General features: G+C 28.6%; 6 protein-coding genes and 1 pseudogene across 8 annotated transcripts; 4 read left to right on the top strand and 3 right to left on the bottom strand.

Annotated features, from left to right (window-relative positions):
• Positions 1 to 8,728: 8,728 nt before the first annotated feature.
• Positions 8,729 to 15,574, top strand: LOC113860144 (pectin acetylesterase 8-like). Of its 2 annotated transcripts, XM_027492809.1 has the most exons (13): positions 8,729 to 8,856; positions 9,928 to 10,049; positions 10,174 to 10,256; positions 12,787 to 12,916; positions 12,996 to 13,075; positions 13,197 to 13,283; positions 13,370 to 13,494; positions 13,589 to 13,649; positions 13,806 to 13,859; positions 13,941 to 14,018; positions 14,637 to 14,742; positions 14,984 to 15,129; positions 15,267 to 15,574. In XM_027492809.1, exons 2-13 carry the CDS (start codon positions 9,929 to 9,931, stop codon positions 15,372 to 15,374), a joined length of 1,179 nt encoding a protein of 392 aa, XP_027348610.1. In that variant the 5' UTR covers positions 8,729 to 8,856; position 9,928; the 3' UTR covers positions 15,375 to 15,574. The 2 variants fall into 2 exon arrangements, with proteins under 2 accessions (XP_027348610.1, XP_027348611.1); XM_027492810.1 differs by lacking the exons at positions 8,729 to 8,856; positions 9,928 to 10,049; positions 10,174 to 10,256 and adding exons at positions 11,657 to 11,900; positions 11,976 to 12,094.
• Positions 15,575 to 30,478: 14,904 nt separating this feature from the next.
• LOC113860143 (pectin acetylesterase 8-like) lies at positions 30,479 to 34,875 on the top strand. 2 transcript variants are annotated; one of them, XM_027492808.1, is made up of 13 exons: positions 30,491 to 30,707; positions 31,511 to 31,668; positions 31,794 to 31,876; positions 32,174 to 32,303; positions 32,391 to 32,470; positions 32,593 to 32,679; positions 32,768 to 32,892; positions 32,987 to 33,047; positions 33,222 to 33,275; positions 33,355 to 33,432; positions 34,047 to 34,152; positions 34,460 to 34,605; positions 34,738 to 34,875. In XM_027492808.1, exons 2-13 carry the CDS (start codon positions 31,545 to 31,547, stop codon positions 34,864 to 34,866), a joined length of 1,203 nt encoding a protein of 400 aa, XP_027348609.1. In that variant the 5' UTR covers positions 30,491 to 30,707; positions 31,511 to 31,544; the 3' UTR covers positions 34,867 to 34,875. The 2 variants fall into 2 exon arrangements, with proteins under 2 accessions (XP_027348608.1, XP_027348609.1); XM_027492807.1 differs by having other exon boundaries at positions 30,479 to 30,707; positions 34,460 to 34,875.
• A 15,953-nt stretch (positions 34,876 to 50,828) lies between these two features.
• Positions 50,829 to 55,412, top strand: LOC113858571. Its single transcript, XM_027491267.1, has 6 exons — positions 50,829 to 51,261; positions 51,795 to 52,829; positions 53,139 to 53,333; positions 53,429 to 53,580; positions 54,410 to 54,520; positions 55,195 to 55,412. The coding sequence occupies exons 1-6, from the start codon at positions 51,100 to 51,102 to the stop codon at positions 55,262 to 55,264; spliced, it is 1,725 nt and encodes a 574-aa protein (XP_027347068.1). The 5' UTR covers positions 50,829 to 51,099; the 3' UTR covers positions 55,265 to 55,412.
• A 2,170-nt stretch (positions 55,413 to 57,582) lies between these two features.
• Positions 57,583 to 60,939, top strand: LOC113859423 (annotated as a pseudogene).
• Positions 60,940 to 73,056: 12,117 nt separating this feature from the next.
• On the bottom strand, positions 73,057 to 78,725 carry LOC113860057 (rop guanine nucleotide exchange factor 14-like). Its single transcript, XM_027492685.1, has 7 exons — positions 78,556 to 78,725; positions 75,464 to 75,853; positions 75,098 to 75,252; positions 74,932 to 75,006; positions 74,569 to 74,838; positions 73,893 to 74,240; positions 73,057 to 73,636 (listed from the first exon to the last, which is right to left on the bottom strand). The coding sequence occupies exons 1-7, from the start codon at positions 78,632 to 78,634 to the stop codon at positions 73,259 to 73,261; spliced, it is 1,695 nt and encodes a 564-aa protein (XP_027348486.1). The 5' UTR covers positions 78,635 to 78,725; the 3' UTR covers positions 73,057 to 73,258.
• A 13,917-nt stretch (positions 78,726 to 92,642) lies between these two features.
• LOC113859422 (NDR1/HIN1-like protein 12) lies at positions 92,643 to 96,952 on the bottom strand. The gene has a single exon (XM_027492202.1). It carries the CDS (start codon positions 93,264 to 93,266, stop codon positions 92,643 to 92,645), a length of 624 nt encoding a protein of 207 aa, XP_027348003.1. The 5' UTR covers positions 93,267 to 96,952.
• A 3,108-nt stretch (positions 96,953 to 100,060) lies between these two features.
• Positions 100,061 to 102,131, bottom strand: LOC113858775 (pentatricopeptide repeat-containing protein At1g77360, mitochondrial-like). Its single transcript, XM_027491528.1, has one exon. The coding sequence runs from the start codon at positions 101,932 to 101,934 to the stop codon at positions 100,453 to 100,455; it is 1,482 nt and encodes a 493-aa protein (XP_027347329.1). The 5' UTR covers positions 101,935 to 102,131; the 3' UTR covers positions 100,061 to 100,452.
• Positions 102,132 to 144,179: the final 42,048 nt, after the last annotated feature.

Raw genomic sequence — 144,179 nt, 5'->3', positions numbered from 1 at the left:
ATTAAGTTGTTGATATGTGACTAGAATTGTGTGAGACTTTCTCTCTCTCAATTAGAGGCTTCTAAAAGCATTATAGTAGATATATGTTATGTTTCTATGATTATTTTGAATTCTTTTCAAGTGAAAATTTAACTTTTGATTTTATTTTTCTATTTGTTCATTGATTAAACTATTCTAATTTGATATTCTTAAGAATTTGGAGTTAGGTTAGCAACTTATTGTATAGTGCGAACAACAGGAGTTGGAGGCAGACATTTACCTAGAGCTGGTCCATCATCTCAGTCACAACATTAGAAGTTGGTTTAAATTTATATTTATGCTCATTGATTTTTCAATATGTCTTACTAAATTATTAATTGATTTTTCAACTTTGTTACAATGTTACTACTTTTTGCTTTTTGGGAGTGATTTATCATCAACTCAATCACTCATAATTTATTTAACTAATAGCCTTAAAACAACTTTTTATGGTCAGACATTTTAATTTTTCAATTTCTACTTTTTGTTTATTGAATTAGTTTCATACATTCATTAATATTTATTTTATATTTTGTTCGCAAATTGCATGTTTGTAAGTGTCTAGCTGCTTATCGAATTTTGTTATTATAAGTTATTTTCACTTTCTTATAAGTTTATATTTTTTCTTTAATACTACAATTTAACATGGATAACTTGATCAATTCTAATTTTGCATATATTTAGAAAGGAGACTTATTTTTTAAATAAGCACTACATTTGTATGTATATAAAGGAATTGTCTAATTGATTGAAGGTAAATCCTAACTCTAATTTGCATTAAATTTGCCTTATTGAATTTCTGATATGCCTAATTACCTCTTATTAGTTGATAAGGAGTGAATTTTGATTCCCTAATAAGAGTATTGCATGCATGAAGTAGCCTAGCAAGCATTGCCGTTTTTTTTTTTTGGAAAGTAACTTAATTTGATTATTTTAATCTCCAACTTTATCATAGATTTGAATGTTTAAACAATTAAATTTATATATTTTTTGTTTGCTATTGTATCGGATAAGACACTACTCAGTCACTGCTAAAGATAAAAGAAATCGAATATCCCTTCGGCCACATCTAAGGACGAAAGGTATGTACACCCCCATGCCAAATCTAAGGATGAAGGGTTCCAACACCCCTTCGGTCACATCTCAGAACGAAGGATACTCACACCTTTTTGGCCAAATCTAAGGACAAAGGGTTCCCACACCCCTTCAGCCACATCTCAGGATGAAGGATACCCACACCTCTTTGGCCACATCTAAGGACGAAACGTATTCATACTTCTTTAGTCACACCAAGAGTAAGTTAGCGAGCTAATTAAAGATTAATAATCAATAAGAAAAAGGCTAATTACCTAAGTAATCAGAAGGCTAAGACAGGGCTGAGTCATGAAGCTTGTTAGCCCAATATCTTGTCTATAAAAGGAAAGTAAGAAGTAAGGTAAAAGGTTGACTTGAGAATATTAAATAGCATTTATTATCCTATACTGAATATTGACTTCACCATTGGAGTATCTTTGCAGGTATCCTCCCCCTGTGGAGCTCGATTTGCATCAATTTCAAGAAGATATGGTGCTAACTAGGAATCAACAAGAAGGCCCCAACTAGCCATGGGGAATGCCATGTCAACACGAAAAACAAGTGTAGAATCCGCCCATGCCAGAAGTTCTCCTTGAGAGGGGAGAGGATGAGGACCTCTCCTCAGTAGTAAGGTAGCTGAAGGCGAAAATGATTGAGATGCAACGTCTCCGAGAAAGGGATGCTCTCGAGCTGTCAGCTTTGTGAAAAGAGAATGCTAACATGAGAAGTGAAATTATGACCTACATTTCCTCCCAAGTCACCCCTCTTGTTCATGAACATGAGGAGTCATTAGTCCTGTAAGAAAAGCCAAAAACAGTTCAACAAACAAGGACTAGCCCCTCGGTTGAACGAGATAGAATCTTAGGTCGTAGATCGTTTTCCCACTCTATTTTGGAAGCAAAATTACCAGATACTTGGAAGGGAATAACGCTGAAAAAATATGATGGAAGTTCTGATCTGGAGGAACATGTTGATATCTTCACTACTCAAGTTGGCCTATACACAAATAATGATGCTTTACTATGCCGAATATTTTTTGATATTGCTTTGGAGACCAACCTTAAATTAGTTCACCAAGCTGTCACCCGCGTCTATTGACTCATTTGCAACGCTGGTTGCACGCTTTAATCTACAGTTTGCTACCAGTCGTCCTCATCAATTGGCCTCAGTGGCTCTGATCAACATTCGTCAGGAAAAGAAGAAAACACTCGGAGCTTTAATGGAATGATTTGAAAAGGTGACCCCTTTTATCCAAAACCTAGATCCGACAGTTGTTGTGCACCACCTCACAACAATGCTTAAACTGGGACCATTCGTTAATAGTGTTTGTAAAAATTCTCCTGCTGACTTAGATGAATTGAAGCTCCGAAGAATGCATAGCCCTTAAGGACCGCATCAAAGACTTGATAAAAGCATGACATCTTTAAGGCTTTGTAACTAGGTGAACAATGGCAACAAAAGTGCTAAGGGCAAGGTATTATTGGCTGACCCTGGTTAAAGAGTGTGACCTTTTTGTCAAAAAATGTATTCCATGTCAGCAGCGCGACCCACTCATACATCAGTCTGCCGAGACTTTACACTCATCGTCTCACCTTGGCTTTTTGCTATATGGGGAATGGACTTGCTAGCCCCATTTCCTTTGGCCAAAGGATAGTGCAAGTTCCTTCTCGTCGTTGTTGAATATTTTACTAAGTGGATTAACGCCTAACCCTTCGTGACTATCACCACCAACAATGTTCAAAAGTTCACTTGCAAGAATATCATTACACGTTTCAACATACCAAATGCCTTAGTCACCAATAATGGCCTCCAATTTACAGATCGGTACTTCAATGAATTTCAAGAAGGACTTATAATAAAACATCGGGTCACTTCAGTCGAGCACCCTTAGAGTAATGGCCAAGCTGAAGCTGTAAATAAGGTTATTCTTCACAAACTTAAAAGACACTTAGGCTCAGCAAAAGGAGAATGGGCCGAGAAGCTACCTAAAATCCTCTGGACATACTGGTGCACTCCCCAAACCACTACAAAAGAACCACTTTTATGGTTAACTTATGGAACTGAAACCATGGTCTATATTGAGATTGGTAAACCTTCATTTTGGTGACAACACTTTGAAGAAGAAGCGAATTCTCTCTCTATCTCTCTAATCGCCAACTTGGATGTTATAAACGAAGTCTGAGACCAGGCTGTTATCATGACCGAAGCAAGCAGAAGGACGGTGTCGAGAAGTATAATTTTAAACTCAGACTGAGGCAATTTCAGACTAGAGATCTAGTATAGAGGGCAATTGGTGAAGCTCTTTGTGACCGATAAGAAGGAAAGCTTGATGCTAATTGAGATGGACCCTTTTGGGTAACAGCTAGCTTAAATAACGAATCTGATAAGCTTGAGACACTCGAGGGTAAAGCTATACTGAGGACTTGGAATGTATCACATCCTAAGCATTATTTCAACTAGCAAATGTAATTTGTAAACTTAATGCACTCTTTTTCTTACTCGGGTTTTGTCCTCTTAAAAGAACATGAAAATAGATTTTTCCTAGAAGGTTTTTAACGAGGCACTCAATCAATAAAGACTACTTTACTCAAAATGTGTTCTTATCTACTATTATAAAATATTCCTTCCCGAGTATTTTACTTGGCTAAGGTTGAATCAATAATATCGTTGTTTACAGCTACCTATTTGGCTCACCACACACATTGCTTAGCTATTACTTCTAAATTATACTCAGATCATATGTCTAGACTCTTGCCAATTTTCTAACTAACAATTTATCTCAGTAGAATCTAGCTACATATCGCTTGGATTAAAGAAGCATGATTATCTATGCACAACCATATATCTACTAACCAATTTAGTTAAAATATTCACTTGGCTAAGGTATACAAAGAATATTGGTCATCATCTATCATCTTCTATCTTATTCGGTTCAAAGCATTAGTTATCAGTGCATTTTACGGTTACTACTAATCGGTTTTAACATGTTTAATTTGAGCATATTTTTTGAAACTATCAAACATGAGTAAGAATAGAAATAAAAAACTAGTCTATTGCATTAAAAACAGTACCAAAAAGCCGACGTCCAACAAAAGTTGGTGCTAATGGCTTAAGAAACCAAAATTCATAAAAAGAAAAATTAAACCCCCTGGCATCATTCATGACTTATTTGGATATCTCTGACCCTTTCAATATCCTCTTCATCCTAGGTCATGGCCCCTTCGGTATGCTGGGGCTGAGTGTGGTTAGGAGCTTCGGCATCTGGTTCCATGTCGTTGGCCACTTCATTATAACTTAGGAATTTTCCTTGAAAGAAATTATTTGTCATATCAAAGTGGAAGTCTACTGGAACCTGACAGAATTATGCTGCTTCTCTCACAGCATGTAGGAACCCAGCCTCATGTTCAACAATAATCCTGCTCTCGCAATCGACTCTGAATTCCTTCATATTGGTATCGACTTCCTCCTTGTTCCTACACTCTCTTGCCAACATATCAGCCAGCTCCAAACCCTTGACCTTTTCAGCACCCTTAGCATCGCATACAAGATCCTCGACTGCCTGGGCTCGACTTTCCATGATTTTGAGGTGCTCTTTCAACTGAGCTACCTCAATTTCTAGCGATTGGTCAATCTCGAACAAGTTTGGCCAAACCTCCTCGCTTTTTTCCAGAGTCGTTCGAGTACTGGTAACTTGATCCTGGGCTCTTTCAAGATCAATCGTTGGCTTCAAAGCCAAGTTACGAGCCAGCACCATAGCTCGAGTTTAGAGCTCACAAAACCAGTTCCACTTGGCCTTTTTGTCTTGACCATCCAAAAAGGCCCTCCCAGCATCAGACACCATGTTTGGGAATACCAGTTTGATAGCCAAACACAATTTGCAAAGAATGCATTGGTCATCATCGCGTGAGGAATGACGGTGTTGGCTGAAAGACGTCTTGGCCCAGAAAAGGTATGCCTTGAGGATTCGGCATGGCCATGTTTTCTTTTCTTTTCCCTTTCCCTCTCAACCTCATTCCCTTTCCCTTTGTCTTTTCTCTTTTTGGGGAGGCCTTCGGTTAGGTGAAAATTGGCGGGAGGAGGGCGTACCTCTAACAATTCTAGCATTTGATCCAACTGAGGGTGTGGATGTTGATCTGCCATAGTCCCCTCTAATGCCAAGTTTCTCAGTGCTTGACGGTAAGAGACCCTAGCTCCTTTTTGCGCCATTATACCTGCAACAGAAGCAAAAAGTTAAATCAATATAACATAGCCCTTAAAACTGAAATGAAAAGAATAAAGCATACCATCCAAGTTAAATAGTCCAACACCGACAACTCCTTCAGGGTCAACATTTCCTCTAGGTATATATCATAGCGACGAGGGACTCAAGTCCAATGAAATGGAATGAGGGGTTGGTCTTCATTATCGTAAAAGTATTTTTGCCGATTATAGGATCAACTACTACCTTAAAGACCTGATTTTAAAACCTTTAAACGAAGACGCATAGGATTTGAATAATGGCAACTCTGCTTGCCTTATTAGAGAAACCCATCTTGTTTTATTCGAAGGACGGGTACAAAAGAAATAAAGAAACAGACCTACACTCGATTTGACATAGTGATATTTACAAAGAATCCGAACTTGCATGGCGGCCCTCCCATTCGGGTGTAACTGGGTCAATGCAACATTTAAGACCTGTAGCACTTCCATTTGAAATTCATCAAACAAAAATACTATTCCTAATTCCCTAAACAGACACTCATAAACAAAGAAGGTGCCGGCCATTCCGGCATTGTCACCTAAAAATACAAAATCAGGATTTGCCGACTCATCTCCTCGGCAAACCTTAACGTTTATTGGAAAAGGATCTAAGTCCTATATAAATCTACAAAATTTTGTGGTCGTCCCCTATGTTTAAAGTGTGAAAAATAAGTGGATACCTCTCCGTCTGCCCACTCGTAACTAGGAATGGTACATGGAGGGAACTTGGGTCTTTCCCTTACGAGACTTACGTTGGAGAGTGACTCATCTGAAGTAGAACCCACCCCTTCGGTAATGGGAGTTTTTGCCTGATCCCTCACATCTCTTACGATACTATCCGACTGAGCAACTGCCATATCTCTCAGTCTAAAAGGTACATCTTCCACCCCTTCGGTTGCTACCCCAATAACAGCCCAATCATCCACATTCACTTCTTCAACTGATTCGGCATGAGACCCCAAATTATCCGACAAGGACAAGGAATCCTCCCACTCAATACTATCCATAATTGACAAACAAGATGAGGAAGGTAGCGGCAAAACAAACGTACCTCAGGTTTCAAGAACGCCAAAACACTCGAGCCTAAGTAAAATTATACCCTTTGGTGTAAAGCGAAAATGTAAATAATAGCTAGGCCAATAGCTCTTTTTATAATACACGGGGCTTCAAGCAAATGAAAGGTCGCACCTTTCTCCAATCGTTAGATCTCATTTAAGATCGACGGTTACAAAGGAACAACCTTTTGTTTCGGATAAGACACTACTCGATCATTGGTAAAGATAAAGGAAACCAAATACCCCTTGGCCACATCTAAGGACAAAGGGTACGCACACTCCTTCAGCCAAATCTAAGGACGAAGGATTCTCACACTCCTTTGGCCACATCTTAGGACGAAAGGTATCCACACCCCTTCGACCACATCTAAGGACAAAAGGTATTTATACTTCTTTAGTCATACCAAGAGTAAGTTAGCAAGCTAATTAAAGATTAATAATCGATAATCAATAAGACGAAGGCTAATTACCTAAGTAATCGAAAGGATAAGGCAGGACTGAGTCATGAAGCCCATTAGCCCAATATTTAGTCTATAAAAAGAAAGTAAGAAGTACAAGTAAAAGGTTGACTTGAGAATATTAAATAACATTTATTATTCTATACTAAATACCGACTTCACTATCGGAGTGTCTTTGTAGGTACCCTCTCCACGTCACAATAAAGAGGAATCTGAAATATTTCACAAGAACGTCATACCAGAAGACGAAAAGAAAGACTACAGAAAATAAATGTATTCTTAACAGGAACACTATTTCTATTAAGTGAATGAATGTTCCTAAAATTATGAATCTTTGATATTAACCTAATTCATTTAAATAAGATTTTTTTCATTATGTCTAAGTTTTAATATGACAATTTTTATATATTTATGACATGATGGAGATGTATTAATAGGATTGAATTATATGGATAATGTATTAACAATTTGAAAAGATTGGTCAATGCACATTTCATTTTTCTGATTGTAAATGTACAAATTTAAGTGTTCTTTCTGCTCATTTAATTTACAAAGTAACCAAATATTGAGAATATAAGTTTATTTTATCGATTAGGTCTAATGGTCTTACTCGAAAAGGCTCGTTACTGTTTATATTCATCCATATATAATTTTTAGCTGTCAATCTAAAAACTATTTTACTTAAAATATTAGTTGGATAAATTGATGACATAACGATTTGTATGAGTTTAATCGGATCGAAGAAAATAAGCTTGAAATCAACAGTCAAGCATCCTCATCTTGCCTACGAATAAACTAATATTCATGAAGAATATTAACAATAAAATTTAAAAATATTTCTCAAATAATAAGTTGATACTTTTAGTAATTAAAAATTTCAGTATTACAAAATATATTGAATCAAATATTGTTTGCTAGTATTTTAAAATTAATTGGCTAATTAAAATATTGTTTATTAATTAGGTCAGAAAATAATATAATAATTTTTATTTTTATGAACTCTTCCTAAATTTTAAGATAAATTAGTTATGACTTTGTAAAAAAAAATGGTAATAAAATTGATGTTTAACCAGAGATTTAGACTAAAATTTGCTTTAAAAAAATCGTTTTAGAAAATGGAGCAAATACCTTCGTTAGCCACGTGGAATGCTTCCCGAACACACACGTCATATGAGAAACACATATAGTCAAAGAAACGACAGAAACCTAATCCTATTTTGGACAAAAATAAAAAGAAAATAGAAGAAAAATAGAACAAATTTAGAGAGAGAAAAGATTTTAAATATATATTTTTTCTTATCAATTAAATAAGGAATTTTTAGAATTCAATGTTTTTTTACTTGGGTATTTTCTTTCTCTTCAAAAAGGAGCGATCATTATCCTCAATCAATTGGATGACAGCGTTGAACCGAATCGGTGAGTGAGTGTGTGCATGCATGCATGTGTAATGTGCATGTGCATGTGCATGTGCAGTGTGTAAGAGAAATTATTGTAAAAGAACACTTCACTGCGGAATCAGCACCTCAATTCCTAAAAGTGTCAACCACTTATTTATTTGATTTTGGGTCCATTCAAAATAGTCACCGACATCTGCGTGCCAGTTGTTTCTGCGTGTAGGCTTCTTTCAACTTTTCAAATATGAACTCACAATAAATTATGATAGTAATTTAATAATATCTTATCATTTTTATTTTATTATCAAACTGAAGAAAAAAATATTTTTGCATTGAATATATCATATAAAAATATAAATTATTGTATTCTTTTCTTTTTGTTATAATTTTTTAGCACATTCTTTTCTTTCGCTCTCGGTAATAAAATGCACAGGTGTTACGCGTCAACTTAACCACTATAAATGGCGAGTGTTGTGCTTACTAGTCCAATAAACAAAAATAAAACATTTATCCAAGATTGTGTTCTTGCAAGTTCCTAAGTACATCATCAACCCGTATTTCTCTGCCAAGAACTGTCGGCAGCTGAAGCATTTTATAAGCCACCATCTTCCTGAACTGGTTTGTTCACTCACATTCTTTCAAGTACACTTCCACATCTTCCATTTAAGGTTCTAATGAGCTCGCTAATTTATACAAAAAAAAATAAAAATCATCGCTTTTCATCATTAGTTTGTGGAGTTGGAAGTATCTATTTTGGGCATTTAGAATGCAGGAAAAGTTATCAACTTTGGTTCCATTGTGAACAGTTGTTGATCTAGAAAGTGTTGGAAATGATGAGATCAGTGATATGTTTTTGGGTTTATGCTGGTTGATGTATTTTCTTATTATGTTGATCTGACCCGATATTCAAATATGGAAATGCTAGTTTGTGGATTTTCCAGTGTAGGTACCATTGGGGGTATTGGGGTACCCCAATTAACCTCCTGCAGTAATATCGCATATTTTAGGCTGGTCTAGTGAACTAATTAAGCTTTCTGACCTAGTAGTTTACTGATTCTAAGCTTATTATGTGGATTTAAAAAATTTCATCTTCCTTTGCAACAACAATGCTACTATAATAATAATAATAACAACAACAACAATGTGTTAGATTTAAAATATTTCATCTTCCTTAGCAAAAAAAATGTAAGTTTCCTTAAATTTTTTTCCATATTCTCATATCTTTTCCTAATCTACATATATGTCTTTCAAATTTAAGTACAAGATTTCAAAATGGATAGTTTTTGTTTCCTCTCTATTAGAAATTTTCAATGAGAGTTAAGGAAGCAATTTCTAAAAGCCAGAAATCTCTCTCTATTAAAACAAGACTACATCGAAGGTGCCGTAATTCACGGATTTCCTCTATCCTTTTTTCTTCTGCATAAATGAATTCAAACTTTTGGTTCATTGATTTTTTAAATTAAAAGAAAGAAGAGTTGATCTTTGTTGGTAACTTGAATGCTCAAGTGATGGCGGTAGCAAATGATTAGACAAGAAGATGTAATAATATTTTCCTTGTTTTATATGTCAGAAGGTTCATTATAATGTAGCTTTTGTTTTATCTTAGTCTAAGGCCAAGCTAATGTTGCTTTGTGTTAAGTTAATTAACAAAACGCCCTATTGATACTTCTAATTGTTGGATTCATCCAGAATGGAGGCAACAAGAATGGGCCAATGGTTAAGTCTTCTAATATGTGTACTAATGTTACTAAAGGCAGAAGGGGTTTCTGTTGGAATCACTTATGTTGAAAGTGCGGTAGCAAAAGGAGCTGGTGAGAAATCTATGCTGTATCTGATGATAGGAGTACAATTCTATCTGTGCTCTTAATCTCATCCATTTCTATTTTTTGGATTGTTTATAACAGTTTGGAAATTGATGTTTAACATCTTGTGCAGTTTGTTTAGATGGGAGCCCACCAGCTTACCACTTCGATAAGGGATCTGGAGCAGGGATTAATAACTGGATAGTTCACTTTGAGGTATGTCTCTTTCTGTAAACTGACTCAATAATGAGTCTTTACCAACTCAAGAAAACATTTAATTCATTTTTTATTTTTACTTGTGTGTTCCGTTTTATGTCTTGTGAGTACATGTACAAATATTGCTTTGCTAAACTGACAAGTGGATTTTTTTTTTTTTCCAAATTTAGGATGTTTTTGTTTCAAGGTTTATAAAGTTATTCCCCTGAAAGTAACCTTGAGAATGTGACATTTCCATATATGGTGCATGTTTATTTTTAAAAAAAATCCTTGGTCATTGTTGATTCCCAAGAAAGTGACAATTCCCATGGATGACTCAACAATTAACTTCCCCTTCCCACTCTCCTCTTATCATTTGAATTTCAAGAAATATTAAACGTTAACCCAACATGTTTAAGAAATTATCTAATCGCACTCTTGATAATAATATTCCTAGGAATAATACATCTTGAATTAAAAGTCCTATTAAAGTCATCTATAGAATAATTCTTAGTTCTCACATTTGATTGTGGAATTTATAAGGATTTAAGTAAAGGAGAGTGAAAGTTAAAACAACTTCAAATAATAAAACATAGGATTTTGATCTTTTATAAATTTGCAATTTCATTTAGTCCTTCCTGTTTTTGTTTTTTTTCCTATTTTAGTACACAAAAATCATATTTTCATTTACATCTAGTCTGTCTACTAGTGTTCTGTTAACTTCTTCCACTATTGCTTTCCATAGTATCTGAGTTGGCTCGTATAATTTAAGTGAAGTGGGACATGACGTGGATGGGATGTACCATTAACAACATTATATCGTTCATATTTTTTAATGAATTTTTAGGGTATAAGATTAGTGTTTTTGAAATCAAGACTTGGAAATATGAAAGGAATGAATGTGTAAATTCTAAATCATTATTCACATCAACTCCATATTATATCATACTACAAGTTGGATGTCACATGGACAAATAATGGAGAAAATGAATGAACTACTAACAAAGGGACTAAATGAAAATGGAAAATAATTTTTCAAAACATTTGAAAAAAAAATAAAAATGAGAGACCAAATAAAATGGTTGCAAGATTTTAGAGGACCAAAACTTTATTAAGCCTAGAATATAATATTGAAACATGGTACAAAAGTCAAAACACTAACTTTTATTTATACTAGAAGAATGCTGGCTGTGCACTTCATTATTGTTTCAATTTCTAGGAAGTCAACGTGACCTTGTAAACAATTCACTTTGTAGAGAATGAACCAATAATTAAGAGTGTATTTAAAATGTGTGTTGATAGCATATCTCTTTATGTTGATAGAGGACTCGTAATCCTAATTAAATAAAGAATCTGATAATTAAACATAATGAAATATGATCGTCATTCTTAAGAGATACATAAGATGCTCTTAAAATATTCTATAATACAATAATCATATTGAGATATTTTCCTGATATGCTAACACCCTTCCCTAAGCTAATGTTCACAAGCTTTAGTCTTGGTACAACAGAAAATAAAAAATAAAATAAAAAAGTATTACACAGTACAAACTTAAGGCTAGATGGCATGTGGGAGAAAGACAGGGCTAATATGAGTCGCAGCCAATACAAGTAACCATTGGAATGATCATCAACAATAAGAAATTTCACCAGTGGCATGATTGTAAGCAAACTGCTGAACGGATTGTCAGCAGGAAAAGATGTAACTTTATTAATCACATTCTTCCACTGGTCTAAGACTAAGGTTTTTGTTACCAAAATGTTTGTGCAACCGTAAGGAAAGGAATCATTGGTATCGTTTCATCCTTCTAGGGAGCTCAACAAAATAACAGTGAAGAGGACATTTCATGGATGATGGTACAGTTCTGGTATCATGTTGAAATATAGTAATTTAGGCTGAGGAACAGAAAAATAGACAACAAACTGTTATGTGCCTGTTAGTAGTAGATTTAGGTGTTGCTATCTGATATCTGTTAGTATTTGTTAGTAATAGTTTATATAATATTTGTTAGCAATTGTTAGTTGGGTCGGTAGGTAGGTAGTTGGGAAGATAATTAGAAGAAATAAGGGATGTTGCCAATAAATAACAGGAGAGGTTTTGAGAGAGAGAGCTGTCTTGTAATTTGTGAAAGGAAATTAGGGCCTTTGACATTGGGAGGTGCAAACCCTTAAGGTTTTGCAGTGGGTGTGTCCTATTATGTAAATTGGGAGTTCGTCCCCACTCTTTCTAATTTCTGAACCAGCTTCTATCACAAACTCTTGAGTAATAGCATATAATATTAATATAAGTCATAAATAAGGAACAAATCATGAAATTAACCAAACATACTACCCACCCCTAAGGATCATATAAGTTACTTAAAAATTTTATTAAATATTATATGGAACAGTGATGATGCTATGAGATGTTTGTACATCATACATATATTAATATCAGTCAATTCATTTGTCACTCTTTTGTTGTAAATTCTAAATTTTTTTATACAATATTATAAAATATTGGAAAAATCCCTAATTTAGTTAATGATCTTCAACACAATTTCTTTTAGGGAGGAGGATGGTGCAACAATGTCACTACTTGCCTTGCCCGTAGGGACACTCGTTTGGGTTCATCTAAGAAAATGGATAAGCAACTTTCCTTTTCTGGATTCTTTAGTAACGGCAAAAAGTTCAATCCAGGTATTGTTTCCTAGTCAATATATATTGTTTGATTGTCTTTTCTCATGAACCCAGTCCCTAAAAATGTTATCTGTTCCAGATTTCTATGATTGGAACAGAATCAAGGTTAGATATTGTGATGGCTCATCATATACTGGTGATGTTGAAGCTGTTGATCCGGTGAGTTTTGCAAATTCAATGGAAGTTGTCTTGTAAATTTATAGGAAAATATTAATATTTCATAAATTTTATTGTTAATTTTCTTTCTGCTGATGTTTTATATTATGATTTATTTATTCAGGCAACCAACTTGCACTTCAGAGGAGCAAGGATTTTTGTTGCTGTCATTGAGGATTTACTAGCAAAAGGAATGAAAAATGCTCAAAATGTATGCGAACCAACAACTGGCCAACTTTTGTCTTCCACTTGACTTGAGTAAGCATGTTATTCACTCACTGAAACTTTTAACTGCAGGCAATTCTCTCTGGATGCTCAGCTGGAGGATTGACTTCTATTTTAAATTGTGATCGCTTCAAAGGTCTTCTACCTCCAACAACTAAAGTGAAATGCCTTTCAGATGCTGGTTATTTTATCAATGTGTAAGAAGCTATATTTGCTTTCTAGTCATCCTTTTTCCTGAATTTTTTGAGTTTATTAAGTCATTTAATGATCCAATAAGAACTTGTACAACAGAAAGGATGTCTCAGGAGCACAGCACATTGAAGAGATCTACGGTCAAGTTGTTCAATTGCATGTACTTATCCTCTCTCATTATTCCCCCCTTTGACATAGCACTAGTATATTCTGTGTTTTGCCCCAAAAAATTGTTGTTATAGTTCACACTTCTCATTTAGAAGAAACTTTCTGAAGCTTTCACTCAATAAAGATTTTATTTTCTTCTATATTTTAGGGTTCAGCAAAAAATTTGCCTCGATCCTGCACTTCAAGACTTAGACCAGGGCTGGTAAGTTTGTGAATTGTGAATCATTTACTTTTGTTTTGTGGCTTCTTTTGGTTTTGCTAATACTTCTGAACAATTGTGTAGTGCTTTTTCCCTCAAAATATGGCATCACAAATCAGTACTCCAATATTTTTTGTAAATGCAGCCTATGACTCATGGCAGGTCAGATTATTCTCTTTCACAAGAAACATTAGTTTATTTTTGGAACGGTGCTTTTTTAAATATATTGGTCCTACTAAAACTTTACCTTATGTCTGTATGCTTTGATCAATTGGTGGGCTTATTACATTGATTCGGATATATAATAGTAAGACAGTAAAGTAATGATCGTTTAAGAGAATTCTAGTGTTGCTGCACTCAATTTTTTAAAATATTCATTTATGAGAGTTTATAGGGAACTTCAAGATAACAGACATAAGATTTTTAACATGGAATTCCTAAAGAAAAAAAATTATGGTTTTTGAATTAACTCAATGATGAAATTCTACATGCCAATCCAACTGAGATATGATCAGAATTGAACCAGGATTGTTATGCATAATCTTTTAATCTTAACATACTATTTTCAACTTCATAAACTTTTTGTTTTCCAAAGAGAACACCAGGAACGCTTAAATGGTATATGACTAAGTGTTGAATCACTTTTGCTCGCCCATAAGATGACAATAATTCATCACATCATGAAGTTGACAATAAGTTCACTACATGTTGCTCTTACTTATTCAGTAATGATATCGCTTGTGATCTTTTTCTGATCTCCAAACTTTTGCTTTGATTCAGATTAAGAACATTTTGGCACCCGGTGTTGCTGATCCCCATGGCACTTGGCGTGATTGCAAACTTGATATAAAAAACTGCTCACCAAATCAACTAAGTGTAATGCAAGGTGCACATTTTTTATTCTTAGTAACTTCTGTTGCGCTGAAATTTTCTGAAAATTTCAAAACTAAAGATATCAAATGATAGATTAGCATAAACATAATTTATTAATCACTTATTTATTATCATAAAAATCCTCTCCTAAACAACCTTCTACCGGCCTGGTGTCACATGGTGATACTCTGCAGCCATTTGGGTGGGGGCATATTGGAAAGCAGTTTTGTGACTCATTAGATGCATGATTTCAGGTTTCAGGACAGAATTCTTAAGGGCATTGAGTGCAGTTGGGAACACTCCATCTAAAGGGATGTTTATAGATGGTTGCTATGCACACTGCCAAACTGGAATACAGGAGACATGGATGAGAAATGACTCTCCAGTGTTGGCCAATACAGTAAGAAATTTCATTATTTTCTCCTTCCTACAGAATATGTGCATCTATGAATGTTTCTCTTTAGTTTTATTTATTACTTTTGTCTTTTCCTTTTATGTTCAGTTGAAGAGCTAACTTATCTGCATAACTTTGTGCAGACAATTGCAAAGGCAGTGGGAGATTGGTTTTACGAGCGAAGGCCTTTCCATCAGATAGATTGCGCTTACCCTTGCAATCCCACTTGTCATAATCGTGTTTTTGATTAAAATATCCATCCAAGTGTAGATTCATTTAAACAATATATATACCATTACTCTACAAACATATCATGTGGTTCATAATTTAAATAATATTCGTGGCTGTGATTTATTACCCTTAACCTTATCAGTTGGTTACAAGGCATAAGTGTACTTATATATAATAACAATATAAAATTAAATAAAAATGTAATTAAATTTCTGTTCTTTTAAAACTGTGATCCACTACAGTAACAGATTGTCATTCTCATCCTAATCAACTTCGGCTTTAATAAGAGAAAAAACTAAAATGAAAAGAACAGATTTTGTATGTAGTTATAGAAATAGTTACTTAGATATTGATTTTTAGTTTACTTAATTTTGTTGTATTAAAAAAATGGAACAGATTTTTAGTAAATACTTTTATTTCAAATTAAATTTATAACCAAATTTAGGTGTTACAATAGGCATACAGATTTAGTGTTGAATTTATCACCTAAGAGTAATAGGATTTAGGAATTTAAAGAATTTTTCATTTTTAATAAAAAAAAATTATTACATTTTTGTTCATACTGTTATAATACCATTAATGATAGAAACAAAAATGCTGCAAAATATTCATATAAAAACTAAAATATAATTTTTTAAATATAAAAATTAATTTGTAAACAAATATCAACTATTTTAACCTAACATAAAATAAATTAAGTCAGGTATGATTTTTCACAATGAATTAATACTGGTAGTATTTGCTCCACATGAAAATTTGGTTGGACTGGGCAAATTTGGTTAAGTTGTTTAGTTTATGCAGTGTTATTGCAGGAGAGATTGATATTTACACCTCATTTTTTACTTTTCACATTTCTCTTTATTTTTATTTTTTTAAAAATATCGCCAATTACAATTTAAATTCTGGAAGTCTATATTATTTTAAAAAATAAATTTTAGAGTTATAATTTACAAGCTTCCAGAATTAAATTTTTTTCATTAAAAATTACACTTCAAAAATTTAATTTTCAGAAATATAAAATAATTTTAGAAATATAATTCTGAAATTATATTTTACAATCTCCCCATATTTTACAAAATGTGAAAAGTAAAATAGAGGGAAAACGCAATTGCTGTTGCTGGATCATTTTTTAAATTTGGTTGGTGCTGCAGTCTATTAGACGCACTAACAGAATAGATAGTTGAGAACATTGGTTCTGGGCCGTCCAAACCAATTCAGATCCATCCCATTTTGATTATTAATTGGGCTTTTCTTTTTTCACTGACGAATTTCTTAGAGCCGTAAAAAAAGGCTTTAGCCCAACAGCCTCCCCTACTCAGTTTAAAAATAATTTATCTAACTGTGCTCTTATACTAATTGAAAAAATTAATTAAGTTATAAATTAAGATATTCACGGACTACTCCTAACCCTGAAAACACTCCAAAATCATATATCATTTTAAAATCTTAATTGAAAATTTGCATTTAGTAGTAATGTGCATTTGTTTATTTTATTATTCTTTGGTTTATTTGTAGCGTCGATACAATCAATAAATAAATTAAATATATTAATAAAAATAATGTTATTATTAATTAATGAAACTATTAATATGATTTTAATTTTAAACCTATAAAAATATTTTTTTAAATTATTATTAATTATTTAAAATTAATCTTAAAATTTAATAACAATGAATATTTTATAACCTAATTGAATTACATGTAAATTTATGTATCTTTAAATATTAATAAAAAAATTTCAAATCATAAGTATTAAATTTTTAACGTATTTTTAAACCTTTGTTTATCTTTGTGTTCAAAAAATATACGTACGTAAAATTATTTTTCTCCAAAATATGTTTCTTTTACTTTTATTAGTTTTCTTGTTAATTAATTTTAAAAAATCAACAATAAAATATATAAATTATAACATAAACTTTGAGTGAATAATAAATATTGTTATAAAGTATATGTTTATAAATCTACATGTACATTTACAATATAGAAATTTCAAAAACTATGAAAAGTACATGTTATCATTATTAAGTTTTTTTTCTACTTTTTTTTTATTATTCATCGTATTTCTTTAGATTAACTGTAATAAATATTCTTTATCATAATTAAATTAACTAAGACTTGAAATATTATAATTGTATGATAAAATAAAAAATAATATTAAATTTAAATAATTCAAAGCTAAATGATAAAAAGTAGATATGATAAATATAGTTCTTTTTTTCATATAAAATATTACTTAATATTTATATTTATTTCAAATTATTTATTATTTTAAAATACAAAAAAAATATTTTTTACTAATGTATTTTCAATATGATATAGACATTAACACTTAAATACAAATTTTTTCTTTGTCTAATACTCTTGAGTCACTTGAACATAAATAGGAGATTGTTGGTAATGACATTCAATAATATAATAATAATAATAGTAAAAAAATTATTTTCTTCCTATATTTTATTTTCTTTAACACATGTTGAATGATGTGAGTGAAATAGTCAATTCATTAATATCAATCATCAAATCTTAATATTCTTACAACTATATAAAATAGAGGATGCAACCTTCCTCTAATATAGTGAAACTTAACTCATTTCCAGTGTCCTTATTGTCATTTCTTTCGCTATTATTTTGAGCATTGTTTACGAAGTTCCAATGCTCTAGGCCTCAAATTATGAGTCCAATTATAAAGGTGTTAAACCTTGAAGAACAAAACTAGATAGTTACCCAAAAATCACCTGACATTTACTTTTATAACAGTGTCAATTATATATATTATGAATTAAAAGTGCATTGACAACTGAGACCCTCACTAGTTTTTTTTTAAGGCTAAATGGTTTGTTTTTAATATCCATAAGATATATGGTTATATAAATATAACTATTTAAGCAAGAGTTTGCAAAATAATTTTAGGGTGAATTGAATCTAAAGTTTCAACGATGAATTCATGATGATATGACATGCAATTTTGAAATGCTAAGTGGCCACTTCTTTTTCAGTGCCAATTTCTTCAGATCAGGCTTTTAGACCCTTTTTAGGTCAATGCTTTGGACCCTTCCTTTTTTTTTGTTCTTATTTCTGTCAACTCTTTAGACCAATAAGTCATTAACACACTATTATCTCATCATTAATCCCGATAAGGCCTAAGGACACAGTCAATTGATTCTCAGTCAACAAACACTCAAGCATGTCTTTCATAGCAAAACAAGTCTTAATTTACAAAAAAAAAATAAAAAAATATTCTTTTGATGAAGCCAAAGTGGACTTATTTATGGCAGATAATTTCAGAAGGTAAACGTCTTTTTTATAAATTTTATTTTATTATTTAATATGTTTGGTCTAATATTTAATTTAATCTAGTTTAAAATACAATAATTTGTATTATACCAATTTTTTAGTTTCTATAAATCTGGTAAAGTAATAAATAAATCATGAAATACATGCTAATTATAATAAAAACAAATCTAAAATATATTTTTTTCCTCGAAAGTCATAATATAATTGGTATTGATAGTTACATTCGTCATAATTCATAAAGCTAATTTAAATATAAATTGTTGATAAAAAAATATAAAATGTAATTATCATATAACATAGATTAACTTGTTTTCAAGAAAAATATAACTTTACTTTTCTATAGTACACTCTGATGTCATTTATTAACCTATTTCTGAATGTAGAATATATTAGTTTTTACTACATGAATAAAAGCAAAAGAAATGCAGTTTTGAGTTGTTTTTTTTTTTCAGTTTGATATTTTTATTATTTTACATTAAATTTGAAGGATTTCATTTGGTGATTATCACTTTCTATCATTTTGGGGTGCAACATATTTAGTGCATTATCATCTCAAGCAGAGTCAAAAGGCCATTAAACATATATAGATTATTGACTCTTATTGCGATTACATTTGTTAATGTTTCCAATCATTTTGTTACGCATTAATATTAGCTAGCCACTGGAGATGTTAAACATGATTAACTTGTTATAGTGTGATTAATCCAACTCATCTAGGGACAACTCATAAACCGAAATCGAAGACTTGTTCAATTTTTTTCTTATTTTAAAATTTTAAATTCAATTGATTAAAATTTTACATCAATAATATAAAAAAAAAACACAAAAATATCATCAATGTATCTAAAACTAAAATATAATAAATTTATCATACTTAACTTAACTCTAAAGTACATATTCAATCGCAAAGAAATTAATTTAGTCTTTTATATGGTAACTATTGTGTTTTTATTTTATTTTAAAATTTGACTTAAATATACTTGTATCTTTCACATGTCACCAAATTTTTTTATTTTTGTCTTTCCAGACAAATTTTTAGTTTTATCTCTATATTTTAAAAAAAATATTATTTTTAATTTTTTTAAGCATTATGATTCAATAAAAAGTAAACATTTAATAATATTTTAATAGAATAAATCAATAAATGAAAGTAAAAAAAAATTATAAAAAAATTAAAATATATAGATAAAAATATATTTAACCTTAAATTTCTTATCTTATCTTGTCCCTACTCTTAATAACTAATATGTCAAGATAGAACATTTTATTTATCCTATTGAGAATTTGAATTTTGACTTATCAATTTAGGCTTTACCAGATAATAGAGCTTTTTGAGCTGTTTGATAAATATAAAATAAAATAAACTAGCTTTTCAAAAGCTATCTAAAGAAGCTTTTAGTTTTTAAAATATTTCTATTACATTCTTACTCTTCATCTTTTTTTTTAAAAAAAATAACATATCATTCATATATTTCATTTTCTTTAAAAAAAAATAACTTATCATTCATACAATTAAAATATAGTATGTTGATATCATTATTATTTTATTTTCTCTATCTTTATGGTAGTTTTTATTATTATTATTATTAATAAATTAATAATATATTTTATTATACCAAAAAATTAATTAGATAAACAATACTTTAAAAATTAAAAAATAAATTATTTAAATTAATTCATGTAATCTTTATTGATATAATATATTAAAATTAATAATTTTAAAAATAAATTCAAGTTATTTTTTAAATCAATAATATTATTTTTATTAATAAGATATATTAAAATAAATTATATTTAATTTTAATATTGTATAAATATAACATTATATATCTTTTTAAGTCATTAAATATAAATAAATCAACTGTATGACTAATATTTAATTTTACAAGATACTTATATAATTATAAATTTTTAATTAACTTCACAATTATAAACTATACACTCACAGCTTTTAATTCGTTTTACTAAATATAATTTTAATAATTATATTTTAAAAGAAAAAACAAAAAAAAGGTTGACAAACAGGCCTGCAAATTAAACTATTTAACTTGTTTAATATATAATTTAAACAAGTTGAGTTTTAAAAATAATTTAAATAATTTTTTGAATATATATTTAAAAACATGTAATAAAATCTTATATAATAGTTTTTTATTAAAAAATGCAAGGTATATATATATATATATATAATAAATTTTTCATAAAAAAATATTATTTATTACTTTTTATATTTATTTTTGTACAAATGTTAACAAAATCATTTAAATAAATAATTTTTAATAAAAAATATTAACTAATATTCTTAAGTTTCTCTTTAAAAATAAAATAGAACTTTTTATTAAAAAATAAAATATATTCATTTTCATAATTTTAAATGTATTTTAACATTTTTAATACATTTTTTTTCTGAATTTCTTAGCCAATGTTCTAAGAGAATTGGTTACTATAAACTTTTTGAAACTAACTTAATGTTTAGTTTATAAAAGGTCCAACGAGTTGGAATTGGTGTATTGTAGTTAGAGTTAATAAAATGAGTTGTTTTATTTGAGTCAACTCGTTATAGATGCTTTAATACATCGGTCTAAAAAAGTCTAAATTTAATTTAGCTTAAAATGAATAAAGTTAAGCTTTTTACAAGTTTTATGAATTTAGCTTACATTGACTTTGATATAATAAAAAAAAAACTCAAATTTAATTTGTTTAAAATTTAACATTCAAATTCTACAATTTGTTGAGTGAGTTACGGCTGGCTTAGTTGCCTAGTTGGGGAAACCCAATTTATTGACTCTATTTGTAATGTCCCAAAAATCACATTGAAGAGCATCAACAATACATCATTTTAACATATTATGGCATTTTTTCTTGATTGGTTAGTAAAGTATCAAAGTATTTTTTTTTTTTTAGAAAAAAGATAAGTGTTTATACTTTTTAAAAAGTAAATTAATCACAAAAATACTAATATATATATATATATATATATATATATAATTAATTAATTCTTTTAATCACATTTTTAAAGTCAGTGAAGGATATCAATAAAAATGATATATTTGTTGGTTCTTAATATAAGAATTTTTACAAAATTTTAGAAGCATTTTTTTTTCCACATATTTACCTTTATTTATTAAATTTTTTAACTTACCAATTAATATTATCTTCATTCTCAGAGCAAAAAAACAAATTATCTTCATTTTTATTTATAAAAAAATTACTACCAATATTTTTTAAAAAATATAAGAAATAAATACACTTTTAAATGTATTAATTGTTAAATTGTTTTAATACAATTATGTATTATAAAATTTATATTACAAAGCACTTATCTATTACTTATATAAGTGCATATTTATCATTCATCTAATATATAAAACATTAATTTGATCATTTAACATTTTACAAGTATTTTTAGATAAATTTTTATAATCAATAAATAGTAAGTTTTATTAAAAATTATAATAACTAATGTTATCAATATATTCAATTTAATAATATCATGTTATTTTTAATATACGTTTACTATTTATACTTTCTTTATGTATATTCTTAAACGAACTTTAAAAAGGTTATTTCTATGTATGATATGTAATTATTTTTTATCTTAATAAATTAAGTATTTATTTTTATAAATACATCTAAAAGTAACTAATATAACATATTTTAGGTTTATATTTATAGTTTTTATTATTTTCTATTTATTTGAATAAATTGGACTTGTTACAAATAATTGCTTTAATTTCATATTTTCGGTTATTATGACCTCTGACTACTATTTTGACCATACCTTTTTCTACAAATATTGTTTTTGACTAATTCTAGTTGTATTGGATTCTACACATTCAGGACTTCAAAATGCATATATGAATCGCTAGATTTAGAGTTATTTTTAAATTTTATAATTTTTTAAAGTTAAGACATATTTGCTGAATATTGTTGTGGGATTGTATTTGGACTCTTATTATTTAATAATTGTATTTGGACTTTTAGATATTATTAAAACCTGAATTTTGGCCACTTAATTTACTCTAATAGACTAATAAAGTTCTGAATTAGTGTGTGCGATTAGACGCTTTGAGTTTTTGAGATTTAGCTAAAATAAGAATATTTATTTTTACTTTCTCTTAAATTTTCTTGTTCTCTTTTCATTCTTGCATGGGTAAGTGCTTTGTTAGAAGGCTAAACCTCCTGTTTAATCTGCATAATCCAAATGTTATAAATCTTATTTGAGTTCTGAGCCAAATTACTCTGAATTATTTTTTTCTAATCTCATATTTGTGTATTGCGATTGTAATTAACTTTTCTGTGGTTAGAATTCAAATTAAGATTCGATTAATATTCTAATTTAATAATTAATTTAGATTAGGTTAAATGATAATTTGATTTAATCTGTGATCTAATTCAATTAGGTTATTCGATTGAATTAATAATTGTATTGGATAAACGTTCAAATTCGGATTAAAATCTTTAGATAGCGTGATAATCAGAATTACACATATTTGATATTCTGTGGATTGATATTTTTTAATTTATTTTTACTCAATTTAATTTGTTCATAATTTAATTTAATTAATTCACAGTTTTCAAATTCCCAAAACCTTACTTTCATTCTTTTAAAAAAAATCTAAAATTGAATTTAACTGAAGATGTGTATATATGAATCAACCTAGGTTGAGCTCTTAATGCAAAATCCTTATTGAAACTTAGTTGTTTTTTATAGCAACTTGGCATTGTCTATAAGTAACATAATAATAAAGTTTGACTTTGACTTAGAAATAAATATGAAACAGGGTAATTATTTTTTTAAAATTAATACATTTATTACTTTCAACGACTTTAATTAATGTGTAATTTAGTTGAAAGGTTGTTACAAAATGAATTGAAAAGAATATTAAAAATTGATTATGTTAGAATCAAGTTTGAATTGAGTCCCACATAAAATGAAATATGAGCAAGTTAGAGATCTATTGAGAGATAGATTCATGCACTCATTGCCTTAAGGTTTTTTGTTGCATTGTAATGTCCTACTCATTATGAGACTCTCTATCTAAAAATTTTCCTATCCAATAGTGGTATCATCCAAGTGACTAGCTCACACGAGTAGATAAGTTGCGGCAGAGAGAGCAGATAGTGTGACACCTATGGTCAATATGAAAGTGCGAGGAAACAATGATATTAGATGAGTCTCAGTAGAGAGCTAGAAGCACTCATGTGTGAAGAGTGTGTCACATGGAAGAGAGTAAGAGTTGAGCCCCCATAGAATAGAGCAAATATTTTTGCTTTAAGGTTTTGGATTGCATTGCAGTGTGCTACTTGTTATGAGGCTCTCTATCTCAAAACTCTTCTACTCCAATAGATTATTATTTTTAGAGTATTAGTTTAAAAATTAAAAATATTATTAATATTTTTATTATAATTTTAATGATTAACTAATAGTTTAAACATACTGTTTAGGAAGATTAAAGAAAAAACATATACATATATAATGATGGGTATTCCGCTGCCAACATTAATTGAAAGTTGTAATCTCAAATATTGATGATTTGCTAATAGCAACAACTTTAACCTCTCTCCCTAAATATAGTTAAAAGAGCTGTATTCGTTTAACACGGTACGTTCTTTTGGTGACTCCTAATGATGTGGTAACTAAAATAACACTACTTCTCAACTAAAATCAAACAATAAGAATTAAAAGACAAAAGAAAAGTCCATCACAACCGTTCATACGTTAAAACTAGCTTCCGTGAACATTCCTCTTCTACAAGGACGATTCCATCTTTTTTTATTAGCATAAAAGGATAGATAGAATACTTTATTATATTTTATTATTTAATGAGTTAATTGGATTAATTGCATTATTAACATAAATTGTAATAAATATTTTAAATAAAACGCTTCTAGAGACTGACGATGGAAATTCACCGAAACTGCAATATGAGAAAAACAAAATCGCAACGTTATGAATTAGCTTCAAAACAATCAAATATGATAATAAATAAAAATAAAATAACACATAGTAATAATGATGCATAAAACACAAGTTATGTAAATGTTTTGAGCGTATCGGAATGAACCGCATATAGATAGATATAGACTGTTTCTGTTCATGTTTGGTGCCACACATTACTCCATAATTTGCAGCTTTTTCATAATTGGTCAACGGAAGAGAAAGCGGTCCTATACCAACTTCCTCGCTATAAAAAGATAATAATGCTTTGGATACGTTCCTCAATCATCGTTGGACTCAACATTGGGAGCTCTTGCGACTTAATTTATTAATTATTTTGCTTTTCGTGAAGTTGATATCTTAATCCTTAAATTTATTTCATTTAAATGTTTTGAGCATTTTTATAAAAAATAAAAAATTATATTCGTTAGAATATTCTTTGAATGTTGTGCTAGTAATTTGTCAGAGAACCAAACTACCTTGGCCTCATTTGTTTCTATTCATTTTAAGAGAAAAAAAGTACATATTTAATAAATATTATTTCTCATGAAAATGAAAATGAAACGGTAACTTCAAACGCAAATCAAATGTTATTTATACTGTTTTAAAATTAAAATCAAAATTTTACAAATATACAAAACATATTTAAACTTTTTTCATATTTCTATATCAAAAAATTTAATAATATAATTTTAATAAAAAAATTTATATTTGTTTAACTTAAAATCTGATTAACAAGACTTTGTATTTTACTTACATTATAGTTTTTTAATTTATAAGAAAATGAGAGAAATGTCATTTAGGAGGCATGACGTTGCTCAAAATGAAATAACACTTGTCATTGATTGCGCACATATCCACTCGTTGTTGCCTCGCTGCATTCCCGCATTCCTAGGTTCAACGCAGTTTACGCAAACAAATGCATTTTCTTTAATATTAATATTATTTTATTAAAATATAAAATAAAAATAAATTATTTTATGTATAAGTCAAAATATTATATATAAAATAAATTTTGTATTGTTATTCTATAAAATTATGGTATATCTATGTAGATAAAATTATTCAAGGAACGTGTAAAACATTATGAAGTCATAATATTTTAAAAGAAATAGTTTTAAAATATAATTTTAAATCAAATATAAAAATTTAAACCGAATTATAAAGATAAAATTAAAACTTTAAATATTTGAACATCGATTTCCTCAAAAACTATACTTTCATTCATTTTTCAATTTTTTAATATTTTAAAAATAAAAATAATTAAAAATATTTATAAATATTAAATTTAATTAATCTATATGTTAAATTAAAAATTATTATAAAATATTGAATTTATAAAAAAATTATAAATTAAATTTTAATTATCAGATAATTTTACTCTAATATCTAATATAAAAGTACCAACCGTAAATTTCTATATTTATAAAAGTATAATTCATCTAAATTTTATCAAGCACAATTAAAGTTTTAATGTTATATTATTTAATACTTAAATTAATATAATTTAACATTAATAAATAATTGTTAAGTTAAAGTAGTTCTGATAATTATTTTTACGGTAATTTTATTTTATTTTATTTTTAAAAATCATAAATATCTTTATGGATACTTTTTTTATTTAACTATTATTAATTTAAAATTTACATTCAGAATTTTCATTGATGAAATAAAAAGGAGTTAAAAAATGGAAAGCGAAGAACATTCTCCCACCCACCACGTATGGCTTTTAAAATTGGCAGCTTGAGAAAGCTATGATATGTGCTAAGCCAATTGCAAGTCTATTTAATATAATATTCAATTGATAAAATAAATTTTTATCTCTTTTCTTCTAATTTTAATTAATACCTGCAATTTCATATGATTAATCATATACTTTTCTTTTTCATTATTTATAATTAATGCTTTTTTTAATCTTCTGCACATATCTTTTATTTTTTAATCTTCTGTACATATCTATTTTCTCCTAACAAATTAATCAGGTTTATTTTTTTTTATGATTTAACTTTCTTTTTTTTTTAAAAAAAATGCGTCCACCTTTTTCAAATCAACTAATCAAATTACTTTTTCCTTTTTATTTTAGTTTTTGTATCATTATATTTATTTAATTCATATTTACCTAATAAAAAACGTATTGAATACTGGATATGATATTTTACTTGTAATATTATCAAGTTTTATTTAATAGGTTCCATTATTTTACTGCATGAAAATATTTAAAAGAAATAAAAATATTAAACTTTAGTTAAACTAATTTAGGCATCCACTATAACTACTTTTATAATATGTCAGGAGACTTTATTCTTTATTTTAGTTTTAGTTATTTTAAATGATTTTAAAATTACGTCTAATTTATAAAATGTTATATTTTCATTTTATTGATCTTCACAAAAATTAAAATAATATTAAAAAAATAAAATGAATACATTTTGGAAAAATCATAAATAATGTCAAAAAAAAATTAGACATATTAAGTAATAGTCAAATATTACAATATAAGAAAGAAATTAGAAATCAAAATATTATAAAAGTCATAAAAATGCAATAATATGATTTTATTATTATAATAAAAATAATAATAATAATAATAATAATAATAATAACTGTTATTATACTATATCAAGAAAATTATTTTTTTCTAGTATTATTGAAAAAATACTATGATTTAACATTTTTCTTTTCTAGTTATAATTATATTAATAACGTTGGACTTTTAAATACTATTAAAAAATTCTAACAATAGTTTATCATGATTTATCAGTTTTATAATCTGATTTTAATGTGATCATAATTTTTTTTTAATTGTTCTAGTAGTATCATGTTACTACTGTTTTTATAATTTTATTGTTCATTTTTTAGCTGTGTATTATTATTATTTTATAATATAAAAATATTAATTTTTATTTTTTATTTTATAAATACATAATATAATATTATTTAAATAATATGAAAATTAGTGTCCTAAAGTGTTAAACATATTAAAATAATAGATTTAAATGATTCTTTGATTCTTATACTTGAAAGGGTCTTTACATGTAAAGATTATTTAATCTTTATTATTTGTTGTTCAATTTAAAGTAAACAATGTTAAATAAATAAGAAACTACACTGAAACAAATGTACATATAAGACTTGATTTACAAATTTTTTACTCATAACTACTCACTTATAAATTTGAGTATAAGGACCAATAAGTAAAATAATGACGTTGTTATTCTTGTTAATGGAGGCCAAAGTTTCTTCTTCTAGCCTCTTATTCCAAAATTTAACTAACTCTTAATAACCTTAACCAAATTTCTTTCTTTCTCAAGCACTTCACCACTTTCACCTTCCTTTTGTCTCCACCTCCAATTTCACTCTCTTCATTCTTCTTCTTCCCTTGCATAAACTTCAATGAAAGCTCTCTTCTTCTTATAGGTTCTCGTTCCCAAAACTCAACCAACTCTCAACAATCTTCATTGACACTTTACCACCTTCATATATCCTAAACTTCAATTCCTTGTCAAAATCCTCTTTGTATAGCATAATCTGTAGCATTTATTTATGTTCTCCACTCCCTCATACCATCAAAATCAAGATAAAAACCAAAAATGACTAGTAAATTTACAAAAATACCTTTGACTTAAATTTGTAAGTTAGTTTCTTTATATAAAAAATTTATAAATAAGTCTTTATATATACATTTATTTCAATCTAGTCTCTTATTTATTAAACATTGTTTACTTTAAACTTAACATTAAGAACAAAATTGAAAATAAATATATGTATAAAAATTAATTCATAATTTTTTATACGAAAATATTAACTTACAAATACGAGTTAAATATGGGGACTAAAATACCATTAAACCAAAAAAATATAAGCATCCAAAATACAAAGAATCAAATTGTACAATGAATTTGGTAGATCTCATAAATGGAAATTTTTTTAATAGGATAAAGTTAGTCTTTTTCGTATTGACCATAGAAGTAAGATATTTATTAGTCAAATATAAAAAAAAAATCAGTTTAAAGAAAATTATGCAGAATACTATTTATTATATTATTAAATTTATTTTTTTATATTAATTATATACATATTATTTATTTTTATAAATGTTATTAGACTTTAGATAAGCAAGGTATTTTTTTCAAGGTTCAACCTATATTAGAACCAAATACTTTTGTGGAAAGTATGAAAAAATTGTCATTGCAGCTCTTAGGTAGTAAATTATATTTTAGTGTTTCACTGATAGTGTCAATCATTAATTATTTCATATTAATAGCTTAATATAATTATTTTCATTAGTTTGTCTTACAAATGAAAATAATCGATGATATTATATTATTTTTGTGGTGTTTAATCATGTTGTCAAAAAATACTTAAAGAAAACTGCATCATATATATTTGATTGATTTGTTAGATGAGGTCATATAGCCTTATATATATTTTTATAATATAGAAATCAGTCAAGATATTATTTTCTTCATATAAACTATGTCATGAATAAATTTTTTTCTTATTTAAAATAGAAATCAATGCAAAAAAAGTAAAATAAAATTGATAGAAACTAGAAAAATTATAACGTGAAAAAATATAGACAATAAAAGCTATATATACATACATATTTTATTATTATTATTATTGAGAGGGTGTTTAGCTAAACTAGCAATAAATAAATAAATAAATAAAAAGATGAAAAATTAGTTAACTAATTAAATAAAAAAATTGATAAAATTAGTTTTTAGGCTAATTGATAAATATAAAATAATAAATAAAGACATCATAACTACTTGATCACAACTTAAAATTTAGTAATTATATATTTTTAAAACTTAGAATTTTCTATTTAAAATCATTTATTTAATTCAAATTAAGATGATAAATTTTTAATTTTATTCTTATTTATAAATATTTTATTATAAAATGTTAACTTTGTTAAATCTTTCTCAAAACATTAATAATTTATTGTTTTCCAAAATAATGAAGATTATAATATTTTTTATTTTTATTATTTGTGATATATTTACTTCTTTTTTAGTATAACAAAAGTAAAGAGAGTAGAATTTAAAAAATTAAATAGATAAAAAAATACTTGAAAATTGAAGATAGAAATGCTAGTACAAGTACAATTAAAAAATCTAATAACTATAATTTTTTCTACTTTACCAAATAATTTAATTTTTTAAACAAATTTCGCTATAGTCATATTCTGCTAATTATTATTTTATTATTTTATAAAGTAAGTATTAAATAAAAAATTTACATTTAATATCTCGAAACATGAAAAATATTTAATAATTTTAAAAGTTGTAAACATATAAAGTAGAAGATTTAAAATTATTCTTATTAGAAATCAATAAATTATCATAAAATCTATTATATTAATAGTATTAAATATTATATTTTTAAATAAAAATATTATTTATTAAATTTTTATTAGATATTTTAAACATATTAAAAATTAACAAATAATAACTTTGAGCTTTAAAATTGTAATTAGATATTTGAAATGAGAATTTTATTACTAGTCTTATCTTACTTGAACATAATTATTTTTAATGTAAACATGTACTATAAAAAAATACCTTAAAATAAAAATATAATAATTAAAGCTATCTTAAACACTTAAACATTTAAACAAAGAAATAAACAAAAACAAATTTCACCTTTTCTCTCCACTGATAAAAAAGGAACAAATATATAATATAGCAACCTTTGAGAAAAGTATTGATTGAGCAAAGATACCTCTCGTTAAATACAGCATCAATGTCATAAAAGAAAAATCATAACATGAAGTTACACTTCTTTTTTATTACAGTTTGTGTGTACGCATGAGTGTTGGCTCTTGGGTTCATCGCCGATCAAGGTAGACAAAGTATTGTTTTTGTGTCGCTTTCACGAGTCACATACAATGTTCAGAAAATGAAACTTCAAGAGCATACTCTCCCTCCATACACTCTTATCCAATTTTGCTCTCAACATTCCCAAAGAGTTTCTTTTCCCATTGTCCTTAACCATTGCTTATCTCAGCAACTCACGCTACTTCTGTTTCCTTGTGAAGCATTTTATAGGCCTCCACCCTCAACTTGGTTTCACGCACATTATTCAAAGCACACCACCCCATCTTCCATTTCAGGTCCATCTTGTGACCTTCATTTGTCTTCATGTGCCTTTTGGTTTTCTTTTTGTTTTTTTCTCTCTTTTGATCATTTCTTTTTAATGGGTTGGAAGGAGGTTTTGCATTTTTGGGCTGTGAAAACAAAAGTTATTGAATTTAGCTTTGAAGTGAATAGTTGTTGATCAAGGTAGTGTTGGAATGGGACCAGTAATTTTCTTTTATGCTAGCTAATGCATGCAGGGTGATATTTGCTTTTGTGAAGAAGTTATGACTTGATATTCATATCTGGTAATGCATGCATGCTAGTTCTGGAATTTCCATTGTAGGCTCATTAATCTGTTTAATATTGGATGTTGCATTTTCTAGGCTATTAGTAGACTACAGTGTTTACTGGACTTCTGTTTTTAAAAATTAGTTTAGCTTTCTGTCACCAAATGATTGTTATGGTTTGAAATATTTCACCTTCTTGCTATCTAAAAAAAGTATCCTTTTATGATAATGCTTGACATTTCTTGAACATAATTTTCTTTCTATGTTCTCCTGTTTAGCCGAGGGATAAGACTTGGTTGTTGAATGTTGTTGTTCTTATGTTTCCTTTCTTTATTGTATTTTTATCTTTTATCTTTTATCTTTTTTCTTTAATTCTGCATAACTGTCAATACAACACTTAATGAAGTATGTTATTGCTGTTTTGTCGCTAGAATATGTGGCTATGTTTTTCTTTTTGGCCGGCCAAGATAATGCAGCTTTATGTGAATTAGTAATATCCTATATTGATACTTTTGCATAAGGAGTTTCTGTTTTCCTTGTTTTCTATGCAGAGGTTTACCGTTTTTATCGGTTGGATTTTGCTGAATGGAGATTACAAGAGTTAGCCAGTGGTTAACTCTTCTAGTTTTTTGTGTATTGCTATTGCTAAAGGCAGAGGGATCTTTTGTTCCAATCACTCTTGTCGAGAATGCAGTATCAAAAGGAGCTGGTGAGGAATTTCCACTGTGTCTGATTATAGGGAACTTAAATAATTGTGCTCTTCATCTCAAGTGTTACCATTTTTAGTAATGTTCATATACTAGTTGAGAAATTGAAGTTTAACGTGTTTTGCAGTTTGTTTGGATGGCAGTCCCCCAGCCTATCACCTTGATATGGGATTTGGAGAAGGGATTAACAACTGGATTGTTCAGATTGAGGTATGTTCATTTCTGCAAATTGGTACCAATAATATGCCTTTCATTAACTCATACAAAAAAATTACTTTATTTTTTAATTTTTCTTATATGTTTTTGAATTATGAGTATGGCAATATAAGTACAACTAGTACTGCCAACTAGATGGGAAGATAGATTGTTGAATTTTAGATTTAGTTTCCATCTGTTGGATGATTCTTTAATGTCAACTTTGGTCAATTTTTTTTATTTCTGTCCTTTTGAACAAACCATGGAAAGTTCTCTTTTCTTGCTAATGATCTTCACTACTATTTATTTTAGGGAGGGGGATGGTGCAATGATGTTACTAGTTGCCTTTACCGTAAGAGCACTCGCTTAGGTTCATCCAAGCAAATGGATGGGCAAATTGGCTTTTATGGAATTTTAAGCAATGAGAAACAGTTTAATCCAGGTATTGCTTACTAATAAATACATGTTGTCTCTCCTTATGAACTCAACATTTTTGCTTTAGCTTTCTAACAAATTTTATAAATTCCAGATTTCTATAATTGGAATAGAGTCAAGGTTAGGTACTGTGACGGGTCATCATTTACCGGTGATGTGGAAGAAGTTGATCCAGTAAGTTTTGCTAAATTAAAAGCAAGTTTAAAGTTAAATTCCAAGGAAAAACAATAAGCATTGGTAATTTTTTTGCCAAATTTCTTTCTGATGAGATTTGTGTAATGTGGTATTTAAATCAGACAACCAATTTGCACTTCAGAGGAGCAAGGGTTTTTGCTGCTGTAATGGAAGATTTACTAACAAAAGGAATGAAAAGCGCTGAAAATGTATAAGACATTATTGATTTCAAGATTGCACTTCTTTTCTTCTTTCTGAATGGTACTTTCTTTCACTAACCAAAACCTGTAACTACAGGCTATTCTCTCTGGATGTTCAGCTGGAGGGTTGACTACTATATTTCACTGTGATCACTTTAAATCTCTATTGCCTAGTGGAGCTAAAGTGAAATGTGTTCCAGATGCTGGTTATTTTATCAATGTGTATGCTTCTTTAGTTTGTTTTTCACTAACCCTTTTCCCTACATTTTAGAGTTTCTTTAATCATTTAACCATTTAATATGTTGTTGTACCACAGAAAGGACATCTCTGGAGCACCACGCATTGAAGATTTCTATCATCAAGTTGTTGCAACACATGTACTTGTTTTCTGTCTTTGTTTATTTTCCCCTTTGGGAAAGCACTTGCATATGCTGTGTTTTTAAACCAAAAGACTGCCACTAAAGTTCTACCAATTCTTGATTGAAAGATACTTTCTAATGGCTAAAACTTTCTTTTAACAGAGACTGATTTGCTTTTCTTTATTATTTTAGGGCTCAGCTAAGCATTTGCCCACATCCTGCACTTCAAAACTAAGCCCAGCACTGGTAAGTTTGTCACTTGTAATTTTTTCTTCTAGCTTTGCAACTTCTTTGGTGTTGCTAATACTTCTGAATCGTCATGTAGTGCTTTTTCCCACAAAATGTGGCATCACAAATCAGTACCTCAATCTTCTTTGTAAATGCAGCCTATGACTCATGGCAGGTCAGATTATTCTCTTGCTCAAAAAGTTTCAGTTTGTTTTCAGAGTGGTGTTCCTTTGTAATATATTGGTCATACATGAAACTTCTTAAGCCATGTTTTATATTCTTTCATCGATTGGTGGATTTATTTAAAGGGTGAAGTAACATTGAATAGGACATAAAAGATGATAAAGTAATGATCATAGGAGGCTATTCTATTACGTTTTCTAGAGCTTTTCACTAATTTCATGTATAAGGACTTATTCAGAGCTTGAAGATAATAGATCTAAGATATTAACCAAGAAATTTAAGTGTAAAATTCTATGGTTGCTTAACTCATGGATGGAATTTGTTAAAGGAAGATCAACTGCTATACAATCAGAAACTGACCCAAGATTACTCTACAAGTCTTCATAGTCTCTATCTTAGTGGATTCACTATGAACCTTTTGTTTTTGAATGAGAACTCTATGAAATGTAACTGGATGTAGGCCAATTATACTTGCCAACTATCAATAAGCTTAGTAGCTCGTATACAAGATGTTGTCATTTGATGTTTCAACCACTTATTGCTCTTAGTAAGTGTTGACATCCTTCTAGTCTTCCCTCTGATCATCAAGATATTGCTTTGATTCAGATTAGGAACATCTTGGCACCGGGTGTTGCTGATCCCCGTGACCTTTGGCATAGCTGCAAGCTTGATATAAGTAACTGCTCACCTGATCAACTTAGTATTATGCAAGGTGAGCATCTTCTGACCTTAAATTAAATAACTCATGCATTATCAAAATTTGTTGTACACGAAGGAATTTCAGTACACTTCTAATCAATCTTATACTGCTATCTAAACTTTTCCCTGCCTCTGTCAATACCTGACATATATAATTTGTTCACAACCTTTTAAAAAGTAAAAACCCTGGCATGAGAAAAAAGATTGCAGCAGGGTGATACCTGGTCACAATTTTCTGCATTTGAGAGGGAACTTTACAGAATTGCAATATTTCTCAACACTTTTTGTGACTTAACTTTTATGCATGAATTGCTTTTCAGGCTTCAGGATGGAATTTATAAAGGCATTGAGCGTGGTAGGCAACTCCCCATCTAAAGGAATGTTCGTAGACTCTTGCTATGTCCACTGCCAAACAGAATCACAGGAGACATGGTTCAGCGGTGACTCTCCACAGCTTTCCAATAAAGTGAGATACTGCTTTCCTTTCTCCCTTCTCCAGAATATGAATGTTTCCATGTGGTTTATTATTGTTATTATTATTATTATCTTTCCCTTTGTATCAACTGAAAGGCTAACTTGTATGCATGACATTCTGCAGACAATTGCCAAGGCAGTAGGAGACTGGTTTTATGATCGAAGCCCTTTCCATACTATTGATTGCAGCTATCCTTGCAACCCCACTTGCCATAACCGTGTTTTTGATCTGAAAGACCACCCAGGAATATAGATTTGTCTAATCAATGTATGAGAAAATATGGTTTAAAAGTTACAAAGCTAGCAATTAACAAAATAAGAAAAGGTCACCATTGCCCTGAGCTTATGGGGTGGGAGGCCTCAATCATTGATTAATGTTACAATTGTAGTCTTAATAAAATACTATATGCTGTACTACAGGTAATTGATGTGTAAGTTACCGATGATGTAACCAACTATCTTAATAATTTAAAATGTTAAGTGAAAGTACATTAGTGATTTTATTATATAAGAACTGAAGAGCCTGTTAAATAATTTTAATAATCTTATTATAGTTAGAAACTTTAGATTTTGAATCTGTAATATGAGTAGGGTCATGCATCAGGGAGCAGGGCCATGTATCAGGAACAAGCATGGCCATGCTTTAACGAAGCACGACCTTGCATAATGGAAGCACGACCTTGCATATTATAAGTAGAGCCCTGCATCAATTATAAGCACGGCCATGCTTCATCAAAGAACGACCATGCATCAAGTAAAAGTACAGTCGTGCATAGTGATTTTATGGCAGAATAAAGAATATAATTCATAAAATTTATAGATCATTTTAGAATTATATCAAGGTGGATTTTACTCACCAAAGTGATTAAATTTTCAAATTAATTAATTCTAAATTGTATGATCATAATGAAAACTTCACAATTTAATACTTAATTTTAAGGGTAGCTTGTTAGTCACCAAAGTGACTTGACTTTAAAAGTTCTTTAAGTATTTAATTGTGTGTTGTAAATTATTCAAAATTATTTGATGCTATATAGTAATATAAAGGGTGAACAATTTAGCTCATTAATTATAACGCTAGGAGATCGCCCAAAGGTGGATCATTGCATATGATTAATGATATTAAGGAGACGTGTAAGCACTTCATAATATGTTTGTATATCTAAAGATGACTTGCATATTGGTTTGAATAACTGGTTGTCGATTAAAATCGTTTATTAGCATCATTATAGATAAATTGTGTATTTAGGTGTTACCCAAAGGTAAACTTAGAGGCATAATTGATGACGGTTGGCTGTCTGAATCTATTAAGTTTATTCAAAGCATAAATGTTTAAGCATGTATTAAATATTTCAGTCCCTATGAATATATATATGGCATAAGCAATGGCGTAGTCAAGTTCAATAGGCTCAATTATGATGATTGGGCTGAACAAGTTCGATTCCAGCTAGGTGTTATGGACTTAGACATAGCAATCATTATGGAACAAGAGTCTGCATCCATCACAGAGACCAGTACTAAAGAGGAAAAGACTTTTCGTGAAGCTTGGGAAAGGTCGAACAGGCTGAGCTTGAGCTTGATGAAGATGACTATGGCTGAAAATGTGAAGCCATCAATGCCAAAGACTGAAAATGCTAGGGAATTTATGGCAAAGGTGAAAAAGTATGCACAATTGGACATTATTGATAAGTCTATTACAGGCACCCTGTTGACTGAGCTGACTACTAAGAAGTTTGATTGGTCACGGTCCATTCATAACCATGTGACTGACATGATCAATCAAGCGGCAAAGTTGAAATCAATGGGCATGGAGGTAAAAGAATTTTTTCTAGTATAGTTCATTTTGAATTCACTCCCTCCTGAGTTTGGTCAGTTCTAGGTGAATTACAACACCATTAAGGATAAATGAAACATACAGGAAATTAAAGTCATACTGGTTCAGGAGGAAGGGAGGCTAAAGAAGGTGAAAGAACACTCCGTCTATCTTACATTTCATGAAGAGGCTAATAGTAGCAAGGCTAAGCCAGTTAAAAAGGACAACAAGGACAAGAAGGATAAGACCTTATTAAAGGGTTGTGAAGGCCGAATCTAGAAGGGCTAAAGGTGCTTATTCTGCAAGAAGACTGGTCACTTCAAGAAAGATTGTCCGAAGAGAAAGGTTTGGTTCGAAAGGAAAGAGATTTCTTTCGATCCAGCCCATAAGCGAAACTGAAAAGTTTTTGTACATGGAGAACAAAATGAAGGCACAAATAGAAGGAATAGGGACTTAAAGATTGATCTTGCATACTGGTTGTTGCATAAATCTAGAAAAGTGTCTTTATGTTCCTGAATGTGCTAGAAATTTGGTTTCTGTTGCAAAGTTGGATAAATTTAGTTTTAATTTTAAGATTGGAAACGATACCTTTCTTTATATAAACACTCGTACTATTTTGGATCTGGTACATTAATTGATGGTTTATATCCTTTCAATCTTAATATTAAATTTGCTGAATCTCTGTTTCATGTTGAGAATGTTGTTAGTAGTAATTTGAATGTGCGTAATGAATGCTCTGCTTTATTGTGACATCAAAGGTTAGGTCACATATCCAAAGAAAGGATGACGAGGTTAATGAAAAGTGAAATTTTACCTCAGTTGAATTTTGTTGACTGGGATATATGTGTGGATTGTATTAAAGGAAAACAAACCAAACGCACATCAAAGAATCTAGCCACAAGAAACAATCAACTCTTAGAGTTGATACACACTGATATTTGTGGTTCGTTTGACATCTCATCTTAGGATGGTGAAAGATATTTTATTACCTTTATTGATGACTACTCACGTTATTATTATCTGTATGTGTTGCATGAAAAATCTCAATCAGTGGATGTCTTACAGGTGTTCATTGATAAGGTGGAAAGACAACTAGATAGAAAGGTAAAGGTTATTAAGTCAGATAGAGGTGGTGAATATTATGGAAAATATGATGAAAGTGGACAATGTCCAAGTCCATTTGCGAAACTTCTAGAAAGTTGAGGCATATGTGCACAGTATACTATGCCTGGTATACCACAACAAAATGGTGTGACTAAAAGGCAGAATCGTACTATTATGGAAATGGTTAGGAGTATGTTAAATTACAGTTCTGTACATATGTCTTTGTGGATGTACGCATTAAAGACCGCTGCGTATCTGCTTAATAGAGTTTCTAGTACGGCAGTTCCAAAGACTCCTTATGAACTGTGAACAGGAAAGAAATCCAGTTTAAGACATCTTCATGTCTGGGGTTGTCCAGCAGAAGTAAGAATGTATAATCCACATGAAAAGAAGCTTGATGCTAGAACCATTATTGGTTATTTCATCGGCTATCCTGAAAAATAAAAAAGGTATAGATTCTACTGTTTTAATCATAGTATAAGAAGTTGAGTCTGAGAATGCAAGGTTCATTGAAAATGGTCAGTTTAGTGGGAGTGGTGAAACACGAAAGATAGAAATTATAGAGACACATGCGAAAACTCTTGTAGTTGGTGTCTCTTCTCAAGTTATTGTTCCTCTTGTTGTATCATGGTCACACAACATTAGGAGACAACAAGTTAATCTTCCAAACCCACAAGAACAACATATAGAGGATGAATCAGCTGACAATGTGCAAGTTACAAACGAGCAAGAGGAAAGTGAACCACAAGAGATAATGTTAAGGAGGTCTGTAAGGTAGAAAAGACCTACTATGTCGAATGACTATGTGGTTTACTCACTTGAGCATGAATGTGACTTGAGCATTGATGAGGATCCAATCTCATTTGAGCAAGCCATAGAATGTTACAATTCTGAAAAATGGTTGAATGCCATGAAAGAGGAGTTAAAATCAATGAGTGACAACAAGGTATGGGATCTAGTCGAGTTGCCTGAAGGTTCAAAACGAGTCGATTGCAAGTGGGTCTTTAAGACCAAATGTGACTCAAAAGACAATGTTGAGAGATACAAGGTTAGACTTGTTGCTAAAGGATACACTCAAAGAAGGACTCTTTAAGAATTGTTATGACTTTGGTGGCTTATTATGACTTAGAGCTTCACCAAATGGATGTAAAGATCGTCTTTCTAAATGGTGACTTGGAAGAGGAAGTTTATATGGATCAGTCAGATGGCTTCTTGACCGCAGGTAAAGAAAGTATGGTGTGTAAGTTAAAAAAAAATCAATATATGGGTTGAAACAGGCTTCCAAACAATGGTATCTTAAGTTCAATGATACCATCACGTCATACAGTTTTGTAGAGAACACTGTTGACCGATATATCTATATGAAGGTCAATGGGAGCAATTTCATCATTTTAGTCCTGTATATTGATGACATTCTTCTTGCTACTAATGATGTTGGTCTGTTGCAAGATGTGAAAGGGTTTCTCTCTAAGAACTTTGAGATGAAAGATATGGGTGAGGCTTCCTATGTGATTAGAATAGAAATATTCCGTAATAGATCACAAGGGTTACTAGGATTGTCTCAGAAAGGTTACATCAACAAAGTATTAGAGAGATTCAAAATAGAAAAATGCTCATCAGGGGTAGTTCCAATTCAAAAGGGAGACAAGTTTAGTGAAATGCAATGTCCGAAGAATGAATTGGAGCGGAAAGCAATGGAATCTATTCCCTATACATCAGTGGTCGGGAGTTTAATGTATGCTCAGACATGCACTCGGCCTGATATCAGTTTTGCTGTTGGAATGTTAGGCCGATATCAAAGTAATCTCAGAATGGACCACTGGAAGGCTGCAAAGAAAGTCCTTAGGTATTTACAAGGCACCAAGGACTGTATGCTTACTTATAGGAGATCTAGTCAACTGGAAGTGGTTGGCTACTCGGATTCAGACTATGCTGGATGTGTAGACTCAAGTAAATCGACCTTTGGCTACATCTTCTTGTTGGCTGGAGGTGCGATTTCATGGAAGAATGGAAATGAGTCCATTATTGCTACGTCTACCATGGAAGCGGAATTTGTGGCGTGCTTTGAGGCTACTATTCATGCTTTGTGGCTGCAGAACTTTGTCTTAGGGCTTGGTATTGTTGATAATATAGAAAAGCTACTGAGAATGTTCTGTGATAATTCCGCAGTTGTCTTCTTCTCTAAGAATGATAAGTATTCAAAAGGAGCAAAGCATATGGACTTAAAATATTTATCAGTGAAAGAAGAAGTGCAGAAACAGAAAGTGTCTATTGAGCATATTGGTACTGATTTAATGATAGCAAATCCGCTAACTAAGGGATTGCCCCCTAAAACGTTTTCTGGCCATGTTGGTAGAATAGACATTATAGACAAGTCCTTGTTAGCATGATTGTGTGATTCACACATATATATGTATAGATTGTTTTGCTCATATTATTGTAGACATTTTGGGAATTCAATAAAAGTATTATTTCTGTTTGTTTACTTGTTATGTGAATTATGTTAATGTACATGTATGGTTTGAGTTTGATAATAGGTTGAGTGTTAAAAACACATCAGAGTTACAGTCTGTAGTATGACTGATTAAAGCTATTTTGATTTGAGTTGATTCTGTGATACTTGGAAGGAATCATGTCGTTAAATGACTTGTGACCGTCATGATCCGATCAACTTAAATCATTAAAAGATGATGACTTTGATATTATCAATGATATGCGCACTTACAGTTCATTGAATCTTCAAGTCATCACATATGCCAAGTGGAAGATTGTTAAATTATTTTAATAATCTTATTATAGTGGCCTATATAACTTTTGTCATGACTTTAATTAATGATTTAATGTGATGGTGGTTAAATATAAAATATAGAGTCATTGAGAGTATAATTATAAATACAATTATAAGGAAACCCTCCCCTCTCCCTTCATATAAATAAAAGAGTGGTTACCAAATAGAGGTTACGGTATTCTCTATTCTTTCACTTTCACGATCTCTGAGTGAGCTTACGGTAAATACAAGAAAGGAACTTTCTCTCAACCATCTAAGAGGAGCTGAAAGAAGAAGGAAGAGGTGGAAAAAATACCAAGGGATCAACGACATTAAAGAGAGAGGTAACATCAAGGAACAATGGATGTAGGTTAGTTCTCTTTAAACCCTTAATTGTATGATAACCATATTTGTGTTGTGAGAATAACGTTATATCAAGATCATAAAGGGAAAAGGTAATTTCATAATAGTCATTGCATAATGGAAATTACATAACAGATTAAAGAAAAATCTAACACAGCCATGACATTAAGACAGAGAGATATTTTGAGAATGTTAAACTAGGACATATTATATATCGCTGGCAAAAGAAAGTTAAATGCATACAAGGAGGTTAGGTTTCCAAATTGTCAAACCGGTATATTGCATGTGTTGATGAAGCAAAGACATCTCTATGCACAGACATTTGGAGCTTGCTTTATGTGACGTTTGGGAATCATCTTAATGTACCCAAATCCTTTTTCCTTTGAGTGAATGATGGGAAGGGACTAGATTCTCTGCACTTTTAAAATAACTGAAGAATGTGGTGCAGTTTAGTGTTCACGATTCTCTACACTAGTGGTTTGATCCTGTCTACAATATGAAATAATTTATAATATTAATTTTTTAAAAATATAAAATTTATAAAAAATATAAAAATAAATTTAAGCTGTTTAATTTTTAAACTAACAAATTATTTTAAGGTATATTAAAATTCCAAAAAATGACATTAATATCACTAATATTAAGTTTAATTAAATATTTCATAAAAAATTTCATTAAATTAATTCTGATGATATTTTATTTTTAGAATAAGTCTTTAAAATAATTGTTTATTATATTGATTTTATATGTGAATTTATTAAAAATATATATACTATTTGCTATAATTTATAATTAGAATTAATATGTTTATCATTTATTTATATTTATTAAATATTTAGGTTTTTATTTAATGAGTATTAGATTAATTCAACAATATAAAAATAAATAAAATTTTGTATTAGAAATATGAAAAAAAAAATTGTAGTTTTTTTTTTTTTGTAACATCAAGAAACTAAATAAACAGAATGAAAAATGAACCAACTACAAGAGTGATCTAAGATCCATCCCGAGAGGTACCAAAACAAAATTTGGAGGACTCCTCCATACTATATTTACACTCAAATACTTAGCCTCCTAAATAGCCAAATTATGTGCAATTGAATTGGATTCCCTAGAAATGCATATGAAGTATACATCCCAATCCCAAGTTTTCATTTCTTTGATTCTTCAAATAACATCCTTATGCTTATGAGTTATGATTATTAATGTAAACATTATTTAGTCACAAAACAAAAAAGAAACTATATTAATAATGTAAATATAACAATTATTTTTTAAATGAGTTATGATTTTTTAATATTATAAATAAAATAAATTTGAAATATGAGACTTTTTTGCCTGAATAGGGTAATGTGCAAAATAATTCTCAATATAGGATTATTAAAAAATAAATTCTCTGCCTGGAGTATGAATAAGTAAGTGTCGTAAAAAATACTATCGACACATTTATTTTTTGTATTGTTAGTGTCGACTTAATAAATAACGATACTAATTTTTTAAATATTAAAATAAGAGTGTCAAATAGGTAAATATTAACACTTCTTTATTTTGCTGACCCATGTCCATTGTGTTGGCAAATAACTTTACAACACTTGTGTGTTGACTAAGATAAGTTCAGACACTTTTGTATCAGTTTAGTAATTTTTGGCACTTGTGTATTGGCCAATGGAAACCTAACACTTGTCTTATACTCTATGCTCTTTTAACTTGTAGTCTAAATTCAATACACTTCTTTACTCTAAGATCTTTAACCCAATATAAAGTGTATAAATATTTGAATTTAACGTGCACTCTTCGCAAACTGGAGAATGAGTGATTTTTTAAACTTTCAGGTTAGAAGTTTTATTTTATTTTTTAAAAATTTTGTAATTAAAATATATTACAAATAATTTTTCTTTCAAAATATTATTAATTTTTAAAATTAAAAATATTTGTTGTGTTATGAATAAAATTTACTAACTATAACTATAATATTTAATATGTAAATATAGATGTGTTTTAATTTTTTTTTCAATATTTTTATCTATGTTTGTTTAAATAATTTATCTTTTTTATTAATTTTATTATAATTAAACTTTTAACATACATATGACTGGAATTGTAGTTATTTTATATTGAAATGGAAAAGTTTATAAAAGAAATGAGAGTATAATATTTCAATGAGGTGTCAACATTTATTTTTACGACACTTATAATAAAAAATAAATAAAAGATGTCAGTAATGCATTTTATGACACTTATTTCATGTGTCATTTTTCACCTTAGACCAAAAAATTATTTTCCTTTAACCTTAACTTGAGAATTAGTTTTTCACACTATCTTATCTAAATAAAAAAAAGTTGGTATATGACATAATAATGAATGAATTATTGTTAATTTTTACGTAAAATATATATGTGTACAGCAGATAATTTGTTAGATACATATATAACAAACTTAATAAAATTAACGATTATTTTGTATACCATATTGTTATTATTATTAATGTAAATGTAGTTATTTTCCTACTTTTCAAAAAAAAAATTTAATAATATAAATAAATCAATAATTTTTTACTATTCAAATAAACTACGTTTCAATTATATTTAAATGAATTATTATTTTATAATAATATAAATAAAATAAATTTAATAGTTATAATGAATAAATTCTTTATTAATTTTTAAGTAAAATATATATTTGTATATTAAATAATTGTTTAAATAAATATACATTTGTATAACATAATTTATTAGATAATACTTCATGTCCAACCATTTTATTGTACGTTTGATAATGCCTTTTTTTTTAACGATAAGTTATTACAATATTTTATAATAATAACACAACTATAAAGGTTATTTAACATAAAATTTTGTTCTTCCAATCAACAATTATTTGGTATAGATTATTAAGGTAAATATTGTTGTTTCCTTAGTTTTTATGTGACAAAATAATTTAAAGCTTAAAGTAAATAATCTCTTAAAATAAATCATCTTTTGAAAATAGTCTTTATTAATTATTTTTTTAAGTTTAGTCTTGTAATTGTTTTTTAGATAGTCCTTGCTATTAGTTGAGAATCATCAATTAATGATTAAGCAAATGATATTTCACATCATATCTGCCATATTGATGCTAGCTTTAGACGTGACAAAATTTAAATAAATAATTAGTTCTTAAAAAATAAGTTTTTTTAAATTACTCCTTACTAAAATTTTGTTTTGGTTTTAGTTATGTAAAATTCTAATTTTTTTTTTAAAATAAACCCTACTATTATTTCTTGAATCAACATTCTTAATTTAATTATCATCTTATACTTTTTTTTTACTCTAAAGAATACTTGACAGAGTTAGTGTTATATGAGGTCAAAATATCATTTTTTGGGGGCTTCATTTTTCTCCTAAGAATACTTGACTAGTTAGTATTATCTAAGGTTAAAATATCATTTTCTAGAGAGAATTTCTAATATAGTTAGAAGAAGTTGTATTGTGTGAGGTAGAAAGACGTACTTTATTGTGTTTCCTTAGACTCGTATTTCTATTTTCATTAACTAAGATAGTGTAAATGTTTTCTATTATGTTTAAGGTACAGATACTTATTCTAATCATACTCGGTTTTAACTTGAACAATAAGAATATAGACTCTTTTCTCATAACAATAAAACAGAAGAATTAGGAAACTTTGAAACATTGCATGTTGATTGATTACAATTGTGTTTAAGTAATTTTCCATCATTACATTCAATACTAAAGTATTTTACTATTTGACCTTAAATAACACTAACTCGTCGGTTATTCCTAAGAAAAAGAAGAAGTGTAAGATACTACCTAAATCAAGAATGTTGATTGAAGACATACTAATACGGTTTATTTTCAAAAAATATAACTTTACTGGACTAAAACTAAAACAAAAATTTAATAGGGACTAATTACAAAAAAGTATATTTTTTAAGGACTAATTACTTATTTAAGTTTGCCATGTCTGAAGCTAGTATTCCATGTGATAGGTATGACGTGGAGCGCCATTTGATTAGTCATCACTTGACAGCTCTCAGTTAATAGCAAGGACTATTTAAAAATAAAGAAATTTGTAAGACCAAACAAAAAAATAATAAGAACTATTTTTAAAAGAGGGTATATTTTCAGAGACTATTTACTTATTTACGTCATAATTTAATAATATAAATTTTTTAGCTTGAACCCATCCGAACCCACTTGATGCCTAGTCCTAATCTTTCCAATCTTTTTTCTCTTATTGATAAAATATGTTGTTTATTTTTTTTTCAACTCCCAACTAATGCAAATTCAAAAGTGGTGTGTTCAAAAGTAACAATGTTAGTCTTATATTAAGTAATATTTATTGTCATATTAATTAAACAGAAAGAAATGATGAAAGTGATTATGAATTTTTTTGTCAAACTACTAGAAATTGTAGACAATTATGACATATAGAGATTGACATCATGTGCTTCCTTTTGCTCTACTTCATTTCACTTCAACTAGGGTAACTATATTCTCCTTGTTGTATGAAATGGAAACTGATACTTATTGTTAAAGAAACTAAGTTAGGAGAGGTAGTAGGCTCAAACTTAATTAAATTAATCTTGTTGAGGGAAAATGATGATATGTTGTGTCATGGTTAATTATGCCAGAAAAGATCAAAGATGTGTTCTCGTGAGTTCAAAGAAAGATAACTGGTATTCAAAAGATTTTATCCAAGCAAAAGGATCTTCCTTATAAATTATCTTCAAATTTTGAAGAACATTGAGTGATAAAATCTTTGATCCTTATGAATAGTGAAAAGTTTGTAATTAGACCTCTTTTATGATTCATATATTTATGTTTGACCTTTATTTTATTTGAATTTTACACTGATTTATATATTAATTATGCAATTTAATATAAAGAAATCACAAGTAGATTTTGGGTGTCTTTTGGGCCCAAACTGATGAAAAATCAGGATTTTGTAGTAGTCAGCACGTTTAGACTCTTTCAGCAAGTACAGGAGTGCTTCGAGCCCAATTAATGAAGAACTTTTAGGATTTTCAAACCCTATTAAAGAGAGATATCAGGCACCAAGTTTGACATCTTGTCTTTCACTCTTCGATATATTTTTCATCTTGTCTTTCTTGCATGAGATCGTTGACATACTTTTGGTGGGACTTAGAGCTACTTGAAGATCAAAAAATCATTTCTTTCTAGTTTGCTTTTCTCCATGGCTTTGTTTGTGATTGTTTTAGTTCGTCTTTTTAGCATGAGTAACTAAGTCCATAGCTAGGGATATAAGAATTATTGTTCATGAATTTATAGGATTTTGAAGTTTGAATCTATATTTGGTTTCCATTCGTTATTAGCTTTTATCCTACTACGCATAATTATAATTCTAATTAATTATATCGTCAGGCGACTGTACCTTAATTAGTTAATAGATCTATAGGATAAAATGAGACAAAAGATTAGGTGAACTAAACTAATCTTTCTCCTTTAATCGTTATTAAATTAACAAGTTCACACAGGTGTTTTATGCTTTCTTTAATTGATGTCTAGCATGGTCATTAGAGATATTAATTTAGAGAAAAGAATATTAGTATTGCATGATCATTGGGTATTAATAGTATTTGTATGAATGATTGGTGATCACAAGGAAATCAAAGTTAGAGTTAAATAGAAAATAACATAAATGATTGAATGAGAAAAATCAAATACCCTAAGTTCCTCTCCTATAAGTTCAACAAAGACGTATGTTGTGTTATTTACTTTTATTCATAATTAATTTTATAATTAAATTCTGATTCTTTCTTAATTTCACATCTTTTAGGCTCAAACAATTGAATTAAGAAATTTTTAGTAATTAAAAATCAATCTTTGTGAGATGATATCTCATAAATTTATTTTAGAACCCTTTATCACTTCTCGATGGGTACATTTGTCCTCCAAACAAACAGTTAGAACAACACAAGAACTCTCAAATCAAGTAAATTTTAATGTTGTAAACAAGTATTATGCTTAAAAGTGCTTCTAAAAAATTCAACAACAAAAAATAAAAAAAAAGAAAATAAAAAAAATAAAGAAAGAAGGAAAAGAGAAAATTTTACTTGTTATGTTGAAAATCTAAAATATCAACCTAGGCAAAAGTTAGAACAACTTAATGGGTTGAAAACTTGAAAGAATAACTTAAGAAAAAATTAAGGTTAAATACTTTTTTTAATAAATTGAAAATAAAAAAGGTGATTTTTATAAAAAGTTTGAATGATAAAAAGCTTGCAAGAGTGTGACCTAAAGGAAATAGTTATAAGATGGCAACATAAGATCATTAATATTTGAAACTAGGGCAATGTGACTTTGTAAAACACTAAAGTGGTGTAATTTTGTAATGTTGAAATCAAATTGAACAATTGGCGCATCCAAAATCTCAAACTTGAGCAATGTGTTGTAGTGAAATAGGACAATTTTGCAATGTTGACATCAAATTAAGCAATTGGCATGTCAAAGATCTTAAACTAGGGCAAGTTTATTTTCTTAGAAGCTTAAGTAATGAACAATTGATTTACCAACATGCAATGTTCATGTAGAGAACGTCACTTTAGCTTCATGATACTTCACCATTTGATGTATTTGTCTTTTCATTACTTATGTCATAAATCTTCTTATAAATTGATGCTACTTTCTTATAACATTCTTATCTTTCAATGTCAATATTTTTACTCTTGAGACATATTTCATTCAGTGCGTACATCACTTTACTTTCCACGTAGTAATCATTCTAGTAAATGTCTTCTCTCTTTAAAATGCAACTCTTTAATATTCTTAATTGATAATTCATTTGGTATTTCAGGGATTCTATCCTAAAACATGTTAATTTTTTAAAAGTAAAAATATTAATAATCTTGATGGGTTTTAAAGTCAGGTAAATTTGATGAATTATCAATAAATGTAGCATAAGTATATAAATTGAGTGATCATGACAATTTAAAAGTTAGTATCAACCTAATTTGATTAGGACTTTGATTCATTGATCAAATACAGTCTAGACAAGGGATTGTTTCAAATTAAAGTCCTACTCATATATGAATCTTAAGGCACCTATTATTATAAGGATAAGAAATTTTGACTCACTCCCCAAAGAATCAAAAGCAGATAAAAAACTTGTTCCAATTCAATAAGGTTTTACTCATTATAGTATTTGACATCATGATACATTGATTATATCTTAGGTGTTAAGTTCATTAAGTTTTCACAATTGCATTGCCTTATTAGGATATAGTCGTTGCTTGTTTCCTACTTTGAATCAATGTTAATTTAACACTTTTACTTTTACCACCAAAGCTTAGTTGAAGCCTAGTATTGGCCTAACAACATTTATTTTTCTATCAAAGTCTAGAACTTCATTGACTCCTTTACTTTTCTCGTTAAAGTCCATAATATGATTAGTCTCTTTGCTTCTCTATTAAAGTTCAAAACCTAATTAGCACCTTTTACATTTTTGTCAAAGTCGAGAACCTGCCTGACACTCTTTACTTTTCTGTCAAAGTTCAGAACTTAACTTACTTTTTTACTTTTCTCATTAATCCAAAACTTAACTAACACTCTTTACATTTTTGTAAAGTTCAAAACCTGATTGATACCTTTTATTTTATTTTTTTTGTCAAATTCCAAAACTAGACTAATTTCTTTACTTTTCTTTCAAAGTCTAGAAGTTAAATGACCTTTTTACATTCTACTAAAATCCAATACTTGTCTACTAGGGGTGTCAAAGCAAGCTAGCTTACCTTAGTCTATACCTTACCCACCAAAAGCCCACAAAAAATGAGCCAACCTACCTCACTCTATTCTAAAAAATAGGCTAGATTTTCTAGTTTGACTCATCTAAAGGTAGATTGGCAGGTTAATGAGCCAATCTGTCAAAAACTAAAAAAATAAAAAAGGGTTGGTGGCCAATAAGTTAATAGGTCAACTTATTTAAAATGTCATAAAAAATATTTTAAAAATATTTATATTAATAAAAATTAATATTTAATTAATAAAAAATTATTTTTTATTAAATAAAAATAACCTGATGGGTCAACTTGTCTTATCCCGCTATTGGCTCACATAGACTACGTAGATCAATACTTAGAGTAAAATATTTAGCTTGGCCTTTAGTGGGCTAAGTGGATAAGTCTATTGTTTGTCTCTTTTATATTTTTGTTAAAAATTCAAAACTTAATTAATTTTCTTTTACTTTTCTTGTGAAAAGTCATACTAATAATATCCTTTATTTTTATGTTAAAGTCTAAAACCTAATTGATCTTTTTATTTTTTTAGCAAAGTCTAAAAGTTGACTAATTTATTTATATTTCTATCAAATCCAATATCTATTTGTACTCCTTTAGTTAAAAATTTAAAACTTTAATATACTTTTCTATACTCTTATATCAAAGTTTAGAATCTAATTGATAATTTTTTATATATTTATATCAAAGTGTATTATATATCTCATAACTTTTATTTAGTTTGAATCTAATATTTGTTTGACAATCAACAACTTTTATTTTTAATTTAAGTACAATATATATCTCATAATTTTTATTTTTAACTTAAACTCAATACTATTTTTATTTTTAAGTCAAAATTTAGTATCTACTTAAAAAATTTTATTCATATTATTTTAAAATTTGTTCTTCAAATATCATCGCCTATTTTACAACCTAATCTCGAGTTTTTAGGAGATTAAATTTTCTAAATACATGTGATGTCACGTGAGGATTCTTCCTTAAAATCATTCGAAGAAGAATTTACTTTTGAACTGTATAAAATTAACTAAATATATCTAAAAAATAGGAAAATAAAAGAAAAGGTAATTGGACAAAGATAAAGAAAGAAAGTTGCTTCTCCAATAAATGTACCGAACTTATTCTCAAAATGTATTATCTTGCCTAAAGCTTTTTAATTTTTTCTTGGTCCATTCTAACACAGCTAGACTCTTAATGTTGCCCATCCCTCATTGGGTTCCAGTCTAGGGAACTCACGTGGACTCAATATTTAGGTTATCCCTTCTTTCATTTTATTCAATTTATATATTTATGAAGTAATATTTATGTTTGGCTTATAAATGTATTTTCATTTAAATAATTTTTTTAAAATATTTAACATTATAAGAAAACATGCACCATCAGTTATTAAATAAATATCTTAAATTTTAGAAGAAAAGAGTATAAATAATTGAGCTTTGAGGAGAAAAATAATATGGAAACAAAACAAATTCTAAGCATTTGAACCTAAATTTTGACGGAAAAAAGAACAGAAAAGAAAAATTGAAACTAAATGATAATTTTAAAAATTTCAAAAACATAAAAAATATTAAATATTGATAAAACTATGTGTCACGATGAAAAATAAAATACAAAAATATTAAATTTTTATTTACATTTGGGATAAGGATTCAACTTATCAATTCTTGTAAATTTCAAATACATAAGTATTTTTTTTATTTTCTTCTCCTGTATAAAGACTTATCTAAAAATTAATTCATTATAACAAATTTTTAATACAGTTAAATTAAAAAATGAATAAAATGATTTTCATTATTTTAGAATCAATAAAAGGAAAAAAAATTATCAGTGTTATACTAGGAAACATATAATTATTTACACAAATAAACCTACAAACTTAAAAAAATACACGTTCATAAAATATTTCCTTCACTTTAACTCTAGATCTAGAGGGAGTATTTTTGTGCAATAAACCAACCACATTTTATCCAAAATAGTGTCTGGAAAAATTATTTAAATATAATTTATTTATTTATTTCTCTCTTTTTTTGCCAAATTTTATTTTATTTTATTTTTGGTCCACGCCAACTTTCATTTATTTCTCTACATAGTCATCATTTCCACACCTTCCAATATAAGCACAACAATTCATAAAGACAGTTAAGTTGCAAACCCATCAGCCAATAATTGGGCCCCATGATGGACCTTGACTTAAGACCAAACCCAGTTGGGGATGAAAATTTGCTAGGACTTGGGTCACATGACCCGTCACAATTTTATTGTATTGTAATTACAATAGACACCCTGCAAGCAAAAGCAATGGCGTACGGACAAAACAAATTTGAATCCAAAATCGTGGCAGAGAAAAATGCCACTGTTCTTTCGCTCTCTTTAATACACTTGCTTAGAAAAAAAGGCTCGTTCTCTCTCTCCCTCTGCTGCAACAAATGAGTTGCTTTGTCTCATTCACTCAGCTACTTCCATCACCACCTAAAAATGCAACCTTTATCCTTTCATTTTCTGCGACCCATTTTCTCTTCAGTCCTAACAACAATGCAATGCAGTGCTACATAGCACTGCGAGGGTAGTTTTGCCTCTGTCTAGATCTGACCCATCTCGGGATCTTAAGAAAAGAAGGCATTTTGAATTGTGGGTTTTGTTTTTCGGTGTATTCGGTCATTGGAAAAGTGTTGGGGCATTGTTGGGGGTGATGGGATCCACTGGTAGCAAAGCCACTTCCTCTTGCGGTTCATCCACAACATCCTCTTCTTCGGGGCGTTTTAGGAAAGGTCGATCCAAGGGCCTTAGAGGTTTTCAGTCTTATTGTCTTGGAACAACTTCTGGATCTCACGACAGTGACAGTGAGGACCAGGTAACTCGCTTTTTAATTTTTTGCAAAGTTACTGTGTGCAAATATATTATCTTGAGTATCAGTTCTTGTTTGCAAATAAATTACAAGAATTTTTTTTTCTTGGTTTTAGTTGAGTTCAGCCTTTGTCTTTTACCCTCTTTCATGGGTATTTCCTTACTTGTATTTTGCTGTAGAAAGGTGCTTCATTAGTTGATTCTTTATGGAGTATATTACAATGTAATAAACTTATCTTTACAACATAGCACCTATTTTCCGCCAGAAGTCAACAACTTTTAAATTGATCCTGTATTCAAAATTCTGATTTATCAAAAGTTTTTTCTTCTATTGCTCTGTACGTCTCATTATCTAGTTTCTAATCACTAATCAGCACTTTTTTTTAAATATTCTGGGCCGGGAGAATGATTGGAATGCTTTTTCTTCAATCTTTTTTTCTCGAAAATGCATTAGAATCTTGTATTGCTAACGTTTTGGTTGATTTGGTCAGAGTTTTTTGTTGCTAACTATCTGACTATAGTTTCTAACTCGTGCTGTAGGTTTGTAATCAGATTAAAATAAATAGCAGTGATATTAAATATGCGGGTGATGGCGGTGAAAGAGAGTCAGATGAGGTGAAAGCTGAGTCTTTTAGAAAGGTTAAAGCCAGGGATATGACTTGTATACCCTCTAACACTGACCTTGATGAGTGGGGTGAAACAAGCATCCGCAACACTTCATCCGGAACTGGTAGCAGCTCTGTTCATGCTTCTTCAACTCATTCCTTGAACCCTACAAGTAATTTCCTTTCTCAATTTAGCCTCATTCCTGGTAATGTAAGCTTCAGACTTAGCAGAGCCAGCAGTTTGGGGTTGTCAACGCCTTGTCTTGTTTCTTCTGCAAATCTCTCAATATTTGACAATGAAGATGGGCAAAATATACATGCAAGGCCTTCAGGAAATTTGATTGACAGAAATGATACACGACAATGCAGTGACTTGCTTCCTGAATCTTTTGCAAATAAAATACCTACACAGTGTCTTGAAGGCGCTGCAAATAATTTAAGGTCAACTTCCCCGGCATCAGGTTTGCCTGGCAACTTGCTGAACAATAGCACAGGTGGAGTAGGTACACGAGAAAGGCAGGATGTGAACTTATTTTCTTCAAGAAATCAAACAGAGACAGCAAATGTTGAGACAAGACATATTGACCGACGGAATGGAGCACAAGAACCAGTTGAACGGAATATTCATTTTAGCCGAACTTTAAGTGTTGGAAGACTTCGTGACAGAGTTCTTCGTCGATCAACATTACCTGACCTCACTTTTTGCCCTCTCCAACAAGAGAGAGAAATAAGAGATGCTAGTCAGGACACTAGAAGGCAAGCAGCAGAGGGAGATTCAAGAGTGTCACCATCTGATCTTAGTGTTGTTAATTCTTCTACATTAGAATATCCTTCATCTAGTATGCCTAACTCCATGTTTAGCAACCAAGAATATGGCATTGAGACTTCACGCTTGAGAGAAGGGAGGTATCAGGATCTACTTGAACAAAGGTCCAATTTCCTTGAGCGGAGAAGAAGAATACGGTCCCAGGTTTGTGGATTTTCTGAGCTTTGAGTAACTACTGATGATTTAATAATATAGTAATATACTAAAAATCAAAATGTTTGGCCCTTTATGTTTTAAGAAAGGAATGATCAAAATGTGATGCTTGTAGGCCAATAATTGTTGCAAAGTAATGATGTTGTCATAGTTAAACTGTGATATTCATACAAGAATCAAGATGAACAAAATACTAAGACTTCCGGTTAGTTCTATAAAAATATTTTTACACAACTTTTCCTCCATATGCTGGACTTTACTCAGTTACTCAGATTTACATTTGCTTGTAAAATTATTTAGGTTCGTGCACTTCAGAGGTTGGGTAGTCGGTTTGAAAATCTTTCTGGACATGACAGATCATGTATCTTGTCTGGTCAACATAGAAATGGTCGTTGTACATGTCGAATCAGTAATCGTGACACTAATTCAAATGATGATACCACTGCTAGAGCTAGCATATCAAGAATTGTTATGCTTGCAGAAGCCTTATTTGAGGTAATTTTAATGTGTTGGTTTGTTAATTATTCTGATGAACATTAATAATATAATATGTTCAAACAACTTGAATCTTTTATGCATATTTTAATTAGGTTCTGGATGAAATTCACCAGCAATCTGTTGTTTTATCTTCCCGCCCTTCTGTATCTTCTATTGGATCTGTTCCTGCCCCTAATGATGTTGTGGAGTCCTTGCCAGTCAAATTATATGAGAAGTTGCATAAGCATCAAGAAGATGCTGCACAGTAAGAATTCAAGTTTACCACCACTTGGTATTCAGTTTATCAAATGCCTTTAATGGACTTCTCCAATAACCAAAAAGTTATAGAGTATGGACATGACTAACAATTTACATACGTGGCATGGGACTATTGAATAAAACATCTGAATGGACCCAATTTTGACTTTAATATATTAAAATGTCATTTTAGTATATTTAAATACTTCAATTTTATATTTAATCTAGTTATATGTATAAGATTTAAAAGGTTTAAGGACACTGCCAGGTCCGTTAAAATTTAAATGCAGTATTCAGTGACGTGTCGTGCCAAATATTTCTTTCCTGGGCTGCCTTACTAACTTTTTTCAGTAATTGAATGATGGCTAACAGAGGGACTTGATAGTGCAATTAGAAAAATAGAGGGATTTGATTGCTGCAAAGAATTATTGGGCGACCAAATCACATATTGGTCACAATATAAGAAAATAAATGCAATAAAAAAGCCTGATTAATAACTAATTTCTCTAATTTAATAAACATAAATATATTTGATTATATATTCGACCATGAATGTTAATATTCTGATTATAATCTAACAATTTATCTGGAAAAATAAACAAGCTGAAGAAGAATGCAAACTCTCGTGTTTGTTGTCAACTGGTTTTGATTACAGTATGCCTTTTTGCGCATTAAAATTTTTTATGTAACAACATGAAAATATTAATTGGTATTTTAAAATTGTACCTGCCCTTTTCATGCCTAGTGGGTATTACTTGTCATCACTTTTACCGTGTTTCACTTATTAAATTTTAATAGTGGTATTTTACTATTTGCTTAATCCCATAATTTCACAGATGCTATATATGCCTTGTGGAGTATGAAAATGGAGACAGTGTACGAGTACTGCCTTGTCATCATGAATTTCATAGAAGTTGTATAGACAAGTGGCTGAAGGAGATTCACAGGTATGAGAAAGTAGTAGGGGTTTGAGTTCTTCTTGCTATTTATTTTGTCAAATTAAAACTGAATTTATACAAACTTTCCTATTTTTCCTTGTAATCATGATTCATGTCATTTTACTGGTGTATTGTGTCTCTGCATATCTGTGATTTTTGCGCCTATCTTTGGGTGGAACAGGAGTATAGATTAGTGATCACTGATCACTTTTTGTCGTGTGTGCAAGAAGCACTCTAATAATGGAATGTAATGCTGGAAGATACTAGATATTTGCATAACTTTAAGCTCGTTAAAATTGAAGATTAGCAAACCATGGTGTGAAATAAATGTTGTTACCATCTGATGGGCATGTTCCCTATTTTCTTTTGACACTTCTACCTGTGCTAGTCTTTATAAAACTTTATATGTGGTGATGGATATAACATATATTTAAATATTCAAAGGGGATTGGAGATTTAAATGATAAATTTGGGGTTAATTTTTACCTATTCATATTACAACTTTTAAAGAGCCCTAATGGTGAATGAAATTAGTCTTTAGTTTGTGCAATATATGCCTAATGTACCATGTTATGTTCTCTGCATGAGTCTTGTGATTTTATGTTATTTACATAACATGTAACTCAACACCACTTGCTCTAGAGAGGCTTCGAATGTATCTAACTTCTTTATATTATGCGCAGGGTTTGCCCACTTTGTCGGGGTGACATATGCATATCTGATTCATTGCCAACAGAAAACTTGAGTAGCTAGTTGTTGATTAATATCTGCTTTGAAGCACCCTGTGTCATTGGTCTTTTCTGTTGTGAATATCAGAAGTGCAGTCCTTTTCTACTGTATTACATTGTTGTCAATGATTATTTACTCTGATATCCGAATAAAACACAAAATCCATGGTAGAAATAAATTGACATGCTTCTCTTTGCCTTCACCGAAGTTAAAGAAGAGATAGAGAAAAAAAGGAGTAAAGCCCAATTTAGTCCTCATAAGTGTTTATCATTTTATGTAGTCCCTAACTTGATAAAATTCTTACAGTTGTCTTTAATTTTACAAAAATGTCATTCGCATCTGGTGATATAATGTATGGTTAGTCTTTTGGGGTGTAAAAGGAGGATGAAAGTGAAATGAAAATGGTTAAGATGAAAGACTTTTAGTGAAGTTAAGGATTGAATTGAGAATTTTATAATTTTAAATCGCTAAAATTGAATTTATTGTGCATGCTTGAGCGTTGGACTTGGGAGGTTTTGGATAGGTGATTATCAGTCTCACTTGGCTAAAATTACCTAATTAATTTGATATACGCTGAGATTGAATAGAGCATTATGTGATAATTAGTAAATTTAGAATCAATCTTTAAAGAAAAGATTCAGAGGAAGATAAACCTTTAGGAGCTACCGAAATAAAGAGAATAAAGGGATTTGATAATTTATTACTCAATTGCAGATATTTACTGCGAGAGAATAAAGAAAAATGGTTTATTACTGTAAATAGATATTTTAAAATATCTTTCAAAATTTTATCTTAATTATTTTAAGTAAAATATATTACAAAATAAAATAAAATAAAAAACTATTTTAACTCAGTTTTTATAGGATGATCCTATAATAATCCATTAAAAATGTTTTATGTAACATTTTTTTAGATAAATAAAATTGCTTAAAAAAAATAGACGAAGAAGAATTAAATTTGTATAATATTAAATATTTAGAATGAATTATTATTATTAAATAAAATATAATAATTTATTATTAAATTAAGTTGCATATTTATCTAATTTTTACTTGTATTATTAATAAGTACTAAATTATAAGTAACAATTTTTATTTATATAATTTTATAAATAATTTTTAGCATATTGTTTTAGATTATTATTTGAGTATTAACTATATTTTTTCATTTATATATTTTTATAAAATTATTAAAAACATTAAATATTTTATTTTTATTTTTGGTGAGAATCATATTTAATTTGTGCAAAGACATTTCATATTCAATAAATATTTTTAAAGTTATAATAAATATTTTTAAAATCACAATAAACATACAAAACTAATAAGGAAAAGTAATACTAGCTAAATTTGTTATCCAAATATTTGATTTATTTAAATTAAAGTTAATGTATTGAAAAAAAATAAATGCAACACCATTATCTTGAAAATTGTATACATATAAAATTTAATATTGTAAAATTTATCAATGCAAGAAAATAACTTGTTAATATAACAATAATAGATATTTATAAATTTAACTTTTAATTCATCTTAATTTGATAGATTTTTAAAAAAAGTGAAGTAACTTGTGTTTGTAAATTTTTTATCTTTACAAAAAATTTGTAATAAAACTTAATTTTATTTGCTTTATTGGTTTATTATTTTGAACCAATAAATATATATAAAATTAACTCTACTGTAATATTAATATAACATCAATAATTATATGAACTAAATGATAAATTAAAATAAATACAAGATATAAATTGATAAATTAAATAATAATTAAATTTTTTAATTTTTATTTGTTGATTTATATAAATTTTCATTAATTATTATATTTTAAATGTAAATTTATAGTCTATAACCCATAATACATGTATTGAATAAGGTTGATATATTAATATTAAAAATATGTTAAACATTACCGTGCATTATATAGGAGAAGTATCTTACTTGGTAGCTCTGAATATTATAAAACAAAATTAATTGAAATAACATTCGAATCTTTCGTTGAATGAAAAAATAAATTATAGTCCGTTAACTTACACCATTATGATAGATGTGATTGTCATTTAAATTCATTTGTATATGTCATATATAATTTTATAGAATACAGACGGAATATTTTAGAGCAAAGTCAACTTCAAGAAGGCTCCATACAAGTTCACAGAAAACTATGACGTAAGCAAACAGAATGTTCACACAAACAGAATGTTCACACACACATTAAGTCACTAACCCCCAACTCATAGCTAGTCATCAATTATATATAGACTCATTTGCATAGCAGGGTTAGAACAACTCACATTTGCACCGTACACATTTCATTTGCTAGTGATTCTCCAAAATTCCAACTAAATGAATTCCTCTTCATCCTTCTCTTGTGCAATCATCACATGCTTTCATGTGGTTCTCCTCTTTTCTGCCACGTTACTATGTTTGCAACCTAGGAACACTGCTAGTGGCTTAGGAAATGACACAGACCAATTGTCATTGCTAAGATTCAAAGAAACAGTAGAAAATGACCATTTGATGTATTGGCTTCATGGAATAGTTCAACTCACTTTTGCAATTGGCATCGAGTCACATGCAGCCTTAAACATCAAAGGGTCACTGCTTTGAACCTACAAGGCTATGCCTTACGTGGGTTGACACCACCTGAGATTGGCAACCTCACTTTTTTGAGGTATTTCAACCTTCAAAACAACAGCTTCTATGGTCAAATCCCACATGAAATTGGTCGTTTGTTGAGCCTGCATATGGTATACCTCACCTATAACACATTAAGTGGTCAAATTCCAACCAACTTGTCTAGTTGCTCTCAACTCAAAAGCTTGAGTTTATCAGGAAACAAACTTGTTGGCAAAATCCCTGCATCTTTAGGGAATCTTTCATCTCTTAGTGCTCTCTCTTTGGGGGGCAATAACTTGGTTGGTATTGTACCAGAAGAGATTGGCCAATTGAAAAACTTGAAACATATCTCAATTGTATCCAACAAACTATCTGGCATGCTTCCTTCTACACTCTTTAATATTACATCTCTCACCTTTTTCTCAGCTGGACTCAACCAATTTAATGGTTCTCTACCTGCCAACATGTTCATCACACTGCCTAAACTTCAACAATTTGGCATTGGTTTGAATGAGATCTCGGGTCCTATCCCAGCTTCTATCTCCAATGCAATGCTGTTATTTAACATCCCCTGGAATAACTTTGTGGGACAAGTTCCAACTGGCATAGGAAATCTCCAAGAGGTTCGCTCTATTGTCATGAAACGCAATCATCTAGGGAGTAACTCATCTAATGATTTGGATTTCTTGACATCTTTGACAAATTGCACCAAATTGCAAGTGTTAGATTTAAATCTAAACAACTTTGGTGGTTCTTTGCCAAACTCTGCGGCCAACTTATCAAGTCAACTAAGCCAGTTTTATATTGGTGGCAATCAGATTATTGGGACTATTCCTGCAGGATTAGGAAATCTCATGAACTTGATTGGCTTTGACTTGAAGTTTAACCTTCTCACAGGGCCCATTCCAGCTTCATTTGGGAAGTTCCAAAAGATGCGATGTCTGACTTTGAATGCAAACAAACTTTCAGGAGAAATTCCAAATTCCATTGGCAACCTTAGTGAGTTGTTTCATCTTGACTTAGCAAATAACATGCTGCAAGGAAGCATTCCTCCTAGTATTGGGAATTGCCAAAATTTACAGTACTTCGACCTTTCACATAACAACATTACTGGAACTATTCCTTTGCAGGTCATTAGTCTTCCCTCCTTGTCATTATTACTGAACTTATCCCATAACTCACTGAATGGAAGCTTACCCCTTGAAGTTGGCAACCTGAAAAACATCAACAAGTTGGACTTTTCAAAAAATGCTCTCTCTGGTGAAATTCCTTCCACAATTGGACAGTGCATAAGCTTGGAATTCCTTAACTTACAAGGGAATTCCTTCCAAGGAGCCATACCTTCAACCGTGGCTTCATTGAGAGGCCTTCAGTATTTAGACTTGTCACAAAATAACTTGTCTGGATCAATTCCAGAAGGTCTAGAGGGTATGTCTGTTCTTCAGTGCATAAATATTTCTTTTAACAGTTTGAATGGTGAAGTACCAAAAGAAGGTGTCTTTAGAAATGCAACCGCAGTATCAGTAAAAGGCAACAGTGGCCTTTGTGGGGACATCACACAGCTACATCTACCATCGTGCCCTTCCAAAACTATGACACAAAAAAAAAGAGGCTTGGAAGGAAATAGTAATAATAACTTCTGTGGTGGTTTTTCTCCTATTGTTATCATCTTTTGTTGCTTTCTTTTGGAAGAAAAACATATACAGGAGAACATCTAGTTTACAAACAACTATAGACCATCTTGCCAAGGTCTCATACCAAACACTCTATCAAGCAACAAATGGATTCTCTCCCAATAAATTGATAGGATATGGTGCTTTTGGCTTTGTATATAAAGGAAATATTGAGTCAGAAGAGAGAGCTATTGCGGTAAAGGTCCTGAACCTTCAAAAGAAAGGAGCTAACAAGAGTTTCATTGCTGAATGTAATGCACTCAGAAATATCCGCCACAGAAATCTGGTTAAGATTCTAACTTGCTGCTCCAGCATGGATTACAATGGAAATGAATTCAAAGCTCTAGTTTTTGAGTACATGGAAAATGGAAGCTTAGAGAAATGGTTGCATTCTGAGATAGAAATTTCCGATCAACCATGTTTGGACCTTCTTCAAAGACTAAACATTCTCATAGATGTTGCTTCTGCATTACACCATCTTCACTATGGATGTAAGCAGCCAACTGTTCACTGTGATTTAAAGCCAAACAATGTCCTTCTTGACATTGACATGGTTGCCCATGCAAGTGATTTTGGACTAGCAAGACTTCTCTCCAGCATCAATGGCGTCTCTAATCTACAAACTAGCACGATTGGAATCAAGGGAACTGTTGGATATGCTCCTCCAGGTACAGTTTGATAGTTGATTCTCTTTTCAGGTTTGTAAATTCTAATTACATTCCTCAGCAATGTTTGTAATACAATTTCTAAAACATTTTTTTGAGCACACTCTTTATTATTATTATTAGATGAAATTTATTGAAAATCATAAAATTATGAGAGATTTATCAAATAAGGGAGTGAGATCCACCTCATTTGATGAGCCTGAATAAATTCCAACTAATAATAATAATAATAAAAGTGTGTTAAAAGAAGTACGTTAAATTAGAAGCGATGATTTTGATAGTTTTCCTTTTGTTAATCCAAACTTGGACAACATTGATTGTAATAAATTTCATAATTTCAGAGTATGGAATGGGAGGTCAAGTTTCAACACAAGGTGATGTATATAGCTTTGGAATCCTTATACTGGAAATGCTAACTAGAAGGAAACCCACAGATGAAATGTTTATAAACGGTATCACTCTCCATAATTTTGTCAAAGTTTCCTTGCAAGATAAACTCCAACAAATAGTGGACTCAGCCCTTCTCCAAAGAGAATTGAAACAAAAAGCTGTGTCAGCAGAAAGAGAAAACAATGGTTAAACAGAAGATGAGGCAGGTGCATCCTGATGATGTAAAGAAATGGTTACTTGAACTGTTTTCCTTAGGACTTGCTTGTTCAGCAGAGTCACCAAAAGAAAGAATTAACATGGAGAATGTCACTAAGAAACTTTATCTAATCAGAAATGCTTTTCTTGTAGGTAGATAGATTGAGATTGACCCAAACTTTGGACGGTTGGGGTGGATTCTGTTAGTCACTTGGTTCTATCTCTATTCTGTTAGCCAACTTGCACTTGGATGAGAAGAAGAAGAATAAACTATAAAGCTGTGTTTGAATATTTTTATTTTTACTTTTTCTGGAGGAGCATTGTACCTATCTTTTTATTTTATTTTATTATCTATAAGAAAGATTTATATGAGGTCTATATATAGACTTTAGAATATATGTATAATTTCTTAAATAAACAAGTGTGTCAGTGTAAAAATATTATATAATAAGAGATACAAGTATAATAATTCAAATAAGAGAAATATTACAAGTGTATTTAGTAATATAAATTTATTATTTAATTGTATTTTTGTCAGCAAGTTAATAAAACGGTTTGAATTCGATTTGAATATATTAATAATGTAAATATTTTTTACATTATTATTCAATCATAAATTATCACATAAAAAGGAATAGTTAATTTTTTGTAATAATTAATATAAAAGTTATATATTTATATGTATGATATATTTTAACTAGCTGACAGTGTAAAAACACTTTACATCAACCATACATTAAAATTAAATTCAATAGTAGTTAATATCATTTAACTTATTAAAATTTAAAATGTTTTTTATTTTTTCTTTTAACTTTGTAAATATCTTATACAAAATAATCTTCAACACTTCATTTTTAGTTATTTAACACATTTTAACTAATTATACAAATAATTTTTATCATACACTCTAGTTCAACTAGTTAGTAAGCTTTTAGTTAATTTGCTGATTGCAAGATATAAATTATAAATTTGTAACTAAATTTACCAACAGAGCTTAAATGAAATAATAAATAAGAGTTAACTTTCAGTTAAGTTGATTTTATTACCTCGAGGAAAAAAAAACTATTTTCATAGGTTTCATATTGTTCTTTTCCTGGAATCTCGACATCAATTATGCTTGTTTCATCATTGTTTAATAATTTATATGTAACACAAACTGAGTAATGCTTTTTAATAACAATTTTTCATAACACCTTTTATAACAAGAAAAGGCATATGAGGAGAAAGAAAAACTAATGTAAAATAAGATAAATGATGTAAAAGAAACATATAAAATATAATTTTTTTCAATGAGGATAGCATTACACTTGATTATTAAATTACTACTTATACATCAGTGCGTCAATGGTCATATAACTAAGAAAAGCTTATTTGGCATGTAACCATTCACTTAAAAAACTTAACATTTTTCTCTATCATTAAGTTCGAAGACTGGATTTTCAACAAGAATGGTGTTATTAATTAGTACAAAAAATAATGCATAAAATTCACATTAATCAGTTAAATTTTTTTTGGGTATCATATAGTAAAAAATTGACCAACACAGTGATTGAAATACCAGTGCCTTAACCATAAATTTAGACACGAAGACAAAGGGCAGATAAATGTTGAAATAAATGATCAACATGAGGCTTATTATGTCAAAATTATGTCCTAAAGTGAGATTGATGGTTGATATAACATTATTCAACTACTCCTTAGAATGAATGGTCGATCAATTGCAATTTTAACTACATTTTTTACTACATTATTGGGCCAGTTGATTCGTTTAATCCTATTGACGCAAGAGCAATAACTAAAAAAAAATTGACAAATATCTAGAAATTTTATTTCTAATAGTTAATGTGAACAATACATATTATTTATAGTATTTATACTAGTTATTTATATTTTATTGGACTCAATAAAAGTGATCTAATTTTGGAGAGCCTTTAGACTACTAATTAAAAATAATATGAATAAAAGAATATGGGCTCAATAAGTGGAGATTGAATTTGACACGTTAGAGGTTGATAAGAGCTCAAATAGATTTAAAACATAAAGTTGGTCATAGTCTCTAATATGTCAAAATAACAATACGTCTCTCTGTGCCCATATCACAAGAGAAACATCAAGTCTTGGGAAGGAATCTAATAATTTTTTGGGTTTATCCGATTTTGGGTTTAAAGTTCAAATGCATAATAATATATATATATATATATATATATATGTCTATTTGCTTATGCATACTTTGTAACATATGTGATAACATGTGCTGCATGATTATTATTATTATTATTATTATTATTATTATTTTAATAATGTTTGGCAGTCTTTGCAATCATATACGCAAAATACATATATGTATATATATATATATATATATATATATAATATTGTTGCATAAAATTATACATGTACAAAATCAAAATGATATAACATGTACATATGTAATTTATACCTATCAAGACATTCTTGTTAAATGAGTAATGTTTCATTTAGCAAATTATAGATCCTCTCCCTTTTCTTTTATTATTTGTTTAGTAATTTTTTAATTAAATTAGTTGATATAATATATTGCCAAAGCAGTCACTATTATAAAAATTGATTTAATTAAAAATTACATGGATGTTAGCATGAGGTTATTCATGTGGGTTGTGCTTTCACCCAAAGGTGAGACACAATTTGACCAAATATTCTTATGCCTGTGACGGTAAATTTGTGACAATTATAAAATTATTTATTCATGTGGGTGATCTTCTATCTAAAGATGAAATTTTACCTTACAAAACTTACTGTCAAAATTTGATCGTTGCGTGAGAGTACTGTTTACGAACCAACTTTCATGCCCAAAGTCATTTGGGGTTGGTGGAGTGTTTGGTATCTTGTTGGATCTATAATAATAATTTTTTTATGCTCAATTCCCATTTATTATTTACTCTTCATGAGCATATAATTAATTGTGACTATATTATATTACAGTTGCTATTGCTAGTGCTGCTAACATGTCTGCTCAAATTAATAGTATCCCTATACTTAATGGGACAAATTTTAAGATCTGGAAGGAAGCAGTCTAGATTATTCTTGGCTGCATGGATCTTGATTTGGCACTTCGGGTTGATAAACCCACTTCAACTCCGGAGAAACCGGAGGAGGATAAGGTTGAAAAGTGGGAACGCTCAAACCGAATGTGCCGGATGATTATAGAGCGATTTGTTCCAGAAGTTTTTTGAGGCTCTATTTTTTAGAGTAAGAGCGCTAAAGGTTTTTTTGATGTTGTTGAGAAGTATTTCACCAGTAATGAGAAGGCTGATGCAAGCAGCCTGCTTGCCAAGTTTATTTCTATGAGATACAAAGGTAAAGGAAATATAAGGGGGTACATTATGAAAATGTCTAATCTTGCATCAAAATTGAAAGCACTAAAGTTAGAGTTGTCTGATGACTTACTCGTGCATTTAGTTTTGATTTTCCTTCTTGCACAATCTGGGCAGTTCAAGGTGAGTTATAATACTCAGAAAGATAAATGGAACTTAAATGAATTAATTTCTCACTGTGTACATAAGGAGAAAAGGCAACCGAGAGAACAGTCTGAAAGTGCTCATTTGGCCTCAAGCTTTCAAAATAAGAAGAAAAAGAATTATAAGGATGCTATAGAAATGACTTCTTAGCTAAAGAAAACTAAAAAGGAAGAGAAAAATCCTACCTGTTTCTTTTGCAAGAAACTTGGACACATGAAGAAAGAGTGTCCCAAGTACGTCATGGCATGTAAAGAAAGATAATTTTCTCTCTTTTGTTTGTTCTAAAGTAAATTTAGCTTTTATACCACATGATACTTGGTGGGTAGATTCTGGAGCTACTATTCACATTAGTGTATCCATGCAGAATTGTCTTTGGAGCCGACAGCCGAGTGATAATGAAAGATTTATCTATGTCAGTGATGGCAACAAAGTTACAATGGAGGCTATCGGAACATTTAGATTGTAGATAAAAATTGGATTTCATTTGGATTTATTTTAGACTTTTGTTGTACCATCTTTTAGGGAGAATTTGGTTTCTATTTGTAGTTTGGACAAATTTAGTTTTTTCTTGTTCATTTGGAAATAATAAATTTAGCCTTTGTCAAAATTCAAATGTTGTTTGTCCTGGTTCTTTAATTGATAATTTATACTTGCTAGATGCAATTAGTTCCATTCCAATAAAGAAATTTTATTTCTAATAGTTAATGTGGGCAATACATATTATTTATAGCATTTATATTATCTATTTATATTTTATTGGGTTCAATAAAAGTGATCTAATTTTAGATAGCCTTTAGACTGCTAATTAAAAATAATATGAATAAAAGAATATGGGCTCAATAAGTGGAGACTGGATTTGACCCGTTAGGGGTTGATGGGAACCCTAATAGGTTTAAAATCATAAAGTTGGTCATCTTCTCCAATATGCCAAAATAACAATGCATCTCTCTATGCCTCCATCACAAGAGAAACATTAAGTCCTGTGAAGGAATCCGGTAACTTTGGCTGAGGAAGATCATTGCACTAATAGGCTATTTTGCTGCAATCTCGAAGATCATTACACCAAAGGGCTATTCCGCTGCAAACCTGGGTTAATGTTGATAGATTCAGGTATTCCTATAATCTCATATCTATATTCGATAATCTGACGTAATGGTTCTTTAGTTTTATTTGAATTCCCATATGGTTCAAGAGGAAAATCTCTAACAAGATCATGTCAAAAAATTAATATTTCTAAATCACTTTTGATAAAACTCTTTTTTATTAGTATTTAAATATAAAATTATGTTCACTGAATTATTTTTTTTGTTCTACTCTACACCAATTGTTTATACTTAGTGACAATTTTTGTGAGAACAATATCTTTCTATATTCTTTAATATGATTAGTGCACTTGCCAAGTTTACTTAGCTAAACAAATAATAACATCAAATGGTTACTTCCAGAACAAACCAATAGCAATTACCACATAACCCACATCCCAAAATGTAGGTCTAATGGGTTTCAAATTGTGGGAATACCCTATATTTAAGTCATGATTTTCATTTTGAGTAGTTACTTTTAGTAGTTATTTTCACCATTTTGCAATCGATATGTAGGAATTTAGATTCTTGTTTAAGGAGATTCTTTTACCTAAAAAAATTATTAGGCAAAGTAAAAAAAAAAAAACTTTAGAAGCATGAAAAAGAGTAAAGAGAAAGGTTGAAGGAAGTATTAAAAAGATACAAGAAGGAAAAGCATTGAGGTGAAGATATGTTAGACAACACTTACAAACACAATTGCTCATACAGTCCCTAGCACACGCCACAACATTACAAGAAATATTGAGTATATGTAGTCCTAAGCTTGTTGAGATATCACTTTATGTTGCTAGTACTTTCACTTTTGAATTCATTTAATATAATTTAAATATTCTCTTGCATCTTCTTTTATGTTTCTACTATTATTATCTCTTTATTTTGACCACTAAACTCCTCTAAAATTCATCATTTAAATTTAACTAAATTAATTAGTTTAAAGGTCCACTTTTAAATTTCATGTAAGGGTATTAAATCTAATCAAAGAGCTATATTGAATAAATAGATAAACTTAAATGAAAAATTTCACCTAAACAAGATTAAGAAAATGTTGATTCAACATTGAAAAATATATGTTTAAAAGTGTTCTACAATATATATATATATAGAGTTTGTGTATTAAAAAAAGAGTAAATATAAATTAATCTCTCAAATAATAGTATTTATTCATATTAGTCTCTTATTTATTTAAATTACTTTGTTAGTCTCTCACATAATAAATGTTATAATGTAAGATCTTTCACATTAATTGATAGATAAAAAATATTAACTTTTACCGTTAAATGACAAATAAACGCTAAAACGATATCATTTCACCCAAAGTTAAGAATTAATCTTATTAATTTTGCATTATCATTGCTACTTCCAACTCTAATTTTCCTTCCCCCCAACTATGACATTCCTAACCACTCCCACCACCTCTTACTCCCCCTCCTCCATCAACTCTACCTCGTATACCACCATCTGTAAGCAGCTCACAAGTATAGCAAATTAGCAAGAACGATAATGAAGCAAAATCACTGTATTATATTATATATTCATGTATGAGTTTCTTACAATAAGGAAAGCTAACACTGATACAGTAATATGAGAATAACAAAAATGGTGAAAATAAGGAATAAAAGCATAACAGAGAAAATTATGGAGAGGGCCAAAAGAAGAAAGAAAGATAATTCATAAATTTCACATATCCTTTCTTACAATAAGGAAAACTAACATTGATACAATGAATAGTTGATACGATAATATGAGAATAACATAATAAAAGTATAACAGATAAAGTTATAGAGAAGGCTAAAGGAAGAAGGAAAGGCAATTCATAAATTTCACATATACTATGTTTTCTAATTCCCTTTTTATATTTCTTTGATACCCTAAACATAATCATTTAGCGCAATGTTCATTACACGTTTCCTCTCATATCCCACTCATGTAACATAATCCCCATACACCTTGCTAATGGTTCCCCCCATACCTCTATTTTCTAATTTTCCTTTTATATTTATTTGTTGTTAATTGTTCCTTACTCATAACATTTCCTCTCCCATAAAAATCAACCTTGTCCCCAAGGTTGAAATTAGGATAATCTTGAGAAACTTGCTTAACTCCCCTCGGAACAACTCTAGAATGCAATATCTTGGACGGAGAGACAATAGGGCCAAGTTCATCACTCAAAAGTGGAAGTGGAATGAATTGCTGCTGATTATCAACCTAGCATGGCTTTAGTAAAGACACATGAAAAATTGGGTGAATTTTGGCAATAGGAGGAATGAGCAATTTATAAGCAACAAGACCAATTTTTTTAATAACTAGAATAGACCAAAATATTTGAGTCCTTATGACTAAAGTTTAACTAGGACTATATCTCTCACTTTTAAACTCCAACTAAATACGTTTTCTATCTACATACTTCCTCATATAATGTTGAGATTTGATCAAATTATTTTTCAACTAGCTGAGAGTTAAGTCATGCTACAGCAGTAAATCTTGCAAGGAAGGAGGGTCTTGATAGTCCAGTGTATATTTAGTGATTTAGGAGGATCACGACAATAAACCTTTTTTGAATTGAGTCATACCAATATTGGTCTAAAATGAGATATTTTATCAAAATTCAATCCATGAGAGAAATTTACTCCTCTTTTAAGTACATCTCTAAACATCAATTAAGTGTTTGAATTGTCCATCAGATTAAGGGTGATAAGTCATATTCAAAACTAAGGTGGTGCCACTCAATTTGAATAATTGATTCATATTTCAAACTTGACCTATTATTTGACATGTCTCATTTTAAAGCCCTAACTTCTCTTACAAACCTATTTAAAAGTCTACTTTATAAATAAAATCTTTTATGTAGATTAAAAATTTTACTTTTATATAAGTTGGTGAATCTAAACTTACATATAAATAGAAAAACTTAAGCCTTCAAATAAAATAAATATATAAGCTTAAATTTATTATTATTTATTTAAATACGTTAGCGTTGTTAGTACAATTTTTTTTCTATCCAAAAAATATTAGTATAATAGACTTGAAAGTTTGTACTAACAAATAAATATCATACTAACATTTAATGTATTTATATACTATATATTAATACTTCTATAAATAATTATTTATTAGCATAATATATTGTATTATTACTATAAACTCAAATGTATACATTAATGATTTATTTTTATAAAAAAAATTATATTAATAAGTTTAAAATACATAATATATTTAATTAATAATACAACCTTGTATCTAATTGAAATAATAATTCAAAAGTATATATCAATGTTATTTTATTACTTTCTAAGTATATATTAATGATTAATCTAACAACTAACTATTGCAATAGTATGAACAATTTTTTATGTATAACAATACTTTTTTTTTTTTTGCAATCATTATTAATTGGTAGTTCTAAGGTAATAGACCAAAATTTAAGCTGTTCATTGAGCTTGATTACATCATCAAGAAATGTTATAATCCATTCATCTTAATTAATGATAATCTATCTTATATTATAAGTCTTGTTAAATAAGAGTATTTTAAGAAATTACCTTAAATTAAAAAACGTCAAAATATACAATATATTAAGGCAATTAAGAAATCAAGTACGAAAAGACAAGAGTAAGCATTGTGAGTTAACAATTAAGAAAATATGTAAACAATGTAAAAGAACAAAAGAAAAAAGCATCATATTAGGAGGGAGCATGATGAAGTCTTCCTTTAATAATTACAACTTTCTCAAAGGTATAAAAAAGACCATCAACCTATGCCTACTCATAGGACAAATCAACAATCACTAAGAAAAAATTATTATTATTATAGCATTAGTATGAGGAGGAAGTGTTGAGATTGTTCTAAAGTGACATTTTAGAGAAATATTAGGAATATTATCTCAAACAACATCATCTAACTCTATTTACAATGACTCAATTGTCATCTTAGTTGTGACATCAAATACTAAAAAAGCTTTATCAGCTTTATTATTGATGTTTTAAAGCCTATTCAACTAATTGGAATTCACTTCAGGTGATCTATTTTAATCTTCATCTATTCCTTTTAGCTTTACATTTCTAAGAGAGTATGGTTTGAACACGATATTAATTACTCTTATTTAAAGGTTTTTAAATGCAAAACTTTTGCTCATGTAAGTAAGAAATAAAGATGATAGAAACATTTCTTATATATTTTTAAGCTGCGAAGATAAGGACTTTGACCATAGATTATGAGATATAGGAAAGAGAAAAAGTGTGAGAAGTAGATTTATATGTTATGTTTCATAAGCAAGAAACAATTTATACTATACAAAAAATCATTGAACTAGGTGGTAAGTTTGATTTTACACCAATCATTTCTAGAAGAAATGTCATACAAAGCGGAGAGTTTGATTAAAAAACTTAGAGTTGACCATGAGCTAACAATGAAAGATGTTGATGATGAACTCGAGCAAGATGTGCAACCTTCTTCACCTTAAGTCAAGAGAGAAATTAGAGAGCGTCACACATCTAGCAAGTATCACACATCTAGCAAGTATCATAGTTATCTAGTTATCCTCATTAATAATAATAGGGATCTTTTTGGAGGGCAAGTGTACCTATCGAGAAATAATAAATGGTTCTTAAATTAAGTTCCTGAAATATTGTCCCATAAGGATTAATTTTCAATTACTAAGAATTTCTTAATTCAATTGTTTAAGCTTCAAAGATACGAGATTAATTAAAAACAAGAATTTATAAAATCAATTATAAAACTAAGAGCAAGGAATACAATGCACGTCTTGGTTAAACTTATTGGAGAGGAACCTAGGGCATATGGGTTTTTTCATTCAATCCTTTATGTTATTTTTCTGTTTAACTCTAAATCTGATTTCCTTGTGATTACCAATCATTCATATGAATACTATTAATACCCAATGGTCATGCAATATCAATATTCTTTTCTCTAAATTAACATCCCCAATTATCATGTATGACATCAATTTAAGAAAGCTTAAGGAACATATGAACTTGTTAATTTAATAACGATTAGAAGAGAAAGATTAGTTTGGTCCACCTAATCCTTTGTCTTGTTTTATCATATAGATCTATTAATTAACCGAGGTACAGTCGTCTGACGCTATAATTAATTAGGATTAAGAAAGAAGTGCAATAGGATAAAATCTAATCACAAAATGGAAATCAAATTTAGATTCAAAAATCAAAATTTCATAAATTCATGAACAATAGTTCCCATAGCCTTAGCTATGGACTTAATTACTCATGCTAAAGAAAAGAATTAAAACAATCATAAACAAAGTCATAATCAAAGGAAATAATAAACTAGAGTATGAGATGTGTTCTCGGTCTCAAGTATGATCGCTTGAAGCTCCAAGTCTCACCAAGCATGTGCCAAGGATCCCGTGCAAAAGAGACGAGATCAGATGTACTTTAGAGCCATAGCCAAGATAAAAACAGTCCTTTACGATGCTTGAGATCTTCCCTTTTATAGGATTTGAAAACTCTAAAAATTCTTCATAATTTGAGCTTCCCGCAGATGAGCACGGTTGTGCAAGGCCTTAAGTATGACCGTGCATGGGCTCGAAGCACCCCTGTGCTTATTGAATGGGTTTGGGCATGCTGACTATTGCGAAGCTCTAATCTTCCATCAATTTGAGCCCAGAATGCATCTAAAATCCACTTGCGACCTCTTTATACCAAACTGCACAATTAATATATAAATTAGTGTAAAACTCAAATAAAATAAAGGTCAAATATGAACATATGGGTTGTAAAAGAGGGCTTAATTACATACTTATCAGGATCCAAAAAGTTTTAAAGAAGTTGAAATTCATAAAGATAAAGTTTGTCAAATGAAAGTAATGCAATAAGAGATAGATTCCTCGTAGAAAAATTGATATTTGTGAAACTTTTTAGAGGTAGGAAAGCTTTAAAAAATAAGTGAGAGTTTGATTAACAACCTATTGAAGTATAAAGCTTGTTAGTTGTAAAAAAATTTAAACAAAAGAAAGGAATATATTTTAATGAAATCTTTTTCTTCGGCTGTAATGAGTTCTATTTGAATTATACTCAAATCAGGGCTTATTTGTAGTGTGAATAACTAAATGTTAAAATTATGTTTCTTCGTAGAGATTTAGATTAAGAGATTTATGTAATACAACTAGAAGGATTTGAGAAGCCTAAAAAAGAGCACATTGTTTATAGATGGAAGAAGAGTTTGTATGGATTGAAAGAAGTTACAATATAATGGTATAAAAAACTTGATTGCTTTATGATGAGTTATGTATATATCAATATTAATGTAGATATTTATGTATCCAATGAAACATTTTCAAGTATTAAATTTGTCATCCTTCTATTATATGTAGATGATATGTTGATAATGGGAGAAGAAAGAAAGATAATTGATGATTTGAGAAGGACTTGTCAACCTCCTTTGATCTTAAAAAGCTAGATACTACGAAACAAATTTTGGGCATAAAATTGTGCTAAGACTGAAAAATTACAAAGATATGTTGTCACAATGTGAATCAAGTTCTAGAAAGATTTAATATGAATGATTATAAGTCAATCATCACATTGTTGGCCAATCACTTTACCAATCAAGAAGAAAAGGAAGTTGTGATTATTATACCTTACTTCTTACCAGTTTAGAGTTTGATGTATGTAACTATTTGTATTTGGATAAATATTACTCATACGGTTAGTTAGAAAGCAATAAAGTGATATTGAGTATATCAAAGGTAACTTTAATTTATACTTAAAGCTTAAGAGGACCAAAAGTAATTTTGAAAAGTTATGCACATGCACATATTAAAATGACTTAAATAGTAAAAAAATTTACTTCAACCTTTCTATTTATTCTTATAAAAAGAGATATAACTTGGCAATCTAAATTGCAAAAATGTGTTGCTTATTAACTATTGGGTAGAACATATTGCCATAACCCCAAACAAAAACAAAAAAAACTTTAGTTGAATAGATTTTTCTATACCTACAAATGAAATAGAAAAGTTACAATGATATCCATTGCAATGATCAAAGCACTTTGAATTTAAGTAAATATTTTTTTATGTATCACTCTCGTTTAAAGCATGCTAATATTAAATATCATTGATTACATCATGCAATGAAAAATTAATAATTTAGGTAAAACAAATTCACATTAATAAAATCTTTCAATGTAACAAAAATTGTAGTTCGTCAAAAGTTTCAATTTTGTGACAAGTTGATTCTATGGATTACAAACAAATGATCAAGTGATATGTTTCCACAGAGCATTAAATGTGATGGTTGAAAATTTCATCTCCTGTAAAAGCATACAAAGGGCTGCAAGTCTTTCGCGCACACACAAGCCAGCAATGGATCACTTTCGGAGAAAAAGATATAGGTGAAAGTTTCTTGGAGAGAAAATAAATAAACAAATGTGAGTGCATATTTGGTGAGAGAAAAATACATTGGGTTGGATATGATCTCCATAACTTCTTAGTATTGCAAAATTTGCAGGGTTTATCATGAGTCTCAACGAGAAACACTATATTTATATCCCTTGTATGAAGAGAGTGGAAAGAATATATTATAATTATTTCTTGATACAATAGAATATTTTTTGAAATTTGTCCTATAATTTTCTTTTAGTATTTGAAGATTTTTCACGTTACATATTGAAATTCTTTTTTATGCTTAATACTATTGTCCTATAATATCTAATTTTATTAAATAAAAATGATCATCGTTTATTTTCTTTAAAATTTTAATTTACACCAGTATTACACTTGTTGAAGCTCAACATAAAATTCCCAGGTAACAAAAACACCCAAAATTTATGAGAAGGTAAACCTGTCAATTTGCTTCTGTTCATACCGCTCACATGGTAATAACAACAATTAACATTTACATTGAGCCAGCTACTCAAAGCCACTATGGGGAATTTTGAGGAGACGCACTTTTACATGCCTCTCTACCAATGCACCACAAGCGACCACGGCTTGGGGTGGCAATTACAGAGCTAGATTTGGCCTCAGTCGATGAGAGTTCCATATCAGAAGTACTTAAACAACTAGAATCACAATGGTTTTCATCTGCCTTGTTCATCTTATCAATTAATGAGTGCCTAATATGTGAACCAGCCACCCAAGCTTCAGAAAGATTTATCCCAGGAGAGCAACTTGTTGAAATAGGTGAGTTGGGATTGCTTAAAGCATCCTCCTGCAATATATCTCCTATTCTAGACAGTATGCTGAAGGCTAAACTTCCAAGAACTCTGGAGTATGCTTCCAAAATGGAGTGCCCAATATCCTACGTAAGTAGATGGAAAGAAATTAATATATTACTACTAAAGGTTTGCCAGAAATTTCACACCTTGAATAAGAAGAAACTGTTGGTCATCGAAAACTTAGATCTGTCCTTTTCTTCTCTTTTTATCTAATGTATTTTTCATGTGACATAATTTAATTTAACATGGGAATTTTCGTTTTGTAGGGGAAAAAAGGAAACATTAACAATGGTGTATATGAATTAGATAAAACAAAAGTAGAAAACTTATCCCACTCACCTTGCCATATTGAACCTTCGCAGCATCTAGAAATGTTTGAGGAAGGTTTGGATATCTGGTTTTAAGTAGCTTTATAAGTGTGTCTGCACGGTCCAAACATAGTTCCATCTTATCCATGCCTGACATAGGGTCCTTCATGAAAGACCATGAGGTTCGAACAGGGGATTTGTTACTATTTTCTTGCACAATTCTCTCTTTCCATGAAAATGTAGCAGCTTCCAATCTATTAATAATCTCTAGGGCACTATGTTCAGATTTCAAATTGAGAGCTTCAAGCATTTCTTCTCCAGAACTCGATTCAGCCATTAAGACCTTGTGTAGTTCCTCTCCAAGGCTTGTCTTTCCAGACTGAAACAGAGAAACAGATTTAGATAATGATCCAATTATCTTTACAATACACAAAAAACTACAAGAATTATGATTGTTATATATCTTGACCATAGCAAAAGAAAAATCATCATGATGTTGGATATCTCAATATGCAGTTTTCATGTGCATAAGGACCAATAATATTCCTTAAACTACATAAGAATTTCTTCACACCTTAAATCCCATTCTACTCGCAACACAAATTAACCCATTTTGTTGCTATCTTCTTGGTACGTAACCATCACTAGGGGAGAGCAGTTTGCTTGAGGCTAAAAGCATATAAATTCAAACCTGCAAAGTTTATTACCTTCAGAAGTGCGTCCTTAATTATTATTGGCACGGGCATTTCAAGCAACATAGTATCATTGATAGATCTGGCAGCCTTGAATACTTGATGTACTACCCTTCCCTGATGAAGCAGCCTCTTCCTTTCAGTGTCAGAAAGCCCGGTTCTTGGTACTTGTGGCGAAGGAAGCCACCATCTTTTGCTTTGTCTTCCACTTATGTTCCTCCTCTCTGACCGGCTTCCTTCCTCTGCATACCAAAACTCAGTATGCACCATTGAGTCTAGTGTTTCCTGTCAGCCAAAACACCAAAAAGATGTAATGTAACAGTCTAACAAGTAACTGAACGTTTCATGATCTTTAATGAGAATGAAGAGATGACCTACAATAAGCATAGTGTCCAACTTCTCAAGTGCTGGAAGATTCATTTGGACGTCTCTACGAGCTTTTGGGGTCATTATCTGTTCAAAGATAATTGCTAACTTATTTTACTGCAATGTGTTATATATAAAATTATTCTTCCCTTTACTTTCCAGTTCAAATAGAAGATACCTCAAATATCCCACCATTTGCACCGTTTTGCTTTGCAGGAACTAACTCAACCATATAGTTGGTAGGAGACAGTAACCAGTCCATTTCTCGTCGCCATTTGCTCTTCCTTTCTTCAGATAGCGGTTCCAATTTCCACAACTCACCAAAAACTGTCACTGCATTTTTAACCAGAGGAAGGGCACAAATAAGCAAGGTCAAATGTTCTCTTGGAAATGGAATTCTGGGGTTGTATATAATATTGGATTTAAATGTTTTTATTTACCATTTTTAACATAAAAGCTTTGATAAGACAGTGCATTTCTTTTTTCAGTGATAAATATTATCAGAGAAACCAAAAGATAGTGTAAGAATGCACTTAGAGCTAACCTGCTAGATTTGTGATGGCATTAGACAGCGCTAAAGCTGTATTGAGGCCTTTAGTTCCTCCTGTAACGTCATCACCTAGCAACAGCTTTGCAAACTTTTCTTTCATGGCTTCTACATCTGAATATTGTATGTCATACGCAGACTTCTCTTTAACATAAAAATGTTGCGGAGTTTCTGAGAGTTCCCACTCTTCCAATCCATGCTCATCTCTTTTCATAGTCAAACATTTTGAAGAAAATGATCCAAAAGCATCTTTACTGGATGAAAAGCTAGAGTCATCATCATTAAATGAATCAGTTATACACCCATCTCCTCTACTAGTTCTGCTATCATCTTCATAAGATTGATTATCATGCATGCAACTCTCGAGGCCATTAAATGTCATAACCCCTGAAACATTCCATTATATATTAGTAAACATTGTGTGATTTTGGCACTTGATATGGTTGAATGTAGTAGCAATATAGCTCAACAACAAAATGAATATTTTGCGGTAAATGTCATGAATATTCTCTTTGATGTAGGACAAATAAAGCAATACAAAAATGCAGCATCAGAAGAAATAAAAGTAAAACTGGAAATATGTCAATGACTAAATACCATTTTTTTTAAGTGAAGCTCTATCATAAGAATGTCTTTATTGGTGGGTGCCATTTAAGAGAAACTACATTTTCTCCCACGTACTCACATTTCACACAACAAATAAACAACAAAGCCTTATCCCACTGAACAAGGTCAACTACATGAATCATATAGGACGTTACTGGACTCGGTCAAACAAGCGAACTAAATGACAACATTTCGCAAAGTTAATGATGGCCAGCTTCGTTAAAACGTACACAAATGTGGCTTATAAATACTCAACATCTTCCGAAGAAATTAGATTTATTCTATCGTTCTCATTGAGCATTGAGTAATTATAAGAGTTGATATTCCACCGTTTCTCCTTCAGGAATATTTTGATAAATTTTACGACGCTTCCCCACTACAAGGTCAAACATCTCTGCTGGTCATCTTAACAAAATTATTGGTCATCCTCGCCAGTGTTAGAAGATTCGTTTTATATCTTAACGATATTTAAAGCATCTATGTTTGTCCGAGAAACTGATTCTTAATCATACGGTGAATTGTTTAGACAAAAGAATCTACGACTTTGTTTGTCCTACTAAGTGCTTCCATAAAGATACATCAACTGAACCTCTTAGGTTCACACCAGAGAAAAGGGCATAACCATCGGTCAAATTTGTCCAAATTGTAGATGTACCACATGTAATCAATCACATGCCCGTATCAGCGAACTTTATTTTTATTTTTTTTCTTTTTTGAATTTTTACCGTGTATTTCACCTTGAGTTTTGTGTAATGATTACATATAATTACTTTATTAAGAAAACGATAAAAGATTTTAAAATGTTAAATTATTTTTGTTCGGGGACTATTATTGGATAGCCTGGATTTCTAGTCTCTGTAAAACAGATTTCTATTTTGAAAATTTTCTGCTATGTCGGAGAATGATAGATCACCTAAACTGCTAACCCATATCATGTGAGACAAAATGTTCCGACCCAAAAAGCAGAAGCTTCCAGAGAAATGACAGAATGGAACACAACCGCTTTGAATTCAAATGGTAAGAAAATAATAATAATAATAACAACAACAACATTGTTTAAACCTTAACTATTCTTATATTATTAAAGCATTAAAAAATAATAAAATTTTATTAAAAATTATTTATTATATTTTGTTATATCTTCTTACTTAATTTTTAATAATCATCGTATTATTTTATAAAATAAATGTTATCCAAAAAAGATATTTATTAGTTTAAAAATATAAAATATATTGAATATTTTTATTTAACAATTTAAAATTTATAAAATAAAAAATTAAAATTGCTTTTAAACTTAACCCTAAAAATTAAATTTAATAAAACCTCAATAGTAATTACAGTAAGGACAAGAGACAAGTGAAGCCCAAAGCTGATATGGGAGTCCCCACAAACGGGTCCCATCCAAAATAAAAAGAAAATAGTTCAAAGTCCTTTTGTTTTTGTTTTTACAATTTTCAGTTACTTTGGTAAAGTAGATAAGGGAAACAATAGCAAAAAAAAAAAAAAGGTAGATAAGAAAAACGATGGCTTTCATTTTTTTAAGCCTTAAATATATTTTAAATTTTAATAGTTTTAATTTTAAAAAAATAATTTTATTAATTTTAATATTTATAATTTTTAAAAATATTTGTTTTATCATTTAATAATAATATGACATTTTGCCAAGCAACCATTAAAGTAAAATGTGACATGAGATTTTGTTATTTAATGCTTTTAACATAATTTAAGGAATTTTTAATTCATGTAATATAATATCATACTTTGATTAAAAAATCTTATTTATTCTTCTCTAATTTCATATAAATAAATAAGAATACAGATAACACATTTTAAAAAATGAGAATAACAAAACTTTTAAAATAAATCAAAATATTAAATAAGAAAATATAAAGAATAAAGGGAAGAGATTGCGTTGAAAACGTATAATAAAGGGTGTGACTAGCACGAATAAGGTCAAATCACTCTGGGAGGGGTCCCTACGCGAAATGATACACACTTTCCTTAGATGGGTCCAACAACATGTTTCTGTCAGACTGAAACTGGGATTAGCCTTTTCTCTTTATACATGTAGTAGCAGTTAGCAAGCTATTCTTATTGCTTTCTAAACCCCTCTTCTATAATTTGACCACACTTCAGCTTTTTTTGTTTTTTTAAATTTGGTTCTTTAAGGTTACATTTTGATCAAACAAGAAATTTTCAATGGAGAAAACAAATAAAAGTTTGTAAACTAGTTACTATCGTTCTTCTTTTTGAATAGGATGTCACTCACAAGTTGAATTGAATCAATTTCCAGTATGTTTTAAATTCATGCTTATATAGACATGATTTTACATTTTATGTTTACAGTACTCAAACATTTAAGAATACACAATCTTCAACTTGGAATTATCAAACGAAATAACTAATGGAGTAAAGTTTTTCAAACCGAAAAAAGAAACAGATGATTACAGATGCAAAAAATAAAATTGGGAGAAAGGCCTTACTATGTTGCTCGTCAAAATCAATGCTAATTTTGGCTTCCTTTACTGTGCAGCAAGTTAGCCTTTTTCTCATCAGCGACATTCTTTTCTCTATGTTGCCCCTCCACTTGGTTTGAACGCAGGCTCGCTAACTATCGCAGCGTCCTTCACCACCAATTTCCCCAAATTTGCATCCACAAACAAAATCAAAACCACGGGCCTTATGCACAAAATACCAAAATACCCAGATATTCAACCTAATTTACTATATAAATTTTTTTATTTTGTTGATTACAAATTTTAGAACTGATTTTAATAATATTTTTTTATTGAAAAACAATATTTGGTAAAAAGAAAAAAGAAAAATTTTGATATAATAAACACATTTCTTTTTAATAAAACTTTCTAATTACTTAATTTCAACATTTGAAGTTAACATTTTCCTTCTAAAAAAGCGAAATGAGGCTACATGTCACGTGTTATGCTGAACGGCGATTAATTAATCATTTAATAATCAGATGGGAAGTTTTTTAAAAATAAAAGCAAAATAAACAAATACATTAATACACTGTTCCATAAAAAGCTACGATTCATCGTAACTTTTTCGAAGCGTGGTCATTCGTCAAAATCTGTGAGAACTGAGAAGCAAAGGAAAGGTCTGATGCAGCATGTGTAGCCGATTCGACCTTTTCGTTCCCTCAGTTTTTGATATAACAACTTTTCATAAAGTTTTTTTTTTCCCCATTTTTGCAAACTTATCAAACGGAAACTACGAAGTTCACATAAAAAAATTAGTTAGATTTTTTCACAAATAAAAAAGCAATTTTTTACCAGCTCAAACTTGCGAAACCGAAACGCAGCGTATAATAAAATCAGTTGCGATGAATTTGGTTGATGAAAGAAAGCATAGCATAGCAGATAGCACGGTCCCAGGGTGAACGAATAGGAAAAGTGAAGTGGAAGAAGAAAATACCTGAGCGACTTGAAATGGTGGATCTTGCAGTCTCGCACATTGTTGTTTGTTTGTTCAAAGCTTCAGTGGCATTGCGAAGACGTTAAACTTTGTCAGCAATTTTGCGGGAAAAAAGACAAAGAGAAGAAGAAGACGAAGAATGAATGAATCGAAGAATGCAGTAATGGTAGTGTGAGTGTGCATTAAATATGAGAGGAGAAGCATAAGCACGAATGAAATATAGTGGAAAAGATAGAAGAGAAGAAAGAGAGCGCGTCGTTGCTGAATCTGGACCGTTCGATCAGCGGGTGCCAGTGCCTTAGGACGCTCTGGATTGCACGAACGGTCACGATGGGGTGGAGGATTTTTGTATGGGCCCAAAGATAGTGGGGCCAGGGGCCCAATGATAAGGACTAGTTATGATCTCGAAGGCCGAAGCACTTTCTCGTGAGAAGCTTTTATGGATTTCAAAATTACACTTGCTCAAACAGGGCCATGTGTCCATGGCATTTGCACCTCATTTACTAGAGGTAATCAATAAGTTATTAAAATATCCTTTTCATAGTTTGAATTTTAAACATTACGCAAATAAATGCTTTTATTTCTGTACTTGTTATTAGTTGATTTTTTATTTAAGACTTATATTAATTTTTTATTTACATTTTAAAAAAAGGTCAGTGTGTGTTTGGATGAAAAATTGTACATAATATATTTTTCAAGAAAATTTAAAATATATTGTTGAGAATGAAGAATCTTATAAATATATTTAATATGAAATTACACTTGTCCAAAATATACTAATATTACATTATCAAATAATTTTTATTAAAATTTTTTTTCTCAAAAATAAAAAAAATTTCTATTGTAGAAGTAATGTTTGCAATATTTTAAATGACTTTAAATTTATTTGATATTTTATTTATGTTAAAATTAATATAATATATAATTTTAAATTATGTAAAAACAAGGATCATTTGACTATATATTCTTATAGAATTAAAATAAAATTTAATATAAATAATCAAAATAGTATATAATTTAAATTTAATAGTTAAATCTATAAAATTATGTTTTTATATAAAGTTATATGTTATTGTCAATATGTTCATGGTTGAAAACAACAAAGTGGTGTGTACCCATAAAAATACTTCAAAGCTTAAGTCAATATTTATACTGATCAAATAATAATTTGGAATGGATAATTTACTTAGTATAGTGATAATGGTCGATTATATTAAACTCAAATACTAATAATGTATAATGAAACTTTGTTCGAGAGTTATGAGTGGAAGGAATTAAAGAGTTTGAAAGAGGAAAGAGTGGGAAGGAATGTTAAATTTTTTCTTGATTTGATCCTTAATATTGAGAGAGAAGAATAATAAAGGGTTTAACATATAAATAGACAACATTACTCCTTTATATATTTTTTAAAAAAATACAAAAATTTAATATTTTTCTCTCTCTAATAATTAACTCTAGACCATGCTAAATATTTAATCTAACAAATAAAAATATAAATAATAAATCTTATTATATAAGTCACTAAAACTTCAAAAAAAAAAGAAAACTAAAAAAAAAAACAAACAAACAAACAAGGTTTAGAGGCTTTTAGAGATCTAGAAAAATTCTCTAACTTTTCCTTCATATTTAATTAACTTTCAAACATGAGTTAGTGATCACTAACCCTTCCTTCTCCTTTTCTCTTCTCCTTAACATGAAATCTAAACAAAGTTTAAGGTGTTATAGTAGTTTCATGAGACACAATATATGACTTACCCATAAAAAGTTTTGGACCCTTTGATGAGAAGAATGATTTATTGAATATGATTCTTTGGTGTAGTGACATTAATTAATTATATTAGACTAAGATGCTAATAATGCACAACTAAAGTATTATAGTAGTTTTATGAGACACAATATAGTATGACTTAACCATCAAAGGTTCTAAATCCTTTAGTGAGAAGGATGATTACTTGACTATGATTTCACACCAAGCATTAGGTGTGTAAGTGTGAAACATAAATAGGCTTTGAATTTAGTATTACTAATTGTTTATTGGACCATTAGCAATCCAAGAAAGACAGCTTTGGGTTTTGGGCTTTATTAGATTGGTTGAAAACTATAAGTTATAGTAGCAAACTTCTATTAAAAAAAAAAAATGCTAAACAACATTTTAGGATACTAGTTAATGAATAAAATTTTTTTTTTTTTGAAAAATGTAAAAAATATTTATTTTTATGTATTTTAATATAATTTTTAATAAAGTGTTAGAATTCATTGATACAAGATATCAAATTTTTACACATACAACACTTAATAACTTGTCATTTAACATAAGGCCAACTAATTCTATTGTTAAATCTTCTTATATTATCTTAGTCATCAAATGTATCAAATTTCCTATAATTTAAACATTTATTAATATCCAAAATTTGATGTTTATTTATATTTTTAAATATATTACATGTTAAAATAAAGTAATATGATGAAGTATTTATTATTATTATTATTATTATTATTATTTTGTATGAAATTTTATAAGGTTAATCTACTTGGTAAAAACATTTAAATCTACAATTGAATTGATTAATCTTAAATTTTATAAAAAATTATTAAATATTGTAAGTATTAAAATTTAATGTTGAGTGTTAACAAATTTTGCTCTTTAATAAAAATTTATTTTTTTAATTTTCTTAACTAATACTCTAAGGTTATCAACATTAAGGCTATCCAATGGGTCGGCTCAGGTAGGTTTAAGTGTAGTTGACTCAAGAACAGTCAAAACTGACCCTTGCATTGTTGGGCCTGTAACCATCTGCTTAGAAATTTTGGTTAAATGGGTTGCGGATTGAGCAGGTCAAAGAATCAAGTTGGGTCAATTTGGGTCTAAAATAGTTTTTCCACCAAAAATGATAAAAAACCTTATTTGTCTGTTTTTTAAGTTCAATTTCAAATTTTTTCTCCAACAAAGTACAGTACAGAATTAGAATTTTTGAAAAAATAATGTATAACAAATAATAATTAGAATAAATTTTTATATTAAAGTCAAGTCATAGTTCAGTTAAAAAAATATAACTAAAATCATAATAAATCCAAATCTAGACTTACACAACAAATTTTAAATAAAATAAAAATAACCAATTCAAATCTACTCATTCACATGCATTTCAGGAAGGGAAATGAGAAATATCAATTGGGTCCTAAAATTAGTTCTCAAATGTACAAGCTAAAATAACAAGTCCACATGACACCTCTTTTCAAACTGTGCAGGAAAATAAATCAACCAAAGTACAAATCAACATAAAGATATGTAAAAGTATTGATTGGCAACAACATTGACTAGCAACAGACAAAATTTTCTCCAACTCCTTAATTAGCTCTCATCTCCTTCATGTTTGTAAATCTATGAAGGAACATTGCAAATAATGATAAAAATCCTTAGTCAGTTAATGAATTTAACTTGTAATAAAGTTGAGCACATGAAGAGAATGAATATTGGAAGGGAATGTCATTTACCTGTCCATGATGGTTGCAAATGCTCAGAATGATGATTTAATATAGTGAAGCAAATCTTGGCTTGAGTTTCAAAATGACCATCAGGTTGAGAGCATAAAAGTGAAATTTATAAAGATAACATGTAGTGATATGCATATTGTAGATTAATATGTGAATGTATTTAGTATAGAGGGAGCAACATCAAATAAAGGGGTTTAAATGGTTACTATCCAAAATAATTCAACAAAAGAAAAAAATATCTTCACAAAAATAAATTAAAGATTAGTTCAGAAAATCACTTTGCTTAAACATTTGACAATGTTAAAATGAAAAAACAAGAACTTGCACTTTGTCCTCAAGGATTCCACATAGTCCTTGATCTAAAATAAATCCAATTGATATTCCATCCCAAAAATGATATCTATTCAAAACAGTCTTTTCATATCTCAGGCTCCAAAAAGTCATTGTTAAAAAAACAATAATACTAAGGCAAAAAGTTACAAAGACAGTTAAATAAAAAAAAGAAAAAAATAAACAAAGGTAATATGTTAAAAAAAAAAATAACTTACCCTGTAGGCAACCTTAGCTAATATTAATTGGTTGTAATAGACTAGTAGAACTTTTAGGTTGTCGCAACTGAAGTTACGACGGAATGGCGACCGCGTAGAGAAAAAAAGTAATTATAAAAAGAGTTGCAATTATTTTTTTTAAAAAAAAATTGATGACAAGGAGTTGCCACCAAAGTTTTTTTAAAAAAATATTGGAAAAACTTGTACTAAAAAAATCTTCGAAACTAGATTTGGGCTCGAGAGTCGTTTACGTGTAAAGAAGGTATTAGTACCATACGACGTCCGTTGATTAAAACAGTTTCTTTCTAATTAAATGCGCAAAAATTATTTTAACTTTAAAAATATTTATTTCACTCTAAAAAAATAATTAATATTTTTTTACTATTTTTAAATTTGTTATTATTATTATTTTTTTAAATTTATTTCTAATTTTTACAATTTTTGAGAGATTTTAATTTTATTTTTTTAAAAAGAAACACAATAAAAAAAATTGATTTGAATTAAAGGAATGAGTTATTTATAAAAATATTATTCTTTTTTTTCATTGTTGTATTTAAGAAATATATTGTAAAAAAAAAAACTTATCTTGACACTTTATTTTTTTATTTTTTATGAAATATAATAAAATTTTTGTTTTTTGTTTTTTATAAAGAAAAAGTGTTTGAAATTACTCTTAGTTTAAAACAATTTTAAAAATATTTTGAACCTAAAAAAAATTAAAAAGAAAAAATTAGACTTGATGAGTTAGGTTCCCGCTCTTATGTGCAACACAGGAATCAAAGTTGTCACGTACTTCTTTTTTTGAAAATTGACTTTTGAATAAGTTTCAAAGATTTTCTTCCTTTTTTTTTTAGAAAAAAACTTGATTTTTCTTTATTATTTTTTTAAGTAAATTCACTCTTACAAAGGGTCTAAGTTAGCACATGGTTACTCAATAAACCCTTACGATTCAAGCAACGTTGAAGGTGGATCTACCACTTTATCAAAATCATTTGGCCATTGCGTGGATTTAAAATATTTTTAATATTAATTATTCTTATGTTAGAAAACCTACTTTTTTGTTTGGTAAATAAAAACATGTATATGTCTTGATGAAGATGGACAAAAAGAAATAATTTTAGAGTTAGAAAAGGATTTGATTTTTTAGATCTAAAATGGTTTAATTTTTAAGTTGAAATTTTTTTTTTATGTTTAGAATTAAAAGGTTAGATTTATAGGATAAAAAAAAATGACTTCCATGGTAAATAGAAAATTAGGGTGTTTAGGTTTGCAAAAAAGAAAGATTTTTAGAATTTATCATTGCAAAAAAAAAAAAAAAAGGTTTTTGGAGTTATTTTTTTTTAATTTTTTAGGGGCTTGCAAAAAGGAATGATTTTTGGTTTAGAAAAAAAAAAATAGAATTTTGGGATTTGAAAAAAAAAGAGGGAAGATTTTTAATGGATTGAGGTTTTTTATAGGTTAAAAAAATGATAACTTTTTTTGGGTTGGAGAAAGATTAAGACTTTTAATTTTTTTTTAAAAAAATATTTTTAAACAATTAAGTTTTTTAGGGTTTAAAAAAATAGTTTTAGGGATAGAAAAAATTAAAACTTCTAGGGTTTAAAAAAAAGGATACTTTTTTAGGGTTTAAAAAAAATAACTCTTTAGGATCAGAGAAAAAATTAGGATTTCCTAGAATTTGCAAAAAAGGGAAAGAGTTTTAGGAATAGAAAGAGATTAGAGTTTGCAAAAGGAAAGTTTTTTTTTGGGTAAAAACATTTGCACTTGTAAAAGCATAGTTTTAGGATTAGAAATTGTTAGGTTTGTAAAAAGAGATAATTTTTGTTGTAAAAAAATTGAGACTTTTAGTATGAACAAACAAGAAACAAAAGCAAAATACACGTAACAAATGAAAAATAAGATAAAAAAAAAAGAATAAAGAGATCTTACTTAATCTAGCCAATAAAAGTTTTGTTGCTTTATCCTTCAACTCTCTTCTTTGGTTGACCTTCGGATGTGCTTAAGTTTGTTTTTTTTTTCTCTCTCTCATAATATTGGCCCTTTCCTCTTCTTTCTCTTTGTTTTTTTGGATTCTCTATTGAACTCTCTTTCTTTTTGTTTCACCATGCTCTCAAAGAGGTTAGTTTTTTTTTAGTTTTTTTTTCATTTCACCCTTTTTAAAAAAGTATCTCTTTTCTTTGAAGACCTAAGCTTCTTATTTATAGGCATTTTCTAAAATCTTAGATCTCAATTATTTATTTATTTTAATAAAGGCTCCCTTATTTTCTAATGACTAGTAATCAGTTTTTTTTTTCTCATTCATTCTCCTAAAAATCTATAAACTATTTTGACCATTTCTAAATCTGATTTTAAATTTAAAAATTGAAATTTTGAATTTGAATTTCAAATTAGTTTTTTTTAACCTACAAAATCAAATTACTATAAATTATAAATTTTAAAATTTATTTTTGAAAAAGACCCGAATAAAATTGGGTATTCACACAGGTCTAATCCCTCTAGCCACAAGTGTAACTCCTCCAACAATTGACAAGTCTTAAATGCATGAGATCAACCAAAATAAATATTAAATTACCAAAAATAACAATAATAAATTACTTGCTATAACAGCCTCTGAAATTTCAAAGTCCTCATTGATGTCATTTTTCTTAAATTAAAAAAGAGGGTTTTTAACCAATTTTGGATACAAATTAGCGCTTCAGTTATTTGTGGAGATAAGGAGCTTTTAAAACTATCTAGCACCCTACCTCCAGTGATGAATGCACTTTCGAATGTAACAGTTGAAATTAGAACAACAAGTACATCTCTTGCCAAAGTGGACATTATTGAAAAACGTGATCTTTTCTGTTTCCGTCATAACAGAAGATCAAATTTATCATTAAAACTTAAGCATGATTTAGCAAGATACCTCTCAAGTTCATTTTTTTCATCAATTGAACTTTTCTCTCTTAAATTTTATTAGTAAACATCAGCCCTTATAGAATAAGCTGCAACTTAAGAAGTAGAGGTTTGAGTTGAATTCTTTTGTGAAGAAACTTGAGAAGATTGTGTGGCCTTATGTTGTCACTCATGGAGGATAACATATGTTTGATATCAACATATAGTTAACTTGTATCTAAAATCAAGAATTACTCCAAAATAAAGTAGCTAGTTAATATGTTCCACTTGACCCCAATACTTCTCATACTTTTTTGTCATCTCCAACCCCATTTTGGCAAGAATTGTGTTCAGATTCATTGCAAATGATTCAACTCAATGAGAATTTTAGAAAGTTGGTGGAAGATAGTATGAATAGTAACATAGGTGGAAGTACAAAGGATCTTTGTTGCATCATAAAAGATTTTTAGAAACTTAACAAAAACCATTACATTCTCCCAATCACTACTACATAGAGGAGCTACACTTGTAAAGAAGGGTCTGAAACAACTATCTTCAAAATCTAACTTCTCAAACACAACTTGAAACTTTTTAGCAGCTTCTAGCATGACGTATGTTGAGTTCCAATGAGTGGAAATATCAAGACATACTAGCTTCCTACAAGGAATTTTTAAAAGATGAACACACTCCTTGAATTTGGTTAGCCTTTGAGGAGATAACTGCATATATCTAATAGTTCTGATAGTAGATATTGAGACATGCATATCCTTTAAATCATCATTCATCACTAAATATAAAATATGTACACAACACTTTATGTGAAAAATTTTCCCACCTAAGACTAGTCCATTGAAGAGCTTTAACCTATTCTTCAAATAGTTGACAGTCACATCATCAGAAGATACATTGTCAACAGCAATAATGAAGACATTTCTAAGTCCCCATTCTCTCAAAATTTCTTTAACATGTATTCCTATGGTCTCACCGCTAAGATTGAGAACACCTGAAAAGCTAATGATTTTTTTTTATAGTAGTTTCACTCCTTATCAATAAAATGAGTCGTCAATGTTAAGTAATTTAAATTTTGAATTGAAGTCCAACAATTACTAGTCAGTGCGACTCTAATGCAATCAAACATAAAAAAAATCCTTAAGTCTAATTTTTTTTATCCAAAAATAGCTGATAACAGTCCCTAGTGAGTGTTTAGCGAGATGGAAGAGTGAATTGAGGCTAAAGTTGATTGACAAGTAACCTAAATTCCTCACCCTCGACTATTCTAAAAAGTTGTTCATCTAAAATCATAAACTTGGCAATAGCTTTTCTTCAAGCTTCTAAATTGAATCTTAGGCTGGCCACACCTAACACATTACTATTAGACTCAAAAGTCAGAACGGTTTGATTTGGATCACTAATAAGGACATGTGTGTATTTACGACAAGTATGAAGGTAACTTTCCAAGCTAGATGTTTCATGAATTTTAGAGTGACAATAGAAGATTTTTTTTTTTACAATAGTTGCATGTAGCTTGGGGAATGTCATCATCATTTGCTAGAGGTAGTTTGGTGAAATGACCCCAAACATCTGAAGTCAATTTGGGAGCAATTGCATTTGCTCTCCTCTTCTCGCTAGAGCATTTGGAAGATAAACACTTACATTTGCTCTCCTCTTGTTCATAGGAGCACTTGCATTTATTGGATTTTCACCATGATTTACCAGGTTGATGTAGAACTAGTGGAAACACCCAATTAGTTTATTAGCTGTTGGTTTCAAGAGGCATGTGCTGACCAGACTCCGCTATTTTGTTTCAATGGAAGAAGCTTAGGAAAACAACTACTAGTTATATTTAGGTGTTGACTAACATTACTTAAAGTTTTATCAATTATTAAAAAATTCTTATGTATTCATAACTCATCACTGATCTTAGGTATGTTGTTAGCTCACAATAACTATCTTAGAAGCCATCAATTAACTAACAACGAGAGGAAGAGGGAAAGAGAAGGTAGGATAGGCAGGTAGAAATTTCATAAAATATCATTGATTACAAATATATTAAGAACTTGCAGCATACATAACACACATAAAAATATTAAGCTGCAGCCATCATTGATTAGGGAGAGAAAAGCAGGTATTAAGACATGACAAGATCTTAGAAAACATCATCAATCAAAGAGAGATTAAGTTCTCAGAAACTATCATTAAACAAACAATAAAGAAAGAAGGGGCAAAATAGGCAGGTGAATGAAAATCTCAGAAAACATCATTGATTAGATTGAGAATAAAGGCATTAAGCATACATACATAGAATCAAAGCAATAGCCATTATACATCAAAGAGACAACAACATGCAATGATCTCAGAGAATACCTGCTTAGGGTTCCATGACTAAGAGTCTCTAAGATGAAAAACCCTAGCAAAGCACTTAGTTAGGAATGAAATCGAAGATAGGAGAAGAGAGAAAAAGAGCTAAGGTTCTATGACTAAGAGTTTGAGAAATGAAAAACCTTAGTCTTGTTGTTTACAAGCCAACTTTTTTTATTTTAATTTTTTTTGTTTGAAGCTTTTAATATTGTTTTTAAAACAATGTTAACAAACAAGTCTTTATGTTTTTTTTTCAAAAAGCTATTTTACAAAATAATTTCAAAACAATTAATAAAATGAGAATAGAATAAAATAGACCCTTAATTTTTCATCTCTAATTCTCGTATCCTTTCATTCACTTTATAATTAATCTTGTTATAAGAAAATAAAAAATTACAAACTAATTTTCTTTCATGACAAAATTAGCCATCAGTTAGTCCTTTGAAATTTATCAATATCAATTATTTTTACAATTGCAAATAATTTTTACTTGTTAGTAATTACAAAGTTTCTGTAGTATCTTTTCAGTTTGAGTCAAAATTTTCTTGTGCAAATCATAAATATTTTAAGATAACATTTAAAGTTTTTATTTCTTTCTTAAAATAAGGATTCTCAAAAATTTGGGACCCATTCAAACTTGAGCAAATAAAAAATTTCAATTTGATCAGCTGTTTTTTTTTTTTTTAAATTTTCATCCATGAGAAGCCAAATTGACCAAGTATTCTCCATATATTTACATGTGAAGTCTTTGTTTTACATTGCCTACCTAGCAATCAAAATAAAGTATTAGCATAGCTACTCAACTAGCATCATTACATATTTTATACATGCATGATACACTAAGTTTTACTTGCTTCAACTCACTCGTCCAACAACTCATTTTAACCGAGTTCTACTTAACCTGACGAAGTTCATAGAAACAACTCATCAGATTATAGCATGAAATTATTTTAGGTTTAGATTTTTGAATATGAAGTTGACTAAAATCAACCTCTTCTTAGCCTTAATTTGAAATATTAGATGACTGGTTTTATATACCATATGACTTTGTATTTGTAAGTTTTCAAAAAAATTTAGAACTTCAAGAAACACAATTCATCTCCATTTTTACATTTTTGTGTGCTCTTCTATAGTAATTAAATGCCACAAATGGTAAGGTGGAAGTTAATTGAAATTGGAGTTTTGTTTGAAAGGGAGAGAAGTTGTTGATTTGGACGATAAGAAAGGAGTAGAGGATGGATGGAGAATAAGAGTTACTATAGAAAAATCTTTTCAGTTAAGAATAATTTAAATGTATAAATTTTTTTAGAGTTTTAAGAAATATATAAAAGTTCTTACATTTAAATTTTTTTATAAAAAATTCAAATAAACATTCTCTTTCTCTTTTATTTTTTTCTACCTAAAATTAACATTCAACATCTAAAAGTCAACTTAAAGAAGGGACTAAATAAGTTTAAAATAAATAAATAAATGATGACCACAAACGAGCATTAGATGTAGTGATGGAGGCACGAGAAGCGTTGAGGGAAAGAGTTGCTTGTTTGTTTCGTCAATGACACATAGTCCTTTTTTTTTTAATACTTTTTTACTTTGATTTTAGTTTTGTTTTTAAATACATGCAATACACAATATTTCATTTTAGAATGAATTATATAATTTAATAATTATAAAATAAAATTTTATAATTTTATAAATATAAAAATAAGTATCTATGAAAATTTTAAAAGTTTAGTTAATAAGAGAAAGTTAAGTAACAATTTTTGGACAAACTGAGCAGCTCTGTGAATGTTTTACTTTTAAATAATACATTCTTATTTATAATATAAAAGTTGACAAGAGAGGTCGTCTAGCAAAATCAATTTTGTTGATTAAGAAGGAATGTTAGTAATTCTTTATATCAACTTTAATTTTTCCTTCCTTCCCAGGTGAGCATGAATATGATTGATGTTAAACTAATTTAAATTTATTTATAAACTAGATTGAATCCTAAATTAATCTATTTTTTTAAATTAAAATTTAAAACCAGATTTAAATATAGTTTTTGATTAAAATAAACTAAATTTAAAATTAAAATTGGCTCATAACTAATTTTAAATATAGAATTTTAATTTGAAACCTATTTTAAATTTAAATTTATATTTGTCAAAATTGATTTGAAATCCATATTTTAACTTTAAAACTAATTTTAAATTTAAATATTTAGTCAAAATTTAAAGTGAATTTGAACAAGTGGCTTGGGTCTTGATTCCCCCAGCCAAATAAAACCAAAGAGAAGGTTGGAAAAGCATGGATTACTGGTACGCTTTAACAGACAAAAGAAGCTTCTCTATATAATTACTCATCGTTGATTGATGATAAATAATAGTATGATCATACAATGCGGTGGGTGTAATCCATATTTTAACATGCCTCTCACTCCTGGAAATTGGATTTAGATAACTCGATATAATCTAAAACATATATTGGATGATAAATAAGAGTTGCTTTGCATTTTCCAACTTTCAAAATCATGCCATGCATGATAATCATATATTACATTGGATATGAGAATCTTTGCCTGGAAATAACGCTCTAATTTCACGGTTTCTCTTATTTTCTCCTCATTGTTCTGCTTTTCTTTTTAAATTTTTTTCAAATATAAATTTTCATCAATTTCATCTTCATATGAACTTATTTAAACATATTAAACGAATGCATTTGCATTACTGCTTTGCCTTGAGAGAAATTACTCTTTATTCTCAATAGGAGCCGAAGGACATTAGAACTAGCATAAGACAACACACTATTTTATTGATATTAAGCATATGAACCACAACTGAAAAATTACTCTTTTTATTGCTTTTTCGCCGTGACGCACCGCACTAGTAATTAGACCTTCTCCGAGGGCAGTAAAAGCTTTCTTGGGATGTATGACCCTTACGACAACATAGACAGTGAGTTACACGCAAATTATATTATATAAAAAGAAAATACTTTGTAGACATCTATTAGGCTGTCAACGACTTGAGAGAAAGAAATTAAAAAGAGAAGTAATGTGATCAAAAAAGAAAGATAAAAACTGTCAAATAAATGTTGATGCTGCTAGAGTATTTATAAATCAACATGTTTTATATAAAAATAAAAAGGGGTTACCATAGAAGCACACATATGAAATCTTAACAACTAAGAGTGCCAAATGCTAAAAACATACAAGGCTCGAGGAAAAGCTTCATCAGAAAGGTGCCAAAATGGTAAAATAGTTAGCACCTTTTCATGTTTTAGGAATGTCTGGCCTTTTTCAGTCTCTTCCGGGGATCAATCCCTATGTCAGTGATAATTTGAACTTCCATATAATATTTATTTCTTGGTTTGCGTAGCTGTGGATGAAATGAATAATTGCCAGCCAAAACATAAGGAAGAATTAAATCAACAATGTTCTCGTTCCTTGCAAAGGAAGAACCATAAAAAAAAATAAAAAATAAAAGTGCTTTCTTTGAATATTTCCTCTTTCACGTTGTTGGTAGCTACAAAATGGCAGTAAATAAAATCATTAATGGAAGAACAAGGATTTGCACTTCGCAGGAAGAAAAAGTAAATTTGACTAAAATGGTCTATACACACAGCATTAATTCTGTCAACTACCATTAATGTTATAAGTTTCCTGAAAGAATACTACATTGGGGATAGATGTATGCTGATTGCTGAGTTATGATGTACGGTTAAAATATCTCTTGCAAAAGCAGAGACTCTAAAAATAGAGTTTTATTACCTGAAAATCTATATTTAGAAAGTGAAACAAACAGGAAAATTAAACAGGGAACTACACATAGGGAAGAAAAGGAGGTGAAAATATGTGCAAGACCTTGCCAAAATGGAAGAAAGAATCATTTTGATTTGGAGGTGCACCTCGAGGGTATGTAAGTCCCATTCAAGGGGCGGAACTTGAGGTCACAATTCAGACGACACAAGAACTTAACAGAGCCCAAAGGCCCTACCCTCCACTGAGTCCTCGCACCTCCTTTGAAATTAAACTCAATCTCATTTCGTTTCCATGCATCATCCACTTCCTCCATTTGATCTGGATTTAATGGTATAGAAGATGATTGAATAAAATAGTTGAGGTCCTTCGAACTGTTTTTGGGCACCTCAAATGGGTCTGCAACCAACACGGCTAAGTCTTGGCCTTGGTAGCTAAGGTTGAAGGTAATTTTAGAAAAGGTTGCATGAGCCTTGGCATTCCCATTCTTTGCAGTCACAACAATGTTGAGTTGGATTTGGAAAAGACCAGCATAATCATTTTTCAGAAAGTCAAGATGAGCATTAGTGACACTGATGATGGGCATCCTTGGGTGGATCACTATGTAACCAATGAACACTACAATGCCAGCAACAATCACGGCTACGGCTAAGATGGTGCATATAATGGCTACTAGCCACACTAATGGGCGGGTGCCGCCATGTGTACCCAATGCAAATTTTCTCTTCAATTTAGGCATAGTGGTGGCCATAGAGAAACCGCATGAACCAGAGACTAAAACATGCTTCTTGATTCTCTGTCAATTTTTTGTTGTGGGAAGGTGTAAAGGTTTGGCCTTGAGAAGCTTATGCAGTGAGGGAATTAAATTTGAATTCTTTGATTCTATTTGGCTTGAAGGTTTGGTATCTTCCTTTCCTCACTTTTAAGCATTAGATCTAGTCTAGTGCATATATATTTTCTTATATGGACTAAGCTTCTCAACAACTGCGAATCTTAGCCGTTATGTTATTTTAAAAGGTAAAATACGAAACTTGCATTGCTAAATCCTACTCCCTTCCTTTATACTGTGTCATGGCAAATTTGTCCCGTCTATGCAGGTCCGAACTTGCATCAATTTGATACTTGTGAATCTCAATCAATCCTATATGCATCTTATCAGTTATAATTTCATAAAATATACTATTGAGCTGACTTTTTGTTTAAAATTGTATTATGCTCATACACTAAACTCATTACAGCTTTTACTAGAAGAGTTTCTGTATTATATCATTTTCCTAAGTAAAAATTTCACCACTTAATAATGATGTTTGTAATCGTTTGCATTTTATAAATTTAAAATACAAATTCAATAAAATGATTAAGCACAATCACAATCCACACCGAGTTGTACATTTACATGACAGCGATGACTTGAGAACAATCAACAATTTCATAGTACATAATATTGTCCATGACGAATAGTTGAATTATTACAAAGTTTAATTATATACGAACAAAAGACCATAATATAACCCCCTGCCCAGAACAAAAATAAATAAATAATACTTAGCCGATGAACAAGAAATGCAAGCAGGTGGTTAAATATTCCAAGCTAGGAAATGGGTAATCAATCAAACGCCAACGATATAAGCTGTACGTTGTATGAATTCTGTCTACTTTTTTTAATAACAAATATAAATTCGGTTGGGTTTGAATTTCCACGCTGTTAACAGTTGGTAAAACAAGATTAAACAAGCAACCTTATATACTCTTGTAATATACTTCTTATACTCTTGTAATATACTTCATACATTAAATTTCCCGACATTTTGTTTGACGATGCTAACCCATGACTAGTATATTATATACTCTTGTAATATACTTCATACATTAAATTTATATAAATCTTAGAATGCTAATTATGAAAACCGAAAAACAAAAAGTTTCTGCTTCAGATGTGCCAGTTGCAAAACCTCAAACCTATTGTATTACCGTCCAACATTTGAAAGGCATTCAGAGCAATCACAGTTTGCCAGGCATCATATGAGTGGAAATATTTTAATTACATGTTCTGTACAACAAAAAAGGATAGTTGCACATACTATGTGAGCACAATCTAGATCATTCAGAAAAAGCTGCAATGAGACCTAAACTTTATTCTGACTCTGCCATGCAAAAGTTTAGAGAATTAAGAATAAAATTTCATAAAAAATTGGGGATTGAAAACATTTAAAAGCTGTTATTGTAGACACAGAAGTACAGTAATGAAAAAACAATACTATTAAATAAAATAAAAACAATGCCAAGGGACAACCCTGTAAGCTGGAAATAAATCCATTTGAACAGATTATTATTAGAAACCTAATTGACTAAGGCACTCTTTTCATATGAAGTCTTTATGGCATGAATTTGATCAAAAAAACTTATTAGAATAAAGTGAAAAGAGCTTTAGTGATAAGATATTTTTATAAATTCTCTGTAAGCCCTTCTAGATGTCCTCTAAGATAAAATGCAATCTTTTTTTTTTTTAAAGCTTAAAAACTGAATTAACAAAGGCCCTAGAAAATGTATTTCTACAGTATATATGAATGACGGAATCATAAAATGGTATAATCAAAATACATTCCTAAGGTGTAAAACTGATACTGGGAACTAAATAAAATAAAGTAAAACAAATTTAATGTAATAATTATAAAATTAAATTAGAATAACGCATTTGCGTGCTTTGTAAATTTCTCTTAAAGAATATTACATTTCTTAATATTTACAATACAAACCAAATAGGAAAACTTTGGCAAAACATAATTAAGACTTTTGTTACTTACACCTTCGGTTAGCCATCTCAAGTGGTTGGTCAATGGTCAATTGTTTCGGATGACAGTGCAGGTGCTTCACCTTTGCAGTGCAATCTATTAGATAACTAAAGGAATTTAAGGATCATGGAAGCAAGTTAAACAAAAATGAATTAGAAAAGGACACGGAGGGCTGTTGCTTTGGCCTGTCAATCCGAAGCAACACTACTCTTATCTATCAATTCTTAAGGTGTTTTCATTGCTTCCCCGTTACAATCTTTCAACAAATTCCCCGTTTCCTTGGATAGGGGTTTGGGGCTATTGAACTTGCTTTGTCTGCTCTAATTCTCTGACCCTTTGATGTGTTTCCAAATCTCATCTTTTCCCCCTACAACCACCCTTGTTCTTTGTAAACAAAAAATTATAAATCACTGCCTTCTTTCCACGTGTCCAAATGAAAAAATATAAGACAAATGCAACTTCCACTGCCAACAGTCCAGTACAACCATTAACACATCCATCAATGTGGATCACAAGACAACAGAAAATCAAATTAGTATGCAGTGCCAGGTGATACATAACTAAGGGAGGATGTATTTGTTCATGAGAGAAAATTGATATATATAACCTCACTCAAAATATAAACATTGACATGAACATCTGTAAAGCCACAAAGACATCTTAGCCTCCTGCATTGTTGAGCAGGTGTTATACTCAACGTTGTAAATATGAAGAATTTTCAATGCTACAAGTTTTTTAACAAATATTTAAAGGACAAACTAAACAATGATTCAAAGACATAACAAATGGTCCTCAAAGTACATATTATGTTTCAAAATAAGGAAAACCACATGCAATAACTAATGATATACTACTAATATATTGACAACCAATAGTATATATTCATCAAATTCACAATCTTATAGTTGATAAGATGAAGATTTATTAGATATATCAATTCAAATTTTAACCAATTCTCTATATTGAAGAAGTGTTTTAGGAAGTTAAAACACGATATTTATAATGGATTCAAATATCATTTTTAAGTTGTACTCTATTTTTATGATGATAAAAAGTTATACTGCAAAATAACAGAAATGATGCTTGCTTGAGTTATGCTTCAACAATTTGTAATTTTCTCAAAGCATATACTATTTATACAATTTGTCTCCTCATTCACCTAGAATAAAATTCCATTCCTCAAACACTAGCATAAAATGAAAGAACTTTTAATGGAAAGGAACCAACAGAACTTTGCCAGGTTCCCTGTTGATCAAGCCGCGACGACTATGGTAAGAATTGAGAAACAGTCTGCAGAGAAAGAGTGAGAGAGAATAATCCATAATTTTGAATTCAGAAGTGCGTAAGTTCTAAGAGAAAGAGCCGGGGGCTGGGGGTGGGAAAGCAGAGTGTGCTGCAAATGGACATACCACAACTCAACTTCCAGATGACTTCATGAAAACCTTAAATAATGCACATGTTATAAAAATAATGTTTCAGCAATGTGTCTCTTTCCAGAACTGTCAATCTGCTGCAAAAGAGACCCAAAAAAAAAAAAAAACCTTCCAGTGGCATTTACACAAACAAACCATGACCCACTTACAACATTCATAATGCATTTGAAATGTCAATTTATGTGCACCAAACGACCAAAAACAAATAGCAAAACAAAATCTTACCCCCCCCCCCTCCCCACTGGCAGGTACACTACCACTAAGAGAGCTTTATCACTTAACTCTCCAGTTTGAGTCTTAGCTGTGGTCCATCAAACCATGGCTCCACTTACACCACCAGGGCAATGACATCAACATTAGAAGAATAAAATATTATAGAGCATTAGCATGCATTAACGTCAACATAAATAATAAAACGTCTAATGTAGGAACCTGGAACACGGAACTCAATTTGCAGCTTTGTTCAAAGCAAGCATGCATGCATAACATTCATAAAAGGCCCCAAAAGAACTGCTTATAGCACAAAATATGAACATAAAATTGGAGAGAAATTGCAGGAATGACAATCATAAACTGATACCCAAAATTAATGTAAATATATACAGGAAATTTTGCATTCATACTAATCACTTTCTAGAATGATCATCCTATCAAGAATACTTAGCTCAGAAAAACAGCATGCAAGTCAACTAAAATTCATGTACTACTTACTCAAGTAGCACAGTGTGATCAGCCTCAAATTTTAAACTTTTAATATCATAATGTTATCACAAGGAAAGACATGGACAAAATATCATCAAAAGGAAAGGCTACTGTGAAGTAAATATAATGAAACTCAAAACACTGTTTAAAAGGCACAGCTGAGACAGTCAGGAAGAACAAGAAAAATCTGCCTGTCAGCCACCAATGGATGAGATTGAAAAATTTTAAAACATAAATAAAAGAAAATATCTATTAGTTACAGAGGAGGACTGAGAAAGCCTATTGACAAAACCATTAAGAAGGATTTAAATGTCAATAGTCTGTCTATAGATTATGGTGCTGTTTGATTCATGTAACCAACCCCACCTTGTAGAAACAGCCTTGGTTGTTGTTGTATTCACCTAGAATGCAATCTCATTTCTCACACACCAGTAGAGAAAGCAAAAACTTTGTGATGAAAGGGAAGAAACAGTGGTTTCCAGGGTTCTTTGTTTATCAGGCCATGCCTAGAGAAAGAAATGAGATGCAGAAGTCCATGATTTTTTATGCAGGAGTGCCTAAGTTCTAAGCAAAAGAGGGATGTGGGAGGAGCAGTAAGTGCTACAAATGAACATACCCACAATCATCTTCCATAGGACTGGCACAAAAACCATTAATGATGAATGGATTTTAAAAGGAATGTGAGAGCAAGGCATATCCCTCCATTCATAAAATATTTGAAATGTCAACCTAAGTGTATGAAACTGGACAAAAAAAGAAAAAGAAATTAAAGCAAAACCATCCCAGTGGCATGTAAACTACTAAAGGAGCCTTAACATTTAACCCTTTAACTCTTCAATTTGGATCTTCATTGTGATCAATCATACCACGGCAACCAACCAATGACAAGATGATAGACAATAGTGTGAAGCACATGCTTAGCTCACAAAGATAGGGATGACACTTGTGCAGGACAAAGGCAAGGAACAACTCCCTGCTACTCATCCCCAATGTTCCCCCATCCAAGTACCCATTTTTTCTCAAGGTGATTTTTCCCCAATCCCTATTCCCCCATTCTCAATGAATTCTCAACATTGAAAAAAGTTATAATAATAAGTTATCACACCTTATCAAATGATAAGAAATAAAGGTATTTAATAAATTTGTTGTTTTACTAAATTTTAAATTATAAAAAAATAATATATTAAAATATCATACTGTATAAAGGAAAAGACTAAATATACATTTATTTATTAATCAAGGTAGTCAAAATTGACATTTTATTACAGATGAATAAGTGTAGTTAAGATCATAAAACACAACCACAACCCGGCTTGCAAAATTCTACAAAATTCAAATATATATATATATATATATATATATATACACACACACACACACATATATATATATATGTATGTATATATATATATATAACATGTTAACGCAATGATCCCATAGCAATCAATCCTGGATAGCAGCGCTAAGTGGCAATGCCAAGAATGCTATAGCGGAATAGCAAAAGTGGGATAATCGCTATTCTGAAAATTTAAAAAATATACCATATATAGGTTATGCTACACATATATATGCTGAAGATTTCAAATGTCAATCATTTGGAGGGGTTCTCAGAAGTCAAAACTCAAAACAGAACAAAGAAACAAAAAGAATAAAACAGAATGGTCTCACCAGAAATAACCCCAAACACATATGATCTCGCAGAAAATATGTGGGTCTTGCTGGAAATGAAGAAGATGACTAGAACTTGGCCGGATATAGTGAGCAAAGTACCTAATGCAAATGGGTCACTGTTGAACTTGGCTGGAAAAGGACATCAGCCACTGTGAAGCTTGTTTGACAAAAAAAGGTGATTAAGATGGGGAATGGGAACACTTAGGGTTCAAGAGCGTTGAGTTTGAATGATACAATGACATGCAGAAATTGACAATATAAAAGAGGAGCAAAATCCCAAATTGTCCCCCTTAAAAGCCTTCTAATGTTAAGAAAACAAGGGTAAATTTGACATTTCTGTTGTGCATCAAATAGCAGCCGCAACAGCCACGATTTGCACCACTCCAGTCACTACACAAAGCCATGATGCTATGCACTCTGCGTCCTGTTAGGGAGCTGCAACGCCCCGCTACACTGCAATAGTGCCTCATTGCATGCTAGTGACAGATATGGATGATCCTACCCAATCCCACTAGATTGCAATCCAGACCATTATCAAGATCATATAGGCTGCCACAAAGCATAGAATTGTGTGATCTTACGAGTAATATCACAATTTTAACTTTGTTTTTAATATGTGTATACAAATTAAGGATAAATATCTAGGGACTTTGTTGGGTGAGGGGTATGCTCCCCATCCTTGTACCTAAATATGCTTCAAAGGATTTCTTGTCCCGCCTCCCTGTCCTTACAGGTAAAAATCCCTAAACTCAAGACCCCAAATAGGACAATTCCTACGAGGAATTCCCAGATGACTGGAAAAACTGCCAATCCTACACATTGATAATAAAATTTGCATGTAGGATTATAGAACAAGGAAACTCAATTCGTGAATTTGTTCTAAGATGCATAACTTTCACAAAAAGGGCCAAAAAGAATTGCCTGTACCACAAAATGTGAACCAAGAATTGCAGAGATGTTGCCAGGATCACAATCATGAACTCAATCAAATGCAAATATTTACAAAAAAACATTGCAGTCATACTAATTGTTTTATATTATGACCATTCTGTCGTGAATGCATAACTCAAAAAACCCATGTGCAAATATACTACAAAGTTCATATCGAGTTGCAGTGAGACTAGTCTAGAAAATGATAATATAAACATATAATACAAGGAGAAGAAAAAGAATCAGACAAGAAACAAACTACTGGGATAAAAGACTACCAAAAGGAAAGGCTAGGACAAAGGGAAATTGATGATACTTGTGGAAAACTATTTGAAACCTGCCTGTCTTTGACAACTAAGGTTGAGTACACAAAAAATTTAACACATAAAGAAAAGCAAATATTTTCATATTACAACTTGACATGATCTTTCCACCTTCTACAAAGACTATCATATCTGTCACTTGCACTTCTACCTTCTTTATAGAAGGCATCCTTCAATGTGATCATTGTAGATTCATATATTTTAATCCTCCTATCGAGCATATCCTCAGCAAACCTTTTCACCTCTGTGAATCGGCTCAAGTTACAAAGCCCAATGAGCAACGCATTCGCACTCCCATCAAGTGGCTTGACATGATTTTCTACCGCACAACTCCAAATCTCAAGGGCAGTTTCAGGGTCATCACAATCAAACAACATTGCAATGGCCGCAGCACAGTTAGCGCCAGTGGGCGGCCACTCGTTCTTGACCATCTCGGTGAAGAACCTTTCGGTCTCACGGACCTTTTTGTTCTTCACCAAGCACTCAAAAACCATGTTGTAAGTCAACGAGTCAGGAAACGCACCAAGCAAAACCATCTCATCAAGCAGCCTGAACGCGCGATCAATCTCGCCATTGTTGCAAAGCAACCCAATCATGGCATTGCACATTATGAAATTAGGCACTAATCCACCCCCCACCACCGCTTCCCACACGGGAATGGCGTGAACGGCGTCGTTTTGCTTCACAAAAATATCAAGAGCATTGGTAAAGAATTTCAAACCTGGAATGCAGTCATGGTCCTTCATAACCTGAAGGAACCTAACAACCTCATCCATCTGGGCGGCGCGTACGAGAGTCATCAAGAAAGCATCATAAGCAGGCACATTCTCCTTGCTCCAACCAACACGAATTACCATTTCCCCAAACGTGGTCTTCGCCTTCGCCGCATTCCCTTCCTTCTCCCATCCTTCGAGCAAAATCGCGAAGGTGTCACCGTCGGGTGCAACCTTCGCTTTGATCCTTTCGAAGAATTCGAGACCAACGGAGGTTTGATTCTCCTCGCTGCAAATTGCGCTGAGGAGTGAGTTAACGGCGACCACGTCCTGCTTAACGCCGTACCTGTCCATGACGTCGAAGCTCATAACGGCCTCGTTAAACCTTCCGGCGGTGCAGTAACTCTGGAAAATGGAAGCGAAAGTGGAGAGAGAAAGCGTGGCTTCCTGTTTCATGGACCTAACGGCGTCCCACATGGGCTCGAAAAGCTGGTTTTTACCCAGCAAATCGACCATCAAGTTCCACGCGTGGGGCGTGTGCTGTTTTTTGACGCGCCCGACCCAGCGAAAGAACTTGAGGGCCGAAGATGGGTAATTGTAAGAGAGCCTCAGGACCTCATGGACGCACTCATCCGAAGGGTGGATACCCGAGGAGGAGAGTGCGGCTTCGATGTCCTGAGGAGAGGTTCGGGTTAGGATGTCGCACAGGGTTCGTGCTGTGGAGGACACGTTCGCGGTGTCCAAGTGGGAGGGGAATTGGTTCGGTTGGTGCGGTTTGGGAATTTGGGTTGGTTGTTGTTTGTTAGGGTTCTTCAGTGGCTTTGTCCTATTGGGGTTTTCGGCCACTGCCTCCATTTTATGATTCTAAAATGAATGGGGCATCAAGAGAGGTTTTATCGAATGCTATATCTATAAGAAGTGTTGGAATTGAAAAGGATGACAAAAATAATGGGATTTTGGAGTTTGCTTGTAAAAGGGGTACTGGCGTTGGTTCAGTGCAGATGCAGTGACTCGCGGATTGGAATTTGCAGAGGTTAGAGAGAAGCAGAGAGTAAGGTAAGAGATTTTGTTTGGCGAGTTTGTTTTTGGTCAAAATTATGCATTCTAATACTTAATGGGACTTTTTTGTGGTGTGGCCCAAAGTAGTTGGACCATTAACAAAAATGTCCTTCTGTAGGCGGGAAGAGATAATTCATAAAAAATGCAATATAACGACACACAAAAACTGCAATATTTTTAAGTATTCATCATTTTTTCATTAGTTTAGTATACAAAACTAACATGGGTATATGAGCGATTTTAGTTCTTTTATTTTTTTTATTAACCAAGTTTTAGTGCCTTTGTCAATCTTTATTTATCAATCTTTATTTATGAAAAATACTTGAATTCTCAGTACGAACAGTGAAATTTGACTAAATCTTAAGTGTGATGGATAAAAAATAATAATTAGATTTGATTTTAATTAGGTGGGTTTAAATGGATAAAAAAAAGTTTTAATACTCAAAATTGATTAAAATGTTAGTTTTTATTCTTATAATTTTTTTAAATTAACGAGTCTTTTTCTTACGATAGAAGAGAGTAAATAACACATCTTTCAATTTAATAAAAAAGAGGTAAAAGAAAGACACAGAACAATTTTTAAAAAATTATTAAAAAGAATCTTAAGTTAAATAATATATTAAACCATTTTATTTTTTACCAAATTCAATTTGGGAGTTCTAATGTTTAAATTAAGCGTTCCAACATTCAAAGCTCTAGCAATTGAAGGCTTATGTATATTCTAACACTAGGCATCAACTACTACAATGTTGAATAACGATTTTTACGCATTTCAGTGCCCAATATAATTTTAAAATTTATAAATAGATGTCATGATATCCTATATACAATAGAGTTAGGCATTTTTTTTTATAATTTTTATATTTTCGTTTAAGAATTTTTCCTGGATTTGAATTTTCTTTCTTAGAGGTTTGAGAAACTTCTTTGTGTCTTTCCAAACTCTAGACTTATAGTTTATCACCATTATGTCGGTGTAATGTTTGTGAATTGTGTTTTGTTGGACAATACACTTAATAAAAGAATTTTAAAATAAGTTCTCGAAATATCATTATATAAAGATTAATTCTAAATATAAAGAATTTCATAATTTAATTGTTTGAACATAAATACTACTCTCTCCTGTCTTTTTTATAAGAAACAAAATAGAGCATTTCTTTGATCCTTATTATAAGAAACAAATGATAGATTTAAAAAGCATTAATTGTTAAATTTCTTTCATACCCTTCTTTTATTAGTATTAATTGTATAAATTATTAACTACAACATTTAATATCATAGGTATTTTTGGAATAAAGTTCATATTTATGAAAAACATAAGTGACTTAATTACTTTCCTTGGTCTTGGAGATTTAGCCTTTTGTTTCTTATAAAAAGGACCGGAAGTAGTATAAAATTAAATAAAACAAAGATTCAAATATGAAAGTAATTAAAACAAATTAAAACATCACAACCTCTTACAATAAACTAAGCGAGAAGAACCTAGGGCATATGGTTTTACCTTTACACTTCTCTATGTTTACTTTTAAAATAATTCTAATTATGATCTCCTTATGATTATCAACCACTCATACTAAATTTATTAATACTTAATGTTCATGCAATGTTAACAATATTTTTCTTAAGTTATTACTCTCAATAATCATGCAAGGTAAAAGGAAGAGAAAACATAAAGAGCCTACGAGTTGTTAATTTAATAACAATTTAAAGAGAAGAACTAAATTTGGTCCACCTAATCCTTTGTCTCGTTTTATTTACCCTATATATTCATTAACTATATGTAGTATGATCGCCTATAATATAATTAATTATGATAATTTAACAGTTGTCAATGTTGGACACAAATATAGCGCAATAGGATAAACATTAATTAAGAAAGAAAACATGAAACTAACATTAATAACAAAGATCCTATAGAATCATGCAAAAGATTCCCTATAGTTATAGTTATGGATTTAGCTATACATAATATAGTAGAAAATAAAAACAATAATAAATCAATCAATAGTTATTCAAAAAGTAAATACAAAATAGAGAAGTCTCTAATAGAGATGAGACGAAAAAAACTCTTGATCCTAAGACACACTTCTAAAGTATTTAAAGCTTTCAAAAGAATAAATTCAAGACTTTAAAGTAATAAATAAACTTAAATTTACATCTAACAAGTTATTTGGTTCATATTATATACATATAAGTTCAGAATATCATTAAGAACATCTCCAAATTATTTATTACAACCAAAATTCACCAAAACATTATAAATTCTAAAATTTGACATTAAGGAAATATTTACATAACTTGGTCAACATGAAATGTAATTAGAATAAAATATTATGATTTCTCAAATTGTTCTAGTTCCTACAAAGCAGTCTTCTTTCAAATACCACTAGATTATGATCCTAGAACTTATCTCTTCACTTTCATTACCTGAAAATATTAGTAAGGGTGAATATCTCTCATCCCACTAAATCTTTTTATTTGACATAAAATTTATATAGTACAAAAAATATTGGCTAACATATTTCTAACACACATCAATTAACCATAACACTCAAAAACACACAAATCATCATCAGAGCAGAGCACACATCCAACAAATCAATCATTTTTGTACTTATTTATGACATAAATTTTCTACACTAATCTGTATATCATACATGTATTCTATCATATCAATTAATATATCACAATACATGTATCTTAATCGCACCCGTCGGTGTATTACAACACATATTGTAACAGCATTGATCGATATGTTACAATACACATATTATAACCTTATAATCTCTATACTACTTCATGTTTATCGCAATTTCACATTCATTACACTTTTATATTCATTGCCTCTAAGATCCCTTGAGGACTCATAGTATAGATAGATGCTGGTTAGCCATTGCAATACAAATACACACCTGTGCCGACCCAGCTCCTTTTACCAAAGGTGTAGTCAAGGGTTTAGGTTAGGAAATAAGTGTGAGGCTTGTGGTGTCTTTTCTCTCTATTTTCATTAATATTTGCGTAATCATGGAAAGACATCCACCATCCTCAGTTCTCCCAAATTTCTCAATCACCCCACCCCGTCTTCCACACCCCTGTGTATCTCTATGACTATGTATACTTATTTCATTTCTCTTTCTCTTTCTCAACATTTTTCATTTTATTTTAATTCTTCTCTATGTCCTTCTCATAGATCAACATGTCATAATACGTGAGTTTTGTAACACTCAGTATTTTTAAGTATTAATTAAAGAATTATGTTATAATAAGTGTGATTGGAATATATTTAGATGTAGTTTAAAATTATTTAAAAATTAAAAAAAAGTAAATAGTAAGTCAGTCGTGAACAGTGATTTTGACGTGAACAGTAAAATATTGTAAACAGTGATTCCGACGATGAATAGTAAGTCACGCGTGAACAGTACCCAAAAATTTTTTTTTCTGACATTTTGTCTGTAAATAAGGAACCTTGCATGAAATCTTCATTCTTCACACTTCTTAAAGGTTCTAGAGAGTTCTAAAGTCATATACTACCATTTTCTCTCCTCCTAAACTTGGATTTCTCTTCCATGTATTTAGGATGAAATTCATGTGGGGAGCCTCTTCATTGTTGATTTCGTGTGTGGGTCTTCAATCTGAGGTAAGGGAGGACTCTTGCCTATCTCTTGCATCCTTAAATTCGTTATTTTGCTATGTATTGTAATGTGGATGGTTTGGAATGTGAGTGTTTTGATGGAATTGATTGATTGTAATGAGATTATGTAGAGTATAATGTAATGGATGTTGAATGGTGTGTAGGATGGATATGAACTGTGTTGGAAATGTTGTGTGTATGGAACGTGAAATGAGTGAATGTGGGCATATATGCCGTGTGTGAACATGAATACTATATGTAATTGAAAATATGGCTGGAAATGTACGTAAATGGCATGTTAAATGCAGTTGTGAATGTGTTGGAAGTTATAAATGGTTTAGCGATACACTGGGGTGTGGAAGATGGTGGCGGTAAAATACCTTGGGAAAAAGAGAGTAGTGGTGACACCAACAGTGAGCGTGGGTGTACCATGGACCACACACTTTTCTCCTGACTCAGCCTTTGACTAACACCTTTGCGAAGGGGCTCATGACCGCACACGTTGTATCTGTGAGGCGAGGGCTAATCGGTGACTATTCATGGTGTGAAACTGTGATCACAATGCCACAATGAGCGTGGCTGCGTGTAGTGAGTGCACGTGTGTGTGAAATATTTGTTGGTGTAGTAAGTGCACCTATCTATAAATTGAAATGGAATATTGAAATATATTACTTATGACTGCTGAGGTTCGGTTTGAAATATGTTAGAAAATGTGTGGAATGGGTAAGGTGAGACTCTATGTTTGTTTGTATGTGTGTGATTGTATAGAATACTCACCCTTATATTTATTTTTCAGGTGACTAAAACGATCAGCACCGAGCTCAGTGAAGTGATGGATGATATTGCTATAGGGCTTAGATTGGTTATTTTGAAAATATGATGTAATTAAATTAGTCCTGTAGCAGTTATTTGATATAAATTTATAAACCCTTCTTATTTTGGAACACTTTGATGAAAGTATGTGTTGGAAATTGTTTAAATAAAATTTTTTATTAGTCCTATTTTTAAAAGTTATTTATTAAAATTAAGGTGTTACATAGCTCACTGAAGCTTTCTTGTTGTAGCAAGAAAAGTGGATAAGATTGTCTTAGCTGTAGTGAGAAATGTTGTTGTAGCAAAGATCTCTCGATGTAGCGAAAAGTGCATAAAACAAAATACAATTTTGTCTAATATTTTTTATGTAGCGAGAAATGAGTCGCTGTAGCGAGAATATAGCGAATTTAAGGGGTATTTAAGAGTTTTCTTGCATGAAAATTCATTTCTTACTCCATTCTCACGTCCAAATTTTGTTTCTCTGAATTCTCTCTACAATTTCTCTGATAAAATCCTCTCAAACACTAATTTCTTCCCAAATTTGTGATTACACGTTTGTTCTACGCAATCCTAAGTAAGTTTCTCTAAGATTAATCTTGTTTTTACTGTTCTTTTCTTTAAATCTTGTTCTTAAGGAAAAAATTCATATTATATAGATAGAAAAACCGTTTTAGAACTTTTTCATCATCAACATCTATTTAGAACTTTATTATAAGGTAAGAGAAGCTTTATTTTGTCATTATATGTTATAGGTTATATGTTGAGCTCAGGAGATTATGTTTATATCGCATTTCTAATGATATATATGTGAGTAATAAGTATTAACAAAGAAAGATTGTTGTTAGATATATGTTTGATTGTTTAATTAATTGATTATGTTGTATTCATATGAAATATATGATGAGAAAGCATAAAATTATGGTTGAGTAAGTGTTGATGATATTCAATAAATGCACTAAATGTGATATGACTTTGTTGTTAAGAAATATCTGAATATGATGAATAAGTCATCGATGATTTATTGAATAATATTATTGAGACTACGTGTTAGTAATATAAGCAAGATGGAATTAGTCTAAAAGTACTATTAAGCACGATCTTGTGATTGGATATGAGAGCAAAATGGATTTGGTGTAAATAGTTATAGAGATACATTGGAAGTATAGAATCTAGAGATGATAGGGAAATCTAGGGAAAATGTAGGGTGGTAAGTGACATTTGTGTATATGTACACATTCTGTTTGAGAGTAAATGCACCACATGGCCTCACATTCGTTTCCCGATTAGACTTCTAACTATGCCTTACTAAGGGGCTCGTTATTATATACATTGTATCCGCGTGCATGGGCTAACCAACGACTATTTACATGATCAGGAGTATACATTAAAAGTAGTCTATAATTATGCAGTTCTTTTTTATTTTCCCACTAGAAATCAAATTCATCAGTCTCTTAGTTTTAATCTATATTAGGGAATGGAAAAGCCTTCTTGGATCATGAATAATGTATTTACTTATCATTATCATGATTTGCTAGGAAGGACTAATAACAACACATTTGAGAGATTCTCTATTATAGAAATGGTAGTGGACTCTTGTAACGCTTACCTTGAAGAGTTTGTTGATATAACTATTGTTTGGTTGATATTGTGATATTGAAAACTGCATATTTTTTAGTGATGAGGAAGGAACTCATCCTTAGTAATATTTTCAGGAAACAAGGATGACAGGCCCTCAGAGACTTGTTAGGTTGTCTGAATTGATAATTAGTAGTAGACTTAATTATGTGTTTAGGGAGTGGCAGAGACTCTACCATTGTAAATTTATTATAAATAGTAATGATGACTCTGGTGTTGTATTTTCTTTGGAAATGACTATAGGGTATAATGTTCCTTTTGAGTATCCTATTAGTGGTAGAATCCACTACACCATTTGTTTGTATATATATAGAAGTTTAGTCAAGACATGCCAACCCAGTTTACCTCAGCATCGGTGACTAACACTGAGGTTGTGGCCAACATCGAAGATCTTAGGGAGGATGAGGAGCTGACTCTTGAGGAGCTAGCGAAGATAGAGGGCTGACACAGTGATGAAGACTAGGTCATTGTCTCAATATTTTGAATATGAGTGATATGCTCATTGGGACTTAGTATATTTTGATTTTGTAAATTTGTAAATTAAGTCCTAGTGTATTTTGGGTTAATATTTGTATATATGAACCTTTGTATTTAAATGATAATATATTCACTTATTCTACTATTGTTCTGATGTAAATTTATTTAGCAAGTAATGGTTATTCTTTTATCGCTTGATATGCTTTTATATTTTTGTGAATTGAATAATAAAAGAAAAATTTTAAATTTTATCAAGTTCTTATATTATGAATAAAAAAAAGATTCAATTTTTTTTTTTTTATGTAACTTCTCGCTCAAGTGAGATACATCTTGCTTGAACGATACAAATCTTTCTAAAAGATGGCGTTTTGGAGCATTCTCGCTCAAGCGAAATAGGATAAGGTTGATCCACTTGTCCTCTCACCTAGACGAGAAGTCGCTTGCCCAGGCAAGGAGTCACAGGAAAACATGGAGGTCTCTGGATCCATTCTTTCCTAGGCTAGATGGAGCTCGCTCAGACGAGGTTGCCTCTCGTTCAAGCAAGAATTTCTCGCTCAGGCAAAAATAGTAGAAAAATGAGTAGTTATGTCATCTGGTTGTCTTGCCCAAGTGAGGAAGATCTCACCTAAGCGAGGGTAGAGCTCGCTCAAATGAGAGTTTGCTCGCTCAAATGAGAACATATAGGTTTGTATGGTATTTAAGGAATCCAAACCCTAAAAACATTCATTTCTCACCAGACAGCCTTCTTTCCTCGTTTCTCTCTGCTCTCTTTCCTTCCTCTCTCAAGAGAAAATTCTCCCAAACTCCAAATTCAAGCTCAAACATCTATTCTATTTGGAGCCAAGTAAGTTTCTCAGAGCTTAGATTTCTAGCTTTAATCTTTTTCTTCAATTTTTTCTTTCTCAATAGGTGTTTACCTTGTAATATTTAGGGAGATCTTTATATTTCATACAAAACCTTCCCTCGAAAGTGTTATACCTTTCTTGGACCTCAAGAAGAATTCATTTCTAGGTAAGGGGAGTAGATCTCAAACCCTACCTCCTATTTTGAATAGTCTTCCCTTATATTCATTAAGATCTTAGTGGTAAATAGGATTTTTAGAGCATGAAAACCCGATGATCTATTTCTAAAAACACCTAGATGAGATTTTTATAGTAGAAATTATGAGTAAAACAAGCTTTTAAGAAAGTTTGTGATTTTGATATTAATATGTACGTATAATTATTGCTGGATTTTGACTTTGAACAATAGAGGATAAAAGGTGCTAAACTCCAAGATAGACAATTTTATAAAAAGATCGAGAGAGTGAAATCTCTGGCAATTTATTTGTGGTTTAGTTTAATGTATCTTAAACTACGCGACTAGTTTCAGCCTGAGGATGACTAACCTTTGGCACACTTCATTGATTTGTATTATGTGAAATAGGTGGATGAATTGTTAATATTGGAATTGTGCAGTATGATGAGTGTGTTTGTATTTGATAACTAATGAATGTGAAAATTGGTGAATTCATGTTATTATGAAAAGTATTTGATTGTTTTGAATGGTAATGTTTATTAGTGAGAATTGATTAATAGAGGGCTGATGTGAATAAGTGTGCATGTAAAATTAAAGTTGTTTATGTTATCAAAGTGGAAAGGAAAATGTTGATAAATTGTGAGGAATATTAAATGCTAAAATGATGATAAGATATATGTCATGTGAAATTGTAATGAAAAATGTTGAGAAATTGGATGTTATATGGAATACTGAGAAAGTAAGTGTCATAAGAAATGCTGAGACACTGTATAGATAGTTACAGATATACACTAATGGTATAGAGTCCATAGAAGACTTAGAAAATCTTAGGAAAATGAGGGTAGTGAATGCTAATTATAAGAGAGTGCACAGTGATTTGCTGAAAGTAAAAGCATTCATAGGCCACACACTTATCTCCTAACTAGACTCTTAATTATACCTTAACTAAAAAGGACTGAGAGAACACACGTTGTATCCATGTTGTTGCGACTAGCCAACGACTATCTATACGTATGTAAAATCTCAAGAGATCTTAAAGGCAGTGGATGTGAATTTATGAGATGTGTTTTTATAATAAGTGAATCATAACAGATTAATTAGTGTAATTATAATACAGGTAATGTAATACATTGACAGGTGTAATTATAATGCATGTATATTATAATGGATTAATTAATATAATTGTAATGCACTTATTATAACATCCTGCTCGGTATGAAAATGAATTAAGTGGTGTGAACCTAGTGTATGTCTAGAGTAATGATGATGTGATGGATAATTTGTTGATCTGCTGTAACATTTGTTAATGTAGATTTGATATTATTAATTTAATATTAAAACCAGTTTTATTTACTATATTGGCACAAATTTATGTCTCTGGTGTTAACTTGGATGATTCTTAAATCAATGAATTATTGGGGGCATAAATACTCACCCTTACAACCACTTTTTCAAGAATTTAAGTGAAGGATGATCCGTTCTAGGATCATATTTTTAGTGGTGTTGCAAGGAAGGATCTACTCTGTAAGCTTTAAATTATATTAATGTTGTAAAAGTTTTAATTAAATCTTAGCTAGAAATTAATTTTTGGTATGTAATAATATGATGATAAATTTAGACATTTAAAAGGTTTGATAAAGATTACTATAAATAATAATTTGAATTATATTTATAATACTCGACAATTAATTCCATCAATCTTATTTTTTATGTTGAATTTTAAATTATAAAAAATGTATTTCTAATGTTTTTGTAAAATATCATGAAAGGATTCATTTACAAGAAAGTTTTAATATCATCACATTTTCATACTACTTATTTTTAAAAATTCATTTTATTATTCTTAAATTATCATAATTTATTATATAAATTGAATAATAAATTAGGAATGTTACATAAATTCTACGCAAATACAAATAAACTGCAATAATCAATTATTTAGTATAAAGTCATTTATACACACATTTAATAATTTAATTTTTAAAGGATCACAAACATACTAATTATGAGCATATCAGCACTTTTTAACTTATATTTTTATAAATAGATATTAAATTAGAGCATGTATTTAATTATGATTGTTATTTTTCTTTGTTTTATTTAAATTTGATGATATTACATGTTAAATTTAGTAGAATAATATTTTAATTTTTTTCAAAAACTAAATATTAAATATGAAATTATTACTAACACAAGTGTAAAATATAAAATTATTTTACAACACACAAGTATTATTTATAATTAAGTAGGCATTCCATAATAACAATTAATTAAGTAGGCATTCCATAATAACAATCAGTAAGTCATTTTGCATTGGCAAATTCGATATTATTTTTATGTTTAATGAAATATGTTTAAATATATGTTTAGACTTTAAGGAAGTCTCAATCAAATTAATTGTTAACAATATTTTTAAGTTTAATTGTATTTTTATCCTTATATTTGAGACATGTATGATTTTATTCCCTCTAATTTTAATTGTTAATATTTAATCCTTTTAATATTTAAATTATTAAAAGTATATACTTTACTTTATAATTTTATTTAATTATAAATAAAAATACGATAGAGATATAACATATTATTGATTTGTATAAATTAATAAAATAAAGTATATAAAATGTTTAAAAATATTATATTTATATATTTTATTTAATATTCTTATAAATATTATATGTTTAATATAATTTTTATTATTATTAGATAAAATTGTGAAGTGAGAGACTTAACTTGTAAAATTTAAAAATTCGAGGGATTAAATATAAACAATTAAAATTAAAAATATAAAAGTTACACATAAAAAGGTAAAATATAAAGACAATTAGGAATGAGAAAAAAAAAAATTGCATGGCAAAACTCGTCTAATCCAAACAAAAGTATCTAATTGGTTCAATTCGAAATCAGTTGATCAGTATTGGATTTAGCATTTTTAAACCGAATTAAAACCTGAGCCTCACCAACTTAATAATTATTGGTTGTGAAGAGTTTTTGTTTTGGAAGCCTATTAACATTTTTTATACTCTGGACCTAAATAAAATTTGAATTCTAAGAAGAAAAAAAAAAGGAAACCTAAATGCTGTTGGACTAGGATTTTTACGTTGTCTCCTTTCAAAACCTAACATCTCACTCTCATCTATTTGATAATGTCCTTGCCACGCTGAGTTATCCATCCATGCTCATAGTATTAGACTCCAACCATGCTTTATGATGCTTTGTGGTAGTCATAATTTACTATTTTTTATGTTGCTAATAAAATTTTGTCTTTTATTAATACTGATTGCTTCATCTTTTGACTATGGTTGTTTCTAATGATACTTCATCTTGGGTTGATCTTTGTCTCTAACACTTTTTTGTTTAAGGGATCAAATTGCTTTGATCCTTTGTTTTTGGATCCAAACTCATCTAAACTTGATAGTTGTGTAGCCTTAAGTTCAATTAAATCTTAATTTTATAATTATTATGAATTCTAGTTAAGTAAAAAATGTTATTAGTATTTTTTTTAAAATTTAATTTTAAACATATTTTTATTATTAAATATTTTACATAAAATTCCTTAAATAATAACTAAAAATCACTAAAAAGTAACATGAGATCAAACATCCTCCATCACAAAAATATCATTTTAACTCTAATAAACTAACTATTGTAAAATGCTGACAATCAAACAACTAATAGTAATAATTATACATAAAAAGTTAAGTTATTTGCATTAGGAGACTCATGGGACCAATATTTTATTTTTCAATTAAGGATGACTTAATATTGAATATATAATGAGATTTAATACCATCTTAAATTTAAATTCAATTCAACTTCAAAACTTAATTTATAAAGGGAGAATTATTTTACCCTTTATAAAATTTTACACTATAGAAAATTAAAATTAGAATTAATTTAAAAGAGAACATAAAAAATTGTAAAGATAAAACTATATGTCTTAAGTTCTTTTTAATTAGTTTATTGTCAGAGGTTGTGTTATTTTTATTTTATAATTGAATTCTTATTTTTACTTAATTTAACATTCTTTAAGCTTAAACAATTAAATTAAAAAATTCTTTATAATTGAAAATAATACTTGTGGGACGATATTTTATGAACTTATTTTAAAACTAATTTTTTGACGTACACTTGTCCACAATAAAGTTTTTGGTACCGTTGTTGAGAATTATTTTTCAAATATTAAGAAAATCCCATATTAAATATGTCATGTATTATGTGACAGTAAAGTTATAACTATGCAAAACTATTATTCTACATTATATACATGCACAAAAAATTATTTTGAACACATTTTCATAACCTTAGGATGTTATCTTTTAAACATTTCTTACACCATTAGATTTTACACCATTAGATTTGGGCATCAATTTCACTACTTTTGACTAAACACTAAAAATTTCTCAAGTTAAAATTTTACAAAACTAATTTATTAAAAATTGGTGATGCAACAATTTTCCCTCAAATTTTGGACAAATATACACGTGAATGATTTTTATAACTTCACCCATGTATTATAGGTAATATTCAATTTGCAACAAGCTATCTTAAGCTCATTTTAGATTCTATTTGCTAAATCATAAGGTAGAAACAAGTGGAGACTTCATCTCAAAAATCAATAGACACAGTTTGCATAAGTGTGCATGTTGGGACCAATTTGCACTTTCAAAAATTTGCATGAACACAATTTTACAAACTCTATTGTCTTAACTTTCAAACAAAATTAGTTAGACTTGATTTGGATCACAAATCAATGAGATATGCAATTTTTATTGAAGTTATCTCAAAATTACATTTTTCTTTCCTAAAAGCAGAAAAATTCTTCTCTTTTAACCACTTGTATCCAATTTTATTGACACGCATTCATATCCTTATTTTCCTTATGACATAACCTTTCCATCAATTCATCTTGTGTACTAGTTGGATTCCATTTGATCATTCAACCACATGCATGAACTAGGCGTCTCAAATTTGTCAAACATTCTGTAACAACATAAACACATCTTTGTAAAATTGTTATTTTTTACTTCCTATATGCATGAAAAATTATTTTAAGCACAGTCTCATAATAGTCAAGATGTTAGCTTTCAAACTCCTTTTGCGGAACTCAATTTGAAAGTCATTTTTTCTACTTTCGGTTCAAAACTCATAAGCTGTCAAATGCAAAATTTTATAGAAATATGTTTTTTCTTAAAATTGTATTCTGCAACAACTTTCTCTCAATTTCTAAAAAAAAATCTATATATAAAAATATTTTCTAATCATGTTTCTATATTTTAAGGTTATATCAGCTTTCTAATAAACTATCATAAAAATGCATTATTTTAAAATATTGTTAACATTATTTTCTAAGTAAATTTAAAATTTTATTTTCATAATTTATTGCATCATTAAGTGCTTTCTTTTAACAGGATAAAAAATATAATAAAAAGTAATGTTAATTGTTGTAATAAAAGTTGTCATATTCAATCTCTAAATTATGTGATAATATTGAGTTAAAGTTTCCTTTGTAATTCACTCTTGTGAATCACAACTTTTAATAAAGTATGTAAAAAATACTGGTGTGATCCTAGGAGTCATAGGATCCCTTTATACTCTTACTTGTAATTGTATAGCTACAAAATAAAGAGTTTAAGTTTAATTTAATTTTGGACCTTGTATTTTGGCCATGGCCTAGGAAGCTAATTGGGCTTTAGAGTAGAGTCTTTTGTATTTTGTTTGGCCTTATATTAGACTATGTTTCAGGACATGTATTCAACTCAATCTCTATTCCTTTTTTTTTCTGCGGCCCATTAGAGACCATTTTGGACTTTGAGTTAGCTTGCCTATATATAGGAATAAGCTCTTGTAATTTTCAGATTAGAATTAATTTGATGCATTGTACATTTTTTTCCTCCCATATGAGTTGAGTTTTTCTTTGAATTTTTTCTTTAAAAAATTCATAACACTACTCTTATTATGGATTCTTCTATATGGTGAGTATAATCCTTGACTTATCTTCAATCATGTGAAGTGGCGCTACATCAATACTTCCTCTTTCTTTGTTTTCTATTTGCAATTTTCTTCTTTATTTTGCCGTGAGTTTGAAGCCTAAATCTAGTCAAAATAGCAGCTGGTTTTATCTCTTGAAGATCCAATTCTTGATCTTTTTTGAAGATTTTTTCAAGAAACACATCAAATACTTACACAATTTTTGTGATTAGAGAGGTGATCCAACCAAATACATAAAGTATTAACCTTTTCCTTTAAGGTTAAAATTTACAATTTACTATACATTAATTAATTACAGAAATGGATCACTTAACTTTATTATTATCTTGATAATTCGAACATTTCCAACTTCCCATCAGAACTCCAATTTAGCTACATTTGTCCATAATTTTCCTTGCAGGCTTTTGTGAACTTTACCACTACGATCATAGTTTAAAACTCTTGCATCTTAAATGACAGTGCGTCTTTACATGATTTAGTAAATAATTTCAAGCTCGAATGTTTTTAAATCACAGTTTATATGATGGCTATTTTCTAAACCATCAATGGTTCTTTTTCTTTTATATAGTCAACTTGGCTCCCGCATAGACAAGATTCTCAGAACCAGTTGCAATTGTATCTACGACCTACGAAGTCCGGTGGTCAAACAAATACTCCAACACAAAGATTCCCGTTAATTAAAGAATGAAATTGCGGTCTTTTAAGGTATTTTTAACGTTATTCTATAATTAAATTGAAAATTGTCTTCATAATCTGTTGCATCATTAAGTGTTCTCTTTTAATATGATAAAAATTAATTTTAATAAAAAATAACGTTAAAAATATCATCTAATTAAACATATGGCACAAGCTAAATGCACGTCGCAACTTAATCAAAAGATACGGAAATCGAGATCACAGTTGATCATCACAAGAGAGAAAAGTTGCACCCATGTTGTCGTTTCTTAATTCACAAACACAACATTGTGGTTCATTCATCTTTTCACACCTCTTTCACACCCATGAACTGTAGGACACTAATTTGTTGGCTTTTATTATATTTCGTTGGAAGGTACAAATAAATTATGGCAACGGCGGTGAAGTTTTGCGTTTGTCGACCATCTGCTTATGTCTGTGAAGCGGTGGGCCTTCACCCACTACCACTTGGTTCCTGCAATCTTATGTCACTTACATGATAATTGCAACTTGCAATTAATATCATTAATTATGCTTTCAACTTGGAATTTAATTGGGTTTTGAATTTCTGTTGTGTGTACCCATCTTTGTATAGTTCCAGAGAATAATGAAAAGCATTAGTATTCGTTCTCGATGGTTCCTTCGTAGGGAAGTGAAATTTGTTTTCCTAGGTTAATATTTTTTAAAGCTTAACTTAATTAAATTTCCTTCTAAACTTTCTCACATTAGTGATACAGCACTTGGATGCACCTCATTTTTATATTCACATTTGTTCTAGTTATATAATTACTTGGGTACTGCTCTTGCGAAATTCTTCGATACCTAGAACCTGTTCGTAAAATTTATAACATAACATTTTCTTTTTGTCTTATAGTAAGTCTAATCAGATTGAGTATCCCACTTTGCCCCCACCAAATAGCATATAATATAACATATCATTAAATGAAGATTATAAGAGTGATTATATCTTGACACCGCTAAAACAGATGATATTTGGGTGGAGAAAGAGAGAGATAGGAAGAAGAGAAAGAAATAAAGAAGAAAGGTAAAATAGAAAAAGATAAATTTTTGTTTCATGGAAGTGTCATGAAAGATACGAGAGAGATCCTCTTGGAAGCGAAACACATTAGTTCTATTCTAATATTTTTTTTTAAATATTATAATAAAAGAGTTACGATTCTATTCTAAACAAAATATAATATTCGTTAAAATAAAATAATTTAATAAATTATGTAAGTACATAAGTTTTACACATAATATCAACCAATTTAACTTATACTAATAAATCTTACATGATATATAATCTAAAATTTAAGAAAGTAAATTTATGTCATTTCAAAATTAAGATCCTCATTGATTGTCTTTTTATGTTTTCAATAATAGAATGAAACTTCCACGTTTGTCCTTGTAGTATTTTTTTTTTATCGCAAGTCCTTGTACTACCTCAGTACTATATTAACCTGCTTTGTCATACGAAGAAAAGAACAAAGCTTTTACACGTGATGTTCCAACTCATCGGGGGACAGAGAGATCTTTGTTTTATATTTGTTAACAGAAATTTGAGCAGTAAAATATGATTTTAGTTCCTATATTCAGTTTATAACAATCTAATTCAGTCTTTTGATTTTTTATTATATTTTGTAAACATAAATTTTAGAATTCTTGAGAATAATTTTTATTACCATTTACTAACTATATAACATGTATCTAAATATGTCACAACATTTTTTTTTATTAAAATAGTCATCAATATGACATAATTAAATACATGTTACGTTATCATACAATAAAAATATTTTAAGAAATAGATTTATGAAAATTAAAATAAAATCTAATGTTATTCATAAAAGCTAAAAATATATTTAAAAAATTTAAATTCTTGGTAAATATATTTTTAGACATTAATTCATCGCTTTAAAAAGAATTAACAAAAATAATATTTTTGTGATGCATAAAAAAAATTCAAATTAAAGTCATCCAACCACGTTATTTAACTCTTCGAAGTTAAGTAATGTTTATGAAAATAAACACGGACTATATATATATATAATTTGTATATGGAATTTCTTTCCTCTACATCTAATTTATGAACAAGTTGTTGGTGAGTCTGAAAAGAAATATAGAAAACAAACTAGTTGTCACGTTCTTTACAACACCTTGAACTTTGAGAGTAGAATCTACTTTTCTTTCCAAAATCCTGGTTTGCACCGTACAAGATTATATTGATTTCCATTGTCTGCTAGACTCTTAAAAGTATAAAAGTACTTGAATTTTTTAAAATTAATTATTTTATTTTTAAATTAAGAAAACAATATAATATTTTAAAAAATTAAAAGTTTAATAGATTAAATTTATATTAATTTATTTTAAAAATTTATACAATCAGAGTTAGAAATGAAGATACAAATGTTTAATTGCCATACTCAGATAGTATACACTTAGAAGTGCCAGATATTGAGTTTACATCATTTAAAAAATATAAAAGTATATAAATAAAAAATAATATTTTTAAAATTAGTATATATTTACACAATTAATTTAAAATATTATTTAAGAACCATCAATATATATATAGGAGAGAGTTAGGATCCATATATTAAATTTAGATATTACAATAATTAACAATTTCGTTATATAATATAAAATTAATTAATTTAATTATTAGATTATTTTATATTATTTTTAAAATTATAAATATTAAAATTTATATAATTTAACATTTGATATATTATTCAAAATGTAACATTTATTTATATTTTAAAATATATCAAACGTTAAAATAAAGTAAGACAATAAAATATTTATTAATTTTATTTTTCTAAAAATTTTCTAAAATTAATATATTTAATAAAAATATTCACACTAATAATTGTACGGCTAATTTTATATTTTAAAATAATTGTTCCTAATACTCGTGTTTATTTCATTCGTAACTCATGTCAATAAAATAGTTTATTTTGGTCATGTTTTATTTTTATTAATTTATTCAAGTGAAACAAAATATCTGTAATGTAATTTATTTTTTCAGCTTATATATTTAAGGAGAAATGTAAATAAGATATTTTTTATTATATTATTTTAAACAATATTATATTATTATTGGAAGAATGTGAAGCCTTGTTGTAAAGCAACGATATTGAAACCTACGTGTCTCTGCTTAGTTAACAGCCAATAGATCCCAGTTGGAAGTAGTTCCTTTAAATCAAAAGAATATTTATTGCGATTGAGGTCGAGAAAATAATATTTTTTATGCCACCAAGTTTTGATAGATTGATTTTATCTTTTGTTATTTTAAATTTTTTAATTTTAATTAAAACTTGTAATTTTTACTTATTTTTAATTTTATCAAATTAATTGATTTTATATGTAATTTATAATTACTAATTTATAAATAAGAGTCTTACGATATTCTTAAATGAGAACATTTTTATAGGTCAGATTTTTTAGTTTAAGCATTTATTTTCTATTTAAAATTTATTTATCCGATAAATTCTATTTGATATAATTAAAATTTATTATTAATAATTATAATATTTACTATTTTTAAAATTTATTAACTTTTATTTATAATTTTTTAGTACCAATATGTAAATAAGAACATTTTTAGAATTTTTTTAGACATTTTTTCATCATGCAAGTAATTTTTTAATATTAATTAATTATTTTATAATTTTTTAAATTTTTAATTAAAAATACCTCTTTATTTAATTTTTTTAATATAGTAATTTTATTAATAATTATAATATTTAATCTTTATAAAATTTTCAATCTCTATAAATATAATTTTATAATATTAATTTTTGAAAAATCATTCTTAGTAATTTTTCTGAACTATAAGTGCCTTAAGGGGTTTGTTCTTTTTTCTTCATGCTAAATAATATATTTTTTTTTTTACATTAGGCACTTAATATTTTACTGTAATTAATTTAAATTTTATTTTCATAATTGATTTTAAAATATATCTTTTTATTTAAACTTATTTGATGTAGTAGAATAATAATAATTACAAACTTTATTTTTTTAAAATTATTAAACTTAAGAATAACCATACAACATATTTTTATTTTTTATTTTAAAATTATTTTAATAAAAATGCGTAGGAAAAAATTATTAGTTTTACATAAACGATGGATTAAATTTGTGTGAGTGGCACGGCATGGAATAGGGCCAAGTATATTTTTGCTAATGATGAGTATAAGAAGAGCTTCCCCTGCTAATGATGAGTAGCAGTGCCTTGGAAATTAATCAGTGTACCCAAAACTGAGGTCCAGCTAGGATGAGCAGAGGACAGAGGAAGGTTGACTTATTATTAATTTATTATTTTAATGTTAGAGATAAGTTCATGAAAGTAAAGTGTTCAAATAAGGGTTTTTTTTTTTTTTTTAAAAGGGAATTTCTGAAGATGAGACTTAGTTCACTTCAACCTTTTCCTCTTGGCAACGATGGTTTTCTCTGATTTTAGGAATATTATTTTTTAGTAATATCAATTCTTCTTTCAAAAATACTCTTTTTTAAAAATATTTATTTATTATATATGATAATTAATAAATTTTCCCTACATTTAAAGTTTTTTCAAAATTGAACCTTTAAAACAAAAGGATAAAAGCATGATAGAAAAAAGTGAGAACATTCACAATAATTTTAAAGAATTTAAAATCTTAAGAATTTTAGTAAAAACTTTTAACATATTAAAATCAAAGAATTATAAATTCTAATAAAATAGTGAAATTTTAGAATTATTTATTTATTTATATTTTATTAATATTTTTATTTAGTTATAGTTAATTTAATAATTTAAAATTCAATTTTTAATTAAGTTTTTTAAGAATGTAAGTTATTAAATTATCTATCCAAACAAAAATATTTGAAATGAAAAAAATTCAATTTTTTATCCAAACAAAATATTTTAAAGTAACAAAAATTTAAATAATGTAATTTAAATTTCTTAAAATTTTAAATTCTATAAAAGTTTTAATCGTCTCATCCAAGCACAACCTAAATGTTTACAAATCTAAGTATTATTTCTCACAAGTTTCTTCAAGCACAAATATCTTCAAGTATTTTAACATACCTCTACAAGTTATAACCCACTCAAGTATATTTTTACACATCTTCATGTATCATTGATCTTACACAAAGAATTTGTATTTGTTAGATGAAAAACCGGCAAGTAAACCAGAAATTGAGAGTAAAGTATATTTTTAATTATTAGAATCTATGTTTAACAATTGAGAGAGCAATTACTAATAAAAATAATGTGTTTTTCTATTGTTTGTGCACTAACTATAGGTTATAAACCAGAAATTGAATTAAACAAGGAATAAAATGTTTAGAATGAAATAATAGTTGTAACACACACAAGGTAATCGTGTTTTTTCTAGAAGATATATTGAATAAGAATAAATTTTTTTCTTAATTTTTACCCAATTTTAAAAATAATATTCTCAAATTAAAATTCACAATTCAACTAAATGATCTAATTTGCTTAGTTAGTTAAGATCTAATTCCTTGACAACTTCACCCTAATTCTCAATTAAAAATTCTAGTTCCTTAGGTAAATTCAATAAAAAAAATAACATTAAACACAAAAATTATCAAGGATCACATAATTCCTAATCTCTATCCCTAGGTAATTAGTAAATTGAGTCACCTACTTCAATTATAAGAAACATCTAAATTATGCATTTGAATGACTAATTTAAAGAGGGGTTAAGAAAATAAATAAATAATGTAATTGAATTATAAAATTTGAATTGTAATTGAATATAACAAGATTAAGGAGTTATAAATCTAATTTATTAATTATTCACAGTTTTTTAATATTCTTTAATATTGATTCCTTTGATCAATACAATGTATCAACATTTTTTTTCTACTGCATCCACCCTTTTTATCTTTATTTCTTTGTAATTTTCAACTCTTAGGCCTATTATTTTTTAAAAAAGAAATTACATGGTTATATTCCATTCCAAAATATATAAAAGATTCAGCATGTTCTACATCAGATAGTTCTTTTATTATTATTATTATTAAGAAGCAACTAGAGGGTTATAAAATCTTAGCTTCACGAATCATTCTCAAAATTCAATTTTTGTTTGGTCATTAACAAGATTTTGTATGTATTATTTCCCCCTCCTTGTTGGGTGAAACCATCTTCACTAGTGACATACTTCTGCATAATTATCCAGGCTCATGTATTGTACAAAGTATGTTAAACCAACTGTTATGTATCATCATAAAATATGGTTGCTTACTTTCATTAAACTAAATCAATATAGATTAATTTTCCTTTTTCTATAACACAATAACCTAAAATGATTTTTCCATTCAGGTTTGGAGTTAATAAAGAGATTAAAAATTCCATTTTTTGATAGAAATGATGGAAAAAGAAAACAAGGGTAGAAGAGACTAAAGGAGTTGAGAATGTTAAGACCATGTCAAAACTTCGTTGGGTAGAATGCAAGTGTTGTAGGTTCTAAATATACGTCAAAGGTTAGAGGAGAAGAAAACGAAATATTATTGTAGCTATTTATCATGCTTAATGTCTAATTAATCATACTTACTATCAATTATACTTTTAGTTAGAAAATATTAAGTTTCACAATTTTTTAGATTAAACTTTGTGATTGAAATATTTTTTTTTATAGTAAGTGGAGTTTAAATAAAGGATATACATACTAGATTATTTGTGGTTTTGAAAAAAAATCACTTATAAACATATGACTATTTTCACATTTAATAAATTTTATATATTAAAAAATAAATGTATAATGTATAGAAAATACTTGACATAATAAAAAAAAAAACACTTCAATTTAATAATACTTCTAAAAATGTGTCTATTTAAATATACTCTTAAAATGATCTTGTTCAAAAATTAATATTGATAAAATATAATATTAATTGTTGTTAAAAGTAAAGTTTGTAATATCTTTAACATATACAAAATTAAAATTTAATAGCTTTAAATAAGTTATTAGTTCCTAAAATTTGTTTTCTCTTTTAATTTTAGTATTTATAAAAATTTTATTTAGTTTTATTTCCTAAAAATAGAAAAATGTGATTTCAATCCTTAAGAAAGGACTAAAATCACATTTTTTTTTTGTTAAATATGAAAATTAAAAATGAATAAAATTTTTATAGAGCCTAAAATCAAAAGGTAGAAACTAATAACTTATTTAAACTAAGTTAATAGTTATCACAATTAAAAATTTTGTTTTTGATGTATTTTAATCCTTTCAATTATAAATCCTTAGTATTATTTTAAATGATGCATTGCTATTTTTTTTTTAAATTATGACATCAAAATGACATACATAAGATATCTATACTAATTTAAATCAAATTTAATAACTTAACACGTATACGTGCACAAATATAATATTTATATTTTAAACAAATTGTATATTGCATCGCTATAATTATTAGTTGTGAATTTTTAAATCAGACACTTATGCGCATAAATTTTTTTTATTTAATTTAAAGTTTTTTTTCTCATACTTAATACCTCAACAAAGTCTTGTTCAATATCTTGCATGGATTCTTTACTAATTCTTAATACTCATATACATACTTGACGTTAACAAACTCTCTTGATCGACCATTAATTTTTATTATATATCATGTTTGAATTGATTGGACACCTAAACTATCGATTTTCATACCACTTCTTAAGAGTATATAATGAAGCTTAAAACATGACGAAATCTTTTATTAATGGAAATTATATAAATAGACTTGAACAACATACCTAACCTAAATTTAAAACATTTAAATTGTGTTTAGATAAAATAATTTAAAATTATTACATTGTATATATTTAGATAATAAAAAATATTTTTAAAAAATGTAGAATTTTAACTAGATAAATTTATATTAAATGAAATAAACATAGCTTTAGAATATTGAATTATGCGTTCTTATCATTTATATCTTGCTCGGCTTTTTTAATTTTTATTTAATTTCTTTGTACCTTCAAATCTCCAAGTCGAGTAAAAATGTAGTGGCCTAGCTTGAACTTGAAAACAAAGTGCCTTTGGAGAATAATTAATTCGCAACTTTCCATATCACACTCAAATATTAGAGATGGTAACCAAAAACCGGGGCAGAGTTGGATAGAACATGCCGGTATTGACTAATCCACAGTTTAATTAGTGGAAGAAGCATTTTCTGAATTAGACATGCTAATCTCGTTCTTAGTGCAGTTTAAACACACGGTTATGGCTTTTAATCATAAAATTGGATTTTCTTTATTATTGCGGCTGCATCAGTTACATTTATCTATAAGTTTTAACAATATTAAAATGTCTGACTTAACCATACAATAATAATTTAAAATAGTAACTTTAAAACTTTTGAGCTAGGGATAATAATAAGTAAAGTACTCAATAAATTCTCATAAAATTTACTTATAATGGATTGAGTATTTACCCGTTACATAGATATAGATAAACATTTACAAATTTTAATAGGGATGGGTGCAAATATAAGTATCTAAATACCCATCCCACCCTATACTCATGTGTATATATATATATATATATATGTGTGTGTGTTTGAACTTTATTTTATAATTATATATTGAATTTTTTATTATTATATTATTTATGTAAAATTATATAAGATTAATATAAAAATATATTTAATAATAAAGTAAACTAAAAAAATTATTTTAGTTTATATTTTTAATAGAAAAACTTATTTACTATTTTATATTATTTTAATTAAGTTAATATAATTTAATTATTACACAATTGATATTAGATTGACTTTTTTAAAAATATTATTTATATATGAAACACGTATAAAATATTTTTCACACAAATATTTTTGTTAATAAAATTATATTGATATTTAAATCATAAAACGAATGATAAATAATAAATATATTATAAATTTTTATAAATTTTATAATCACTTACTATTACCGTAATTTATTATTTATTGATAATATTTAAATTTTATTTTTATATTTTAATTTAAAATAATATTTTCCTATGCAACATGTACATTACAAGCACAATTATAATCCATTGAGTCTAAATAATATTATTTTTACCATTTATTTATATTCAAAGAAGATTTTAAAAAGATATAAAATATAAAAAAATATTGTCAATTCTTATTTGTTAATTTTTTCTTTAGATAAAAAAGTATAATTTTTTTAATATACACATATATTTCTTTATTATAAAATTTTATTGTGACCATCTATCTTTTATTCAAATTCTTTTTTTTAAAATTTATATACATTATAAATATTTAATTCATTAAAATAATTTTTTTAAAAATTATATTTTAGACAAAATACTTTAGTATAGTACATGAGTTAAAAATACTATTATTAATATATGTATATATATATATATTAATTATATTATATTATTTTAATTAAATCAATTATTTTTCTTATAATTTCAAATTCAAAAGTAAAAAAAAAATATTTTGTATATTTACTTTTCGTTATCGTTTAGTACTTAAACTTCTTTGCCCTAATTATACTTTTATTCTCAATGTCTGTCTTATTAAAACCTAGCAACTATAAAATGTTATTCATTAGAGTTAGTTGTTAATGGCGCCACATAAGGTCACCAAGTGATTCTACACGAAGGGTTACCTATTGTGCAAATATATTTCGTTGTCACTCCAATATTGTCAATTGATCGAATCACACATAAGATTGAGTCATCGCTGACAAATATCTTGTGTGTTTAGTTTCGATTATTATTTTTAAGAATTTTAGTTTAAAAAATTATTGTATTAAGATATATTTAGCATTTTAATTTTTGAATATTTATTTTTTATCTATGTTTATACCTTGTTTGACAACTAATTGTTAAATTTTTGTATTATTATACTATTTATATGAAGTTATATAAATATATATATAAATATATATATATATATATATATATATTTATAAATATTTTTTCTCAAACAAGTGCAAGTAATAGATACAAGATGAGTATATGAATTAATGTTCATATCTATGCGGATATAGAATTGAGTACAAGTATTTTTTTAAAACACGAGTATAGAGATAGATACTATAGTACCCTATTTATACTCTACCCATTGTTATCTCTACTTTGAGCTCTATGGTTATTAGCTATTTTAGGAAATCGTGGAGAACTAGGAAATGTTGATTAACTTCTTTGCTAAATATTCTGACCCTTACTCCTTCCATTTTAACTAAAAAGTTTGGTTAATTTTAACTCTTAAAACATACATTCAAATATTTAAAATTAGTAGAATTTCATTAAAAGTATTATATTAAAGATACAATAGTTGAGTCAAATTTATTGACACTTACATTATTTTATTAAAATTTTAAAAAATACGATATAATAAATTTAACTTTTAATTTTATAATTAAATATCAAATTTTTTATAACATATCCATAGATATTTAAATTATGTAAAAATTGATATAAATAACCAGAGTAATATAAAATAACTTAACAGTTAAATTAATCAATATTATATTTTATGAAAAATTATTAAATAATATAAGTATTTAAGTTTAAAAATTAATATTAGCATATTCTAATCCATAATAGTATAGTAAATATTTTTTAATAAAATATTATTGGTTTTAAATGTTTAAATTTAGTGATAAAAGTTCAGGTTAAGAAAACTATTAATTAATTATTGAAGAGAAACCCGGGTTGCATTAAGCCCTTATTTTTTAATGCATGTTGAGGGCTTAGGAATACGTGGATCGTAGTAGTCATGTTATAAATAGCACTCTGCGCTAGCTGATCGAAGGCATCAGTGCTATAGTTAAGTTAGTTAGTGTTTAATCCAAGAACCTTGTATTTCTCTTTTGTTGAACCCCATTATTGTTTTTTTAATCTTAAGTGAGCTTCATGGCTGAGAAAACCATCATGTTAACTTTTCTTATATTCCTTATTCTACAACACAACTTTGGCTCAGTGGTAGCAACATCAAGGATGAACATTTATCCACCATCAGATATACCTAGAGTCTTCTTGAAGAGTCCACAACCTCCTTCCCCTATTTTGTACAAAACAAACGATGATAAGATTGGTGGTGATGATGCTTTCCGCCCAACGAGTCCCGGTCACAGCCCTGGTGTGGGACATGATGCACCACCAAACAAACAAACCATAGTTTAAATGGATTTGTGTGACGTGATCCATTTAGCGTTTCTTACGTTTTCTCTCTTAATCTCCTTATGATGAATGAAACAATGTGGTGTGCTTTTGGGGAATGGAAATTAGTATCAAGTGTTTTCTCATGTTTCACGGAAGTCTAGATTTGGTCTGTGTTATATTAATAAATGCTTGCATAATCTGTCAGTCTCAGTGTTTTGGCAGTGTATAGTTTCCTATCTTTTTCTTCCAATGTTTTCTAATGTTATTTTGTTGCAATGAGAATATGGATCATATGTTTTGTAAGCTTAACATTACTTTTTATTTCTGTCCTTTGTCACAAAAGCGGCTAAACCCTTTGTATGGCTATTAAGGGGGAAAAAAATACTTAGAGTGAGTTTACAGTATAATATAATTCAGCCAATACTAGTAAACAAATTAATAAGGTTAAAGTTCTACTCTTATGATGTTTTTCGACGATGAAAAGTACTTCTATAAAAAAAAAAGTATATATATATATATATATATATATATATCTTAATCTTAGCATTTGAATGGATTTCTTCTATTATTAAAAAGTAATGACAAATAATTTATTATATAATATAATATTATATATTTGAAAGCATTCATAAAGCGTCGTGCCCCCTAATTGATCAGTTCGATATAAATAATTTTGAATAACAAAGACAAAATATTAGTTATATTATAGTTAATCCAAAATTTTGTACAACTTCCTAAATTGTTTAGTGGCAGTCAGTTGCTCATTTTGATCGATTGTTCAAATTTGAATGAATACAAGAAAAATGTGAAAGAAAAATAATTTGATAGCCCTATAACAAATGAAAGTGATGAGTTATCAAACAGAAGACACAAGATATTAGTCAAGACAATCAACTATTGTGTGAATCATGTGTATATTTGAAACTCTGCTACCTACAATCAATTGCCAACCATTGTAAAATTTTAAGTTCATAAAAGCATAATAATAACGATAATAATAGAACATTAATTAGTTACACATATTTACTTTATTAGTGGAAGCCTTAATGGAAATTAATCATATTGCTGCTATAAAACAATTGTGCAAATCATAGAACCTCATGTGAAAATGCTAAAATTACATATTTCTAACTAATAATATCACAATTGTAAAAATCATTCAAATGTAATAGTTATTTAAGATGAACTCTAACACTATACTTTTCTACAAATAAAAATTTATCAATTATTTAAATACAATATACTTGAATATGACATAATATTATATTTAAACTAATATTTTTAAGTAATTCTTGAAAATTTACACTAAACTATGAAGATTTATAAACTTTCTTTAAATATTATTTCATAGCATGATTATTCTAAGCATATGCTTGCACAATATGAAGTGAAATGCTATGTTTAAATGTAATTATATATTTTTTATATAAAAAATAAAATGTGTTTTTAGGCTCCACCACTTAACAAAAACAATAAAAAATGTTATATCACAGTCATAATATTTTAAAATAAGATTATTAAATAAAAGTAAAATATATGTATATGTTTAATTATAAATTACACCAATTATAAGTAAATTTAATTAAAATTATTTTAATTTTGTGCACTTATGTAATATAAAAAAAATTGACATATTTTAAGTTTTTTTTAATATTTAAAATTTATTTTTTATTGTATTTAAAATCCGTGAACCATCAGAGTTTGAAATTCTTCAAAATTATTTTTTGAAGTTTATGAAAGATAGTTTAGAGTTATTCCAATCCTGAATTCTCTCTCTTAAACTGAATGTACAGTTGCTTCGCCCTGTAGTGTCCAATTTGCGGCAAAACGGAAAAGAATCCTATTCCGAGTTATTCATAGTTTATTCCTAGGTGTCCGAGCCAAAACCAGAAAAGTACAATTTTTGCAGGTGACGCACTTTTTACTGTGTACGTCAAAGTAAAATTTTTACTATTTATAATATTATAATAAATTGAGGTATTATTTAGTGTGAACTAATTTATAATTGGATAACCCGAGTCACATGAACAAAAATAATAATTTTAAAAAATAAAAAATAATTAACATTATTATAAATATAAATTTTATTGATAAAAAATTATTAAATTTTATTTCAAAATTATAAATTAGTAAAATAATTTTATTTATTTTTTAATATTAAAGTATAATAGAGAAGATCTATTTTTAAGGGAACTGAAGTAAATTGTTTACAGTGACAATTTTATTTTATGAGATGACAAGCATTACAAAATATATAATTTATTTTATGAAAAAAGCAATATAAATTTCTATTTTCAAATATTGAATAAATGAAATGAGTTCATTTTATTCTTTCATATTCCATTTTCCAAAGAACGAGAATAGATTCTTTTTGCGGCAGCATTTAGTAAGAAAATGGATTTTTTATTATATTTTAGTATGAGAAAATAAAATAAACATATCTCGTCCATTCATAATCTAAAATATCACATTATATTACTTTTTATAAGATTAATTGCATTTTTAATGTAAAAAATATGTATTACTTTTTATAAAAATATAACGCGAATCCATACAGCTAAAAATGTTTCTGTATAAAATCTATTCCCCTGTTCTTTTACTAGGATGAAAAAACAACAGTGTTTACTAAAAAACTAGAGTTTTATTTTCTTATACTATTTGATTATAGTATTTTGCTTATGCCTCCTTTTATTTTATACGTCTTATTTTTATTTTATAATTTATTTTTTATCACTTTTCTATTTTATTCGCATATTTTTAACATATTTGTTTTTATTTTTTTTTAAAAATTCTTTTTAAAATTAGAAACAAACATGCTCGAATCACTACACAGCTTTTTTATGGTCGTATGATTACTTATTCAACAAATAAAAACATTAATGCTTTGTTTGGATACAAAGAATAAGAAGATCAATGAAATAAAAAATGAATAATGGTATTTTTTATTTAGTTAAAGGGAAATTAAAACAAAAAAAAATTACTTTTAAAAATAAAAATTCAGAAATTTTCATTCTTGTATTTTTTAAATTTAATTTTTTTCCAAGACTTCTCTTTCGCTTTACCAAAAATTCAGATAGTAAGCGTACCAAAATCAATTTGTACAAATGCTTATTTTTTAGGTATTATTTGCAGTAGAAAACAAATTTACATGACGTTTAATATAGGATAAAACATTTTGTTTTTTCATTGAAATATATTGAGTGTAAAATTGATAAATTATTGATTTATACTCCAAAACTAATTATATTTTGCAATTAAAAAATTGAAAATTTAAAACTAACCAAGTGATAAAAGCAAATCGGATGTTTTGATATTTTGATCATCTCTTGCTCTTACGTGTGCTTATGTATGTGTTCGTTCAATGTAAACCTAATATAATGAATATCACAATACGGAGACAAATTTAAAGATTCTATACTTCATAGTTACTTTATCCAATCACTTATAGTATGTTTAACTTCATGTCAAATTATATATACATCTACGTTTATTTTGATGAACTAGTTATTGTTTATGTGTTGGATCTATATTTACAAGATCTATATATACATCTTCGTAGTTTAGAATAAACTTTTGATTTCATACACGGCAGAGTAATTCACTGGTATATAAATATTGCCTCAACAATGTGAATGACCATCTTCTGAAAATTAGATATCACGCCCACTTGAGAACAGTATTTTAAAATTGAATACAAAGTGTGAAGTATGAGGCTTTTAAACAACACGCAAATTGGGGTTTTAAGTTGAAATGAAAGTTCATTGAATTAAGAACCCAAATTCAGATTTATATCAAGATGTGGGTTGTTGCTTTGAATTGTAGAACTTGAATCAGTATACAAAAGCCTTTTAAATCTCTTGCCTTTTCTTTGCTTTATTATTGTATGATTTTAAATCTCCTCCTTGCAAGCTTCTAATCATTGGGCCTCTTTTATGTTTGCTTTTGGATGGTTCTCTTGGACTCAACCTTGGTATATTAACAGTTTTGGCCCAATAGTTAAAAGACAATTAGTTACAGCAAATTAGGGGAATACAAACTTAATTATGGACTGTTGTCCATTCCACCTTTGTCAGCTTTTGGGTTTTTAACTGTGTTATCTTGGTTTTTAACTTTTATTGTAAAGGACACTTTCTTTTCCTAAACTATTAGATTAGATTAGTTTTACTTGTTAGGGGTGACCATAATTAAATGGCCTGATGAAAATTAGGCCAATTGAAAGTCTAAAAATATTAATCCGTGAGTTAAATCGAATTTGGGTCAATCCAAAAATTTATTTTCTTGATTTTGATTGCTTCTAGGCCTCCACACCCAAATCCGATTGAACCTACACATTATCATCCTTAATACTTTATTATTATTTTGAATTAAATTAAGCAAATTACTCCTTAATTTAATATAACATTTTTATATATTTTAATATTTAATTTTAATAATGTTCAACATTAATTTAATAAACAAATATTTATAAAAAGTTAAAACTATCATTTTATTAAATTTAACTTTTAAATAAAGCATATTTTGCTAGAATTGAATGTGAATTATCACCTCTGCCCTAATTTTTAATTTAAGATTTAATTTTAATGGAAGATATACCTATGATAACTTAAATAAATTTTTTTGAGAAAATGTTTTAGTTCATTTCAATAAAATTAAACTGGCTTTTAACAAGAGTTAAAATTTATTCTAATAGGCTTCATATATGAATAACCTTCGTTTTGACATGTGTCTGTATGGAGGGTATTTCAACCTTAAAAATCAATTTTGTCCCATTTCAAACAATTTTTTAGGAGAAAAAAAGGTTTTAACTTTTCTAAGAAGTAGAACGGTCAAGCTACTGAAATGTATAATTTTTCAAAAATATAAGGTGAAAAGAATTACTTATGGTTTTTTTTTAAAAAAAACACAAGAAACATTAATTAAGATTTTAAGATGTTATTGAAGAGTAATTTCTTAAAAATATATAAAAATTTTAAAGCAGTTTAAAAAATAAAAAGAGATACAAAATATATAATTTTTTAATTCAGTCCCACAATTAGATATGATGGGTGAGTTTATTATGGAAAGATATTTTTTACAAACATAAAAATTTAAATCTGAGATCTTACTTAAGTGATATTGAGCTATTTGTCATTTAGACTAATCTCTGTTGGTCAAAATATATAACTTTTAATCTATTAATATTTGGACTTATTTCATATAGTGAGGGTTAAATATTAACTTCTAGGCCTAATTTTTTGAACTCTTAACCTTATGGGTTTTATGTTATTTATCTATTTGGTTTAGTTTAACAAAGTGTTTGCAGAGAATTTATGAAAATAATTGTATGACACATTTATAGAACATGTTTTTTTTTATATATAAAAATTCTTTATTAATAAAGAAGATAATAAATATGATTTGAGTAATACATATGATACTCATTTTATATTCACATTTTAAAATATTGCGGATAAATCCCTGTACTTATTCTCCTAGTTACTTATAGTTTAGTTAATTAAAATTTAATTTCTCCTAATATATAGTCTTTTATAAAACCTATATATACTATTATAAAATAAAGAATATTTATTAAAAATAGTTAAATAAATTATGAAATGACAAATGTAATAATTCATTTAAAGTTAAACATAACATAATAAAGCATCAAGTTGTCATAATACAATGTTTTAATAAAAAAATAATATGAATGTTTAGTATTATATATATATTATGCATATATACGTGTGTAATTACTTTGTTTAATAACTTTTTACTAATGTAAATTTATTAATTAAATTATTAAATTAAATGTTCTTATCGAGTAGACTAAGTCTACAATTTTTTATATAGCTTAAAATTGATTAATTAATTTTTTATCAACTAACTTCATTTAAAGATATTATTCTTTTTAGAATACAAAAAAAAAATTCAATCTTTGATAATGTACAAGTATTTATTTTTATCTAAATTTTTATATTAATAATCAAGAAAATAATATAATATAATTAATTTGTTAGATTTATAAAATTTATATTCTATTGAAAGTTATTTAGGTAAATGTTTAAAGTTTACTCTCTAAATAAATAGATTACATTAACATGAAATGAACAAAGATAATATAGTATTCATTTTCACAAAAAATTATAAGTATTTATCCATATTTAAACTAAATTTTTTTGAATGAGTATTTATCTTACTCATTATAAGTATTTAACAAGTATGAAACATATTGTCACCTTCATCTATTTTTTTGTGTACAATTTAGTTTTTCTTGGAGAGAGAAAAAGTTGTAACACATTAATTATTTTAAATTGATAATAGAAAGTTAAAAGTAAAAGAATCAGCATAAAATTTAATTTTATATAAAACTAAACTTAGAAATATAGAGAAAGATGAACATTGAAGAAGGAGGACAAGAAAATCATCTGATAGCCTAAAATTCTATTTTGCTTGATTTTTTTCTTGCTGCTTTTTCTTTTCCTCTTTTTTACACTTTTCTCAAATCCAATAACTTGTAAAAAAATAAATAAATTCTAGCAATGGAAATAATTAGAATAACGTACAAGAGCACAAAATATTTACAACATAATATCAAATAAACGACTTAATTGTAAGATTTTTCTTAGTGTTATTCTTAAAATGTTCTAGTCAATTATCACATTAAGATAACATAATATGCTAAGGTTGTGTGTAAATAAACTTATGATCAAGTTTCACATGTTATGGATATAAAATATTAAATTCTTAAATGAATACACATTAGGAATAACGAGATATGAGACTAAACTACAGTGATTAGGTCGGTTATATAATATCATTTTCTAATCAATAAAAAAAAAAACTATCCTTTATTCCTTGTTTGAGACAATGTCATCTACTCGAGATTGTTGAATGTTGAGTACGACTACATTTTCCACTCAATTCTTCTACTTCATAATAAAATAAAGAGTTGTCTTGTCAAAATCTTATCATGGCCACCTGCTCTTGGTACTCGATGGTGTATTTTCATGCTTCTCCTATTTAGTTTTGGGCCTAAATAATAGCAAATAAAGAAATAGGTCCAACCCACAATAACTTACTTGATTAAACCATTATTTTAACCCCGAAACATCAAATCCATTAGCTTAAGGTCAGTCTTGGCCCAACAATTTATTGTCTTGATTTTGGTCGGTTCTGAGCCTTCAGGCCCAAATCTGACCCACACGTTGTCACTCCTAGTACTTGTTACCATCTTAAATTAAATTAGGCACATTACTCCTTAGTTTAATATAATTTTTTCATATATTTTAATATCTAATTTTAACAATGTTGAACATTAATTTAATAAATAAATATTTATAGAAAGATAAAGCTATATTTTATTAAATATAAATTTTAAAATATTTTGCTAGAATTGAATGTGAATTATCACCTCACCATAGAATGTGCACAATAAGAATGAAAGAAGAAAGAACTCCATACTCAATTATATATATATATATATGGTCCTTTTACTATGATTATGATATGAAGAGGTCTATGTTTTAATTTTATCAAATATCACATATAATAAGGTGATAATAAAGTTAGAGGTTACATAAAACTAAATATTGCGAAAGAATATAGATTATCTAAATGAAATTTGTCTCCTATATAATAATAGTAGGTAATATTTATAGGCCTCTTGACTACATTATAAAGTGCATGATCATAATCGAAAAAATAAATATGTAAAATTTATTTTGAAAACAAAATGATACATTTGATGTCTTTTATATATATATATATATATATGAACAACGGGACCAATCATATAAATATTATTACGTAATATGTTATATCAATTTAATAACATTCTTTATATTTAGATAATAGTATTATATAGATGTTTATTATTTATGATATTAAATATAAATATAAATATAAATATAAATATAAATAGCATAATCAAATATTTGAAGAACCTATAAAGTCACACGCAAAAAACAAACTCTCTAGAGACTAAAATTATTACTTAATTAGGTTAGAATCATAGGAAACAAGTCTAAGAATTTAATCACAATTATTGGAGTTTTTTTTTTTATTTTAAAAAAAAGTAGTATCAGTTGTGGTACTCTTGTGTGCACAATTGTATTATCTCTTTCAATACTTCCAGCATTGGAGGGAGTATGTGTGTGTGTAAATATCTAGCGGGATGCAATTGTAATTTTCATGTTCATTACAACAAAATAAACCTAAAACTATTATAATGATGTGTGTATGTACATTTTAAAATGTAAATCTCAAATAAATATTTAAGAATCATTATATTATGTTGTTATTACCGTACACATTATTTTCAACTCTAAATAATATAGAATATTAAATCTCAACATATGCAATTATGAGTAACTTTAGTTCTTATTATGACTCAAATATTTGCTCTAATTAACATGTAGATTTGGTACTAAAAGTGCCAAATGGATATAAGACTATTGTCATTTAATAATAATGATGGTAGAAAATTTATTGGTAGTGATGATCTTATTTCAATAATAATTACCTTTATATTATAATTGAATTATGTAGTTTTGTTGCTTAAATTTAATGAATTATTAATACAAAATAATTTTTACATAATTAACATGTGTAATATGGTAATATATTAACGAAGGATTATATGTAAAAAATTTATACTTCAATTATATATAAATTGAATTACTCTTTATATCTTTAAATTATTATCTTGTTTTATAAGAATTAATTCTTAAAGCAAAAATTTTACATATAATAAATTCCTTTACTTAAGTTAAGCTAATATCTAAATATCAGTTAGTATAAATAATATTTTTATATTATTTTTGTAACCATAGTTACACAAACCTAAGATAAAAGTAATTTGTTTAAATTTAGTCTCTACTATCAACTATACTCTGTTAAGTGATGAATTAGATAACGAAAATTCAGCTCACCATTGCTACATCGCTGTCATATAATTAATATTTTATCATTTAAAAGTTAATTCTTACAACAAAGTCTCTACAAAAAATTATTATTTTAAAAAATTAATAGTTAGTTCTTTGTTAGTGTGCATCTTTCTTTTTCCTTTGTTTTCTTCATCCAAACTCTAAATTATACACTTATAAATTAACCAAAGTGATCTAATAAAGATGGAGAAGAAAGAGGAAGATGGTGACTGAAAGTCACAAACACACGTTTCTAGTAAAAGAAAGAGAGATGTTATTTGGGTACCAACCTTTTGCAACAAAGGATCCTAAGATCCTTGAGAAGGTTAGAGAATTTGTTCGGGATAGGTTCTTGGGTGAGGAAGGGGAAAATCTCTTGAAGCATGTGCTATGGTCCAATGGACCTAAAATTGAGTCTCCAACCATTAGGTACAAGCAATGAGAGCAAAGTTTGTGGACGTTCCCTTCAATTTTGTCATAAAGGTGGAGGCACTTCAATTTTGTCAACAACAACATTCTTTATGCACACATCATCATTCATCTAATGTGACATTTGCTTTCTTCTAAAGATAGGGTACAAATAATATTTGACTTAAAATCTTGCTCATAGGATAACTCAACTTTCAATATAACATTAAGTACAATAAATAATTTGATCAAAATATGCCAGAGCAATTATAAATGAAGCTTACTCCTATATTGGTTTGGAAGCTTATGTTCCTTAGAGCTGGTCCACACTCAAACTTAGATAAGTTGCGACTATCAACTAACAGGTTCTTTGTTTTAACAACTAAGTCAAAGTTAACTTGCTTCTCTTTAATCTTCATTTTTTGCTATTTATTGCTTTTTTTTCCACTTTCTTTATAAACTTTTTTAGTTCACTTCTAGCTTGGATTGCATTATTTTGCAAACTTTCAGAGTTATTTGTTTGATATAAGAGAGGCTTAGATTGGTCAAGAAAAGGTGGCACTACTAGCTTTGCTTCCTATGTAACACCATGAGTAAAAATCACCGGCCCCACCAAACAATACATGTAAAAAATTGCAGTTAAGAGAAGTGAAAGGCAAATTGAATCCTTAAGAACTTGAATTTATAACTTTATAAATTAAAAATTTTCTATTTTATAAACCATTGGCAGAAAAATCCAGGTTCAATTTCAAGTCCAGGGTGCTAATACACTTTTGTTGCAAAAATAATAAACCATTGTTTTCTAACTTTGTTTTGTTATTTTCTATAGAAACAAACAAAAATTTGAGTGAGTGTGATTAAAAAAGTTTTATTTATTTATTTATTTCTAGGTAATGAAACATAATTAAGTCATGATGTTTAGACTGTTAATTGCAAAACTCAATGATTATTAATAGACTTAATTATGTTGTTTGAATTGGAGAGATGATTGATGTTTGGTGGTAACGAAAGTTTATTTTGGAGATGAATTGGAGAATGAGATAGGGTCATAGGGAAAGAAGGATGGAGGAAAAAAAAACAACTAAATTGAAGAATTTTATAGTAATATAATATTTTTTGAAATTTTTTTATAAATATTAATTTTTAAATAATAAAATATTAAAAATAGTACCAAGTCAAATTTTAATTATTCAACTCATCTCTCAACAGAGAATGGTTAAAAATAAAAATTAAATTCATACATTTTTAAAAAGTCAAGGATTAGATATTAACAAATTTTTTTCATTTAAAATCTTATCACAAATAGTATTATATTTATAAGGACAAAAAATATAATTAAGTTATATATATAAAATAATTTTTTTATTAATTATTATTATTTTAATAGTCACTAAAAATTAAAGATACGATTTTTTAAAAATCAGAGGTTAAAATTATATAAAGAAGATGAAAAAATTATAATAAAAGGTAAAAAACTAGTGATGTTCGTCGGGTGGGAACGTATCGCGTATGTAAATGGGATAAACTGAAGTACATGGGCAGAGAATGTATGTGACGTCTCCGTACGCGAGATACATTTTCTTGTTAGAAAATCACTCTTCTTTTGCTTTTCAAGCAGGGATTACCCGTACATTTTATTTTTTTATTGAATAAAAATTATATCACAAGGCCTTTAAATTTTCCTTTTCCACGGCCCATGCATGCAATCGGTGACAACTTCTAATTTCTTTTAGTCTCTTATCCTAAGATAAAATAAAATACATTATTTTAAAACAATTAAATTTAACCATCGTATTATTTTTTATTTATTTAATATTACATTTATATATAATGCTAACATAATTAAGAAATTACAGAGATTAAGTTATATTTATAAAGTTGACAATCACCGTTAATCAATCTAATTTATATAATAAAACCTTAACTACTATCATAATTAAGTTTACTTTAATTGAGCACAAATAAACTTTTTATTAGTGATAATAATGAATGATCTGCAGCTCCCTTAATAACGAGATGCTTATGGTGATGTGCTCCATAATATCATAACAAGTACTGGATCAGTGAACGGTGCAATAGATGGTGATAAAATTTATTACAGTGAATAGAGAAAATAAATGCAAGTTATGAAACCAAACTGCAAAATAGGGAGGAAATAATTTATTTTAACGTTATCTAGGGAAAAATGTGAAAAATTCTAACTTAAAAATTGATTCTAATGTTTACTTTTTATTCAAATAATTGTCTTTTTAAAACTTGGGCATGTCTGCCACCCTTTCCTGTGCACCAGTCCCAGTAATCTTTACAAAACCTGCATAGGAGTAAAATATTTATTGACCCTCTTGTGCGATGTTAAAAATTGCCACTCCATTAAGTGGAGAAGAGGGTCATGTTCATTGCACTTCAGGAATTATAACTAGGTTTAAGAATTTATTAAAAGTTTTTGCAGATGAATATTTCTTTTAGCCAATAGGGTATATACTACTACTCAAGATAGAGGAGCGTGTCTTGCATGCAGATATAGAAGTGCATCTCATGTGGCAAAGAACTTCTGATCCTGCAGACCCTAGGACTTCAATTTATTTTCCCATTCATTAATATTGTCCTTGTATACGATGATTCTTTAATGTTAGGTGAGAAATAGCTGGCATTTTTCTCAAGATGATAGTAACTGGTCACTGATAATATCCAGAGGTTCTTATTTCATAATGTTGCAACCTCGTTTTGTGCTGTGGTTTCTTTATTGACAACCTAAGATGTAGCTTTCATCAATTAATATAAGCGGTTACAAGAGCAGAATAGAAGGGTCCCAAAACTTAAATATGAGTATGACCATTATGCAACTAGCATAAACAGAATCACCAAGTGAACTTATGAAAAGAGACTAATGCATTTGAGTTTTCCAGAGTACATGAAAATGGACCCCGGAAGGAAACCTTGTTGTACCATATCTTCTCTAAATTCGTCATGAAGAAAAAGGAACAAATAAAGAAAATTAATAAGCAATGTTGATTGCTAGTGAGGTCTGAAGACATTCCAAAATAAATGTATGCTATTCTCTGGTTTACTTCAACATCTACTTGGAGATATAATCTATCCAAGATCTTCAGCTTACCGTGAAGTTTGAGGACGATCACTGGTTTTCACGTCACTTTATGATTATGTTGTTAGTACTTACCAATTTAATGATTCTACAAAAATTGAGAAATTCTGTAGTACTTTAAAAAAATTTTTAGAGTACCGAATATAAAAAATTTTAATTAATAATATTTAGATACGTATTTAAATAATAAATTTATTTAATAATAAATTATTATATTTATTATATTTTGAATAAGTTAAAAAATATTTAAGTCTTTAAATAGAATTAAAACGTAATTAAAATTAAATAAATTAAAATTTAAACATAAAATAATAATATTATATTAATATATTTTGTATATTGTTAATTTTATTATTATTAATATTTAATTATTATATTAATGTATTATGTTATACTTTTTTTATGTATAATAAATAAAAATTACTTAAATATGAATTATATTTTATTTGAAATTTAAAAATTTGATAAAAAAGTAAAATAATTTTTTTTAGAGTATATATAATACTAGTCCTTAGTTTAGTTTGTTTTTGTTGGAATAAAATTTCTTAACAGATTTTGAACTATGTTTTTTAATAAACCCTAAACTTAAAATACAAGAGTTATTTTAATTCTTCTGCAGAGTTACACAAATATGTACATAAAAATTATCCTATATACAATTACATATACATTGAAATTAAACAGTTGATATGGATTTATGTTAATATTATAATGTACGATGATTATCAATTATGATCGAAGTTATATATATTGTTGTACATCTGTAGTTAATGGATACCGGTTAACTACATGGATGATAACCGATAAGATACTGTATTTTTCACTCTCATATTCATATTTCAAAAGAATATTTGTATTTTTTATTTATTGAGTAATAATTTTAATTTTTATCTATATATTTATAGGTACTCAAATTTTCGTATTAGTCCTTATTATTTATGATTTATGTAATTAGAATAAATAGAAAAATAAATAAATAAAAAACAATGATTTCACACTTCTTTATAAACTAAGATAAAGCAGCAATTGAAAACTCATATAGTGTGAAACTATAATAAATAGAAAAAGTGCATATGATATCAACTTTCATTGTTAACATTAAAGTAAAATATCATAAATTATAGTAACATTTAATTAAAGTAATAAATAGAACATTAGAATAAACTTGCAACATAGTTACTTTTATTAAGTTGCAATTTTTATACTAGCACTTTTTAAGGTAAAAAAAGTGATACATTAATTTCAATTAATTACATACTGTACAATCAAATTAATATAAATAATTAAGTTTTTTTTCAGAATTAAAGTCTTCAAAATTTTACAATCATTTATATTTTGTACTCAATATTTCTATTTTATGTTTAAATAAAGTATACTTATAATAATAAAAGTCTAAATTTAATAATATATTTCTATTAATTGGAAGAGATAAAATTACATCAATGTATATTTTTTGCATTCCTATACCCTCAATTATAATAATTTATTATCTTAATTATCTATGTTAAATTTTGTAAAAATGAGCAATTACAAGAATGCAATCAAATTCTCTTTATTTTTATATATTTTAAAAAATTTATATTATGTTAATTTTGATGTATAAAAATACGGTACCACATAATTTTAAATTAATCTAAAATTTTGTAGACATAATCTATATAATTAGAACTTTTAAATTAATAATTAATTTTTAAAATAATTATCAAATAAAAATATTAAATAATATAAAAATGTGTAAAACTAAAATTGGTGTAATTTGATCCTTCTCCTGTTAAATGGAAAGGGATTAAATTACATGTGTTTTACGCATTCTTTGATGGTCAATTAACTTTGTATAAAATATATTTAATATCTTACTATTAAATTATAATTATTTGTGAACTTTATTATTTACGATAACTTTTAAAAAAAATTAAGCAACTAGAAAAATGTAATTAAAATATTTTTGTTTTTATATATTTTTAAAAATATATATTACGACATTAATTTTATTATACCAAAAAAAATTAAATAATTTTATATTAATATAAAATTTTGTAATTGTATAATTATAAATTTTAATTTATATTTAATTTTTAAATTAAATTTTTAATATAAAATTATTAAATTATATATTTTTTAAATAAATAAAATAGCTCTATTTCATTATATTCTATTTATATACTAATTTCATTCATTTAATATTCTTAACTTTAGCGTTGTTGAAATAAGATATATAGTTTCTAGATTAATTTTTTTTATATATATATGAAAAGTTAAAATGTAATTATTATAATATTCATGCACATACTGATATTTATCTGAATCTTTATAATTAAATAATTATCTTATCGATTATCACTGTTTTGCGATGGTACTCGTCAAATACAGTACTCGTTGCCATCCACAGTCAAGAATGACCAATTAATGTAAAAACATAAAGTATATTAAAGTAAGAGAATCTTAAAATAATCAATTCATCTTAGGCTTGGATATTTATCAAGCGACAGGTATTTAAAGCTAAATTCGAAAGAAAACAAAAATATTCAGTCTAATTCATAAAGGTATCAAGAATGAAGATGAAAGAATAATAATTAAAACCCTATATTCTACAACTCTGTCTACGTTGTAAACAACATAATTCCCACACTTATTTATTATTTTATTCCTTTAATAATATTTACGTCTAATAAGAAAATAAATTGAATATCATAATTTTCTCTGTTATAATATATTTACCAGAGGTCAAATGTTTAAAAAAAATCACAAAATAAAAATGTAAAATAATATTGAAAAATAACGATGAAAAATAACGTAAAAAAAAATAGCATCTACTAATAAAATAATATTATAAAAATTATATAAATTAATAAAATAATATTTACGTTTTATTACAAATTTAATATTATAAAATTATTAACAAAAAATTATAAGAATATTAATATAGTTATAATATATGATAAAAATATTATATATCAGCTGATAAGGTGTCAAAACAATGATTGTATGAATAATCATCTAGTCAGATTGATAAACTATGTACTCTGAACTTATAAATTTTTCAAAGTTTAAGCTAGTACTGAGGTCTAATCAGCATCACGCTCCTAAGGTTGTAGAGGATTTTATGGTGTAAGTGTTAGTGTAGAATATCATCTAGACTTATGGTGTGATAAATACCATAAACAATGTGACCATTATAAATTAATCTTCCTACATATTTTTTTATCTTTATCTTGACATCTCTTAAAGTTATTTATTTTTCTTTTAATTTCATTGTTAAATGAAACATTCCTAGAATCTTAGCTAGTCACAATCATAACATAGGCTAAAGATGGAGCATTTCTAATTGTCAGCGTAACCATAACATAATAGGTTTATAATGTAATGTTGCGACCCTTTTTGGAAAGGGTCTTTGATATACTAATGCAATTTATCCTTTTATTAAATTTTCATATTTTAAAAAGAAGTAATTTAACGTGTATATATATATATATATATATATATTTATTTATTTATTTATTTATGGTCATCTATTAATAGTATGTATACTAGAATTGTTAGATGTAGAGCTCAAAATATAATTCATGGTCAAAATTACATTTCTTGAAAAATTGTAGCTAAATAGTCTAGAGTCAAGACTAAAACTTAAACTAATAAAATAAATGACGCTACAATCTTCTCAAAAAGTATGCTGACTTCAATATTTCTCATCCAAACTTCCTAGCATGAGAAGTAGATGCATTACCTGTCACATCTGCTCACGTACCACTGTATGATCATTACAACGTACACACATACCAACACAGACAAGTGCAAGGGTGAACTTATATATAAAATAGTCATAATCATAATATTAAAAAAATTATTATGTGCTTATCTACACAGCTTATTATATCAACGATTCTCAAGAAGTCAATACAACAATTCAACCCATTCTCAACCTATCTAATGCAAATGCAATATTTTAATTCCAACTGGTTTCATAACCTAAGTAATCTAGAGAGGATTGTTTCTGGTCTGAGAGAGACCCATCCTGGTATCTGGATCAAGACACAACATAGCTTAAGATTTCTATTGTCACATGTCTGACCACCTAAACATGTAACTCGGCTCTAGAATGATGAAAATCAGTATGATGTAGCACAACTTATATATGTACTCAGTCTTAGCTATACAGCTTTAGGTATCTACTCAACTAATATCAACACTTCAAATTTTTATCACAACAACAACCAACATAAAATATCAGCATTTATCAGCTAATTTCGGCACACATATTATGTAACACCCCTATTTTT

This window comes from Abrus precatorius, unplaced genomic scaffold (genome assembly GCF_003935025.1).
Source record: "Abrus precatorius isolate BTA unplaced genomic scaffold, Abrus_2018 Scaffold2, whole genome shotgun sequence".
Classification (NCBI taxonomy): Eukaryota; Viridiplantae; Streptophyta; class Magnoliopsida; order Fabales; family Fabaceae; genus Abrus; species Abrus precatorius.
This window is presented reverse-complemented; position numbering and strand designations above follow the sequence as displayed.

Excerpts from the sequence above, each read along its gene's own strand:
- LOC113858775 (XM_027491528.1), bottom strand. The coding sequence starts at position 101,934 with ATGGAGGCAGTGGCCGAAAACCCCAATAGGACAAAGCCACTGAAGAAC.
- LOC113858571 (XM_027491267.1), top strand. The coding sequence starts at position 51,100 with ATGGGATCCACTGGTAGCAAAGCCACTTCCTCTTGCGGTTCATCCACA. Across the intron at positions 51,262-51,794 it reads ACAGTGACAGTGAGGACCAG|GTTTGTAATCAGATTAAAAT; the intron begins GTAACTCGCTTT and ends CTCGTGCTGTAG. Across the intron at positions 54,521-55,194 it reads TGGCTGAAGGAGATTCACAG|GGTTTGCCCACTTTGTCGGG; the intron begins GTATGAGAAAGT and ends TATTATGCGCAG.
- LOC113860143 (XM_027492807.1), top strand. The coding sequence starts at position 31,545 with ATGGAGATTACAAGAGTTAGCCAGTGGTTAACTCTTCTAGTTTTTTGT. Across the intron at positions 32,680-32,767 it reads GAATGAAAAGCGCTGAAAAT|GCTATTCTCTCTGGATGTTC; the intron begins GTATAAGACATT and ends CTGTAACTACAG. Across the intron at positions 34,153-34,459 it reads TCAACTTAGTATTATGCAAG|GCTTCAGGATGGAATTTATA; the intron begins GTGAGCATCTTC and ends ATTGCTTTTCAG.
- LOC113859422 (XM_027492202.1), bottom strand. The coding sequence starts at position 93,266 with ATGGCCACCACTATGCCTAAATTGAAGAGAAAATTTGCATTGGGTACA.
- LOC113860144 (XM_027492809.1), top strand. The coding sequence starts at position 9,929 with ATGGAGGCAACAAGAATGGGCCAATGGTTAAGTCTTCTAATATGTGTA. Across the intron at positions 13,284-13,369 it reads GAATGAAAAATGCTCAAAAT|GCAATTCTCTCTGGATGCTC; the intron begins GTATGCGAACCA and ends TTTTAACTGCAG. Across the intron at positions 15,130-15,266 it reads CTCCAGTGTTGGCCAATACA|ACAATTGCAAAGGCAGTGGG; the intron begins GTAAGAAATTTC and ends AACTTTGTGCAG.
- LOC113860057 (XM_027492685.1), bottom strand. The coding sequence starts at position 78,634 with ATGTCGCTGATGAGAAAAAGGCTAACTTGCTGCACAGTAAAGGAAGCC. Across the intron at positions 75,253-75,463 it reads TGCCATCACAAATCTAGCAG|TGACAGTTTTTGGTGAGTTG; the intron begins GTTAGCTCTAAG and ends TTAAAAATGCAG. Across the intron at positions 73,637-73,892 it reads CGAAGGTTCAATATGGCAAG|GATATTGGGCACTCCATTTT; the intron begins GTGAGTGGGATA and ends CTACTTACGTAG.